We start from the raw sequence: 144,179 nt of genomic DNA, 5'->3' as shown, positions 1-144,179 counted from the left end.
CTAAAGACGTTTTCAAAGATTAACCTTTGGAAAATGTCTTTTTAGACAGGAATAAACAAAAGGAAATGAAAACTATGTGAAATTTGCCAGAGAAACTTCTTCTAATGTACACTAATGAGTATGCAGGTCATATGGAAAATTAAACACCAAAATATAAGTTTTCAGGGCAAGAGAATTTATGCATACAAATCCTATTACCAGTTAATGGGATTTGTGTGGATCCCCAGTGACCTATTTAGAAAATTTACCCCCTGCTGTTCAAGATGAATATATCATGTGAACTAAACCTGAAAACAGAGTCCTACTGTTGGCTTCATCCCCAATCTGTCAAGCAAGCCCTCTATGATTTCCACAGGATTCTGGCAACAATTTCAGTATTTATATCTGACTGACAGCGCAAAATGACATCTGTATTTTCTCATTGAAGTTATCTGAAATTTGTTTCAAATATATTTTTTCAGTCTTCTTCCTTCCCTCCTCCTCTTCCTCCTTTTTTTCTTTTTCCTCTCCCTCTCCTTCTCTTTCTCCTCCTTCTCTTTTTCCTCCCGTTTGCCTTCCTCCTTTTCTTGTTTTTGAATATTGAAAGGAAACAAAGTAAGCATTAATATTCTGTTTCCCTGGATTTTGTTAAAGAGATGGAGGTTTGTGTTACAACTGAAGAAGATATAGTGGATGTGGGTTCAGAATCCTCTCTGTGATATATATACACAAAATTCAGAGAATTCTTTGTAAGTCAGGCGTATCAGACATTGAGAAACCAAATCTCTGAGGCAACCAAAAAATGTAATGTTTGCTGTGAGTGACTCTGCCTTCCTTCTTGAGCAACACTCATTTTCCCAACACCTATTCTCTCTGGTATCAAGTACTCTCATCTGTCCTCTCTCTGGACACAGAATCACACTCCAGATGGCATTGCTCCATCCTTCAAAATGGCATGTTTCTGCTTGCCAGCCAACGAAAACATCCATTTACTTAAAGTATAAATTTCAGCTTCTTTTTTGGAACATACAATCTGAACCAAACAAAACAAAATCGAACTAATACATGATTGAATTATCTCTCTTTAAATATCTGAATTCTAGATATTTTTATAACTGAAGAATTAAACTGCTTGATAATGGTGAAATACCAGATAATATCACAATAAATGTGGGGTAAGGAAAGACTTTGGGCAAGGAATTTTTGATATCACTCAGATCACTCAGATTGTTAAATTGAGATCTTTCTAACTTTTTGAAGTGGGCATTTCATGCCTTAAATTTCACTCTTAGCATTGCCTTAGCTGTGTCCCAGAGATTCTAGCATGTTGTATCTCTGTCCTCATTAGTTGCAAAGAACTTCTTTATTTCAACTTCAATTTTATTATTTACCCAAAAGTCATGCAGGAGGTGGGGAGAGGTGGCCCACTCCTGTAATCCCAGCACTTTGGGAGGCTGAGGCAGGTGGATCACTTGAGTCCAGTAGTTCGAGACCAGCCTGGACAACATAGTGAAACCCTGTCTCTACTAAAACTATAAAAATTAGCTGGGCACAGTGGTACATACCTGTCATCACAGCTACTTGGGAGGCTGAGGCAGGAGAATTGCTTGAATCTGGAGGTGGAGGTTGCAGTGAGCCGAGATCGTGCCACTGCATTCCAACCTGGGTGACAGAGGCAGATTCTGTCTCAGAGGGGGGAAAAAGTCATTCATGAGCAGGTTAATTTAATTTTCATGAAATCTTATGGTTTTGATCAATTTTCTTAGGCTTTGTTTCTAATTTTATTGTGTGATGTTCCAGAAGAGTGGTTCTTATAACATCGGTTCTTTTACATTTGCTGACGATTGTTTTATGTCCAATTATTTGGTCAATTTTAGCATATGTGCCATGCAGTAATGAGAAGAATGTATATTCTGTCGTTTTGGGGTGAAAAGTTCTGTAGAGACCTATCAGGTCCATTTGATCCAGTTCTGAGTTCAGGTCCTTAATATCTTTGTTAATTTTCTGCCTCAATGATCTAGTACTTTCAGTGGGGTGTTAAATGAAGTCTCCCACTATTATTGTGTGGTTATGTAAGTCTCTTCCTATGTTTCTAAGACCTTGCTTTATGAATCTGGGTGCTCTTGTGTTGGAGATATATATATATATATATATATATATATAGTTAGTTAGTTAGTTAGTTAGTTCTTGTTAAATCGAGTCCTTTACCATTATGTAATATCCTTCTTTGTCTTTTTTATATTTGTTGGTTTAATGTCTGTTTTGTCTGAAATTAGAATAGCAGTGTATTAGTCAGGGTTCTCCAGAGTGACATAACTAGTAGGATATATGTATGTGTGAAAGGCAGTTTATTAAGGAGAATGGACTCACACAATCACAAGGTGAAGTCCCACAATAGGCTGTCTGCAAGCTGAGGAGCAAGGAAGCCAGTAGTGGCTCAGTCTGAGTCCCAAAGCTTCAAAAGTAGGGAAGGTGTCAGTGCAGCCTTCAGTCTGTGGCTGAAGGCACGAGAGCCCCTGGCAAACCACTGCTGTAAGTCCAAGAGTCCAAAGGCTGAAGAACCTGGAGCCTGATGTTCAAGGGCAGGAAGTATCCAGCATGGGAGAAAGATGAAAACTGGAAGACCCAGCAAACTAGCTTATCCCCACCTTCTTCCACCTGCTTTTTCTAGTTGTGCTGGCAACTGATTAGATGGTGCCCACCCACACTGAGGATGGGTCTTCCTCTCCCAGTCCACTGACTTAGATGTTAATCTCTTCTGGCAACATCCTCACAGACACACCCAGAAACAATACTTTGCATCCTTCAATACAATCAAGTTGACACTTAATATTAACCATCACAGCAGCCTCTGCTTTTTTCTGTTTTCCATTTGCTTGGTACATTATTCTTCATCCCTTTACTTATGGGTGTCATTGCATGTAAGATGGGTCTTTTGAAGAAAGTATGCTGTTGGGTGTTGCTTCTTTATCCAATTTGCCACTCTGTGCCTTTTAATTAAGGCATTTTGCCTGTTTAGTCTCAAGTTAGTATTGATATATGTGGATTTGTTCCTGTCATCATGTCGTTAGCTGGTTATATGCAGACTTGTTTGTGTGATTGCTTTATAATGTCACTGTGCTGTGTGCTTAAGTGTGTTTTTCTAGTGGCCAGTAATGGCCTTTCTTTTCCATGTTTAGCACTCCCTTCAGGATCTCTTGTAAGGCAGGCCGGGTGTTAACAATATCCATTAGAATTTGCTTGTCTGAGAAGAATCTTATTTTTCCTTCACTTAGTTGGGCTGGATATGAAACTATTGGTTGAAAATTCTTTTCTTTCTTTTATTTTCTTTGATGTCCTTGGAGGTTTGATTATGATGTAGCATGGGTTCAGTCAACTGGCTTCACTTCTAGTAGATTTTTGGAGGGCCAAGGCTCAGCATAGCCTCCCTGGGCTGTGTGTTTTAACTCTGGGGGGCTGGTATGGGGCCCCTGGCTTTATTCTCTGGCCCCTCAAGTTTGGAAACCTACTGGACTGGAGGGGCCAAGGTGTTCCTGGACCTCTGGCCACAGCATTTCAAAGGGTGGTGCCAGTCAAACTGCTTCATTGGGCAGTGGCAGCAGGATCTATGCTCATTGGCTTATGCCAGCAGCAGCAGCAGCATGGGGGTGCATGCTCCCCAGCTGGGGCAGGACACTAGCAGGCCTGAGCTACTGGCTTTCAAGCAGACACTTGCAGTGGTGGCAGTGATGGCATGATTGGGGGGCAGGGAGGGCCACTGATGTCCATGTATACATTCACCCCCACAGCAGTGTTGGTGCAGGAATGGTCACTGGTGGGCACAGTGCTGGCAATTTGTTCATGCTTGTGCCAGTGGTGGTGGTGGTGCAGGACAGGTAGTATGGCTACTTGTACCCCTGTGGATGTTCATGGCAGTGGCAGTGGCAGCACAGAGCAGGGGGGCAATGCTGCTGTTGTTCATGCATGTGTTTGTGTCAGCAATGACTGTGTATCAGTGGCACCCATGCACTGGCAGGGGAGGAGACAAGTTCTGCCTATGTATATGCAAGCCAGCAAAGCGATGGGTGGGAGTGGTCATGGGCAAGTATATGCCAACAAAGTGACATGGAGGAGGAAGTGGTGGGTGGAGGGAAGATCTAGGTGGGCTGGTGCCTGTCAATGGGGTCCACTGTGCTGGAGCTCTCTGATAGTAAGACACTGTCTGCCAATGTAGCAGCTATGATGCAGGCTCACCAGAGGCACCCTGACTGGGCATCTGAGGCTGCACTACAAGCAGTCATGGCCAGGTTGGGGCCCCAGGAGAGGCTAGCAGACAAAAAGGCACTCAGGTTGGACTGGCCCAATCTCACTAGCAAGATCCAAGATTGCCCTTCTCTGTTCAGGTCTGACACTTCCGGCCAGCCTTGGAGGATGGGCATCCTTGGCCATGCTCTCCTGCAGACATTTCCACACCAAACCCTCTGGGCTTCACACAGGCTGGAGTCCTACTGCTACCACCTCTCAAAGCAGCTATCCCTGCCAGCTCTTGAGCATCTGTGGGGGCCGTGGGGTTTAATGATGCTAGGATTTCAGAAGCCTGTGGTGAGAGCAGGTTGCTCCTTGCCTCCTCAACTCATCCCTTCCCCAGGAGTCACTGGGGGCCAGGAACAAGTCCCCATGTGTAGTAACCCTATGCAGGGTTCCCAGCTTTCTCACCCTTCAGCCCAGCATTTGTGACCTTCCTCTGTTCACTCTCAATGCCTTCCTTCTTAAGGTCTGTGTAGAGTGCACCAGTCTTCTTGGTGTCCTGCTGCCTTAGTGGTCCCATGACCCTCTGAACCATTAGATGTTCCTCCTAGCTGCATCTAGTTGGCTATCTTGCCTCCAGCTCCTGAAACATGTGTCTCTGTGACCTCTTAGTTTCATTCCTTTAACACTGAATGTACATAAGGAATCACTGGACTCAATTTCCATTTTTAAAGTTTATTTTTTGAGCATTTTATAAAGATTGATATTTTATGACTGTTATTTATGCTTAAAGATTTCCTAAGTTCAAAGGGAAAAAAGTTAACAGACTAAAGCTTATTATATTTTTAATTACTATATGGATTTGTCAATGCTTTTATTTTTAAAAAAGATATATTTTAACATATTAATAACCTATGTTTTTATATTCCTTTAAACATTTTGTTATTTCATAAACCTAAGAATTATTTTATCTGTACTCTTCATTACTCATCAATTATTTCAGCAATTATTTTCAGCTGTGCTGAAAAACCTAAGATGATAAGAATTTTAAAAAATGACGAAATCAACTCAAGGATGATTAAAAAGGTGAAATAAATTGTTATCTTTTGGCTTATTAATATGTTGCCCAAAGTATTGTGTTATCTTTTAAAAAGGTATAAAATAAATTTGTCAATATTGTGTAGTCTGCTTTAGCCTTCACTAAACACAATAAAAATTCTGAAGTGTTGTTTTCTGCCTATTTTAGCCAAGTGCAAAGGAAGACAATTCAGAATAATCAGATAAATCGGAAGATGAACACAAAGAAACACAGAATAGCACTGTGGATTACATGGTAATAAAATTGATCACAGAAGCAAAAGTCTTAGGCTGGGTTTTCAGATTGATGGTACTTTACAAGAATTTTCTTAAACTCAAAATTGATGACTAAGCAATATATTTCTGAGGCAAAAGATAATATGGTTTGCTCATCCAGTTAGTCAATCAACAGGAAAAAGGAGTTCATAATATACAAATTTTGAGAGGAATCTAGACCACCCCATTTTACCAAAATGTATGACTATAGTATTTTATATTTTACGATGTTTTGTGCCGAAATTTACTTGACACACACAATTTTGCTATGATTAAATTCTGATGAATATTGTAATAAAAATTAAATTAAATTTTTTATTTAAAAGTTTTGCAGATTACTTGTAAAAAGACTTAAAGTATTTTAAAAATTAAAGCATTCCTTAGGCCCAGATGGTGAATGGTTATGACTGTTTTCCTAGAAAATTGAGGGTTAAGGTGCATAGATTCTAAATGAGGGAGTTTATGTATTCTAAATGAAAACTTTCTGGCAAATCTAATAAAAGTGCACTATGTCATCTTGACTTCTAATGTTGGCTAAGGGTAGAAAGGACTCACAGGCTGATTGCAGCTATCCTTGGACCTGTGGGATATGAGAAAAGACATGGCAAGGAGCCAAAAGGAGAGGGTGAAGATCCTGGAGTGACCCAAATTATCTCTAAATGTATTTGTGTTTTCACATATAACTCTCCATATTTATTTCATGTGGAATATATTACTGTCGAGTTTGGCATTTGAAAGACAAATACTACTGATCACATTATCAACTAGTTTGGTTTAAGAAATTTTCAATAACATATTTAAACCCGGGCATCCCAGGGCAGCAACATCAGCACTTACCACAGAAAAAGAATAATATAAAAGGATTCTTTGTTGTTTTATGAGCATGTGCCAAGCCAAAATTCCCATTGTGCACCTACACATCCAATTATCAAAATCAACATGTCAGTTCAAACACAGTGCACGTATATTTTTCCTTATTTGTTGACTTGTAATTACTTAAATTTAGTTCATGCTTCTATCTAAGAAAACAGCCATAAGAATGATTATGGGTTGTATACATATGAGTAGGCCACAATTAAGCTGTTGAATACAATTTATCAATTTAATTAAATTAACCCGAAAGCCCTACTGAGTGGCAGAGGTCTAGATAAACTAATCCTTTTGATTACATGGTAGCAAAACACATCCATCAGATTCCTTGTCCCACTCACATGTGTCAAGGACATTCAGTCATACAGATAGCTCGGTTACATTGCATCTACTTGGTCTCTGTTCATTAAGTTCTCTCAACTCTGAACCATTAGTAGTAGGAATCAATTTTAAGTTTTTGAGCTACACTGCCTCCACTCTGGCCCAATCTCTTAGTTCCTTTATAAATTTCTAACCTTATCCTTCATGGGTTCCCAACAATAAGTTCAATATTCAAAGCTAAAAGTACCTTATTGCTCCTTCTTAGGGAGGCAAACTGAAACCCCAAGATCATGTCCTTTGCTTCTCCCCAGTTCTCTAGGTTACTTATGCAAATTGTAACTGGATTATTTTGTATTTTCCAATGAACTTCTGTAAGAGAAAAGATATAGAAATAAAACTCATATATAGGAATGTGTACTATAGCAAACAATACAGATGAACCCGATTTTTCTAATTTAAGAAAAAATTTTGAGAAGCTATTATGTATTGTGTTCTGTGCTAGTCTCCTGAGAAAGATGAAAAATAATACCAATAGGCAAAACAATACAGTAACACGTAATAACAGATGTTTTTATGAGACTTCTTTAGCGTTCTATGGGATCATGCGGTTCCGAGGAAGCATCAAGCTTTCATGACAGTTCAGGTAAGGATTCACAGGGAGGATGACTATTATTGTCACTACTGTTCTAATCACATATCTATCAAGTTGTTCAATTTTCTTTTTCACCTGGTAATAGTGCATCATCCTCTCTTACTGGGATTATGATGTTTCCTTTTGTTTTTAGACCAGAGCCATCTTCTGTAAAAATTACTCTAATAATTCTCTTGTCCTTTGGAACAAAACCATCATTTCTTTGCAAGTTTTCACTGCCTAGCCTCACACTTACTTCTTAGGGAAAAAAAATGTCTATAATTTTGGACCTTTTCCTGACTAAATTGCTCTTACTCATTCCATCTAAATGTAATTGCTATTGACTATAACTTTTCTGCTCCTTAAGGAAATCCACATGCCCTGTCATTCCCATTTCCTTTCAATAACCTCTTTTCATCTGAGCCTCCATTCCTTGCAGCAGTTTGTGGCTTGCCAGTTTATCATTAAGTAAACCTTCTAAACCCATTTTTGTATTTGATAACTTTTACAACACAAAAGCATAATCCCCAATAAACCTAGGTAAAAGATGATTACTATTTATAAACGCTTCAGGGTTTATCCAAATAGCTCTATTTTTTTTAAACTTCCATGCTCTTGATAGGCAAGTTGAATGAATGTTGATTCACAACCATTTGTATGAGTATGCGTTTCACTCTTCAAAGAAATGTAGTGCCATATGTAGAAAAAAAAAAGTTGCACAAAAGCAGCTAATTAGTAAGAAATAACCCAGAGGAAATAAGCCTGGAATTAGTGATGGTTGCCAACCCAAAGAAGCAAATGTCATTCTACCATAAAATCCCAGAACATTCCTTTATTTTTCTGAAGATCTCAGGATCAAACATTCCTTTCTTTTTCTGGAGATCTCAGGATCAAAAGAAACAAATGCTGCAAAGGTAAATAGAAATCCATGTAGCCATAGCATATGTTGTTTGCAGAGAACAGACCTAAACAACTACATTGGCATCAGACTTGAGCTTTTTAATTGGAGACCGATTGTGTCCAACTAAAGATGCCTTAATGAGACAGAGGCACAAAAGGGAAGGTACATTAACACAAAGCTTGTTTATGAGTCAGCTGAGGATCGTTATTTTCATAGGAAGGTTCCATGTTTTGTCATTTTCTGCTAAAACTACATGACAACTGAGTAATTTGCAAATAGAAAAATAAGAATAAGTTACAGAACTGTCAACAGTGCAGAACTGCTTTTTGAAAACTTTATTTAAAAATTCAAGCAAAACCACTCACATATGTGAATATGCAAAAATTCGTCTTCTTTGTCATTTGTGTCTTCTTGTTATTAGGTTATAAAATAGAAGATGAGTGGCTTCCTTCAACTAATGAAAGTCTACAGTCCATCTTGTCAAGGCTGTATTAGCATTTAATTCACTAAAAGCATTTAGATAGATTTTGATTTTTTCTCTTCAATACAGACAAAGATTCAAAACCACTTTCATTCAGTCAAAGACAAACATAGTTTAAGAGACAAATTAAACACAGCACCTTTATCCCAGTTATTACTCAAGAATGCTTGCTCTAGTGTGGCCTCATTTGAACAAATAGCCTATTCAAAGGATTTGACCTTATTTACTACGTCTCAGAAATACAGAGAAAATAAGACTCTGAGAGGTAATGGGAATCACTATAAATATTTTTGTCATTTCCTTTATCTTTGCCTTTCTCAACTTCAAGTACATTTCACCAAGGTTTTAGACAGCACTGTTTCTGCTCTACTTTTCTATTCTGGGAAAATCACTGTTCTAAAGGGAAAGGAATACTATATATTTTTTTAACCTCAAAGTCCAGCTGAAACAAGTTTGGAACTCAGATGTCTTTAGGAAAGGAAGGTTTAGCAAATCCCTAAATTTTTCATTGAATTAACCCCAGGGTATATAATAGGAAAGAGTTTTCTTATTTTGGAGAATGTAATTCCTAGTAAGTTTGGTTGGGAAGTGGAAAGGGGGAGTGTGGGGTGCTCACTTTAACTTTACAACAGGGTCAATTTATTTAATTCAAGACAAAAAGACATTCGCCTGGTAGTTTCTGAGCCAACATACACACACACACACACACACACACACACACACACTCTCGCATGCACACATGCGTGCATGATGATAACAAAAAAGCAATACGTCACATTACTCTTGGAAAGATCTACTTTAGAGTAGGACCATAGCAACTCTTCTGATCTGCTTTTAAAATATAATTTAACCATTTGAAGCTATGTAGTGAGACAACATAGTTAATAATTTCCTCTTGTATTTTGTATGTACTTCTATTACATAGCACTAAATATTCTATTGTAAAAATTATTATTGTATATAATAGTGTATAACCTTCATGCCAAACAGATCATTGTAGAAAAATATGATGCCATATACTTATTTGTATATTCAATATAGCATAATGCCTTGTGATATATAGGTGTTTAATAAATGAGATGAGATGGCTCTGAATTTAAGAGATCATGTCAAGGTTGGGTATAGACTTTTAAATGAAAATAAAACCTCCCAACCACCATTTCCCTTAACAAATTGTGAAGTTCTACCTTAATTAGTAGTTTGGTTTTATAATAGAACAAACACTGACTTGAACTCTATGATGCCACAACTTCTTGACTATATCAGCAATAAAATGCATCAAAGCAGATGTCTAATTTTTTAACACATACTATTTGAGATGTATATCACACAATATAGTTTTAAAATGCTTTATTTTTCCCTACTTAGAACTTTTTAATTTCAAAGTACACTATAATTTACTATGGAAAAATGTAAATACCAAAAAATAAGATGAAATCAAAATCAGCTGAACTAACTCTGGTTTAATTAGTTATTAAACCTACTCCCTTAAATGAAGATGCCTACAGAAATAGTAACATTTTCATAAGAAATGAGAGTCCTCAAAATGAAACTGTATGTCCTACTGAAGCTAGTCCTTAAGCTCAGGAAATACCAATTATTTTTGTTGTTGTTTTATCTTTCAACTTCTAAAAATTTAGAGATGGTTTTGAATTCCAGTTTGGCAACTAATGCAATTCCCCATCAAAGTCACTTATTCCTATGCCTTTAACTTTTTTAAAGTTATATTTGATGTTTCCTCAAATAATTTTTTTCTGAATGGAAAACAATGTGATTTTTAGTTGATAGTTTAGTTTCGTATCTTTTTTTCACATACACAAGCTATGAGCAGAATTAAAAATATCTTTTGTTTGCCGTATAAGCTGTTTTTTGGCTGCTGAAGATTTGTCTTCTATTTTCAACTTTACAAGATTTTATAGACTAGAATGTGCTATTTTGAATACTAATTTATTGCTAGTTATTTATATGTCAGTTCTAATAAATAATTTAAAACATTGGAAATAAAGAAATATATCACATTGCTGTTTCTCATTGAAAGATGCCTTAAAATGGGCCAGGTGCGGTGGCTCATGCCTGTAATCCCAGCACTTTGGGAGGCCGAAGTGGGCAGATCACGAGGTCAGGAGATCGAGACCATCCTGGCTAATACTGTGAAACCCCGTCTCTACGAAAAACAACAACAAAAAATTAGCTGGGCGTGATGGCGGGCGCCTGTAGTTCCAGTTACTCGGGAGGCTGAGGCAGGAGAATGGCGTGAACCCAGGAGGCAGAGCTTGCAGTGAGCCGAGATCGCGCCACTGCGCTCCAGCCTGGGCGACAGAGTGAGACTCCGTCTCAAAAAAAAAAGATGCCTTAAAATCTTCTTGCCAAAATACCATGTCTAATATTTCTAAAATTACCCAGTTCTGGCCGCTCTATGCCTTTTTAAAAAAATTATGAGCCAATATTCTTTCATTTAGAAAAGATTTATTTACCAAAATATGGGATGAGGAAGATGGTAGTCGAGCATCTATATACAGACTCTAGCTTGTGCACTACTATTATTGAATAGTGAAGGACTTTTTTTTTTTTTCTCATTCACCCTTTCACTTTCACATAAACCAACAGGTGGCATATTTTAGAATTTCTTCTGCAATCTACTCTTGTTATTATTACTGATTTTATTATTTAGTTTTCAAGTATTTCAGTTTCATTTGTACATTTGAAATTAATTGTTTAATAATATAGAAAGAACAAAAGCTAATGGCAGTCACTAATATTAGGTGGTTTTGTACAGTTTACCATTTGCTCTTCACAGATACTAGTTGATTTAATTCTTACTAAAATTGTGTGGCATTGGATTGTTATTATTTCTTCTTGTCAAAGTTGAGTTAACACATCCAGACAATGTTATCCAGTTAGATATGATTCTACTGACCCAGTAGAATCAGCATTGAATCCAATACTTGTGATTTCTAACTATATTATTAAAATGTCTTCTCATGATCTCTTCTGTCTCTGAGTTACTACATCAAGGCAATCCAGTATATCTTAGAAAAGTAGGGAAAAATACATTTGATGTCTAACCTTTATTATCTTACTTATAAAGTATGATAATACTTATATTTATAATACTCTATAAGTATTCTTATACTTATAAGTACCAAAGATGTAAATTTTTTAGACTTAAATTTTTAAACATATGAGCATAATTATTTTGAACTTTTTTCTTTTATACCTCATTCATCATGTATCTGATCATGAATTATAGAACTTTAAAAATGCAAGGAGGATTAGAAATGATCATGCTCATAACTAATTCTTAGAATAAAATTGAGAATAAAGCATTATCATATGTATACAACACATAGAGGGCAATATGGTTTTTGTGTCATAAAACCACACACTCATCGTGGTGTAGAGGGAATCCCATGCTATTAAAGGAAAGCTTTAGTTTTCCTTTTGTAAAATTAGGAATAAAGTCATCTGCTCTACCTTTTTTCGTTTTTTTTTTTTCATTTTGAGGATCTGATGACCTAAATTGTGTAAAATAACTTTGTAAAATATAAAGTGTCATAGAAATATAATCTTTTATGGAGAATATTTACAGTGATATTTCTGAAATATTTTACTTCTAGATAGCACATGCATTTCTCTCACAGAGTAGAAATTTCACTCGCAGAGTAGATATTTCACTCGCAGAGTAGATTAAAAAACATAATTTTTTTGTCAAAAGAGGGCAAACTGACATTTAGTAATGAGCAGAACTGGGAAAATAGTACCATCTACTACCCTCCTGAAGAAACTTATTATGTCTGTTAAATTTATTTTAAAAATTAATGAGAATGTTGGAGTTTATATCCCTCATTAGAACTCCAACTGGATAGACTAGAAAAGGGACCAACTGCTATCTGTAAGCCTGTTTTTCAAATTTCTGTTTTACAAAACAGATTTGAATCCCTAGCTCTTAAGGAAAAAAAAAAAAAGAAAGAAAAGTCTTCCAAGCTGCCAGCCGCTCAGAGCTGTGTAAAATAAAATGGAGGTAGGAGGACAAAACCTTTCAGGATTGAGCAGAGGCCATGTAAACAGATGTGGGTGCAGTGAATAGAAAAGGTTGAATAGTTGCTTTGTTTCCTGCTTTCTGTTTGTACCACAGAGGGTTCTCTCTACACAAGTCTTTCTGACAGATGATGTACCACATAACTCTTACTGCTGTAGAAACGTGCAGAGTCCTGATATTTGCTAAACACAGGCACTCTTAGCTCTTGGTTTTGTTTATTTAATGAATGTTTATTTTAATGAATGTTTCATGTAAAACCAAACATGTATAGTAATTATGAAAGAGAATTTATGAAGAATATAACTGAAAAGCCAATGATATTTTGCTTTTTCATCAACTGACAAATAACCATCAGTCTCAGACTGCATTGTACAAAGAAAAGTATTGTATATGAATTTTTAAAAGTTGCATTTATTATTGAAAAGCGTTAAATAAGTGTTAAATAACATCATAGATAAAAGAGAGGGAGGGTATCTTCATAGTAAAAATGTTCCTGAAGAGAAGCCCTGTTATAAATGTAGACAATGTATGAAACTGAGTTACATAACCTTCACTTTCTTCTTAAAGATTGAAGTAAAAAATAGTACATGGCATTGTAGAAGTACTCTACGTATGTCCATTGATTTATTTCATGAGGAACTATTATTGTTGCCTCCGTGTAATAGGTCACAGACACCAGAACTTGGAAACCTGCCCAGGTTTCTTTAAATAACCACAGGGGACTGGCATTTTGTGATCCAAGATACCTTGTTGGGTGGGTGGGTGGGTGGGCGACTGAGTGGTGGGGGATGTCTGCTTTATTTTTTATTGTACTTTTATTTTGAATCAAATAAAATGAACATCAGCCCCTAAGGCCAGTAGTAGCCTACAGCAGTAAAGTGTAAAATGTTCCTTCATAAATGTATATGGTCATATTCAACTCTTCCCCTGTAGTAGATTTTTATTTCATATGGAACAGAATAAATGAGTCTCCTGAAAGCTGGTGGATTTATAGCTTGAATTTACTATTCTTCTAGCATAGTGTTAACTTCACTAATAAAAATGTTGTGTCTGCTTTGCAGAAATTCTCCACTGAAAAAATCATGCATATCCAGGCATAGAAGAGGGGTAACAACTACAAGAAAAACAAGAAATAGGGAAGAAGGTAAACAGTGAGGAGGTGCTCCTTTTCTTGAAATAGCATAATAATGGATAATAAATGTTAAAAGACATAGTCTTAGAAACTGCAGTTAACTTGTTATTATCACAGAGAATCCTCACAGTCCTGCCTGTATCCTCTCGTATTATCCAGATATTTTTCTTTCATGAGTTAATTTGTGTAAGTATGTACAATTTTTCTTTAGAAGAAAGGTAAAAAAGAATATGGTCTTTGGACACAAAAATATAGTCAGGTAGAAGGAACAAGTTCTACTGTTTGATAGTACAGTAGGAAAATTATAGGTAACAATAATTTACTATGTATTTCAAAGTAGCTAGAAGAGAAAAAATGTAGTGTTCCCAGCACAAAGAAAAGATCAATGTTTAAGGTGATGAATAGTTCAATTACTCTGATTTAATCATTACACATTGTATACATGTATCAAAATATGACAGGTACCCCAAAATATGAACAGCTATGAAATATCAATAAAAATAAATAAATAAATATTTTAAAAGGATACCATCTCCTTGAAATTTATCGGTTTTCCCCTTATATGTTGAAATACTTGTGCAATTATTGACATGTTGTTTGGAGCTATTTAGAAGTGTATGAATAAGGTAGCTTGCTTTAATTTTTTGTTCTACCACACATTCTGACTTTGTCATTAATAAACTAATCTGATTTGGACACAGAAACAAGCAAATGAAAAACACTGAAAACAGAGGGAAGGAGAGGAGGGAAAGGGACACTGAGGAAGGGTTTACTGGTTTGTCTGCCTATCTGGAGGCAGCTCCATCACCCTTCCCTTTAGTCTCGCTGACAGGGCTGGAGGCCCTTCTATACATGACCGTGTCTCATGCATTCATGGGCCGCTGTGACACCACAGCGCCTTTTGTTCAGAGCCAGATAATTGCTCTCCCCTTCTCTCAGCTGCCATATGGTGCAATGGAGACCAACTTACAAAGACAGACAGGGAGAGAAAGAGAGTGAAAGAGGAAGGGAAGAAAGAAACGCAAGAGACAGCAGATGAAACTGATTTATGCTCAGTGTTAATGGGGCAAGTGAGCAAGGTGGGGCTAAGAAGTGAGAAGGTTAAGGGGGCAAAGGGAGGGCGTGTGAAACTTTTCACAGGCAGGCAACCAGGCTGCTTCCTGTGAGGCAGGCTCTGGTTCTCCAAATATAGGGCTTAAAATGGAACACTTGTAGTTCAGTTCCTTAAATTTTGTTAATAATATTAAAATTACTTCCATGATTCCTAATGGTCAAGGCTTACATTCTTTTATCATCATAATAATAGTTTAAAAATCAGACATACTTCTCTTTCTATGCATATTTAGTATGTATTATAGTCAGTACTTTGTGGAGTCACTTTCAGTAAGAAAATTAAAATACACGTGTGTTTTTCTCTTCTTAATCATCACATGAACTACCAAGTTGTTCTATTAACACCACATTATGTTTTGAGGATTTGGGAGCCTACCTTTTCAGGAGTCTGCCATATCCTATCAGGGCATAGTCTGTGCTTTCTTGATAAAGCTCATGAACACTCCTAATTTACAGGTTTGTATGTGAGGGTTTTTAGATTTTATTTTATTTTATTTATTTATTTTGAGACAGTCTCGCTGCGTCTCCCAGGCTGGAGTGCAATGGCGTGACCTCAGCTCACTGCAAACTCGGCCCCCAAGGCTCAAGCGATTCTCCTGCCTCAGCCTCCTGAGTAGCTGGGATTACAAGCATAAGCCACCATCCCTGGCAAATTTTTGTATTTTTAGTAGAGACGGGTTTTTGCAATGTTGTCCAGGCTGGCCTCAAACTCCTGACCTCAAGTGACTCGCCAGCCTCAGCCTACCAAAGTGCTGGGATTACAATTATGAGCCACCATGCCCAGATTTTTAGATTTTAAAGATACAGTGGCCTGAGTCCATAATGCAAATGCATTTGGGCACTTTCAAAAACGTTTATATTAATTATGGCAAAATAACTGACTTTTTCCTCCATTTATTTTCCATATATTAATAATACAATATACTGCCATATTGATCATGTTTTATAAGTCAAAAGCGGCAGAAGTAGAGCACTTTTTAACATAAGAATAGGTTGATCATTTTGTTGATTTCTTCAATGAAACAGAAAGTAGTAGTACAGCTGCCCAATATTTCATATTTAATCCTAATGTGTAATGATAAGATAATGTTATGTGAAAATATTAATTATTATTACACAAGCATAGTTAAATGTCCTTAAATAATAGGGTGAGATAAGTTATGATGTATTTATTTTAGATATAATTATCCAACTTATTATAAAGTCTATAGCCTTGCCTGCTTTAATTCTGTTTTTCTCTTGGCATCTATTATATGACACTCTACTAATTTTATACTTGTTCAATGGCAATTACTGTTAAGTTTATATTGCTGATTTTTCCTAAACTACCTTAAAATTGGAGGGCACCAGTGCTTGAACTTTGGATTTTTTTTTTTTTTGAGGTGGAGTTTCGCTCTTGTTGCCCAGGCTGGAGGGCAATGGCACGATCTCGGCTCACCGCAACCTTCGCCTCCCAGGTTCAAGCGATTCTCCTGCCTCAGCCACCCTAGTAGCTGGGATTACACGCATGTGCCACCAAGCCCGGCTAATTTTGTATTTTTAGTAGAGACGGGGTTGCTCCATGTTGGTCAGGCTGTTCTCGGACTCCCGACCTCAGGTGATCCAACCACCTCAGCCTCCCAAAGTGCTGGGATTACAGGCACGAGCCACTGCGCCCGGCCTGGATTTCTTTTTATCTCTAGCTACACTTACTCCTTTGAGGATCTTGCCTAATCTTATGACTTTACATACCATCTATATGATGACAACACCCACATCCACATTGCCTGAACTATATCCGTATATTTCTAGCTGCCGCCCCAACATATTCTTGTATTTGTCTAATGGACCTCTTAAATTAACATGTCCAGAACTAAATTCTTGATTTGTACCAAATAAATCTGCTTTTCCCATAGGCTTCTCCACCTCAATTAATAACAATTCTATCATGTTTGTCTCTTAGGCTAGAATTCTTTTTTTTTTTTTCTTTTTTTTGAGACGGAGTCTCACTCTGTCACCCAGGCTGGAGTGCAGTGGCACAGTCTCGGCTCACTGCAACCTCTGCTTTCCAGGTAAAAGCAGTTCTCCTGCCTTAGCCTCCCCAGTAGCTGGGATTATAAGTGCCTGCCACCATGCCCAGCTAATTTTTGTATTTTTAGTAGAGATGGGGTTTCACCATGTTGGCCAGGCTGGTCTTGAACTCCTGAACTCAAGTGATCTGCCCACTTTGGTCCCCCAAAGTGCTGAGATTACAGGCATAAGCCATTGCACCCAGTCAAAAATTCTTGAAATCATTAATTTTTTTCTTTCTTTCATAACATATGTCCAAAATATCAACAATCTCTGTTGATTTTAATGCATTCAGAATCCAATGCTTCAACCACTTTCATTGCTATTATTTTGGGCCAAGTCACCACTGTTTCTTTGTTGAATTATTTTAATATTTGCTTATTGGTCTTCCTGATTCTATTATTGCTCTTATACTATACTCTCAGTAAAGCAGCCAGGGTAACCCTTGTCATACTTTTTATGTAATTTCATGTCCTTATGTGTATAAAAACCTGTGAGCAATCTGGCCACCCAGCCATACGGGCTTCCTTCCTACTCTGCAAATGCACTAATAACACTCCTGCCTCAATACTTTTATACCAGATTTTCTGTCTGTCTAGAATGCTCTTTCCCAAGATTTACTCACTTCCTGCAAGGTTTTTCTTACATGCCGTCTTCTTGCTGAGACCTTCCCTGACTCTCCATTTAAAATGTTTACCCTTCCCCAAACATACATTTTTCCCCTTCCTTGTTATATTATTTCCATAACACCTTTTACTTTCTAACTTCCAAGTTAGAAAAGAGAAAAGGAGAAAAGAGAAAAGAAGAAAAGAAAAATATTTCTTCCTGTAGAGTGGCAGCATGAGGCAATTGGAGTTATTGAAAATGCACGATATGTCTTTTTGTGAAGTCTAAATTATAGTTACCAAGTCAAGTTACTGTCAGAAATAGATCACCTGGAGAGAAATAAGTGGTTTTGTTTTCTTTCTGCCTAAATATGTGTGATTTATCAAAATATATTGTACATTTACTACACTTTTCTCAACCATTTCCAAATATTGAAGAATTGATATATGTTGGATGCCAGGATCTACTAGACAGTGCTTCCCAAACTGAACTGATGCGAAGATAAAAGGAAAACTACTAATAAAGGAGAAAAAACATAAAAAAAATTAATATCCTGTAAAGAAAAAAGTAACTGATAATAGATAAATAAAAGTAGCAACCCAAATTTGGCTATTACCACTTTAAAAAGGCAAGTTAGCCGGGCGCAGTGGCTCATGCCTGTAATCCCAGCACTTTGGGAGGCCGAGGTGGGCAGACCACCTGAGGTCGGGAGTTCGAGACCAGCCTGACCAACATGGAGAAACCCCGTCTCTACTAAAAATACAAAATTAGCCAAGCATGGTGGCACATGCCTGTAATCCCAGCTACTTGGGAGGCTGAAACAGGAGAATCGCTTGACCCGGAAGGCAGAGGTTGCGGTGAGCCGAGATCATGCCATTGCCCTCCAGCCTGGACAATGAGAGTGAAACTCCGTCTCAAAAAAAAAAAAAAAGGCAAGTTAAATGAAAAACCTAGAAATAAAACGCATCTGTTACTCTTATAACCAAAAACATTTAGTATATTATGTTCATTTAATAAATGGTGAGAAGATAATATTCCTCTGTTTAGAAGTAGACAAAGTTCTAACTACCTATTTTTTATCCTTAATTCTTTTCTTTTATGATCAACATGTATCACAAGAGCTTGCTGTGAAAGTTCTCCGGTGAGAAATTACCCAAAATATGGAAAGAAGCTTATTTGAAATCAACATAATAAAGTACAATCATCAGAAGTTTTTTTTTTTTAATTTGGAAAGCATGGGGCCTGGAGTCAGTAGTGTCCCAGCTCAAACGTTTAGCTACCACAATTGCTTAGTAAACATACTTAGTTACTCTGAGCTTCTGTTTCTTCATCTGTTATATGAGAATTTTAACATCTATCTCAATTCATTGTGGTGATGGTGATATAAATGCCTCTGAGATATGTTCTGGCATATATAAAATGCTCACAATAGTGTACTTATTATCAGTATTAATCTAATAAAATATTGAATGATTCCTAAAAGTTAGAGATGTAGAAATCACTTTTAGCCATGTTTCTCCCTTTAAAATGCAAAAGTTCATAATATTTCAATTCAAATTTACATAACTTGCTTTTTATAGCTTTAAGCACAGCAATAAAAAAAGAGAACTAGTAACAGTGACATCTGGCACCTTGATTACTATGTTTCTTCCCAAATGAGTCTCAAAATACACAGTCTCTACCTGATAACATATAAGGACAGGTTTTCCTGATCCAAACCTAAGGTTTGTCTAATATCTACAAGTTCGTGTCTTTATTTTTAAAAAGTGATTGCAATCTATTTCACAGAAATGAGCACTAACTTGTTGAACTCAGACACTTTGGCCAGCTTCAGTTGATGAGATGTTGAGGTAAGGCAAGGTTTTAAATGAACTCTACCATGGTGCCTCAGGCTGCTATAACAAAATACCATAGACTGGATAGCTTAAATAAGAGCCAATTATTTCTTGTAGTTCTGGAGCCTAGGAAGTCCATGATAAAAGTGCTGGCAGATTTGCCTCTTGGTGAGGGTCCTCTTCTTGGCTTGCAGATGGCAGTCTTTTTATTTTATAATCACGTGGTAGAAAGAGAGAGAGAGAGCTTTAGTCTCTTCCTCTTCTTATAAGAATACTAATATCGTCATGGGGACCCCACCCTCCTAACCTCATCTAAACCTAATTACTTCCCAAAGGCTCCATCTCCAAATATTATCACGTTGTGGGTAGGGCTTCAAGATATGAATGGTGGGAAGCACAAACTTTCCGTCCCTAGCATGTTGTTAAGCAGAAGACCTGAAATAAATGTATGAACTGGTGGCAATTATTGCTAATAACAATGTGGATGCTGACTTCAGATTGCAGATCCCATTCTTAGATGGATCCTTTCTTTATAGGTTTGCTCTTTATGCTTGTAGTTATCGTCTCAATTTTGCTTAATATAGCCACTGTTTTTATCTGCCCATCAAATTATTCTTTTTTTTGAGACAGAGTTTTGCTCTTGTGGCCCAGGCTGGAGTGCCTTGGAGTGATCTCTGCTCACCACAACCTCCACCTTCTGGGTTCAAGTGATTCTCTTGCCTCAGCCTCCCCAGTAGCTGGGATTACAGGTATGCACCACCACACCTGGCTAATTTTGTATTTTTAGTAGAGATGGGGTTTCTCCATGTTGGTCAGGCTGGTCTTGAACTCCTGACCTCAGGTGATCCACCCGCCTCAGCCTCCCAAAGTGCTGGGATTACAGGTGTGAGCCACCGCACCTGGCCTTGTCGAATTATTCTAAGTGCTACTGTTATTTTTTTAGCACCCTAAAGCTTCACGGTGTTTTTTTTAAAGCAGATGTCAACAGTCTATGTGTGGTTCTTCTTTTCGTGATAGTTTTTGTTTCGCTTACTAAACTAAGTAGCCACAATCTAACCTGGGCAAATGATCAGTAATATATTTCAAAGATGGCAGAAAGACTAAGCTCCAAGGTCTTGTTATTGGAGCAACTCACCCTAGTGTCATGTGATGTATACTAAGCTCTATGTACAAGGCATTAAGCTGGGTATTTTTATTGACCTTTTGTCATTTAATACTTGTATTAATTTGTTTTTGTTTTTGTTTTGTTCTTGACAGCGTCTCACTCCATCACCCAGGCTGAAGTGTAGTGGCGTGGCGTGATGTCAACTCATTGCCACCTCTGCCTCCAGGTTCAAGAGATTCTTGTGCCTCAGCCACCCAAGGAGCTGGGATTACAGGGGTGTGCCATCACACTGGTCTAATTTTTGCATTTTTAGTAGAGACAGGGTTTTGCCATGTTGGCCAGGCTGGTCTTGATCTTCTGGCCTCAAGTGATCGGCCTGCCTCAGTCTCCCAAAGTGATAGGGTTACAGGCGTGAGCCACCTTGCCTGGCCTAATACTTGTGTTAACTTTTAAGACATGTATTTCAGCCACAGAACCTGAGATCAGCTGGGATTAAAGTATCTTGTCCTAAATCACATACACGACATAAAAAGAAAGCCACACATATCTTGTGACTTCGAGTCCAAGCAATTTCACTAAAACGAGTTTAATATCAAATAGGACTGATAGACAACACAAATGATATTTTATCTTGATAAAATCAGATCCTTTAGTCATCTGGAAGGTTGGATGATACCACTGCATCATAGTATTTACATTTGGAGCTCTTATTACCTCTCTGCATAGTATTTACATTTGGAGCTCTTGTTTCCTCATCATAGTATTTACATTTGGAGCTCTTGTTTCCCCACAGAACATTCTAACCTTCTTGTCTTACTGAATATTCATTTCAGCCATGCATTATTACATAATATACTATCTAAGTAATAATGCAACAATAAATTGATAATAATAAGACTTTGAATCCTTGGTTATCTTGAATTTCACCTATCCTTAATTATAACTCGAAGAAAGGCCACTTGAGCTAAGTCTTAAAATATAAGAAAGGTTGGTCTTCTAGTGCAGATTAAAGTTATATACAATTTATTTGAAGGCCATGTCCTTTCAACTTCATTTTCACCCACAGGGACTCTATCTCTGTTTGTTTTGTGCTATGTGAAAATCAGCCCCTTTTATTCCCCAGATGTTAGTGGGGACACTACAACCAGTTCTTGTGCAGTCTATTTCCTCATTAAGGAATGAATAGGTAGAATATGAAAAATGTAGCCAAGGAATTAAGTGGGGAAAAGAGCAGCGAGGAGAGAGCTTTGGTATAGAACAAAGAACTATGTTAAAAGATCAAATACCCTGGTTCAAAACCTAGGTCCAGCATTTATTAGTAGTATGATCTTGGGCCTCTTCAAACTTTATTGTCCTTTTGTTCAAAATAGATACCTTAATAGCACTTAGAGCCCCAAACAATTTTACAATGCTCAAGTTCATGTAGTTTATGTGAAAATGTGTGTAAAATATAATAGGTGCTCAAAAATTATTAGTTTCTTTTTTCATGCATGTGTACTTATTTTCCTATTTAGAGTGTAAATTCCTTCAGACCAAGGTCTCTATTTTAACATTCTTTATTAAACAAGGTTTAACCTGGCATTTCTCACATAATAGTGACACAATAAGTAAAATGACATAAAATTTAAAAAGAGAAGAACAGATGGGTAGAGAGGCAAGAAGGGCTGATATAGTAGGATATCTTTTGTAGATGGCTCTGAAATTTGCTTAGTTGAAATATAGAATAGTTGCAATTGCAAAGTTTTCAATCAGTAAGATTTTTTTCCCCAACTGTTACCAGGGGTCCTTGCTCCCAGAGCTCCCAAGATGGTGGTGGGCCACTTCCAAAATGGTGGCAAGCCTCATGTTCTCTGACCTGGGGTTCTTGGCCTCACGGATTCCAAGGAATGGAATTTTGGGCCATGTGGTGAGTGTTATAGTCTATTAGAAGCTGTGGGTCATGGAAGAGAACCGTGGAACCCAGTGACTAGTGTTCAGCTGGATTAGGACAAACCCAGGCACTTAGCCATGCAGGAACAATGGCAAGCCTTTAGCCCGACTGGGAGTGGCAATGGGTGCCTCGCTGGATGAGGAGCACAGTGGACACCCTGCAGGATCCGCAGGGATGGAAGTCAGCGGCGGGTCTGCAATGGCGTCAAGCAGCAGTGGTGGATGGCGAGCAAAAGCTCACCTCGAGCGGTAACAAGCATGGACCAGAAGAGTGCAGTTGCAAGATTTAACAGAGTGAAGTAGAGTGAAAACAGAGCTCCCATACAAAGGGAGGGGACCCACAGAGGGTAGCTGTTGCCTGCTCGAATGCCTGTGTTTATATCCCAATCATTGTCCCTCCCGCTGTGCTCTCAGGCAATAAATGATTGGCCATTTCTTTACCTCCTGTTTTTGCCTAATTAGCATTTTAGTGCTATTCGGTTGGTCGGGTGTGAGCTAAGTTGCAAGCCCCGTGTTTAAAGGTGGAAGCGGTCACCTTCCCAGCTAGGCTTAGGGATTCTCAGTTGGCCTAGGAAATCCAGCTAGTCCTTTCTCTCACAACCTGCTCAATAATGGGTCCAGTTCCAAAGACCAGACATAAAAAACAAAACAAAACAAAACAAAACACATTTTCATTTTTAATTTATTTAAAATAGGAAAATGAGAATCTGTGCTATTTATTGAAAGATGGGGATTCCCGTGCTACATCATAAGTCACACATACACACACATACACCATGCACTTCAAACTGTGTTGGTAAATTCATTCCTCACAAAAATATTTGAAACACAAGATGTATAGAGAAACTCACAAATTAGCTAAGGTGAAATAATCGCTTTCATTTTCTTCTGTTTTTCTAAAAGGGCTGACACAAGCTGAGATGAGGAAATATGACCTCCTACACGTGTTTTCCATGAGGAATATGTTTGCTGTGCAGTCACTGAGTTAAAAGCAAGCTTCATTCCCTTGTGCACCAAGGTAATTTGGAAAACAAGCCAGAGAAGTCAGGACTGCTATTTCTCAGTCTGATTTAACCATTGACAGACTATTTTTACATATACACTATGGAGATGTTCAGGTGAGGTAAACACCCCAGAGAATACTGAGGAAACACTTACTTTCACATGAGTAATACATTATGATAACTCACATCTTCTAATAATATAATCTTGTTTTGAATTCAAACAACTTTCATACTATTTGGTGTAGTGCCTGAATCTAATCCTGTTTCTACCATCTAGCTTTCTCATACAGAATACCTAATGAAATTTGCCCTTCACTGTTACTTGAATTCAATTAAGGTGATGCTATCTCTGTTCTGTGTTCTGATAAACTCATTGAGATATCACTTTCTCTGATAAATACCCAGGTATCTTAATGAGGTCAATGTCACTACTTGTTTAATTAACTTTTATTTTCTGTAATTCACATACTGGTGGTTTCCACTGGGATGTCTTATTAAAAGAAAGTGCTGTTATTAAATATAGAGTAAAAATCATTCCTGTATAACTCCATAGTTGAGAGTATTGAAGCTCTTATACAATTCTTTCAATGAAATGTTTTGTGAAATTATAAACTAATGCTTACTATTTCATAGACACTAAGTAAAGTTGTGTCTATGTTTTGAAAAAGAAATTATTAACAATGTTTTACCTTAACTCTTTGCTAGAAGCTATCTGGATATTCTGATCAAAAGCCTAGGTGGGATGTAATTTATTAACCATAACAGCTTGTTAAGCCTTGGATTACTCAAAATTGTTCCTAAAATTGTTGAGCAATTTAATGTATTGGATAGAGACCTTTAGCTTTAAAAATGATACTACTGAATATGAAAGTATAGAATCTATTGCTAATCCATGAAGAGAGGCAAATGTCCTCTGGGTGTGTATGGCAGGTGCTCCTGACAGCAATAACTTAACCATACCCCGAGAATGACCCTACCTTCTAAGAAGAATGTGTGTTTGGAGTTCCAAGCAAGAAACCTGGAGGTAGCCAACTGGAGATTCATTCCTTATCTATGAAGGACATCTGATCCATTGGCCTATCCCTTGGAATGCAGACCATACAGGGGATTGAAGCCCTTTGTTTGGGGTTAAATGGGGGTTGCTACGTGGAGTGTGCAAAGTGAAAATTGCTATATAGACCACATGCTTTTACAAGTGGTAGCATCTGTCCTGTCCAGCCCACTACCACTGGACCATCCCATACGTAAGTCTTCAATAAACTTGATGTCTCTTTTGCAGGCTCTGGGTCTCTTTCTTGGCCTCTCAGACACAGTGCCATTCCTAGTGGAGCCAGTAGGGGTCCAACATGACAGGGTCTTTAAATACTTTTTTAAAATCTAGCATTTATCCCTTTGATTATGTATTTCTACATAAAACCTTTAAAATCATTTTAAATCCAAAAGAAGAAACAAATATTTTCTTTTAAAATGATGTTAATAATTCCTTGAGCAGATACTTTTCCTTATGAACACACAGATAGATGTTTACATGGCTATTTGTCAGTGCCTGAAATTTAAACATCTTTTATCTAATGGGGAAAATCAGTCACACTAAGGAAATTTAAAAGTGAAGGTAAGGTTTTATGGTAAGAGTCACATCAAGATTTCGTGCAACTTTTGCAGGCACATATTTTCACTGAACTAAAGTTCATGCAGTGAGATACATCTGAGGATAATTTTTTTTAAAAAAGATATTTCTTCTCTCCACTTTTTTTCCCAAAGTGTTTACTACTTTAAATATTTTTAATATCATTCTACTCAAGCCACTTGGTTAATGGCGGTAACTATCTGGAATTGTATGCTAATGATTTACTGGTTTATGGCGATGGCAAAAAACAAACAAACAAAAACTGCTGTATCATTAATTGCTTCTTAATACCAAAGCCTGTTGGAGCAATATTCCTTAAGCATGATTTTTATTGCTGAAAAAGAATATCAATATTCTATGTATGAATGTATGTGCTACAGTATAACCTGTACTTTTAAATCTCATCTTTAATGTGTTGAAGCTAAGCTTTAACTCTGGATTAGCAGACATTTGATGCCTCAATAATTGAAAAATTTTTATGCCTACTAGCCAAAAATTATTTTTCCCTTAGACATTGAGATAAGAAACAGACCAACTCCAGAGAATTGAAATTATTAAGTCATTTAAATTCATCCAACTTCCACCCAAGCAGCAGCCATTCTAGACTAACAACTTCCTCCCTCCTCCACAGCCCGCTCCTACCTCCTCCCAGTAACTCCAAACTAAAAACAGATTTTAAAAATATAAACCAATACTTTAGGATGAGAGTCTTTTCTCATATAATATAAATCTTCTAGAAATGTTGGAAAGGGTAGTTCATGAGAAGGAGAATTGTTTTTCCTGGGCTTATAGATTTTAACGTCAAAACGAAAGCAGAGCAATTACATTCTTCATAAAATTACAATTTAGTGACTTCTGACCTTTTCCTCATCCGGTCCCCAAGTATTCCTCATTCCAATAGTAATAGCATTAGGGGGAAAAAAAGGCCCACATTTACAAGAATTTAGCTTCTGGCAAGCATCACTTTAAAGAATTTACTTCCTGGCTCATGGTTTACATGACCTGTCTTTGGTTGCTTATTTCTTTCCCTCCACCCATCCCCCCTCCTCTTCAAAGCAAGCTGCATTTTAACTATTGCATTCACTGCTGCTTCCTGCCTTTTTTGCTTTCTATTTTCATATCCGTGGGAATGGAATCTGCTCTGAATTATCTGGTCAATATCTCCTCATTCCCCATCTCCACCCACCACCGCTGTTACTGCTACACCAGCCACTTTTGACTTAGAGAAAAGCTAGCATAACTAATTCAGAAATAAAAATGCATTATAAAATATTAGCTGATGCTATAAAGACACATGCCAACGTATGTTTATTGCGGCACTATTCACAATAGCAAAGACTTGGAACCAACCCAAATGTCCAACAACGACAGACTGGATTAAGAAAATGTGGCACATATACACCATGGAATACTATGCAGCCATAAAAAATGATGAGTTCATGTCCTTTGTAGGGACATGGATGAAACTGGAAATCATCATTCTCAGTAAACTATCGCAAGAACAAAAAACCAAACACCGCATATTCTCACTCATAGGTGGGAATTGAACAATGAGAACACATGGACACAGGAAGGGGAACATCACACTCTGGGGACTGTTGTTGTGGGGAGAGGGGGGAGGGATAGCATTAGGAGATATACCTAATGCTAAATGACGAGTTAATGGGTGCAGCACACCAGCATGGCACATGTATACATATGTAACTAACCTGCACATTGTGCACATGTACCCTAAAACTTAAAGTATAATAAAAAAAAATGACAGGCTTCAAATATTCTCTGGAATATGTCATCTGTAAATTAAATATTGGACTTGATAAAAAAATAAAAAAATAAAATATTAGCTGATTAAATCCCTTCAGTATTCCTTGTTTTTAGAAGCTGTTAGTGCCAAAGAAAAACTTTTTAATTATGTTAATATCTAATTTTGGGGGGGATGGGGGGGCAAGTACATAAAATATATGGTCCTACTCTTAAAAAATTATTTTATCTTATTTCTATTGCTAATTCATACTTCTTGTACTCCATTATTCTAATAACAACAACAAAAAAACTCACTCAAAAGTTACATGTATAAGGAATCAAATTTCCATTATTTGTTTTACCAGGAAATGAAAGAATGAACTTTTTGGCAAAAACTGAGGAAAGAAATTTGTTAGCAGAGGTAAATCTCAGTTTATACTATGCATGTTTGAAACTTGAAGAACAACACACAAGAGAATTACACTGGAGAATGTGGAGAAACTTTTTAGTTGTTTTACTTTTAGGTAAATTGGATTCCTAATTTCTCTAGTTTAAGAAAATTTTCAATTAAATGTAAAATTACTACCTTTAAAAACATTCATTCAAAAGAAAAAGAGTAACAAAAATTAGCCTGGAAATCATGTTTTATGTTATCTATATCAATTTTTTTTCAAATTAGAGTTTTAAAAAACACCTGTTTTCAATATGGTAAGTCAAATCATGCTCCCAGTTATTAGACAATTATGCTCCCAGACTCTGTGGCTCAAAAGTAAAAGCAGACACCAGAGCCCATGGCAGGGTGAGGGAGCAGTCACTCTGTGTCCTTAGAAAGTGTTGCAAAACCTGTTTTTCTACAGCTAACTAAAATAACAGTTCCTGGAAACAACTGCAGCTGAGAATTCCCTAACTGACTATGAAAGAACCACATGGCACAAGCCAACCTACCACCAGCCACCTGGAACCAGCCAATTAAGAGATAGTGGTGATTTGGGGCTTAAATGCCATCCAATTAAGACTCTGTTTGTTCTACACTCCCCTGACTCCCCCTGCAGCTTTCGCCTTTATAATCTCTAACTTTCCAACCCCCAACCCCAGAGTGCATTATTGGTTTGCACCAAAGTCTGTGTCTCCCCAGTCTGCAGATTGTTTTAAAAAAGTAAAGTTCTCCTTTTTCCTCCAAAGATCTCATGGTCTTTTTTGTTAACAGGTATAATAGAGTACAATTGTTTTCACTTATTTAATGTATAAAAAGAAAGTAATGCTTTCCTTATTTTAGTTTTGTTAATATGATCATCCTCCACTCTTGGTCTCTGCCCTTTATGGTCTATTTTCTTGTTTCTATTTCTGCTATCCGTGGTTGATTATCTTCACAATTTTCCATTCAAATTCCAAAGAAATAATTCCAAACTTATATGTGAATAACCCAACATATTACCATTTTTCCTCTTACTCATGATTTTCTGTGCAAGATGCTACCAGATTTGCTGACTTAGATACCACTGTCTGGTAAAATTGGTTGTCATTTTTCCAAGGGATATCCTAGGTTCTCCTTCTTCAGTAGGTTTTTCAGCAGTGTAGTTTCCCTTAAAAGACTTGGTTGGACATAGCAATTTCTGAAGAGGACAGATTTTGAACAGTGGAGAATCCGTGGTGGGGGCTGCAAATAGTTTTTTGAGCTGAAGCAGAGGTGTCCTGAGAAGAAAAATGTGGGAGATGAGGCTAGAGAAGCCTCATGAAAGGCCTCACATGTGATGATGTGCAATTGGAAATTCAACCTAAACTCTAAGGGAAAGCTGCTCTCATTACCGCACATTTGCATTTAAAAACAGATATTCATATAAGTTAAATGTATTCCTTCAATTTCATGCATGGAATAAATAAGTTTCAGAGCCAGGAAAAAGGGCTCAATTGTCTTTCTACTACATCAAAATTTTGTCATCTCAGCCTAAATTCTGCAGAATCTACCAAGGTAAGGTGCTCAATATCAATAGTTATTTTCTACGCTTAACTTAAATGGAAGTGTCTTACGTCATTGTTTCTTTTTAGTGAATAATTTAAGATCTTAAAAATTGTCTCATATACTGTGTTCTTAATCTTGCATTTTATTCATTCATTCATTATTTGCTTATTTTTTTCGTTTTTTTCTTGACATTTTCTGACTTGATTTAGATGAATGTCTTTTGTTCCTTGATGAATTTAAAGTTCTACATCTATTTCTATTCTGAGTGTTTACTCAAATAATTAATAATTTTATTTTCCTATTGATGTCTAAAATTAATAATACTCCATAACCCAAAAATTAAGCAAGGTTTATAATGAATCCTCTCTAACTGTGTTATACTAAAACCATCTGAAAATTTACCTACAGGAAATTTTTTTAAATGCTTTTAAAAATTTTAATATTTTCTTTCCAGACAACTTTATAGCCTCATTATTGCTAAAGTTTCATACAGTGTAGATTTTTAACACTATATACTAATCCATTTGTAATAATAATACATCACTTATCTATCCTACATGTAACTATTGCAAACAATATAGCAACTGAAATATAATTCCTACATCATAAGGTATATGTTTTAGTTTCAATTGATATGACATATTTATTTATGCAATTAGTTATAGAAATGCAATATATGAGATTTTTCAAATGCTTGCCATCTTTTAAAAATTTATTTTTATTTTTCTGATTGGTAGGAAATCGTTTCATAAGATGATAACCATTCAAATTTTTGTCTTCTGTGAATTGCCTAATCATATCCTTTTAATATTTTCTGTTAGATTGTTGCCTTTTTCATGTTGACCTAGAAAATTTCTTTATATATTTGTGCTCTAATACATTCTGTCTATGGTCTAATCCTGTTTATAGTGTCATTTGTCAAAGTGAAGTTTTAATATTAACATGGTCATACTAGAGTACATTAATAGTAATAGAATTCTAATAATGTTAGCCTATTTGCTTTATTTTTGTTTCTTTTCATGTGCTAAAACCATAGATGTCTAGAAGATGATGACACGCCCATATACACACACACATATATACCCACATACATATTCTTTTACAAATTCTTATTTTTAAATTCATCTTGGATTTACATTTTTTAAATTTACATTTTATTACTTTTCTGTTAATATATTGTAATTTTAGAAATTAAGAACTTGTTTTTAACTATTCCTGGAAATTTTTCAACTATTACTTTTCCAAATATTGCTTTGTCTTTATTTTCCCTATTCTCCATTCTCAAATTCCTATTAAAAATATGTTGACCAGGCTGGGCGCTGTGGCTCATGCCTATAATCCCAGCACTTTGGGAGGCCGAGGTGGGCGGATCACGAGGTCAGGAGATGGAGACCATCCTGGCTAACACAGTGAAACCCCGTCTCTAGTAAAAATACAAAAAATTAGCCAGGCGTGATGGCGGGCACCTGTAGTCCCAGCTACTTGGGAGGCTGAGGCAGGAGAATGGCATGAACCTGGGAGGCAGAGGTTGCAGTGAGCCGAGATCATGCCACTGCACTCCAGCCTGGGCAACAGAGCGAGACTCCGTCTCAAAAAACAAACAAACAATAAAAATATGTTGACCAGGTGTGGTGGCTCACACCTATAATCCCAGCACTTTGGAAGGCCAAGTTGAGTAGATTGCTTGAGTCCAGGAGCTCAAGATCCACCTGGGCAATATAGGGAGACTGCCATCTCTACAAAAACTTAAAAAAAAAAAAAATTAGCCAGGCATAGTGGCCTGAGCCTGCAGTCCCAGTTGCTTGGAGGCTAAGTTGGGAGGATCATTTGCACATGGGCCCTGGATGTCGAGGCTCCAATAAGCTGATTGCACCACTGCACTCCAGCCTGGGCAACAAAGCGAGACTCTGTCTCAGAAAAAAGAAAAAAAAAATAGTTGACCTTCCACTTTACCCTTTATATCTCTTAACCTCTGTTTCATGTTTCTCGTCTCTTTATGTCATTTTGCAGCTTCTAGAGAGTTTCTTCAGCTCTATATTCTAGTTCATCAGTATTCTTTTCTCATATTCAGTTATTTGGCCTGTCTACAGAGTATATGTTTTTCATTTCTATATATTCAATTCTAAAAAATTGTTTGTTTTCCTTTTCATATCTGCTTATTTTTATTCAGTGTTTTTCAGTGTTGTTTAACTTCATTTTTGCAACACTTAACAATTATATTCAGAAATTGCAAAAGTATATTTTATATTGTTCTACTATCTCAGACTCTTGGAGAGCTAATCTTACTCTCCTTTGTTGACTTGACTTCACGGTACATTGCTTCTCCTGTGGTTCAAAAGTATTTACAGAGATACCATTTCAAAGAATTTCCCTTTCCTCCTGACAATCCTCACTGCTCTGGATTGTGGAAGTGTTCCTATATAGACATTTTGCTTTGCTTTTCCTACTAAGTAGTTCTCAGGATGACTTTCCCTAGATAAATTTATTTAATGTAATTCCCACATTTATTCCTTTCTCCAGCCTTTACCTTCTCCAATCCATGACAGAAACTAATTGAAGTTTTCTCTTCCTAAAGAAGGCCTATTAGCATGACAAACATCCTAAATCTACCTGTATTATTTTTTTTCTAATCCAATTTGGGACACCAAGCTTGCTAGGAGGATGGATATATAGTTCAATACACCTACAAAAAAAGGTTTTTAAATAGAGAGAATATTGCATTTCTTCTTAATTATGAAAACAATCATTAAGAAAGCAATACACTAAATAATCATAATGGGATGGAGTATTATTTATAGCTGTGACAGTTGAGATTCTATATTAAAATAATGATTCTCAATTACTGCCTCTTTAAAGAGAACATTTAGATTTTATGGACTCTCTGGCAGACTATTTGGAAGTAACTCATTGATGGTGCTACCATCAGACCCTGTTTCTAAATCTTTAGGCAGAGATATAATCTTAACTCTTTCTTTTCTATTCTAAAAGAAATAAACAATGAAGTACCTAATCTGAAACATTTTGGTTTGTATGTAAGAAAGTGGTTGATCTATTTTAGCCGTACCACTACTGTGTTTTTTGACATGGTTTTTCTCCACCCAATTTTAAATTAGATTGCATTTCTTGAGAGTAAACACATCCCTGTTTGGAGAAGGAATGAAATCTGATTGTAGTGTCAGCTGAGAAAATCAGCCATGTATGAAAAATGTTCACCAGTAATGTAGTTAATGAGAATCCATTAAGATGAAGATAGGTTTGATTTTCCTTTCTGACATAAGTTCTTTATTTTAGGTAGTGCCTCTCCAGAGCTGTAGATGTCTTCCCAGGATATTCCATCATTCTACACAGCATTTAATTCTTGGAGCTCACAGTCCAAGACTGTTATCAGTCCATTTTCACTCTATTGATCAAGACATACTCAAGACTGGGTAATTTATAAAGAAAATGAATGGACTCACAGTTTCACGTTGCTGGGGAGGCCTCACAGTCCAGGCAATCACAGTCTTACATGGCAGCAAGCAAGAGCGAATGAGAACCAAGCAAAAGGGAAACTCATTATAAAACCATCAGCTATTGTGAGACTTCTTCACTACCACAAGAATAGTAGGGGGTAAACCTCCCCCATGATTCAATTATCTCCCACCAGGTTCCTCCCAGAGCACGTGGGAATTATGGGAGCTACAATTCAAGATGAGATTTGCGTAGGTACACAGCCAAACTATATCAGTGACTCATCTAGAATTTTATTCATATAGGTTTAAACAATGGTTAACATGTACAGTTATAAGATCATTCTCATTTACAAATTTAATGTTTACAACAATCCTAAAAGTCAGGTATAGCTTTTAAGCATCATTTTACAGATGAAGAATCTTTCCCAAGATTACACAGCTGGAAAGTGGTACAGTGAGGCTTTGACCCTCATGTTTTGCCTCCAGAACCCCTGCACTTAGGGGTTGTGCTGTACTGTTTACTAGGTGCAACTGGTCATTTTAATATATGAGAAAAGTGCAACTGCTCTATTGAATTGAATGATTTTGCCTCCAATTTAGATTCAGGTCTAGTCTTTGTGGAATATTTCTGATGAACAACTTACTGATATGAATAATTGTATCTCTGTTAGAGTTATTTTATTAGACTCAATATTTCCAAAAGCACTGGAAAAAATCTGTTATCCAAGTAATCTCTTTATGCAGGAAAATAAGTTTGGTATTGATTCTCCCTTAACTTATGACACCAGAGCAAAACTGATTAGAAAACTTAGGAATGAATCCATGAATTCAATTAAAAAAAAGAAATGGTTAATTGTGTTAATGCACATTCCTCTTTGTAACATGCAGATGTTCTAAAGTAATTGAAGAAATAAATTTTCTCTCTCCAACCGATGAAATGTACTCCCTACTAGTTGGTCCCCCTGCTGCAACTTTTTATTTATCTGACTGTAGGTGCTGGGAACCAATCCACCAGTATAAGAAACTCCTCCAGCTAAATAGAAGGAAACATCTTTTTATAAACTGCAGACTCCAGTACTCAGTTTTATCATAAACTCTTATGATGAAAAACAACAGGCACTATGCCACATCCATGGGTTTAATTCTAATGTTTGAAGACATGCTTGTCATTATCATATAACTCAAGCTACATAAAATATTATTCAGATTCCCTAAGGAAACATTTCAAAATGTTATATGGTTAGGTTCTCTCATTTCCCAAAAGGTAATTAGAAGAATGAGTAGTAGAAAAACGGTATGCTTGGCAAATCTTTGACTTTCACACCCCCATCACCCATTTTTTGCCTTTAAACTGATCATTTGCTGGCAGCAGATGGGTAACAGGATGAAAGTTTTCAATGTGGTGTGGTGGGGATGTATGTTTCCAGACACAACATCAAAGAGTACCAAGCAGAGTTCTTAATGTGATTAACAAAGAGGCATGGAATCTGCTATCAATCTTCCTTGTTACTGTCATAGTACTTCCAGGACTCTTAAAGAAACTTTACAATAGCTGAATACATGTTACACATACAGACAAAGAAGTGCCCTGGGCAGTGTAGCAAAATTTACAGCAAGTGCATTTTTTGAATTTCTGCTTCTGAGTCACTACTGTCAGTCTGACATTTTTATCTCAGAAGTCTTCCTACCTTAATGTTGACAAGGCAAATAAAGGCTATGCCATCAATCAGTAACGATATTTGCTCCATTTGAAAATGTTATCCTGAAAAGTATATTTCACTGTGATTAACACTAAGTTACAAGATAAAAGTGTATTGTTATCTTTTAAATTCCTCATTCAACTTCCGTTTTTGTAATTGTAGAGAGAGACTAAAGCCTATTTCTATCACAGTAATTTTATTTCATTTATGTTCACACAATGTAACCTATGAAGCTTTCAGTTTTGGTTATACATTAATCTCTGGTTTTAATAAGAACCATAGTATTAAAGGGCTGACTTTAAATGCCTGGGATTTCCTGAAGAAAGTCTTAGAATAATGTTGATGCATTTTCTACACAGTGGAAGAATTTTCTTTGTTGTTGTTGTTGTTGTTGTTTTGAGATGGAGTTTTGCTCTGTCTCCCAGGCTGGTGTGCAATGGCGCGATCTCTGCTCACTGCAATCTCCGCCTCCCGGGTTCAAGCGATTCTCCCACCTCAGCCCCCCGAGTGGCTGGGATTACAGGCACCTGCCATCATGCCTGGCTAATTTTTGTATTTTCAGTAGAGACGGGGTTCCACCACATTGGCCAAGCTGGTCTCGAACTCCTGACCTCAGTTGATCCACCCGCCTTGGCCTCCCAAAGTGCTGGGATTATAGGCGTGAGCCACCGTGCCCAGCCTAACAGTGGAAGAATTTTCTTCAGCTTGCATTACTGCTTAACTAGGGTACTATTTAACTCATCAGGATTTTTAGTTTCAATCTGGAAGAGAAAGAAGATAAAATTAAGAGCCTTGGTGGAAGGCCTGGCATGCATTCAGAGAGATGGAAAATGAAAAGAAATGAGTGACAAACAAGGTACATTTTGGAGTGAAACAGAGAAGCTAATGTACACCATTTCATTTAACATTAATAGTCCATATAGAGTAGGGAGATAGAATAATTTCACAATATGTATGGAAGCTCAGGCTAGAGTTAAAGAAATGTGGAAGAAATCTGAAAGAGAAAATACTGAAATTTGGAGATCCCAAATAGAATTTTGGCTCAATAAGGGAAAAATAGAAAGTTTATTTAGCAGTGAGGCAGGTCAAAATGAAATTTGATAGATTGTGTTTGTAATGTAACCAATCAATTTTTTTTTTTGTATAGCTTTCTCCTGCAATAGTCAGAAGATGAGGGAAAAAATTGAGAGATTAAGTGGGAAGTTAGGACAGACAATCAAGACTATGGAAATTCTGATCAATCAGAAGAGTGGAAGATCAAATCTCTGGCTTGAAGGCTGAGGACAAAATCCAGCTTATGAGAGAATAAGATAACTCAGATTAGTAAGTTAAGATCAGAGAAGAAATTTCAGAAATGATGATCTTGGAAGAGAGATATTGGAATAATGATGGCAATGAATGTGTGGCCTGTTTGTATTACACCATAAACATTGTATCATTGTCAAAATTCATCGACATTTAGAAATTACAGAGTTGGGGGTCTAGTTATGAAGCCACCATATTTAAATAAGGTTTGATGTTTATTTTTAAAGGTTATACTTATTTACAAAGTTCTAGCCCTAGTTATCAAGTATATCCTTGAATATTAATTTTACTCAAAGGTTATTTGAAGGGCACAAAATTATTTTTTATGCATCTTTATTTCATTCAAGGTGTAAAACCAGCTCAAACTATTCCCTAGCAGAGGACAGTGTTTTCCCAAATTGGAGATATTATATGTATGGGGATAACATTTTTTCTTACCTGAGAAAAAAGAGAATCAGGCATTTTTTATATTTTCAGAAATAATAAAGTTACCCTTCCCTTTAATTACATCTTTTTTCAATCTCATCCTTCTCCAAAAGTGCTGGCTGGTGTATTTGCTTTTTATATTCATTAGTGACCATTTGGTAAGTAGTTCACCTTCTCTTAGCTTTTTTTTTTGCTTTTTGCTTTTATACTTTAATCCTGCTGACACCTTTCAATGCATAATGAAAAACAGCTCTGCCTTTTCCTGGCTTCCTTATTTCTGAGTACTATGGCAACGGATGCTAGTTGACTTAGTAAAACTTGAAAATGTCACATTGCTCTTCATTCTTTGATGAATGCACATTCATGAATATAGCTGCATGCAAAAGCAATTAAAGGCAGCCTTAAAAAGCACCATAACCAAAGTCACCCTCAGATGATATTCCCCAGGTGGTGTATTCAGAGCAACCCTTTCCTAGTATTAAAAATACACATATTCTTTGTCTCTGAGAATGATTAGCAATCACTTTTAGTAACACTTATTATGAAACAAAATGATTTCTGTAAATAAATCTTAATTCCAAATCACTGAATTCACTCAGAATATATTTTTCCTCCAAAACTAGGGAAACATATCAAAAACATAAAATAAGAAGAAACAAATGGACAAATTATTTAACACAGATATAAATTACAACTTAAACCTTTGTTGACTCACATAAAACAAACATGAATATATGCACACATGGATACACACATGCACGCAACTTTAACTTACCAGCTTTTAACAAGAAATTTCAATGCGAAAACATATTTAAGAATGTTTGTGGTATAATGGAAAACATTTACTCATAAAATGACATTGATTCTATGTTTAATAATCTACAACCCAAAAAATGGCTATATAGAATTATAACCACAACAATATTGGATTCTTATTTTTTATTAAAATAAAAATAATTCATTATACTTATAGCGGCTAAGTGTTTTGTCATTGTCAATATACATTTTCTGGTATTGCTATAATTTTTATTGATGATTTTATATTGAATAACATATAGAATCTCATATTTATATAGGGTGCTTTATAACAAAATGCATTCACCCACCGTTACTTGATGTCTATTCTAATTATTTCAATATTTGTGCCATGTATAAATGGTATATTCTATTATTTACATTTTAAAGTTGAGGAAACCAAGATTTGAAAGCCTAATATTTGAAATCACAACATTATGAAGTAAAAAAATAAAATGTTACCTAAGCCTTCTGACTTTATATTCAGAGCTCTTTTATCATATTATCTCATCCATGTATATAGTTTAATTAAATAAATTTTCTAAATAATGTTCTTTAGAAAAATTGAGCTGTTGAATAAGAATATTCTAAAGTCACCAGTGATGAAGACGATGAATCAATGAATATCAGCCATAACACTGTGAAGATCAATGAATATCAGCCATAACACTGTGTGACGTGATCTCTAGCTATGCAATACAAAGAAGACTTTGAAGTCTGTAAAAATGCCATATTTGAAAGAAGTAAAGTACTGCTAAGTATACCCAGGACTTGTTCATAATTATTAATTAATCAATCATATTTCATGGAATGGCATAATAAAATGTATAATAAACTTAAAGCTTTAGAGAGAAAGCTACATTTCTATATACATAATTCACTTGTATCAAATAATGTCATTCTATTTAAAGTCAGCATTTAAGAGTACCCAGACAAAGGAGTTAAAAGAAAATGTCCTTCTGATAATTTCTAGTAGTCCAAAGAAAGACAAAAAGCCTAAAGTGAGCCTGTAACAGAAGCTAGACATGGAAATTAGCGCAGCTTTAAAATGCGATCATTCTCTTCAGGAAAAGGTCATAAATGAGGTTCATGTAAGTGAAGCTTAAAATAAACAGTTCGAGCTTCCAAAAGAAATGCATCTTGGCCACACAATCACTCAAGGGACCTACCGGGAAGCTCATTAAAAAGAGTGCCAAAACTTGCTGTAGAGGCAGTAACAGTGAAGGGTTAAGTGTGTGAACTCTGAAATAAGACAGATTGGGTTTAAAGCTCAGCTCTCCCAATTTCTACCTAAGTTTGCATAAACTTATTTCTAAGTTGGCATAAACTTAGAACAACATCTTAACCTCTTGTGCTCTAGATTCCTCATATGTAAGACAGGAATTATAATAGTAACCTATATCATGGAATTATTGTAGAAAATAAATGTGTTAATAGAGTGAAAACAAATGGATTGAGTACTTGGCTCCATCAATAGAAATAACTTCAGGCTATGGAGCACTCTGGGGATAGTCAAATTAATAGAGCAGCTGTCAACAGCTGATATTCCTGATGCTTCCGCAGTATTCCCCACTAGCCTGCAAAATAATATGAAAACCAACAATTAGATTGCACTGAATGCATTTCCAAAAGTATTTCAATCTTAAAAATTGAAATTAGAAAAATGATTTTGAGCATACAGAAATAAATATGAATGGCTAAAAAATACTATAATCAAGATTGAAAAACAAGTGAAACATTGGAAACGTGATTTGTAGCAAATAAGAAAAAGAAATTTGAACACTTTCAATATATAAAACACTTGATAAGTCAGTTAAAATGAAAATAATTTCAAGAAATGGACAGATGCTTCATAAAATTTGACATATAAATGGGCAAAGAGATATGAATACATTTCCCACTGTATGGTCTAAAGTTAAACATTAAAACACTGTACGAAAGCGTTATTGATCACTACAAATGACAAAAATTTAAGAGACTAAGAACGAATAGCGAAGATACAAGGCACTCTCATTTTTTTTGGTAGAAATATACAATTAAAATAAACTTTCCAAGGGGCAATTTTGCTAAATTGTTTAATAATCCAAACATGTCCATACTAATTTACCTATGCATTCTATTGTTAAAATTTGCTGTTAAAAATGACCAGCTTTACAATATTATTTACAATGTTTATAGTTTTAAAAACATGGAAAGAAAACAAGAATACTTCAATAGAGGAAATAGATATATTAATGTAATAAAATAGTTACTGTGTAAAATAATATAAATTGAGATTTATTATGGCTTAGAAAAAAAATTAATGAGTGGGTGATCTTCTTTAAAAAATTTATAATTTTAGACACATTGATAATAAAAATGAGAGTAATCGTTAATGTCTACTTGTCCACGTACATACAGGTTTGCTTAAGTGACTATATATTGCTCAGCCAACTTTTCAAATTGATTTGAAAAATCAATTTTTTCCAGACAGAGACAACTAGAACCAATGCCACAAAAACATTTTTAAAAACTGACTTATTTCATTGAGCAGTGGTTTGCAGTTCTCCTTGAAGAGGTCCTTCACATCCCTTGTAAGTTGGATTCCTAGGTATTTTATTCTCTTTGAAGCAATTGTGAATGGGAGTTCACTCATGATTTGGCTCTCCGTTTGTCTGTTATTGGTGTATAAGAATGCTTGTGATTTTTGTACATTGATTTTGTATCCTGAGACTTCGCTGAAGTTGCTTATCAGCTTGAGGAGATTTTGGGCTGAGATAATGGGGTTTTCTAGATATACAATCATGTCATCTGCAAACAGGGACAATTTGACTTCCTCTTTTCCTAATTGAATACCCTTTATTTCCTTCTCCTGCCTGATTGCCCTGGCCAGAACTTCCAACACTATGTTGAATAGGAGTGGTGAGAGAGGGCATCCCCGTCTTGTGCCCATTTTCAAAGGGAATGCTTCCAGTTTTTGCCCATTCAGTATGATATTGGCTGTGGGTTTGTCATAGATAGCTCTTATTATTTTGAGATACGTCCCATCAATACCTAATTTATTGAGAGTTTTTAGCATGAAGGGTTGTTGAATTTTGTCGAAGGTCTTTTCTGCATCTATTGAGATAATCATGTGGTTTTTGTCTTTGGTTCTGTTTATATGCTGGATTACATTTATTGATTTGCGTATGTTGAACCAGCCTTGCATCCCAGGGTTGAAGCCCACTGGATCATGGTGGATAAGCTTTTTGATGTGCTGCTGGATTCGGTTTGCCAGTATTTTATAGAGGATTTTTGCATCAATGTTCATCAAGGATATTGGTCTAAAATTCTCTTTTTTGGTTGTGTCTCTGCCAGGCTTTGGTATCAGGATGATGCTGGCCTCATAAAATGAGTTAGGGAGGATTCCCTCTTTTTCTACTGATTGGAATAGTTTCAGAAGGAATGGTACCAGCTCCTCTTTGTACCTCTGGTAGAATTCAGCTGTGAATCCATCTGGTCCTGGACTTTTTTTGGTTGGTAAGCTATTGATTATTGCCTCAATTTCAGAGCCTGTTATTGATCTATTCAGACAAATGGAAGAACATTCCATGCTCATGGGTAGGAAGAATCAGTATCGTGAAAATGGCCATACTGCCCAAGGTAATTTATAGATTCAATGCCATCCCCATCAAGCTACCAATGACTTTCTTCACAGAATTGGAAAAAACTGCTTTAAAGTTCATATGGAACCAAAAAAGAGCCCACATCACCAAGTCAATCCTGAGCCAAAAGAACAAAGCTGGAGGCATCACACTACCTGACTTCAAACTATACTACAAGGATACAGTAACCAAAACAGCATGGTACTGGTACCAAAACAGAGATATAGACCAATGGAACGGAATAGAGCCCTCAGAATGAATGCCACATATAAACAACTATCTGATCTTTGACAAACCTGACAAAAACAAGCAACAGGGAAAGGATTCCCTGTTTAATAAATGGTGCTGGGAAAACTGGCTAGCCATATGTAGAAAGCTGAAACTGGATCCCTTCCTTATACCTTATACAAAAATTAATTCAAGATGGATTAAAGACTTAAATGTTAGACCTAAAACCATAAAAACCGTAGAAGAAAATCTAGGCAATACCATTCAAGACATAGGCATGGGCAAGGACTTCATGTCTAAAACACCAAAAGCAGTGGTAACAAAAGCCAAAATTGACAAATGGGATCTAACTAAACTGAAGAGCTTCTGCACAGCAAAAGAAACTACCATCAGAGTGAACAGGCAACCTACAGAATGGGAGAAAATTTTTGCAACCTACTCATCTGACAAAGGGCTAATATCCAGAATCTACAATGAACTCAAACAAATTTACAAGAAAAAAACAAACAACCCATCAACAAGTGGGGGAAGGATATGAACAGACACTTCTCGAAAGAAGACATTTATGCCGCCAAAAGACACATGAAAAAATGCTCATCATCACTGGCCATCAGAGAAATGCAAATCAAAACCACAATGAGATACCATCTCACACCAGTTAGAATGGCGATCATTCAAAAGTCAGGAAACAACAGGTGCTGGAGAGGATGTGGAGAAATAGGAACACTTTTACACTGTTGGTGGGACTGTAAACTAGTTCAACCATTGTAGAAGTCAGTGTGGCGATTCCTCAGGGATCTAGAACTAGAAATACCATTTGACCCAGCCATCCCATTACTGGTTATATACCCAAAGGATTATAAATCATGCTGCTATAAAGACACATGCACACATATGTTTATAGCAGCACTATTCACAATAGCAAAGACTTGGAACCAACATAAATGTCCAACAACGATAGTCTGGATTAAGAAAATGTGGCACATATACACCATGGAATACTATGCAGCCATAAAAAATTATGAGTTCATGTCCTTTGTAGGTACATGGATGAAACTGGAAACCATAATTCTCAGCAAACTATCGCAAGGACAAAAAACCAAACACCGCATGTTCTCCCTCATAGGTGGGAATTGAACAATGAGAACACACGGACACAGGAAGGGGAACATCACACACCGGGGACTGTTGTGGGGTGGGGGAAGCAGGGAGGGATAGCATTAGGAGATATACCTAATGCTAAATGACGAGTTAATGGGTGCAGCACACCAACATGGCACATGTATACATATGTAACAAACCTGCATGTTGTGCACATGTACCCTAAAACTTAAAGTATAATAATAATAAAATTTAAAAAAAAAACAAAAAGAAATTGCCAGCAGCTATCAACATCCAGGCAAAACCCTCCACCAGCTAAAAGATTGCAACTCACTGAAGTTTCATTATCATTAGCATCTTTTAGCAATAAAGTATTTTTAAACTAAAAAAAACTGACTTAATTTAAATAAAATTATTTTAATGTAAAACAGATACTCAAAAGATATTATATTTAGTGAATTTTATTTTCAAAGTAAAAGTTGCAAGTAGCAACTAATTACAGAAAATTAAGTTTAAGAGATGAATACAGAAAATCAATAGTGAAGCATACACATTTTTTGAGATGTTTAGTTCATTTATATATTTAGAATATATACAACTGTAGTCATCATTATCATCAGAGAAAGCGTTTTGACAGGTATTTTCCAGAAATAAGAAAATACATGGGATAATTAGCAGATTAGAGAACATTTCTGTGTGCTAATATAACCAAACAATTTTACAGTGCACTAGTTCACAACTCTTTTACTTTAAACTGAATTCTATTAATTTCTAGCCTCTTTGAAAGCCACTATGAATATAGTGTAAAAATTATACACATCAATGTTAATGTTGAGATCTAATATTTTAAGATCCTGCCAGAAACAAATCTTTGTCATTAAAGTAGACTCTATATATTCTCTGAGACTTTCCCTTTCTCTCACCAAGGTGACATGCGTAAGGCATTTGTTGCATGATTTAATTAGTTTGGATCCAATAAGTAAATTCCTCTTACCTATCCCCTTTCTTTTCCAAATCATCTAATGCAAACTTGGTCTACCTGACCTGCAGTTTTCAGTGGAAGTTAGAAGATCCAACTGGTCTGGGCTTTCTTACTGGCTCAACATGAAATATGGGTAAATTGGTCCCTTTTCCTTTGCAGAATGTTGTATAGTTCAGAATAATATCAAACTGTTTGTTCAGAACTGAGGAATAATTTGAGGCTGTTTCAATAGAGTCATTCTTTTCTGTTCCCTGACATCTTGGTTCTTTCTATCTCATAGTAAATACAGCAAGTAAAGTCATTTAATAAGTGTAAGACCTGAGGTATTCTTGAAAATAGCAGATGCCATTCTCTCCCATATCTTTTTTCACCTTTTCCTAGACTTACAACTTCTCTACCGCTTTGACTTAAAAATCAAAGGATTTACCTATGAGACTTTAAGCAAGTCATTTAATGTTATTCGGCGTCTGTGTAAGAAAAATAGTATTAAATGGCTAGATTACAGAGTTCTTAGGAAAACTTAATTGAATTATGTACCTGAAAACACTTTATAAATTGCAAAGAATTCAATAAGTTGGTAATACCATAAATGGTTCTTTTCTTTGTGATTTCTTTATTGTTCCATGATAAAAGCATTATTTTTATAGACTGTTTCACATTTCTGTTGCATAACACCTATATATTACAAAGCCATTCAACATTTCACTCATGTATGAGACTGTACGCAGGATATGACATTTCATTCAGAAGTGCTGAATGAAACAATGCAACCATTGTCTAATCCTGTTTTTTCACTTTAGCAAGTTGCTTATTGAGAAAAATGACTTCACATGAAAAATGACTAGACTTTTATCAGTTATGCTTCCACAAAGAATATTTAAAAAGCAGTCTTTTAAAAAATGGTGTGGGTTATTTATAACTTCCTGTATTCCTTTCATCGTAATGGCAACACAATATATGATATTTTATAACCCCTGTAATTTCCATTATCAGTCTGCAACTCTGCATTTCTTTCTTTGTCGACTCATATATTTTCAAATTATTTATTCCTCCCAAGGTATAGTCATGCAGTTGAAAGAAAAGAATAATGTTGAGGCTGAGCATGAGTAAAAGTGGTTCAGTAAAAGGCACATAAATCTCCCCTTTTCCTACCCATGTCTCGAATTAGAGTATCACCAAAGTTTCAGAACAACTTTTGAAAATACTAAAGGATAATTTCTGTGAATTAAGGGTCCATCATGCAGACTAAAATGTCAGTTTCTTTTCTACCTTGCTAATGTTAGTTCTTCTTCATTCTCTATTCCAGGGAGTGTTTAACTGTGTTTTAAATAATCCTGTTTTGTCATTTGTTTGAAGTTTTCCATGAAAGCTTGACTTCCTCTTTTTTGGATTTTTATTTGTTTTCAGAAATTAAGCATTTCACATGGATTTCTTTTGATAATAACATTTCGGATATCTTTATTTTTAAGATTATTGTTTCTATAAACTTCCCTAGCCTTTATTTTGTTTCTTTCTACAACAACTGGTTTTATTTGATTATTTTAATTTATGATCCATGCTCTTAAAGATCACCATCTTCAAACTTACTTCCTTGAGAACTTTCCAGTTTCACAGATTGTATTTATAAGACTATAATTGGCACTCTAAAATTATCTAATAATACTATTATAATGCTCAACTACAGGGTGTTCAAAAAGTATTGGATCCTAGAATTGTTTCTGTGTGTAGCTATTCTTTGAAAGTAAAGCTCTGTCTGTACACCGACAATGAACTGAGTCTAGAACATAAATAAATTAGTTTAATTCACAATTTATTATCTTCATAAAAGAGAGCTATATATTTCTATCAATAGTACTAACTCACATTTGACTATTCTTAGCATTGTCATGCCCTCCCTCATTGCATGAAGCTAACATAATTTTCCAGTTACATATGCCGTCTAAGTGTTTATGTACATGCCTAAATCCAGTTTATATTTTCAAATTTATAACAAACTACCAATGTATAGGAGAACAGAATACAATAAAAACACATAAGGAAACTAGCTAATTTCATACATATTAAGGTATCCAATGTAAATCATAAACTTTCAAGTGGAGGAAATAACTCTTACTGGAAGTGGATTGCACAAAGAATATGAAGGTAGTTAAGCATTGTAGAACAGCATGAAGAAGAGGAAGATCATTGGATTTCATTGGACTAACATCTATCATGAGCAAGATGTTCAACTAGAAAATAAAGTGGATGCAAAGATGAGGAAGATACTGCCTTTGTTCCTAAGAAACTCACAAGAACATACAGAGGTGCCTCAATACATTGCATTGCATGTTGTACTGTGACGAAATCTAATGTAGAGGAATAAGACAAGTGCTTTATAAATAGGGAGAAGGAAAAAACTAATTATGACCTGGGACATCAGAAAAGGCTGGAGTTGTGTGAATGGATAAGACTCTCACTAGCAGGATGGAAGAGATATTCCATTCAAAGACAATGGTGTGAACATGGAGACGAAACTTATGATACGACATACAGTGCATATTTAAGAATGATGAGAAATCATGTGTGCCTAGAAAATAGTATGTGATTAACACAAATTTAGATCAGATTATGAGGAAAAGCTTAAATAACATTCAATCATAATATGAGTTTCTATATGTAATGTGGATTGAAAGACTTTAAAGCAAGAATGTTAGTGGTCAGATTATGATTTAAAAATACAAATCTGGGGTCACATAGGTGGACTGAATGAGACACCATGAAAAGAGAATGTACTAAAGAGACAATTATATTGATCTAAATAAGAGATAATGACAGCTTCAATAAGAAAAGGAGCAAGAAATATAGCAATAGAGTAATTGATTTATCAGTTGATTTTAAATTAAGAAAGAACAAAAGAACAGGTTTAAAAGTGACTCTAAAATTTCATAGCTTAAGGACCCCGATGGGCAACTGAGGATGCATGGGACATAAGAAAAAACAATTTTGGATGCTGTTGTTAGTTATCGTGTTCTTTTCTTCCACCAAATGCTGAAACTATGAATGTCTTTGAGTTCCCAATAGGATTGTACTAAGGTATTCCTGGCTCAATCTTTACCGGGATGTGTTTGCAAGTAGCTCCAGTGTCCCATTTCCACTAATTTCTTAAATAAAAGCATGAACTCCCCCTCACAGACTCAGGAACTATAGTCTTTTGCATAAATGGCACACTCCCATTTTACTCCTTGAACTTAATTTGATGCCAGTTACTCCAAGCATATGAAACATCACTCTCAAATGTTTATTTTAAAAATTACTAGAGTCATTACTATATCTGCTAGGTCTTCTATCTTTTTCCCTTAACTTACTCTATCTAGAATCTTGACATTATCAAAATTTTAATATAATAGTACAGTCCTGAATTCAACCTCAGGACCTTAATGCCATTATATATTTTTTATTCTTACTTTTTTTCTCAGAATTAATTTTTTTCCTATTTTGAATATGATTAACTTTTTCTAATCCCAGTCTCTGAGATTTGCCTACCATTTTAGTAAGTGTCCAGTCTGATGAGTGATATATAGGTGTTTTAGGACTTGTTAAAAGAGAGATGAATTATAAGTGTCAAACATGCTTAGCTATTATTTTTAGTGGCATTACTTTTAATGGCAACAATGATTTCTTTTCATGGCAAAAACTGCAATTACTTTTGCACCAAACTAACAGTTTACTTCTCTGGAGTTAGTCTAAGTGTCTGTCAGTATCTGTCCCATCTTTGTGGTTGTCATTCCAGGTGCTACAAAAAATATTTTTCTTCCCTAGTATCAGAATACGCCTTGAGATTTTATAGATTTTATAGGAAAAATGGTAAATTAATTTGGGGGTCTATTGATTACAAGCAGAAATAGAAGATTAACATAGCATTGCCCAACTGGAAGTTGGATTTATGGTGAGAGAGCAATAATGTGATTATTATAAACTAGATATTAATGGGCTTATTTTTCAAGATGCTAAACTTGCCACATTCATTTAACTACTTTTCTAGACACCACTAAAATGATCATAAAGGAATTTTTGAAAAATATAAATCTATCAGGTCAAATACTGGGAAAAAGGACAACAAAAGATAACATTTTGAAAGACTGTTTTATACCCAAAAATGTGAATGAAGGAATAATGGCACAATACAGTCATGCATCACTTACCAGTGAGAATACTCTCTAAGAAATGTATCGTTAGGCCATTTCATCATTGTGCAAGCATCAAAGCATATACTTAGAAAAACATAGATGATAGCCTGCTACACACTTAGGCTATATGGTATAACTTATTCTTCCTAGGCTACAAACCTGTACAACATGTTATTGTACTGAATACTGTAGGCAATTGTAACATAGTGATAAGCATTTGTGTATCTAAACATATTGAAAGATAGAAAAGGTACAGTAACAATATGGTATTATAATCTTATAGTACCACTGACTTATATGTGGTATGTCATTGACCACCATCATTCTGCAGCACATGCCTCTATTTAGAAGTTGACATAAAAAAGAGAAAATTTCTTTCATAAATCATGCACATAATATATGCCCCCAAATCTCTAGTGTAAAGCAAGAATATTGGAATTTAATTCCTGAAAACACTAAAATAGGAAGACTTAGAATTTAGAAACATTTGGGTGTGCAAGAAAGTAATGTTGAGAAGCAGGCCTGATTGAAAAAAGATGCCTTGGAAGTCCAGAGATGTACAAATTCATAGGAATTGACAGACAGATTACAGATGTCCAAAATAAAATAACAGACTTCAGTGATTAATTCAGAAGGTCTAAATTTAAGTACTTCAGACTTCCAGGAAGGGACACAGGAGTAAATAGAAGGAGAAAATTTATCAGACACAACATGGGAAAATTTTCCAGAATTGAAGAATATGAGTTTCCATAATAAAATAATCCATGGGGTATCAGACAAGTATGAAATTATTAACATGAGGGCACAGCATTACACATTTTCTAAGATAAAGGGAAAAAGAGAAAAGACTGATAAGTACATAACTGATAAACGAATACTCTAAAATCTGAAGAGATTAAAACAGGGCACAAATACGAGCATTAGGAAAAAAATGGCATTGGGCTTCTCAATAACAATACTGGGCCCTAAAGGACAATGAAAGAGTAACTTTACACTATCCTGACTAAATATTATACAACTTCCAATCTAGGAACCTGAATTCCAACATAGTCAGCACAACTTTCAAACTATGTGAGAGTGGAATAGATTTTCATATACGCAGTAACTCAGAAAATTAAATCTCTGATTAGGAATCTAATTGAGAAAATGTGTTTCATATTCTAATACTGGAAGCCAGCTTGATTTCATTTGTGGGCCAAATCAATGCTTTCCCTGTATCCATACCCTTCGGTGCTATGCTCCCAAACCTAGTTTGCACTTGGCTATGTGACTTTCTTTGAACAATGGGATAACAGTAACTGCGATGCAAGCAGGGCTTTGAAAGACTGCTTGCACATTTTCCCATCCTCTTGCTTCTGTAAAATGCCATTAGAGTATGTCGTGAGAATAGGAGTTGGCTGCTATGAGAGATTTCAGTATGTAAGAGATATGGAAAGGGTAGCTGAGTCACCTAGCAGAGGCCACACCAGACCACCATGCCCCAAGCTGACCTACCAGCTCAACATAAATATATGAGTGAGTCCAGCCAAGATCAGTCAAGTCCATCCCAACCAGAGGTCAGCTCAGCCAACCCACAGCCTGGAGAAGAATTGTTAACAACTTATTAAAAAGATTTTACACAACTAAATCACTAAATTTTGGAATAGTTTTATATTTATTTGATGCAATGTCAAAACAAGAGGGAGTAAGTAGTATGTATATACTGCAAAAGGGTGGTTAATTAAGAGAAATTAAAACTAAAATATGTTAGGCTATGGGGAATGAACTGATGGGTGGGATTGGTATATTTTCTTTCATTATAGGCTTTTAGTAGCAAGTGAGTTTTTAAACCCATGAACACGTTTGACATTTTTAAAGTGATGACAGATTAGGTTCTACACAGAATTTTAGGTCAAAGGAGTTTCGTTGTTTATATTTCTGTTTTGTTAGTTTTGAATAAGAGAGGAAAATAAGAAGTCAAGGAAAATACTTAGATTAAGGGAGGTGACTATAAATGCTGTCTTGTAGCCTGGAAATATGAGGGTACAGAATAATAACTAGCTGACAGGAACCCACTATCCATGAGGAATATGGACAGGTTTCTACTGGGGCAAAGACTGAAATTGATTTAGTTTGTACTCTAGGAAACCGAGCTTCCTGGGGTTTGTGATCTGTGGATCATGGTGGGTAAGGGAGTTTTGGAGACAAAATTTGACAGTAAGGGACTGTATTTTTGCCTTTGACTGAGGAACTAGGCATGAAAGATATGATCAACTTAACTGGATTGCCAATCCTCAACACATCTCTCTTTAAAGTATTTTTGTGGGTATGTGAGAATTACTTGAAAATCCCAGGTTCTTCTGCGCCTGGATTTCTGCAAAAATTTTTATGAAGAAAGAGTTAACCATGACAAAGTTAATTTTAGCTCAGACTCTAATTTCAGTATTACATATAATACTGATTCTGAATTAATTAGCTGGTGTTTAGACATGAATGCATGAATTACAGCTGTTATCCAAGAAAAAATGTTTCTTTTAAGATAGTGAAAATGGAAGTTTTTCCTTTATCTGAAGAGTATATGGGAAGAAAATACATGATTGGAAATTCAAACATATCATTTCAAAAAGCAAATTTAGGCTTCAAAGTCTCATTTAACTAAAGGATAAAGCTTTTAAGTATAGTGTGACGTAAATGTGCCGAAGTAAATCATTGTGCTTTGATGGAGCAAAGATTATCATTTAAAGTAAACTTGTTTCTCCTTCTGTATGAAACAGACATTACAACAAGAGATAAATAAGCTAACAACATGGTCATTATATGAGAACAAAAATGTTCAGTGATACTGTATTTTATGAGAATATATTAATAATAACTTCAAGTATGTCAGCCCCCTATAACTTCCTTTAGTTTCCCTCAAATACACAAAGAAGCCTTCAATTTGAGTAAGAATAGGAAAACACAAGTTTACAAGAAACCAACTATTCTCTATTGTCCACATTCCTATCCTCAGCCACCTCACACAGATGCTGAATAAGATATTTTTCTGCCTCTCAGCTCATTTCCAATCACATCGTGAGCCCCCAATCTCCTATATTTATGTATGTATGTATTCAAATCACCACTAATCTCTTATCTACATTTGATAGCCTATATAATTCAAGTTGATCTCATATAAATTTTTTAAATAGCCGATGCTCTTCAATAAATAACACTTTGGCAATATGGTATCAAGTAGTTACACAGAGAAAGTAAGGCAGTGTGAGTGACTGCACCACTTTGTAACAAATATCTGCTTACATGTGATTTCCCATGAGAACAATGTAAAGAACTGTGATGAATATTTGTTTTCTCAGTAAGATGCTTAATGAGATTCCCTACTCCTGCAAGTTACAGTGGATGCTACAGACAGAATTCAACTAAAACGTGTATTATTTACTACTGAGAGAGAGTAAAAGACCTGAGCAAAGTTAAGAGGTAACAGATGACTCAGAACACATCTCAAACCATCAAAACTCATCTAAGAAATGTATAAACTTCAATATAAAATAAGACATAGTAAAAAAATTAAGATTAGAATAATACACTAATCTCAAATTTGCTTAAACTCACTTGAATTTAACATAAATGAGATGCTTCAATCGTTAGTATGTTGAGAATTTTTTATTTTGATTATACCTTAATTATGTGTATGCTCATGAGGCAAAAGTGAACCATTATTATATTATCATGTGAAGGACCTTCTCAAGATCCTTGTTTTCTTGTGTAGTTACCATCTTGGATATAATCAAAGTTATTGGATATTTCAAACTGAATTTTCACATTTTCAATGTTCATGAGCTGTTGATAAACTGTTATTTGATCACACCTACTTCTAAATAAGCTCATAAAAGAGTTGTTTAATAAGAACTATAATGAGACAGAGATTAATCGTTTTAGGTGAATCGTGGGCTTGGTTGACCTTCTTAATAAAAAAAGTGTTAAATTACTTTAATGTTTGGCAAGACCGGCTAGTGAGCCATCATTGTGCTGTGTTGCTTGGTTATGTGAGTGTGTGCATATATGCTTGTGGGAGGATGGGGGTTGTCAAAAGAGCAAGACTCAGCTGTAATCTTAGCATACTCTCAATCTATAAGAGGGGACATTTTGAATCAAAAGTAAGAATTTATATATATTGAAATTTTAAAAGTGAACACATTTAACTTAATTGAAAATTCTCCATACTGTCCTTAGTTTTCCAGTTTTACCACCGACCAGTGAATACTTGGTCTACACAGTGGTGCAGAAGCAAGCGCAGATCAATGCCCATGTTTGCACTGGTCTCTTCACCAATGGCAGAGAAATAAGCTCTGATGACAAATGACTATAAACTGAGTAGACACTCTAATTCTATCACAAAGTGCCACTGTCACTCTGCACAGGTAGAATTGGTGATCAATTAGTCTGATAAGCAGCTTTATTACATACATGACCCCATTTTGGAAAAAAAAAAGAAAAAGAAAAACCTTGTAAGATTTAACATGATAATGGGAGTGAAGTAATGAAAGTCATTATTAACGGGGGAAGTGGCAGAAATATCACACAAGGAATCCTCTAAACCACTGTTTTATAAGCTAAAGCACTTTTTAAAAAAATCACACCATTTAAAAGTATTCCCAAATGAGCTCTTATTTCTGAGAATGTTACCTTACATTTCTATTAGAAATTCCTGACTTTCTCTCCCCTGTTTTTATATATTTAGATCAAAAGTCTATGATCTGTGTGAACTACAAAACATCTATGTTCACATAGAGTTCAATGACAAAGAGGAATTTTGTGAATTCCTTTAGGCTTGAACAGCTTCAGGTCAAAGGAAAAGGCTAAAGGAACTAATTTATATGGGATTATTTTATGTAAAAGAAAACAAACTAATACAAACTCTTATTGTTTGTTCATTCAGATTTAATAATTCCCACCCACCATTTCCTTACAATAATAATTTATGTTTTTTTCTTTAGTTTTTATCTGTTCTATCTTTTCCAAAGTTGAGTACTGACAATTTTTAAAATGATTAAATCATTGTTAAAACATGGGGCTTTAAATATTTATATTGAGATATCCCTCTTCTTCTTGACCTAGATTTATTTGATATTTTCAAGCATGTCTTATGTGTAGATGGAATATTAAAAGATTATATCATCTGTTTCTCTCATATCAAAGTGTATGTATTAACTTACAAATTTCTAGAAGGGGAGAAAATAAGCAAGCTCACAAAGATGGGGAAGAGTCTACTAACACATGCCATAAAAGAGCATTTTAGTGATTTATTAGAAATTGAAAGCTGTTCTTTCTCTCGTAGTCTTAGAATTTATCTTTCTCTAGAATTAATTAAGTTTTCTGTACAGAAAAGATAAAGTTGAGAACCCAAGAATCTGTTGAAAATGGGAAAAAAATTAAAACTGCTTTTTTCTTGCTTGCTCTCAAAATACATTTCTTCTGCCTGAGTTGACTCAAGTTTAGCAAATGAAAACTTAATAGAGATCACAGAGCACAATATGTCTTCACAAGTGTTTACAGAACAAATTGCTCCATTTCCACAGCTGGAAATAAGAGTTCAGAGGGACTCCAAATGTCAGAAAACTTACAAAATGGAGGCACTTTTACAAATTCAGGATTTTTTGTATATTGAGTAATCTCAAGATTTTTCTCATTTCCCCTACTGATTTCATTGTATTCTACATATTACTAAATACTCCAATAGAAAAATTAAGCATATATTGAGATATGTCAACTTAAAAAAAAACTGACAGGATATGGAATATTTAAACTATTAGGTATCTTTTTGTATCCTTTAAATTGCCTTTATAATTAGGATAATGTTCAAATAGCCTTAAAATAATTTTAGTAGTAAGAGTTTTATATTAATAATCCTGTTTAGAAAATAAGCTAATGCAGTCAAAATGATCAACACTATTATTATAAAACTGTCAATGTAATGTAAGCTATTTACGATATATCAGGTGTGGTAAATACATTTAAGGTAATGTAACAAATAATATGCTTGAGAATTAAGTTAAAAAGGAATGTGAGTTTGTCTCTTTTTTTTTTAAAGGAATGAGCTCAAAGACTGATAACCAATACCTGATATGGGAGAGAAGTAACAGCACTTCTGCTTCTTATTTGTCATTCCTGATATAAAGTTAAGTTTAGAATGATTTATTACATTGAAAGTAAACTATATATGATCAGTTTCTATTCAAAAGTTTTGTGTATTTGACACTATATTTTCAATGTCTTCCTTTAACTGGTGCTTTTCTCTGTGTCTTCAAATATTTATTGATTCAGCATTCAAGGGAAAATTTTATTCACCTACACCCATAACCCATCCTGGAATTTTTCATTAGCTGTAACTCCTCTGCCTTCAGAAAATGTAGTGTAATCCATCCTAACCATTCTCTAGCTCAGTTACATCTAAGGTTATTCTTTGTCTTCATGAATGCTACATATCTTGATTGTCATGTTTCATACCATTCTATCAGCCCTCTATGATAGCCATACTTCTTCCCATATAGCTTAGATGCTCTCATTTTACATCTCTCATTTTAGCCATGAGATTGCCACAGAGAATAAAGGCTATCAGAATGGCTGTTTCCTTTTCCATGATTCTGTCACTTCCTTCGACTTCAACATTTTGCTTATTTACACCAATCCTTTTGCCTTGCTCTTCTGACTCACAAGAGGATGCATCCATCTTTACAGCCTGTTTCTCTAACTGTGCTTTAGATTCCATTTCTTCCAGCTTCTTCATCATCATATTCTGTGAATTTTCCTACTCTTCCTTGTCTTCAGCTCCACCAACATATTGCCCTCAGGAAACAAGCAGTCTCAAATCTACTCCCTCTTAAAACTTAAACTATAGAAATTTACCTCCCTAAATTTTAATCTTGTAATAGGCCTGTCTCTTTCCCTACTTTCTCAGGCAAAATTTTCTAAAGTGGGGTTTATATTATCTGTTTCACAAAAGAGACAGTCTACCATGATATTGAAAAAAACGGGCTTTGAAATCAGTGTAGGCTGGAATCCTGTTCAACCAATTCCTTGTCATATAACACTGGGCAAGTTATTTAAATTATCTTCGAAACTTTCCATATCTGTAAAAGGAGATAACACATGTTCATCATAGATATGTGAGGATGAAATAATTTAAATTTAGTAAGGGTTTTAGTATATATGAGTGGTGGTTTGGTATTGATCAGGCGATTCTTCCTTATTAACAATTTCCATATATTTTGTCTACTTCCAGCAGTGCCATAGGTGAGACTTTTATCATTTGTCACCTAGATTATTTAACAACTTCCTAATTTATATTATTTCCTATTACCAACTTGTTCCAATTCATTTCTTCACCCAAATGTCAGAGAATTTATTATTTTCAAAAGAAATCTTTCCTTGTTATTGCCTGGTGAACACTTTCAAGACTCTCATTACGAAGCAACGTTTCAAAAGTTTTATCTAATAAATAATATCTAATAAATTTGAGGCAAATAGCTTCAAAAATCACCTGAGTTGTTTGCTAAAAGTGAATATGCCAAAGCCTTACCTGCTGAATCAATTAGGCAATTGTTATGTAATATTGCATTAAAGATTTGATTCTCATTTGCTTTGCATTAAATATAAGACTCATTATTATCTGGCCACTACTCCTCTTGAATATGATATTGCACCATACCAAAATGTTCTTGAAGTTCCCCAAACATAGAACATTCTGACATATTGTACTGCCTTTGTATGGCACTCCAGCAACCTGGAATATTCCCACCTTTATTTACTTAATTTTGCAAGATTCCCCAGCTTCAGGAAATTTCTATTGACAATCAACTTCCATCTCTCTTTTTCCACCTTTATGTGGGTTCAAGGGCCTGTATACATCTTATGCTTATATTTATCATTATACTTATCACTTTAGAGTCTTTCTTTCCTATTAAATGTGATTTGATGGGAAAGACAAAATCGTATCATATTGTATTGTTTACAATAAAAACTGCATATTTGTCTCTTTATCAATCAAAGTTATTTATATATACATCTACTTATGTAGTTGTCTATGTGTCTATTTATTTATATAATTATTTGTCTGTTCATAGTTATGTTACAGTAAGATCAATTAGTTCATATGACTGTATCAAATACATAATAAATTTATCATCTATGTAAAGTGGAATGAACAAAGAAAGTGAGACAACTTTACAGAAGATAATGTATATCCAATTCTAAATCTAATGGTACCTTCCATAATGACTTACATACCAACATTATGACAAAGGAAATTTGTCCTTTCCGAAATAGCCTGTTCATGAGAAACAATGTTTGAAAGAAAATTAATATAATCAGATTTCTCAGTGAGAACTCTCCTAGAGCTCAGAAATGATGAAATAATAAAGAACATCATTTGCAATAAGATTGTTACTAAACTGTGCCATGTTTTTACAGACGTCAGCTATTCTGGGCCGGGCACAGTGGCTCATGCCTGTAATCCTAGCACTTTAAGAGGTCAACATTGGTGCATCACTTGAGGTCAGGAATTTGAGACCAGCCTGGCCAACTTGGTGAAACCCCGTCTCTACTAAAAATACAAAAATTAGCTGACTGTGGTGGCAGGGGCCTGTAATCCCGGTTACTCAAGAGGCTGAGGCAGGAAAAATCACTTGAACCTAGGAGGTGGAGGTTGCAGTGAGCCAAGATTGTGCCACTACACTCCAGCCTGGGCGACAGAGCCAGACTGTCTTAAAAACAAAAAACAAACGAACAAACAAAAAAAATCACAGAATTGGAAAAAAACTACTTTAAAGTTCATATGGAACCAAAAAAGAGCCTGCATTGCCAAGTCACTCCTAAGCCAAAAGAACAAAGCTGGAGGCATCATGCTACCTGACTTCAAACTATACTACAAGGATACAGTAACCAAAACAGCATGGTACTGGTACCAAAACAGAGATATAGACCAATGGAACCGAATAGAGCCCTCAGAAATAATGCCGCATATAAACAACTATCTGATCTTTGACAAACCTGACAAAAACAAGCAATGGGGAAAGGATTCCCTATTTAATAAATGGTGCTGGGAAAACTGGCTAGCCATATGTAGAAAGCTGAAACTGGATCCCTTCCTTACAACTTATACAAAAATTAATTCAAGATGGATTAAAGACTTAAATGTTATACCTAAAACCATAAAAACCCTAGAAGAAAACCTAGGCAATACCATTCAGGACACAGGCATGGGCAAGGACTTCATGTCTAAAACACCAAAAGCAATGGCAACAAAAACCAAAATTGACAAATGGGATCTAATTAAACTGAAGAGCTTCTGCACAGCAAAAGAAACTACCATCAGAGTGAACAGGCAACCTACAGAATGGGAGAAAATTTTTGCAATCTACTCATCTGACAAAGGGCTAATATCCAGAATCTACAATGAACTCCAACATATTTACAAGAAAAAAACAAACAACCCCATCAACAAGTGGGCAAAGGATATGAACAGACACTTCTCAAAAGAAGATATTTATGCAGCCAAAAGACACATGAAAAAATGCTCATCATCACTTGCCATCAGAGAAATGCAAATCAAAACCACAATGAGATACCATCTCACACCAGTTAGAATGGCGATCATTAAAAAGTCAGGAAACAACAGGTGCTGGAGAGGATGTGGAGAAATAGGAACACTTTTACACTGTTGGTGGGACGGTAAACTAGTCCAACCATTGTAGAAGTCAGTGTGGCAATTCCCCAAGGATCTAGAACTAGAAATACCATTTGAGCTAGCCATCCCATTACTGGGTATATACCCAAAGGATTATAAATCATGCTGCTATAAAGACACATGCACACATATGTTTATAGCAGCACTATTCACAATAGCAAAGACTTGGAACCAACATAAATGTCCAACAACGACAGACTGGATTAAGAAAATGTGGCACATATACACCATGGAATACTATGCAGCCATAAAAAATTATGAGTTCATGTCCTTTGTAGGTACATGGATGAAACTGGGAACCATCATCCTCAGCAAACTATTACAAGGACAAAAAACCAAACACCGCGTGTTCTCACTCATAGGTGGGAATTGAATAATGAGAACACATGGCCACAGGAAGGGGAACATCACACACCGGGGCCTGTTGTGGGGTGGGGGGAGGGGGGAGGGATAGCATTAGGAGATATTCCTAATGTTAAATGACGAGTTAATGGGTGCAGCACACCAACATGGCACATGTATACATATGTAACAAACCTGCATGTTGTGCACATGTACCCTAAAACTTAAAGTATAATAATAATAAAAAAAATTCTACATTACACACTAGTTTGATGGAGCCAATTGATTGAGGCTTGTTTAAATAATATGGAAAGAAGTAATTTCATCCAGTTTAGGCCCAGCCTCTAAAATGCCTTCCACGAGACCTCCCATGCTTGCTCTCCTTTCTCTCTAGTCCTGATGCACAGGGTCTGGTGGAGAACTCTGAGGCCCTTATAGTGGGAGGGCCACTAGATAGAATGACCTTGAGTCTCTCAATCACCACACAGAAGACTGTGCAAGTAGACTGAGATGGAAGACATAAAGTTCCACCGTATTAAACAACTAAAAAAGTATTTGGTTTTGTTTTTAATTTTATAGCAATTAGCCTATAATAGCTAACCACAGTAGATCCTTCAGTGAGTTTCTTAAGATTTTTGTTTTTACAATAACTCTTGCCTTTTGATAAATATTGTTTGACTGTGAATCAGTGGTTGCCCCTGAGTTTAAATCAAATAGTGAATTAATTTAATACCTCTACCTTTAAGGTGTGTGTGTGTGTGTGTGTGTGTGTGTGTGTGTGTGTGGCTATTGGTATAAGAGTAAAGAAAAAAAAGATGGAGGATAAAATAGAGGTCAAAAATCTTTCACATATGAAGATGAAACACCTGCTTTACACTGATTTAATAACAGAATTTTAGGCTGGGTGCGGTGGCTCACGCCTGTAATCCCAGCATTTTGGGAGGCCAAGGTGGGTGGATCAGGAGGTCAGGAGATCGAGACCATCCTGGCTAACACAGTGAAACCCCATCTCTACTAAAAATACAAAAAATTAGCCAGGCGAGGTGGTGGACGCCTGTAGTCCCAGCTACTTGGGAGGCTGAGGCAGGAGAATGACATGAACCAGAGAGGTGGAGCTTGCAGTGAACCGAGATCGCGCCACCGCACTCCAGCCTGGGCGACAGAGTGAGACTCTGTCTCAAACAAACAAACAAACAAACAAAACCCAGAATTTTAGGAATGGTTTTCTCTACTTTAAAACTGTAGCATTAATCTTTCTGTTAATTCTGATTTCAGCCGTATTACTTTTTTTTTAGACAAGAGTCTCACTCTGTTGCCCAGGTTAGAGTGCAGTGGGTGCTCCCAGGTTCAAGCAATCCTCGTGCCGCAGCCACCTGAGTATCTGGGATTACAAGCGTGTGCTACCACTTCCAGCCTCAACTGTGTTCTTGGTGTAAGCTCTAAAATGCTCTGAAGATATAGAGCGACATTAGATATAAATCTAGCTAGTGATTGGAGAAAATCAGGTTTCTCTTCTATTGTAATCCTAATGGTATTATAGACATTTATATAATGGGGGAAAATCTTAGAAACAGCAATATCTTTATGTCACTTTTGTCTGAAATAGCTTTACAAGGTGACTTGTGTGTTTTGGAGGACACTGGCAACTTGAAGCACATACAGAAACGCAGTTCTCACATATTCAGTGTAAATGCATTCGAATCAGGAATGAAATCATTGACAAGTAATCCTTTTAAGGATTAGTGATTGGGTGAAATGTCAGTGAAGACTACATTTTATATTCTTTTTCAAAACATTTTCACCTTTAACCAAACGAAGATTGAGAAGAAAAAGAAAAAAAAAACCACTTGCATTATAATCATCACCTCTTTCACCAAACTTAATGCTGTAATTCTCTTACCATTCAGATTTTCTCATGAGATTTTGAGTACTTTGTGTTTACTGTTAATAATCTGGAGTGTGTGACAGGAAGTTCTTTCCAGTTCTTCCCGCTATTCTTTTTCTCCTACAGATGCTAAGGAAAGGTGTAGGCGTGTGAAAGTAAAAACTAATGGGGAAACAAAGGGTAATAAATATTTGCTATGTTTCAAGTAAAGGATTGGGTCCATTTTTCAGTTCATTCTATAAAAATCCCACTGGTCCTTAGAGATTTTAAAATAACCCAGCTGCAAGGTTCAAAGCAACGACAGGAAATCACAATGCATAATACAAGTTTACATAATGAGATCCGGTATCTTATCATCTTCTTCATTTATCAAAATAGAAAAATAATACTATAGCTTTTTTTTAATCCTTTAAATAAGTGCTATGGCTTCAACTGTTTCATTAGGCCAAAGAAAAGTTGTATCTATAAAGCTGTGAAAGCAGTGTCCATAGACTATCCACAGAAAGCAGTCTTAGTCTCACTGCCCTAGCCTAAGGGAAAAAAAAACATAGGTACAAGTTACCCTACTTGCCTATTTTAAATACCAAGTATGGTCACTACCTTACCAGTCTTTCTCTTATTTGCATGCATGCATCTTGGCTTTCATTTCATTAAGCTGTCAGTGTCAGGCTAAAAGAAACTTTTCCTTTATCTGAGCTGATAGATAGCAGTGCAGCTTGTTCCCTTGTGTCTGCATCTTTCAGTGAGGAAGCATGATTGGGAAACAGATTTATAACAATACATGGATGCACTGAATTAGAAAAGACAGTTTCAGAGCAATGACATGCTTTTTTTCCCCTCTGATGCACATTCCACTGAGATATGTCAAGTACAGTGTATAAAAAGTTTACAAGTTTTGAAAGCCTTACCAACCCCTTTCTATTGTTGTTTTTGTTGCTGTTGTTCTTTTGACTTTCCCTTGTTTTGTTTGTGTTTCCTCGAATTAGAAACACCCTTTCTAGATTGCTGTGTTAGGGAGAAGGTTATAAATTATAGTTTATCCTCTTACATTCTAAGCTTAATTGCTATATTTCTTGAGGAAAACCTTACAAAAAAGCATATCTGTCATGTCAGCAGAGAAGCCCACATCCATCAGTGAAGGATGAAGTTATCCCAGTTTATCATAAAGAGCCACTGCTGGAATAAAATTGCTTTGAGGACAATCCAAAAAAAAAAAAAAAAAAGGAACTTACTCACTTGGAGGAAGTGAAAAGTTCAGTACAGCCCAGCTTTATTTAAAATATTCAATCTTCATAGCCACCATAATGAAAGACTGAGGATTTGACTGATGACATTTTGTAACTAATATTACCTGCATTCACAAGTTCTGTTTAAATATCAAGGTCATTCAATTCTTATATATAATGAGACAATAAATGCTCTATTTTCAGATTTTATTTACCCAGATATTACATTTTTCTGAGCAAAATCAAACTAAGTAATAAATTTCTATTTGGTGCCTGGGAATGTTCTTGAGTCCAATATTTCTTCTAATATATGAAACTTTTCAACAATATTCCAGACAGACAGTGCATGCAGTCTGTTTTGCCTTTCCTACTGAGGAGCACTATTAAACTGAAAGGCAGTAGAGAGTTAAAACACTCACATGGCTGTTGGGTTGATAATGGCCTTCCATCCATTGTATATCCAATTTGGGTTGCAATACAGAAACAACTGCCAGGAAATTTATCACCCCTACCTCCCCATTATTTCTTTGTACTCCAAGCACATTCATTCAGAACCACTTATTAGAAATCCATTGTGGTCTAGAAATGTGGCACCTGCTGTGAACTCACGGGTGAGCAGCACAAATCTCACCTTACCCTTAAGAATCTTATAGTTGGCATGGGGTGGTGGCTCATGCCTGTAACCCCAGCAGTTTGGGAGGCCGAGGCAGGCTGATCACCTGAGATCAGGAGTTTGAGACCAGCCTGGTCAATATGGTGAAACCTTGTCTCTACTAAAAATACAAAAATTAGCCCAGTGTGGTGGCGGGCACCTGTAATCCCAGCTACTTGGGAGACTGAGGCAGGAGAACTGCTTGAACCCCGGAGGTGGAAGTTGCAGTGAGCCAAGATAGTGCCATTGCACTCCAGCATGGGTGAAAAGAGCGAGACTCCATCTCCAAAAAATAAATAAATAAAAAATAAAAACCTTATAGTCTGATTTGGGATGTAAAATACATGTAATTACAAAAAAAAATGTGATTTGTAATATGGTGATATATACAGATAGTTATATGAGTATATGTATGGAAATGATGCTTCTTTTTGTACTGATGTTGCAGGGAAGGTTTCTTGGGAAGAAGGATGTATAATCGGATTGCTAAATTATAAGGAAGAATTTAAAAAGTGAAGCAAAACACCAAAAATAACCAAAATTGTGGCTGAAAGTCAAATCCAAAATGACTGCTAGTAAGTGTGTTAAACAAATCACAATATTTCTACATTTATTTTTTACAAGAGTCTAATATATTAAGAAATTTAAAATCCTATTTACATATAAAATTTAAAGCTCAGGGAAATAGCAGATTATCCAGTGTTACACAGCTAATAAGTAGAATATCCAACTGATGAATATATTTATCCAGGAACAATTGTAAACTCCAGGAATCATGGTCACTGTACAGAGTATGCACTCAATTTTTGATTGTTAAATTAAAGAATGTATGAATTATTTTACTGTCATTCACTTATTGTTATATTGTTTTTATTTTACTAGGCAGAGAAAGCAGTTTATATAAATGCTTGGAGGCTAGATAATATATGATTGATGCTTTTAGAGATTTGAAAGTGTTTTAGCTTAACATAAACTTTTGCTTCTTATTTAAAAATTCCCAAATGTAGTATAATACATTTTTTTCTTTTTAAATTTTATCTGCATTGCACAGTAAGACAGAAGCCTGGTACATATTATTAGGTGTCTCCCACAAATGTGATTTAAAAAGTGAAAAGTTAGATTTTAGTTTCAGGGGAGCCATTTACTAGAATCGTGATCATGGAGAAATAAAAATATGAAAGTTTTTCCCATATGTAAAATGCCATAAAATGATATCTCTCCACAAGCTTATTGTAAGGTTTTAGCTGAACTGCCTATGTACGTTCTCTATCATAGTACCTGCCAATATCGAGCACTCAATGTTAGTATCCTTTCCCTTGCTTAATTTTCAAACTGAATTTATTGCTTTTCATGAATTGTTAGTATTTTGTTATTTTACAGATTAGAAAAGCTGCAAATTGGATATTTCCAACCTATGCAATTACTAATATGAATTCTAAACTTTTGGTGGTAGAAAACATATCATGTAGAGTTGGGTTTTATAGTACCTAAAATATGACTTTAATATTGATTTCACTTCTAGTGTCATGTAATTTTTGTGGAAGGGAAGCTCTAAACTATAGCTTACGTTTCTTTGAAAAATAAGGACCGTAATTATAAATGTTGGCACCTGTGTATACAACTTACTTCAACAAACTATATGTGTTATGCCTAATTGATATAAGGCATTATACAAAGTGCTGCAAGGCACTATGAGATGTACCTATAATCTGATAAAGAATTTGTATAAATAGGGCAATATTAAAAATAAATAATACAGAGACGATAAAAAAGATATTTTGGAATTTAGAATCACATGATTTAAATATTAAATTATTGTGGTTAGCTCAAGAGAGCAAGGACTTAAATATGACTAGGGTTTTACACCTCTCAATAGGAAGGCTGGCATCATTAATCGAAAGAAGGAACTAAGAAGATGAAAGGTTTTGGGAGGATATTGAGTTTAGTTCATTACAAAATGGACTATCAATGGGACAAGTGATGTAAGTTGTACAAAAAGTTCATCTGAAGTTTGATCTAGAAATGAGAATTTTAATGCCACATGAAAAATGGTTAGAGGGTGGAGCCAACGAGAAGCAGTGGCAATCAGAGGCTGCCATTGAAAATAACCACAGTAGCGTGTGAATCATGCACTAGCAACCAAGGTAAACATATTCTCTCATCAGAACCAACTAGACGGATGGCGTGATCCACGGAGAGGAAAGAAGAGCAGTGTGGTGTGGTGGTCCCCTGGAAAGCCACATGGGACAGGGGAGCCCCCACCCCACAACGAAGGAAGGCAATGGGTGAGCGTGTTACCCAGCCAGGGAAACAGTGCTTTTTCTACAGAACTGAGCAACCCACGGATTGGAAGTTCTCACTGGTGAACCCATGCCACCGAGGCCTAGGGTCCCAATCCCAGAGCCATGCAGATTCTCAACAGCCTCTCAGCTAGAATCTGCTTAAGCCTGTCAAGGTCTCAGGGGGAAGTGGCGATGAGCTCCACAGCTGCGGCTGCCTCCTAGCTAAGCATTTTGAGCTCCTTGAGGGAGGGGCAGCAGTCAGCACTGGGACTCATAACTGCCTCACACACCAAGCTCCCTGGGTTGGGGAAAGGCAGCATCCATCTCTATAGCTCCAGGCCATGCTTTTCCCCTGCTGGAACCAGGAAGCCTGGATGGCTTGGTCCCAAGAGGTGTCCCCCCACAGCCCAACACACCAGCTATGGCAGACTGCAGCAAGAGTGCCTCTTCAGGCCTGACCCTGACTCATACTTTCTCAGTGGGTGGGGCCTCCCTGCAGGAACTCCAGCAACTCCAGCCAGAGGGTCAGGGACAGAACCCTGATCTCCCTGGGCCTGAGCCCCTAGCAGGAAGGGTGGCCACAGTCTGCCGACCAGCAGACTTAGCCTTTCCTCCTGGTAGTTCTGAGGAATCCAGGCAGCCCAGACAATTGGGTTTCCCCCTAGCAAAGCCTACCCCCTCTACCAAGGGACAGTCAAAGTGCTTTGTTAATGGGTCCCATTCCCTGTGCCACCCAACTGGGTGAGACCCTCCAATAGGGGTTGTCAGACACCCTATACAGGAGCTATCCTACTGATACCAGGTTAGTGCCTGTCAAGGTCAGAGATCCCAGAAGAAGGAGCAGGCACCCAACTTTGCTGTTCTCCAGCCTCCTTGAGTGACATCTCCAGGTGCAGGAGTAAAGCAGATAAATAAGGCCTGAAGTGAACCCCCAGCAAACCACAGCAGCCCTACAGAAGGAGGGCCTGACCACTGAAAGAAAAACAATCAAACAGAAAGCAATAACAACAGCATCAACGACAACAACAGAAAGTCCCCACAAAAACCCCAACCAAGGGTCAGCAACCTCAAAGATCGAAATAAGAAAAAGTCATGAAGATGAGAAAGAATCAATGAAAAAAAGCTGAAAACCCTGAAGGCCAGAGTGCCTCTTCTACTCCAAATGACTGCAATTTCTCTTCAGCAAGGATGAGGATGAGATGGACAAATTGACAGAAGTAGGCTTCAGAAGATAGGTAATAAAAAACACTGCTTAGCCAAAGGAGCATATTGTAACCCAACGCAAAGAAGCTAAGAACCTTGATAAAAGGTTAGAGGAGCTGCTAACTAGAATAACCAGTTCAGAGAGGACCACAAATGACCTGATGGAGCTGAAAAACACAGCACAAGAACTTTGTGAAGCATACACAAATGTCAGTAGCCAAATCAACCAAGTGGAAGAATGGATATCAGGGTTGGAGGACCACCTTGTTGAAATAAGACATGCAGACAAGATTAGAGAAAAAAAGAACAAAAAGGAATGAGCAAAGCCTCCAAGAAATAACAGGACTAGATAAAAAGACCTAACCTATGATTGATTGGAGTACCTGAAGAACACACGCAGAATGGGAACAAGCTGGAAAACACACTTCAGGATACTACCAAGGAGAACTTCCCCAACCTAGCAAGATAGGCCAACATGAAAATTCAGGAAATACAGAGAACACCACTAAGATACTCCATGAGAAGATCCACCCCAAGACACATAGTCATCAGCTTCTCCAAGGTTGAAATGAAGGAAAAAATGTTAAGGGCAGCCAGAAAGAAAGGCCAGGTCACCTACAAAGGGAAGCCCATCAGACTAACAGCAGACCTTTCAGCAGAAACCCTAAAAGGCAGAAGAGATTGAGGGCCAATATTCAACATTCTTCAAGAAAAGAATTTTCAACCCAGAATTTCATATCCAGCCAAACTAAGCTTCATAAGCAAAGGAGAAATAAAATCCTTTCCAGACAAGCAAATGCTGAGGGAAATTTCATCACCACCAGGCCTGCCTTGCAATAACTCCTGAAGGAAGCACTAAATATGGAAAGGAAAAACTGGTATCAGTCACTGCAGAAAACACCTCAAAATATAAAGACCAATGACACTATGAAGAAACTGCATAAACTAGTGGGCAAAATAGCCAGAAAGCATCATGATGATGGATCAAATTCAACATAACAATACTAATCTTAAATGTAAATGGGCTAACTGCCCCAGTTAAAAGACACAGACTGGCAAATTGGAAAGAGGCACCCTTAGGGGTGCTGACAAATTGGAAAGAGCACCCTTAGGGGTGCTGTATTCAGGACACCCATCTCACATGCAAAGACACACAGAGGCTCAAAATAAGGTGATGGAGGAAAATTTACCAAGCAAATGGAAAACAAAAAAAAGCAGGAGTTGCAATCCTATCTCTGACAAAACTTCAAACCAACAAAGATCAAAAAAGACAAAGAAGGGCTTTACATAATGGTGAAGGGATCACTTCAGCAAGAAGAGCTAACTATCTTAAATATATGTGCACTCAATACAGGAGCACCCAGATTCATAAAACAAATTCTTAGAGACCTACAAAGAGACTTAGACTCCCACACTATAATAGTGGGAGATTTTAACACCCCACTGTCAATATTAGACAGATCAAGGCATAAAATTAACAAGGTTAGTCAGGGCTTGAATTCAGCTCTGGATCAAGTGGGCCCAATAGACATCTACAGAACTCTCCACCCCAAATCAACGTAATATGCATTCTTCTCAGTGCCACATGGCACTTATTCTAAAATCAACCACATAATTGGAAGGAAAACACTCCTCAGCAAATGCAAAAGAAGTGAAGTCATAACAGTCTCTCAGACCACAGTGCAATCAAATTAGAAGTCAGGATTAAGAAACTCACTCAAAATCACACAATTACACTGAAATTGAACAACCTGCTTCTGAATGACTCTAGGGTAAATAATGAAATTTAAGGCAGAAATCAAGAGTTTCTTTGAAACCAATGAGAACAAAGAGACAACGTACCAGAATTTCTGGGACACAGCTAAAGCAGTGTTAAGAGGAAAATTTATGGCACTAAATGCCCACATCAGAATGCTAGAAAGATCTGAAATCAACACCCTAACATCACAATTAAAAGAGCTAGAGAAACAAGAGTAGACTAATCCAAAAGCCAGCAGAAGACAAGAAATAACTAAGATCAGAGCAGGATTGAAGGAGATAGAGACACGAAAAAGCTACCAAAAATCAATTAATCCGGGAGCTGGATTTTAGAAAAAATTAACAAAATAGGTAAAGCACTAGCTAGACTAATAAAGAAGAAAAGAGAGAAGAATCAAATAGACACAAAACAAGATAAAGGGGATATCACCACTGACCCCAAAGAAATACAAACTAGCATTAGAGAATACTATGAACACCTCTACCAAATAAACTAAAAAATTGAAAAGAAATGGATAAATTCCTGGACACATACACCCTCCCAAGACTAAACCTAAGAGAAGTTGAATCCCTTAATAGATCAATAACAAGTTCTGAAATTGAGGCAGTAATTAATAGCCTATTCACCAAAAAAAGCCCAGGACCAGGTGGATTCACAGCCAAATTCTACAAGAGGTGCAAAGAGGAGCTGGTACCATTCCTTCTGAAACTATTCCAAACAATTGAAAAGGAGGGATAACTCATTTTATGAAGTAAGTATCATCCTGATACCAAAATCTGGCAGAGACACAACAAAAAAAGAAAACTTCAGGCCAATATCCCTGATGAACATGAACGTGAAAATATTCAATAAAATACTGGCAAACCAAATTCAGCAACACATTAAAAAACTTATTGACCATGATCAAGTCAGCTTCAACCCTGGGATGCAAGGTTAGTTCAACACATGCAAATCAATAAATGTAATCCATCACCTAAACAGAACCAAAGACAAAAACCAAATGATTATCTCAATAAATGCAGAAAGGGCCTTTGATAAAATTCAACATCCCTTCATGTTAACAAGTCTCAATAAACTAGGAATTAATGGAACATATCTCAAAATAATAAGAGATATTTATGAAAAACCCACAGCCAATATCATATTAAATGAGCAAAAGTAGGAAGTATCCCCTTTGAAAACCGGTACACGACAAGGATGCCCTCTCTCAGCACTCCTATTCAACATAGTATTGGAAGTTCTGGCCAGAACAATCAGGCAAGAGAAAGAAATAAATGATATTAAAATAGGAAGAGAGAAAGTCAAATAGTCTCTGCTTGCAGATGACATGATTCTATATTTAGAAAACCCCATCATCTCAGCCTCAAATCTCCTAAAGCTGGTAAGCAATTTCACCAGTCTCAGGATACAAAATCAATATGCAGAAATCACAAGCATTCCTATACACCAACAGTAGGCAAGCAGAGAGCCAAATCATAAATGAACTCCCATTCACAATTGCTACAAAGAGAATAAAATACCTAGGAATACAGCTAACAAGGGATGTGAAGAACCTCTTCAAGGGGAGCTACAAACTGCTGCTCAGCAAATAAGAGAGGACACAAACAAATAGAAAAATATTCCATCCTCGTGGACAGGAAGAATCAATATTGTGAAAATGGCCATACTGCCCAAAGTAATTTATAGAGTCAGTGCTAGTCTCATCAAACTACCATTGATATTTTTCACAGAATTCGAAAAAACTACTTTAAATTTCATATAGAATCAAAGAAGACCCCGTATAGCCAAGACAATCCTAAGCAATAAGAACAAAGCTGGAGGCATCACGCTACCTGACTTCAAACTATACAACAACGCTACAGTAATCAAACGAGCTTGCTACTGGTACCAAAACAGACATATAGACCATTGGAACAGAACAGAGACCACAGAAATAACACCACACATCTAAACCATCTGATCTTCAACAAACCTGACAAAAAACAGCAATGGAGAAAGGATCTCCTATTCAATAAATGGTGCTGGTATAACTGGCTAGCCATATGCAGAAAACTGAAACTGGACTCCTTCCTTACACCTTATACAAAAATTAACCCAAGATGGCTGCAAGAAAACCTAGCCAACACCATTCAGGATATAGGCATGGGCAAAGACTTCATAATGAAAATGCAAAAAGCAATTGCAACAGAAACTGAAATTGACATATGGGATCTAATTAAACTAAAGAGCTTCTGCATAGCAAAAGAAACGACCATCAGAGTGAACAGGCAATCTACAGAATGGGAGAAAAATTTTGCAATCTACCCATCGGACAAAGGTCTAATATCCAGAATTTACAAACAACTGAAACAAATTTACAAAAACAAACAACCCTTTCAAAAAGTGGGCAAAGGGTATGAATAGACACGTCTCAAAAGAAGACATTTACATGGCCAACAAACATGAAAATAAGCACAACATCAAAAAGTGGGCAAAGGATATGAATAGACACTTCTCAGAAGAAAACATTTACATGGCCAACAAACATATGAAAATAACCACAACGTCACTGATCATTAGAGCAATGCAAATCAAAATCACAATGAGATACCATCTCATGCCATTATTAAAAATTCAAGATGGCAATTATTAAAAATTCAAGAAAATAGATGCTGGTGAGGCTGTGGAGAAACAGGAATGCTTTTACAGTGTTGATGGAAACGTAAATTAGTTCAACCATTGTGGAAGACAGTGTGGTGATTCCTCAAGGATCTAGAAACAGAAATACCATTAGACCCAGCAATCCTGTTACTGGGTATATACCCAAAGAAATATGAATCATTCTACTATAAAGACACATACACATATATGTTTATTGCAGCACTATTTACAATAGCAAAGCAATGAAACCAACAAAAATGCCCATCAATGATACACTGGATAAAGAAAATGTGGTACATATACACCATGGAATACTATGCAGCCATTAAAAGGAATGAGATCATGTGCTTTGCAGGGACATGGATGAAGCTGGAAGCCATCATTCTCAGCAAACTAACACAGGAACAGAAAACCAAACACCGCATGTTCTCACTCGTAAGTGGGAGTTGAACAATGAGAACACTTGGACACAGGGAGGGAAACAACACACCTGTTGAGGGGTGGAGGGTGAGGGGAGGAAACTTAGAGGATAGGTCAATAGGTGCAGCAAACCACCAAGGCACACATATACCTGTATAACAAACCTGCACGTTCTGCACATGTATCCCAGAACTTGAAGTGAAAAAAAAATAAGAAAAAATAAAGTTCTGAAAGAAGAAAAAAAATGTGGTTAAGTGGCAAAATAGGATTTCAATGGCAAAAGATAGATAGATTTTTTTTTTTTTAAGACAGAGTCTCACTCTGCCACCCAGGCTGAAGTGCAGTGGCGCGATCTCTGCACACTGCCACCTCCACCTCCCAGGTTCAAACGACTGTCGTGTCTCAGTCTCCCAAGTAGCTAGGATTTCAGGCCTGCGTCACCACATCTGGCTAATTTTGTTGTTGTTGTTGTTTGTTTTGTTTTTTTGTAGAGATGGGGTTTCACCATGTTGACCAGGTTGGTCTTCAACTCCTGACCTCAAGTGATCTGCCCGCCTCAGCCTACCAAAGTGCTGGGATTACAGCAGTGAGCTGCTGTGCCTTGCCTAGATAGATGAATTTTAAAAGCCAAAGATGGAACCTAAACTGGTGGAGTATTTGTACTTGAAGGAAATAAGCTTCAAGAGAAGCAGGCAAGGAAATAAGAGAAGGAGTAACAAGGAAGAGAAGAAGAAAAAGAATGGCAGAAAAGAAAAGATTGTTATCAGAGTTAATTAACGACTAAAATTTTTAAGATTAAAACTAAAAAGGGACTACTGGATTTGACAAATATACTTTTGTTCACTACACAGTAATCAGTTTTTACTGCTTATTTCATAGCATTTATTATTAAATTATTACTCCCATCAATATGAAGGAGATTTAATGATGTTTGAAAATAACAAAGAGTAAATAATCCTCTTATGGTTTTTTTCCCCATATTTCCTAAGTAGAGTGGGATCATTAGAGCAGATTCTACTTACCTTCATTAATCTAATTTTAGGAAGCTCTAAGGAAAGGGTAATCCATGTATGTAGAATAAGTAAGTTTTTGGCAGTGTGAATTCACTGAGATTTTTATATTGATTTGTTATATATTAAATCTATATAAGCCTATTATTCCATTGCTAGAAATACCCACACTGGGTAATTTATAAAGAAAAGAGGTTTTTAATTGGCTTAAGGTTCTGCAGGCTGTACAGGAAGCATTGTGGCATCTGCTGCTGAGGAGGTCTCAGAAAACTATAATCAGGCAGGAAGGCAAAGGGAGAGCAGGTACGTTACATGGTGAAAGCAGGGACAAGAGCGAGACAGAGGGTTCCACATGCTTTTAAATAACCAGATCTTGAGAGAATTCTCTCACTATCGCAAGGACAGCACCAAGGGGATGGTGCTAAGCCATTCATGAGAAATTTGCCCCCGTGATCCAACCAACTCCCACCAGGACCTACCTCCAACATTGGTGATTATATTTCAACATGAGATTTGGGCCATGACACGCAAATAAATTACATCAAATCCTATTTTATTATAATTTTTTTCCCAATGTAATAGCTTAAGACACACTAGAATAAAGAGTAGTAAGAAAGCTCTAAGTCAAGAGAAACTCTCTTCATTAAAATTACAATGTTAGTCATCATTAAACAATCTCTACTTGAATCTTTTCTATATTTCATAATTAAACATACTGTCCAATGTAAGTTTTTCTTTCTATGGTGGTGGTGGTTGTAAAGAATCAAATTTTATGTAAACTTGGTCAATAATATAATTGTCTCATTCTACTGTATTGTTTTGGCTGTTTGGCAAGATTTTTCTTCCCAAAACATGTATTTTTTTTATTTTCCAAGGGTCCTCAAAACATACTTTCTTTCAGAAAGTTACTATCTCCAATTTGGTGCCCCTGTGTTACTAATGCAGATAAGCAGCTTAGAGGAATAGATCTTTTAGTTAAGTATTTTTTTTAAAATATGGCTTATTTTCCCTAGACTCCTTTGGTTCATGTGAGAATTTGTATTGTTAAGATAAGATTGTATTCTATTATCTTCAGCAGATACCTTCCAAGACCACGTCCTGCAGTGATACCAAAAATGCTGGATAGTACCAAACCCTATATATACTAATGTTTGTTCCTATACATACATACCTATAGTAAAGCTTAATTCATAATTAGGCATAGTGAGAGAATAACAACAACAATAGTAAAACAATATTCCAGCATCACGACTCTTGCACTTTCAAGTTATTACAAGTAAAATAAGGGTTACTTGAACACAAGCACTGCGATACCACTAAGTCAATCTGATAACAGGAACAACTACTAAGCGGCTAATGGACAGGTTACTGCCTACAGGGTGGATATTCTGAGGCAAAGAAATAATTCATGTCTCAGGCAGGATGGAGCAGGACAGCATGAGATTTCATCGTGCTGCTCAGAATGCTACTCAATTTAAAGAATATGAATTGTTTACTTCTGGAATTTTTTATTTAATATTTTCAGACCTCAGTTGACTGTGGGTAACTGAAACCACAGAAAGCAAAACCGTAAATAAGGGGGGAATACTGTCTACATCCCCCTAAACTGGTAGGCTTCTTTAGAAAATGTTCTAGCCAATGTTGGCAAACTAGGGATTAATGTTTTATACCATCCAGAATCTACATATTGATAATTGATATCTTTAGAATGAAGAAATGTATCTTTACCATCACGGGTATTTGTTTATTCTCCACATATGTCAGAGGAAATGTGCAAGTATTCACATGCACATCTACAAATAGATATAAGCCTGTAAAAGTTTAAAATAGAAATGGCTATAACAGTTTAATGAAGAACCAACTGCATTGTTCATCTCTCATGTCTCATTTAATATCACTGAGTGTGAAATGGAGCATAAACTAGTTAGAACATTTAAAATTTCCATACTTTCTTGCCTCATGGCTAAGTTCAACCCAAGTTGAACAGTTATCCTAAAGGCTGAACCAGTTATGTCACCATCCAGAATCAGAAGGAAGGTGAAATACACCTGGATCTGTCTTTCCAACGTTAGTTTAACCTCAGATTCGCTTATTGTAGGTGGCTTTGAACGGCTGGCGTGTTTCCTACAATAAGCCACTGAAAAGGGCACATTATGGCTTGGTGGCCTTTAAGTGCACTTTCTTCTTTCCTGAGCTTTAATTTTTGAGCCAGTCCTCCTCTTCCTCTCTATGTGGTACTGCTGGGATTGTCATACAAGGATATGCCTACTTCCTCCATTATTGAAATGGGCTCATATTTTGGGGTGGAGCAAAACAATAATTTGGGAGCACCTCTATGTACACTGTGTGAGAGGGGACTGCTTTCTTTACCCTGAGATCACTAACTGTAAGCCTGGGGTAGCTTGCGGTCATATTAATACTAATTATAGAGATACGATCTAAAAATAAAGTTAACAGAGAATTAAAAGGAGAGGGAGAAAGAGGAAAGAGGCAGGGGAAGAGAGAGTGAGAGAGAGAGAGAAAGAGGAGCAGCCAACAGTGTTTTAACTTCAAGTCCGTGTTGAATGTCACGTCACTTTTTGGGTATTTCAGACACTAGAGCTGACAAATTACATTTTAGTCTAAGGTAGTTTGAGTTGAGTTTGTGTCATTTGCAGTGGAAAGGCTCCTGCCTATTTCCAGCATATTAGATTTGAGTTTTTCTTAGAAACATTTTTAGATAAGAATAAAAGGTAATGATACTGAGCCATTATTCTAAAAGTTCTGTGAAAGTCCAGAATAAATATCTTTATTCATTTACTCATTTTTTTTTAAATTTAGGGAGTCTACTTCACACCGGGTATTGTTCCAGGAACTGCAAATACAGTTATGATCTAGGAAAAATTCTAAAACCTCTGATGTGGAGTGGTACACATGAAACATATAAATAATTTCAGTAGCAAATAAATGCCACAAAGAAAAAAAAAGGACTATTTGCTCTTAGGGACAGTAGTTGGGGAAAGCAGAACTTTCCTTGAATGATGAGGCAGCCTAACACACAATGATCAGGATTCCAAAGAAAGGATTGAACTTGTCTTGCTCAAGAAACTTAAAAAAGGGGCCAGGCGCCATGGTTATTCCTGTAATCCCAGCCCTTCAGGAGGCCGAGGCGGACAGATCACTTAAGGTCAGGATTTCGAGACCAGCTAGCAAAGCGAAAACCCGTTTCTACTAAAAATACAAAAAATTCGCCGGGCGTGGTGGCGCATGTCTGTAGTCCCAGCTACTGGCACAAGAATCACTTGAATCCGGGGGACAGAGTTTGCTGTGAGCCGAGATCGCGCCACCGCACTCCAGCCTGAGCGACAGCGTGAGACTCCATCTCGGAAAACAAACAAACAAACAAAACTTAAAAAAGGCTGGAACACTGAGAAGAGGTAAATGAGGGGGAGTGCAGAAAGCAATATCAGAGAATACGATTTTGTTGGTTATTCTAAAGATTTTTATATTTATTCTAATTGCAAAGGAAAATGATTGAGAATTTTTCCTTAAGGCAATGTTATGATTTTTTTCTTTTTAATTTCTACCAGCTGTTCTGTGGAGAATATATCGAGAGAAAGAGTGAAACAAAAAAAAATCAATAAGAAGACTGTGTTATAGCATAAAAAATAAAGACATTATCTTGGGCTAAGTTAGCAATGAATATGAAAGTAAGTCATTGGACTAGTTATGTAATTTGGAAACGGTACAATAAAATTGACCAATAGTTGAGGGTGCTGGAAGAGAGGATGGTCAACAGTGAGAGAAAAATCAACTGTGAAAGTGATGTGGGAAGACTGGTGGAGAAGTTTGTATTCCTTGCCTGCCCTTATATTCTTAGGATTAGAGATTCCTTCAGATTATAAAAGGAAATAGCTACAGTGATTTCAAGTTTTGCTTTTCATTCATTAAGATCTGAGTTCAGTTCCTGACTACCATTACTTAGATGTATGACTCTTCATTAAATAATCACATATTGCTCTCTGTTGTCATGCTAGGCACAGAGGAGACAAACGTGAACTAGACAACTGTATTCTCTGTCTCCTCCGCTGGAGAGTAGAATGGCAAGTAGAAAAACCTGGGTAGATAAAATAATTCGAGATTATAGATAAGTGCTATACAGGTAATAAATAAGGAATAAGGGAAACTGACTCTAGATGACATGATAACCACAAAAGTGCTCTTTGTTGAAGTGACAGCTAGAATTAAAGCCCAATGTTCGGAGGAAACAAATCAAGCAGAGGCTGAAGGGAATGTTCATGGGATAGGAGAGCATACAAAAAAGGCTTGTGGCTTGAGTTTCTTCATCTGTTAAAGGAGAATGATAATAATCTTTACACAAATATTTGAGAGTTAATAGAAAGTATATGCAGGAGTAAGTACAGTTATAGAAGTATCTTCAAAATGAAATAAAGGGTATTAAAACTTTCCTAATTAGTAGAATTATTAAAACAGGAAGTTAGTCATTGGTGTTGTGAGCACTTGTTTAATTTTAGACAGTGCTCCTAGCTATGAAGCCCAAGTCTCCCATATACAAGTTTTGTAATTTCAGAAAAACTCCTTATTAAGGTCATAGAATCTCAGGTTTCTTTTCTGAAAAATAAGATTAGTCCTGTGGGTCAGCCTCCCAGTCAGGGAAGACAAGGGTGGAGATAATCTGGAGGAGCAAAAGAAAATAATCAGTACAAGGTCATTATTTCAGCTTTACAGATGAGGAAACTGTGGTGAACTTTCATGTAATTACTAGGTGCTAGAATTGGAGTTCAGGCCCAGGCAGGCAGTCTGAATCCCAAATCTATGGTCAGTTTTCAGGTATATAACTGCCTCTTAATTGCCCACGTACTTTAACACTATCTTTTATTAAGTTCTCCTTGAAGGGAAATTTAAAGCTGAAAGCTATGTAAGTGATCTTATATATCTTCTTAGGAAACAACTTTCTCCATGCTTTATGTCAGTAGTTTTCAAACAGAGGGTAATTTTTGCCACCCTCCTCACCAACAGACATTTGGCAATGAGTGGGGGCATTTTTACTTGTCATAACTTGGGGATGGGGAGAGAATAGCGTTGCTAGCACCTTATGTAGAGGCCAGGGATGCTGCTAAAAATCTTGCAATACTCAAGACAGTCCCCTCACAACAAATAATTATCCAGCTCAATATGTCACTAGTGCTGAGATTGGGAAACTGTGGGTTAAGACAATAAGGTAAATATTCTACTAATGGTGGAGAAGGTGGTGTACAAAACAAAAACAAAAAGAACCTACAAGCAGGCTGAAGGGGACAAGATAAAATGACTGAGGAACATACAGAAAGAAATTTCCTAAACCACAATGGATAAGAGTTTTTACTTTCTCTAGAGGTGTAATCTATAAGAATGGCATGAGGGATGGCCTCTGTGAATAATCGCCTTTTGATATAACTCATTCTTGAAGATATGATATTGCTTTTCAGAAGTTGTAATATGGAAGGAGGAAATACCTTTTACAACCTAGATATTTTGCAAACTCACAGTTCTTATGAATAATTTTTCAAGCATTTGATGACAAGTACATGGAAGATCAATGAGCCCTCTCTTCCAGGGATGAGGTCTAGAAAGTCAGAAGGTCTATATTAAATCTTGCTGATATACATGCATCAGAATAAGAGGTTGACATTTTAATACTTCAAAATCTTGTTTCCACCCTGCAGTGGCTGTTTGTCAAATTTTAGCCCTTGAGTATTTCAAATTTCTTCTATGTCCTTACATTCTGGCAGAACATCTTTTGGTGGGATCTATCTATTTCAGACGCTGTGGGCTAGTGAAATTGGTAGTGAAAGTTGACTGACTCCATTAAAACTGAGTCATACAATCTCGTCAAGTTCTGACAAAAAATAGGAAGAGTCTCAGTTAAAATGGACAGGAGATCTGCTAAAGTTAATTTGAGTCACGGTTAAAATCATGGGCTCTGGATCCAAACTTTCTTGATTCAAATACAAACATAACCTTTTATTAGCTGCATGTCTTGGAGAAATTTACTCAGTAGAGCTCCATCTCAGTTTCTTGAACACTAAAATGGGCATTAGTAATAGTACCTGCCTCATAAAGTTTTTGTAAGAAGCAGATTATATAATATACAACGGTTACTAAAAGAGGTTTTAATACATTTTCATAAGTAATATCTTTATATACAAGTAGGCAGTCAGTTAGTGGAACAACTAATGTATTCCAGATGTATCTCAATAAAAGACCACATACTCAAAGTAGATGTCCATATATGGATGAATCCAAATTAATGCTATTGAGTATGTTATTTCAAGAATGGCTAACCAGGATCTTCTGGAATTCAACAACATATTTAGTAGCAATCAGAATAAAGAACTGTTACCAACACATTGAACCAAACAGAATATCATTAAGTCATATTTATTTTGAGTTTGATATAAAGGATCAAAAGTGATGTGGTTTTAACTAGCTTAAAATCTAGAGTCCTTGAAAGGAATGATACTATGGGTAAAGGTGAACAATGGCAAACTCTAAAACAGGCTCTTCCTTCGTAAACTATTCTATGTATGATAGGAAGGGGTCTCCTTCTTCCTTTGAGTGGAGGACATGGATTTGCCTAAGTAATAATGTCCCAGTGGGATGCTTTGAGGAAAAGACTGGGATTTCCTTACTATTATCCCACTATTCCTAATAGGTGAGATAGGTTATGCTTTGATTGGGAAGAAGAAAGCTGTGAGAGAGCTGTCTTCTGGGAGTGAAGCCAAAAAATACATGGGTATGGGAGGGTTGTGAGCTCATTTGTTCTTGAACTGGGGATCTATCTCATACTGGATGAGATTCCTAATAGTTGGATTGGGAGAATTGGACATGAAGTGATTCAAATGCCAGTGGTCAGCACTTTCTTACTCTTTCCATGTTTAAAGAAGGGCATGGAAAGCTTGTGAACATCTCACACCAGATTTAGGTGCCTAGGATCCTAACACACCTTAGACCCTTTATAGGGCATTGGCTTTTTGGTCTTAGTTTTGCCACTTACGATAGAAGAATAAGGTCTTATCTGAAACTCAAAGACAGGCAATGTGTCTCACCACAGAATCAATAAGAGGTCAGCTGAAAAGGCAGGCAATTGAATTCTGACAGGGAAGAGTGAGTCAGACAATGCAGGAAGAGTTGTGTGCAGCTGGTTAGCAGAAGAAGGGCTTAGAATCAAAACTAGGCTACTGGAGACAGTACAAGAAAGCTATTTTATTTTACTGGATATTCAGTGCCTTGACTCATATCTAGGATTAGTGTAAAGGGTTCTTCTGACAATAACACTGTAATGAAAGTAGCACAACTATAATGAAAATTATTTTTCGTTTGTTTTTCTCTGAAATAGAGGGAAAATAGGAATGATCAGTCATTCTGTGATGAATACAGAACATGAGAAAATCACTTCCCATCTGCTAGCTGAATAGACAAATAACCATAAATCTTTTAAATGATGAAAACAAGAAAATACAGTAAATATAGCAAGAAAACTCTTTCAACATCTCCTACCAAAAACCAAAGAGGAAATTTTTGTTTAATTTTTAATGGACTGATTTTTGGTAGTGAAATTAATGCTTATAACATTTTTTTAAGAAAGAAAAAATATTAATAAACACAGAATTTTAAATTTGTTCTAATTGTACTACTCTTTAGAAAATGGGCTTTAGAGTGGGCAAAAAAATTCCTTAGCTCATGGTTGTGCAGATTGACTATCACTTATCCAAAAAGCTTGAGACCAGAAGTGTTTCAGATTTGGGATTTCGGGGAAATTTTGCAATATTTGCATTATACCTGTTGAGCATTCTGAAAATCTGAAATCTGAAATGCTGCAATGAGGATTTCCTTTGAGCATCACGTCAGCTCTCAGAAAGTTTCAAATTTGGGAGCATTTTGGATTTGGGTTTCAGATTTTCAGATTTGAGATGCTCAAACTGTACTGATATTTGCAAACAATATTTTTATCTATTTTAAAGTACATTAAAAGTTTTACATGATTCATTTTTTCATGCTTTTTTAAGAGTCAGCTTTATTGATGTTTGGTTTACATTTTTTTTACCATTTTAAGTGCAAGGTTTTATTAGTTTTAACAAATATATATTGTTGTGTTTAGTTAACATTTTAACACTGGTTTGTAGAGTCTTTGAGGAAAAAATTGCTAATAAAAGATAAGATCCTCAATTCCCAACTTTTAAAAGTTGACACTGAAGATTGCTTGAAAATACTGAAGAGAATTTCCAAGTTGAACCTTTTAGAGATTAAATATGCATATTTAGTTCTCTCATTAACCTAGCATAAAAAAATACACACTATATATACATACTAATATTAAAAATATATTAGCACCCAAGCATAACACTTAGAAAATGATCACTATTTATTATACATTTTGACTTTAAAATTAAACCTTTGATAATTCCTGTGTAAATTATTACTTATTTTTATGTCAATAATTTGATGTATTAATTGTGTACATGTTCCTTGCTCTTAAAAAAATGTATCTTATATTAACTAAATGTTGGTTAACTATTTCTCTAATATACTTCAAGTTGCCATACTAAATATTCAGTGCATGCATGTATAACTTAAAATATAAATGACTGTCATAGCTTAACAGTTTTAAGAAAAAGACACATTCTTTATTAAGATTCATAAATGATAAAATTGATAAATTTTTCAAATGTTTTATGTTGGTTGCAGAAAAAAATAATAATGATAATGATATGATGTCAGAATAATGCTATATATTATGGCAAACTAATAACCTCCAGGGTGTTCAACTTCCATGAAATTCATTTCATATCTCATCTATTATTGAGGATCTGTGAAAAATAGTTTACTATTTCCCTCCTGAGATATTTGGCAATGCAGGCTAGGCTCATGAAAGCAAAGAGATTAGATATTGTCATTTTCAAAGGGTAAAATCTGTGAAAGCTCTTTTCTAATTCTAGAAATGTCTGCATGATAAAAATCCCTTTATGCAAATAACGTGAGAGGAACAAAACTCTGTCATTTTTTTCAGCTTTCAAAATACATGTATTATGTTCCTTTAAACTAGCACAGTTATCAGAGGGGCTCTTTCTACAAACGCAGAATGGGAGATATATGCTCACATAGATGATATTTACTTCTTAAAAGTATTTACCCTTGGCGTTGTGTAAACCTCTCCAGAGAAATGTTTTAATATTTTCACACCTGGGAAGACCATTGCAATTTTAAATCCATGTTGTATCCAGAGTTGTAGATGGTGATGATGAGTTTCACATGAAACAAATAAATTGCTTGCAGTTTTTCAGAAAATGTGTGCTCTTAGAAACTTACTTTCATATTTTCATTGATTTCCCATTGCCTATGAGTAAGACTTATTGATAGCTCAAGGCCTTCTGTGAAATGATGAAACAGTGTGCAAAACATTACTGAATGTGCATATTTGCATGAGAAGCAACAGCTTTAATCAGATCTCTGCAAGAGTTTGTAACCAATATAATATAATATCTTTCAACAAGGCCTTCCAAAGACCTTCAGAATGTCCATATTTCCTTTTGATCTGAATTACCAGTTTTATTGCTCACAAAAAGCACCTGCCCTAAGACCTGCCCTCCATTTTAATATTTCCGGGATTCTCTTGATTCCCTTCTGCTCCAGTTCCACCTATACAAATTCTACACAATCATCAGAGTCCTAATTACATATGATCCCATTTTAAAAGTCTGTGATACTCCTAAAAAGAATTAAACCTTTTTGCTCCCATAGGCTCTTTTTCCAACCATGGCACTAATCGACATGGGTGTTGTGTGTTACTCTTTTGTGCACAGCTCATTATCTTGGATATAGTGAATGTTCTATGAAGGCTTGTTTATTTTTTATCTTCAAAAATACCTAATTCAGAGCAATGCACAGGATGTCACAGGTATTGATTCAAATCAAATTAGGCTCTCAATTTATTCCAAACTATCTACTCTCCATGAATTCCATGATGATATAAGGTGAGGAGAAAAGAAGCAAAATAATGACCATCTAATCGTAGCAACTTTTGTTTTTCAAGCTTTCTCAATTTTTTCTGTCTTCATCTAGCAATTTTTTTTCTTTCCTCTGCTCCTCTTTTCCTTGGGCAATGGTACTGGGGTATAGGCTTTGCTGAATTTCATTACTTTTTCCTATCCTTTGCTATCCTGTATGGAACAACACAATAACTTATTTCATGGAACTTAATGGCCACTTTTTTTTCATTGCTTGAATTCAAAACGTAACTATAAGATTGAACATGTTGTAATTTGGTTTCATACATTTTCTTTCAGAATTTTGCCAGATGTAAAAATGCCTAAATGTATATATGTATATATGTATTTATATACATATATGTGTATTTATACATGAGTATATATTTATTTATATACATATGTGTATTTATACATGAGTATATATGCATATAGGTATTTATATACATATGTGTGTATTTACACGTATGAGTATATATATGTATATATGTATTTATATACATATATGTATTTATGCATATGAGTATATATATATATAATGTGTGTGTATACACACACACACAAAGAAAGAGAGAGAGGTTCTGACCCATTTGTGGCTTTCCTTGTCACTTTCATGGCCACAAAGGAACAAAAAAACTCTTCCTTTCAACTATGTATTTTAAATGTATTATCTCTATATTATTAGGGTTTCCTTTCTCTCCAGATTTCAAGGCTATTCTGCAAAAGGTACAGACTCCTAAGTCGACAATTGTTCACCTATCCCCACCAACGCAAGTATCTCAGAACCAGCTCCTTCTCAAGACCTCAGGGAGGACTTCCTCCTTCTCCACACCTTCTTCCACACCCCTCATCTCGTTTCCGACAGCTCAAAGTTATTTTCTCTACCATCCTCTTCATTGTAGCCTGCTCCCTCTCTCTCATAGGAAAGTAGCCTCAGACATTTCATAGAATGATAAACTTCCTTGGCATAACTAATACTTGCCTCTCCCTTAAAATTGATGATTTTTTTATAGCTCACTTGAGTCTAGTACCCTAATTCTCTGTGTCTCAGGAATATTTTCATTAAAAGGTAGTGTTGGTATTCTCCTACATTGCACTGACACTTTTACATCATTAGTCTTCCACTTGAGACAGATCATTTCTTCTTTGATATTTACTTTATTTGATTATATTATAAATTATTATGTTTTCTCTTTTCATTGTTTCTCTCTACAAGTATTCCAATACTCCCTATGATTCATGAAATCTTATGTACACCGTACCTTTGATTCTTTTTCTAACCAAACTTCTTCCATCACCGTACTTGATTTTGTCTACATGGAGGTCCTCAAGACAATAACTGGAAACTTCCTTGACTTTCATTAATTTCTAGCCCACTTTAATAACCCAGTCCTTTCCAACACTAAGCTTCTATAGTCAGAACACCTACCATAAACTATTATTAAGATCGTGACCATTTTACTAAGACATCGCATTTGTTAACTGGGAATATGAATACTTGCTCTGCTCAAATTTTAGTATTTGTGGAAGGGTCAAAACACATAATATATGTAAAAATGCCTTAGGCATCATCAAATCTTCATGAATCTAAAGTAATGTGATTTTGAAAACTTCAAAATCCGTTAGTCCAGTGTTCATCATTATGGAAGTATAAGATTTTAGGTATTCCACGGAGGGACTTTGATTTTTATTTCAATGGTTGTGAAATTTACTTTTTGAATTTACAAACTATACATTTCTTTAATGTAAAAATTAAAGATCTAATATGAAAATAATGGTGTTCCAGTATTGAAATGACACTGTCTGAGAAAATTTGGCAAACTCAGAGAATTCTGAAGCTCAAAATTCCAAACCACAAAATCACTTTGACAGTCTTTCTTTTACCTGAGAAAGGAGACACAACCTTTCACAGGAAAAATGGTCAATATCACAAAAGTCATACCTAATTTTCCCTTGGCTGGTTATAAAATCCAAATCTAACGTGGTTAGAAGTGGGAAAAATGCAATTAGAGGAATAAAGGATGTGGTTGTTTTCTTCAACTATAGAAATATTCTTCCTCATGTTTTCAAAAATATGGTACAAATACATTTATTATTTTATTCATTTATTTAACAAAATATATCCACCATTCCTTTTGGGATTGGCATGTACTAGTTGCTAGAGATAAAATTATATGAATAACCATTAATTATTACAGCCTTTTTGAAACTTCGAATCTAATGAGAAAGAAAAAATCAATCACAAAACATATGAAAACCCACAATTTTGACAAAAGCTAAATAGGAGAACCTATGATAGGATAATTTGACTTGCTTAGGGAGATCCGAGAAGATTTCTTTGAGAAAGCATTCTCCAACTAAGGTGTAAAAGGATAATCATTGACTAGATATAGAGAGGAGAAAAATGTACCAAGCAGAGCTAGTAAGTACAAAGACCCTGTGGCAAGAGATCTTAGATAATACACAGGATTGAATGACATTTAGTGTTCTTACAAAAGAGAGATGGAAGGGAAGCAAAATAAGAGAAGACCTAGGAGTTAACCAAGGTATGGATCATGAAAGGTCTTATAAAATTCCACACAGAGGGAAATTGATATAATCATTATCTTATTTTTTATTTTAAAATTATGTATTATTTTTGAGTATGTATGTATATATTTATTAATACGGCAACTGATTTGGTTTTCCACTTATTTTCCTCTACTACAATTTATATTAGTGATGTAACTTTTCTTTTTTTTTTTTTTTTTGAGACAGGGTCTCACTTTGTTGCACAGACTGGAGTGTAGTGGCATGAAAACGGCTCGCTGCAGCCTCAACCTCTCAGGCTCAAGTGATCTTCCCACCTAAAGTAGCTGGTATTTCAGGCATATGTCACCAAGCCTGGCTAATTATTTTTATTATTTTTTGCAGAGCTGGATGTCTCACCATATTGGCCAAGCTGGTCTCAAACTCCCAAGCTCAAGAGATCTGCCTGCCTCCTCCTTCCAAGGTGTTGGGATTGTAGGTGTTAGCTACCACGCTTGGCCAAATCTTCTCCTTTTAAAACTTTTAAGTGAAAATACTAAGTCAGTTTGAAGAAAAAATAATTTAGTAAATAATGATATAGGTGATGCTCAGATATACAAAAACCCATATAGGTGTTACAAGAATGACTAAAGTGTGTGAAGCACTGCTTTAGTCTAATACATGAATTTTTTGAATGAAAGAATTGAGACTTTTCAGAGATTGCTTATTATTGTTTGGTATTATAATACATCAAATTTGTTGAAGGAAAATGAAATGATAACAGTAAAGCTGACATCACTTTAAAATATTTTGTGATTATTTGTAAATAGAAATTCTGTATTTTCAGGAACCAGTTTTGTGTTATATGAGGTATCGGACCAAATACTGGTCCATTTATGTTGTTACAGACACTCTGTGACATAACACGTATATTCCTATGGAAAGTTTTGAATGGGTTCTAGACTGAGAGTCCTGGCTATGGCAAAACTAAAGCATAAATTTGACCATTAAGTATGCTACTTCTAGGAGCTGAAAGTGCTCAGAGAATCTAGACTTTTTACAGCAATACTGGTTTGGCATAAAATTTTTCAGGCTCATTAAAGATAATCCAGGTAAAGGAAATTAAAATATTGAGAAAATTCTTCTTAAAATTTAACCCTCCATATTGTATTCTCTTAAAGTGTATTTTTAAAAACTAGAATTTAGATTATTCATGCTTTTGGTGTCACTTGCTGAGCGGCTGACTAGGTGCCAGGAAATGTACTAAATTCTACAAACTTATTATCTCACCTAATGCAACAAACTGTAGTGTTAAGATCTTATTAGCCCTATGTAAAAAATAAAATCATTGAGAATTAGTAAATATCAGTCATTTGGCCAATGGTGCAAGATCAGTATGTGCCAATTGTAGAAATGGGAACTAAACCCAAGAAAATCTAATCCCAAAATGTCTGCTGTTAATCACCATAAGATTCCTCTCCTCTCTTTGTCTCTCTCTGTAGCGCACACACTCACATTTCCATACACTCATATGCACACACACACATATATAAACATGTATAAATATATTCACCTAGGCATTTATAAAATACAAATATCTGGAAATGACATAAACTAATTTCTTGTAAATTCATGACCTTGGATGATTAAATGGAAACCTTAAAGATGGAGCTTGATTGATCATGAATGTGCTTCAGCTATCCTTTGCCATTCACTCCCTTGTATTCCATTTACTCTGGGATCTACTTCCCACCTATTAATTACACAGTATCAAATGTTGTATTTCTACCTGAACAAAACATGAACATGGGCACCAGCAGCCTGCACATTACTTGTTAGTATATAAATCAATAAGAGTTTTTAAATTCCTAGTACCTTCAGGTTGTATGTCAGATTCAGGAAGGACAGTTGCCAGAAAGCCACATTGCTTGGAACAATTTCTGAATTACTGGCACTAGATATTGCCATATTGATTTATTGATTAAAGCAACAATAATCTACAGGCTTAAGTGGCAAATGAAGCAAGTGAGTGATTATTTGTGGTATTCATTGTGTCTGTATATTTTTGAAATGTAAAATTATTACCATTCACTTAACTTATTTTTATAAAAATCATCTTTTAGGGTACTTCTCTGAAAAATCCTAAGGTTTAAAGTGATGCTTGTTCACTGAATCGATTTTTTTGAGGATTCTTTAATCAAATTAGCTACAATATCATTATCACATCTTTAAAATTCCTTAAAATAAATATTTCCTAATTGTTTATCTTTTATTAAGAATTTCTTTGCTTAAAATGTCAATGAAAAGAAAAGCCATATTTTAAGATTAACTGAAATGTCTTTTAATGTAGAGTTTACCATGTACTCTCTGGAACCTTTCTGGAATTTTTTGTTGAAGATCTGTTTTGATTTTTTTTAACAGAATTTTCTTTCCCACATTTTGGGTTTTGCTGATTGCATCCCAGCAGTGTCTTTAGCATGATTTTCTTCCCCGTATTCCCTGTAATTTGGTAATTAGATCCAGAAGGTTGATTAGATTTGTTCTAGGTGTTTTGGGCAAGTGTACTTTTTAAGTGTGTATTTTCATCAAGAGGCAAATAACGTCTCTGGTTGTCTTTTTGTGATATTATCAGTACTGATGATTATAGTCGATATCTTTTATTTCATTACAGACTGAAAAATGATGACATTCAATTTTTAACATTCCTTTTCTTTTGTTGAGCAGAATAATTCTAAAAGGAGGAATGTTCCCACATCAACTCTTTGGTTAACTAGAAGTACAAGTTATTTAGACAAGGCAGGGTAATTCTTAATTCCTTTCTTTTATTTACCAGATATTTGGTTTCTTAGCATCTTTAAAAGTTGGCTAGTAAAATTTTTGTTTTTATTATCATTATGAATTCATGCAAACACGTTTCATGTATTTTAATACACTGTAGTTATTATTCTTCATAATGCTCAAATGATTTCATCTTTGGCCAGTGTGAGTTTATTCAAGGTTGATCCTGGGTCCTTAAAACATTTTTCTTATAGGTTTTGCTGACATTTTTGCTTTTTGTTATGACAAAATGATACAGATTCATCTTACACATTTCCTGTCTCAGACTTTGAAGCAACTATTTCCCCAAGGAACCCTAGATCCTTTCAATGGAAAATGATATTGAGAGACAACAATTAGGGCACTAAAAGAACTCATTTCTCTTGAGTTGGTCTTTGATTCTAGATCTTTTCAGTGGCAAGAAATAGGAAATATAAGTATACATCAGTATGTCTATTTTCTTTTTTATTTTATTTACTTTTTTTGGCAGTGGGGAGGGACAGAGTCTCCCTCTGTCTCCTAGGCTGGTGTGCAGTGGTGCAATCTCACCTCACTGCAACCTTTGCCTCCCTGGTTCAAGTGAATCTCCTGCCTCGACCTCTCAAGTAGCTGGGATTACAGGCGTGTGCCACTGCACCCGGCTAATTTTTTGTCATTCGCTTTTTTTAATAGAGATGAGATTTCACCATGCTGGCCAGGCTGGCCTCAAACTCCTTACCTCAAGTGATCCACTTGCCTGGGCTTCCCAAAGTGCTGGGATTACAGGCATAAACCACTGTGCCCAGCCCAGGGGATCTATTTTCCAAAAATATTGTTCCATGTTATTTTTGTTTCATGTTATTTTATATATATATATGTTTTAACATTTATTTTTGTTTTGTAATTAAATAGCATATTTACATTATTCCAAAGTTCAACCTGTAAGTAGCATGTATGCAGAGAAATTCAGTTTATATCCTTCTCACCTCTACCCCATTTTCTTCCATCTCCTTTTTATTCATTTTTGTTTTTTCAAAGACAGGGTCACTCCATCACGGAGGCTGGAGGCTCACTGCAGCTTCAACCTCCCAGGGTCAAGTGATTCTCCTTCCTCAGTCTCCTGAGTAGCTAGGATGCCTGGCTAATTAATTTAATTTGTACAGAAATGGAGTCCCCCTAGGTTGCCGCGGCTGATCTTGAACTCCTAGGCTCAAGTGATCCTTCCACCTGGGCCTTTCAAAGTGCTGGGATTACAGACATGCATCACCATGCCCTTTTGTCTCCCTTCTCTATTGATAAACTTAAAAATTTTGTGAATATACTTCTGATATTTCTTAATATAAACAACTACACTCACATACATTCTGAAATTTAACACTTCTTAGATAATTTGCAATTTATTCCATATAATTTTCTCCATCTTGACAGGCACTAGATGAATGGCTACTCATTCTAGGGGCATAATCTTATACAGGAGAGATTTTTAAGCATAGTTTATACAAAGCTTACTATTGATGAGTATGTCCATTGTTTCATTTGAAATTTTTATAACTATAAATAGCATAATCCATATAATTTATTCTGTATTATTACTATTCAATGACTTGATTTTTATCATAACTAGTTTAAGGTAGGTAGTCATTTCATTACACAAAGAAAGACTATTTGTCAGAAAATAAAGTGCTATGAAGATTTTAATTGATTGGACAACTGATTGATTAATCTAGCGAAATAACCACAATGCATTCCGGTGAAAAAACTTGGAACAGGAGGAAAGCAACACCTTTTCACATTTAATTTTGCGTGGAAGTCAAATCTCAAATCAGCAGCAGAGCCTGTAATAGATGAGAGCAACCTCTCAGCATGGCATCCAGCAGAATTCTCCCCTAACTAGACTCTTCTCTCTAATTCTCTGATACCATGCCTCTGCTTTCATTGTGCTCATCTATTTTTTCTGTGTTTACCACTTGCCCCTTGCCTTTTTATGTCAATTGTCATCTATAATATACCATTTAAGAGAAAAATTAAAGTTTAATAATTTCAGTACTTGAGCTATAGAGTGAGGTATCAATTTCACATTACTCAAGTAACTTGGCACACACTTAAAATACTAAAGAGTCTTCCAGGCACTCCCCCATAGTGATGGGAAAAGAGAAATCTTAACTCTTTAAAACTCTACTTTCTGCCATCCCTGTTCACCTGGCCTCGCCTAGATATCTCGTCTCCCTTAGAAGATAGCCAAATCCATTTCCTTCAGAGAACCTCAGCTTCAATGCATGTTTGATAGGGCCATATAACTTCCCAATTTGCCTCAGAGAATCCTCTTTTATTTAAAGTGTAACATTGGTATTGTGGCTCATTTATCACCATTTTTCTTCACAATTGTTTCTGAATTGATAGTTCATTTTTCAGTTTGAGTGAAGTTGACCTTTAAATAGAAATCAAAGATGTAATTTTTATACTGTTAAAATAGTTGAATGGAAACACAAATGATCATATTAATATAGGCATCTGTGAGTCCAGACTTCTCCTTGGTCAAGAAGCAACTCATTATTTCTAGAGAATCACTAAAGGCAGGATTTGTTTACAATTAGTCTTTTTTTTTTAATGCAGTAGTAGTTAATTGCTATAATATAATGTTGATATTTTGTTGTATTTCTCCTCCCAATATGCTATTATTTATGTATGATCTTTACATTTATGTGAATAACACAATGATAAAGGAAGGTAAGGCAGAAAGGGATTGACAGGGATGCTTTTTGCACCCTGTCCCTAACTCTCTCTGACACACAATGTCCACTCTCCTTTAGTGCCCTCCAGAAGGTGCTCATGTTTCTTCTCCTTTCATTTTTCTCACCACCACCCCTTTCCTTTATGTGCTTCTTCTACTGCTATACTCCCATCTAGAAAGAGATGTAAATACAACTTTTCTACCAACCCAGAAACTAGTTTACTTGTTTTAATATTTTATGCATAAGACAGACATCATTTTCATAGCCAAATTTCTTGTTTTTGGAAAGATTCTAGTGAAGGCCTGGCATGGTGACTTACACCCGTAACCCTAGCACTTTGGGAGGCTGAGGTGGGCGGATCACCCGAGGTCAGGAGTCTGAGACCAGCCTGGCCAACATGGTGAAACTCCATCTCTACTAACAATACAAAAAAATTAGCCAAGCGTGGTAGCTTGAACCTGTAATCCCGGCTACTCGGGAGGCTGAGGCAGGAGAATCACTTGAACCCGGGAGATAGAGGTTGCAGTGAGCGGAGATTGCGCCACTGCACTCCAGCCTGGGTGACAGAGCAAGACTCTGTCAAAAAAAAAAAAAAAGAAAAAGAAAAAGAAAAAGATTCTAGTGAAATTAGTCTCAGCTTTGACTGTAGATTATAATCACCTGGGGAACTTTTCAAGCTCCTCAGGAAGCAAAACAGACCAATGAAGTCAGACTCTCTGGGGGTGAGACCCAGGCATCAGCGTTTTCTAAAGCTCCTCAGGTGATTCCAATATGAAACCAAAGGGAAGATCATGAAAAAAAAAATGCAGCATTTCTCTAAGGATCATACATCTGCTGTTCAGTATCACTACTGATTAAGGGAGAGCCACTGTTCATTTGAGAGGCAATCATGACCCTGAGTACAAAAAGTTTTGTGAATCAATGCCATCAGTTCAATAAAACAAACATTCATCACAAACCTCATTAACCAAACTAGCATTTATAATTACAAATAGTGAAGGTAAAATAATACTTTGAAGAATAAAATAGAACTCTGTATTGACTCTATATTGTGATTAACAAAAAAAACCGTTAAGTGCTAATATTTAAACTACTGATTCAAATTGCAGAATGAAAATCACTAGGAATGATATTCACCCTACCCAAGGAATTTGACTAGTGTGGCATTCATAACAGTTATCTTCCAGATCCATTTAGACTCTGATATTTCATTTTATAGAATTTTTATTTTTATTCACATACAAACTTCTTTAATGGAAATTGCCCATATGTCATACAATACATGGTTGACTTATTTTACATTTGCTTAACAGCCTTATTCCTTATTCCATGATTTACAGAGACTTTGTAAGGGCAAAACAGTCAAACAATATCTTAATAACATGATGGTTTTAAAAGGGGACTCAAGGCAAAATGTGAATATGACATTTTAACATTGATTAGCAGATAGTCCGTCTAAAGACTGAATTCAGCACATCAATTTTGTTAGCAGTATACACAGATTTTTTTTCCTTACTAGGTAATGGTAAAATTTTACTTTTTATCAGAAAAGTAATTTTTCTAACACATGAAGAATAAGTTAATATGTGTTTACATTTGTATGTGTGATAGAGTTTGAAAATTCAGGTTACTTCTAACTCTTATCATGAAAATATTAAAATTTGTATATTCTTTAATTTGTAAGAGGTGATACCAGCTGTTTCATTATGCATTGTATTTGCTCAGGGATTTAATTCATGTGCCTGGGAGCATATGCTTTTTAGAAAACATTTTAATAAACATTTGGATGTTGTCATACTTATAACTCTGGAGAGAAAGTACACTTTATTATTTTAATTATATTAGCATGTGGCTGTATGGCATTACATTTCCTGAAAAGTTAAATTGACATATTAAATAAATAATGAAAGTATATATGAATTCACACATATCTATATATATTAAAACTGATGCATATTAGAATCCTTAGAGAAAATACAGCAAATATCTTTGCCATAATGTTATGCCCGATTCTATTTGTTATAGCATAATAGTAGGCGAAGTACTGAGCTTGACTTGGTCCAAATATCTTGGTTCATTAATGCAGATTTGCTTTGTTTTAGGTACAATTTTAAAAATAATATCTGAGACAACATTGCTAACATGATACACAAAGATAAAACACAATCTGTTGCTGCTGGAGATCTATTTGTGTTAATAATATATATGCTTGCATTCTATTATTTTCAACAACATGCCATGCTATAGACTTCTGCAATAACTGAGATGGAATTTAAGCAGTTGGCATGTGTTTCAGTTTCTATGAAGTTCACATTTTTCATAATGCATTAAGAAGAAGAACTATTACTAAACGCTCATTTATGTTATGGACATAGGCAAGTATGACAAGCAAGGCCTAGTTAACAACATGATTGTGCAAAGGCATGAGGAGAGAGAGCCTATAAACAAAACCTGTTGCAGGAGCACAGTAAATTCTAGGGGACTTACCCAAAAGCATTAAAAGAAAATCCAATGTGGTGAGTAGAACACTGGAGGATCTGACAGCACACTACAAACCATCACTCATTGAGCACTTGGCAGCGTAAGATGAGATTGCTGGTACTCTCACGGTAGGTGGTGCAAACAATGAGGATTCCAGAGGAGATTCCAAAAATAGAGGCAGCATCATGGAATTTCACCAGCTGATATAAAGACAGCAGTCATAAAAGTTTGGAGGAGGAATGAGTAACTTGGAGTTGGAATGGTGAGAGAATAAAACTAGCAAAACCAAACAGTGTCTAAACGTCAATTATTGAAGTGGGACAGTAGGCAAGGATGACGCATCAGGTATAAAGAAGTCTAATTAGAGCCACACAACAGGCCTAGTGTCAGTGTCAACATAAGCATCAATAATTGCTGAGCACCAACATTCATACCTCCTTTCTGACTCAGGCAAGATTGGTTTTGGATATACTGGGGCAGAGCTCAGAACTCTGTGGATGGAAAGGGAAGGGTTCAAATGGTCTGAGACAGGAAAAAAGAGAAATACAAAGGCTGTGAACCAGACAGCATTTCATGTGAGTAGCAGAATTCAAGAAAAAAATAACAACATAAATTGTATTTGTGTGGATGCAACTTTTAGAAAAATCTGCAGTCACACTTCTGCATGGTACAGAGAAGTCAGAATTGGGGTTTTACAATCTTACCGTGCAAGTCTTTGTGAATATTGTAAATAACCAGAGATGTTCATACTAGACTTCTAGCATAATAGAAAAATGACTGAGTGTTCTATTCTGTTAAGAAATCTAGGTGTGCACAATTTCTTCAATGGCATGTTATCACTTACATCAAGACAAATACATAAGGAACTCAGATACCCACTTTTATTTTGTCTAAGAAGCCAGGGGGCAATGCATTTTCTATAGATTCAAATATACATTACCTGTCCTTCACACAAGAATTATAACTATAACCATTAAAATATTTAAAAATGAAGATATTTTTTCTCCATCTACATGTTGGTGAGTTTGAATTATATCACATCCCAAACATTAATTTTATTTTCTCCTGGGTTTTATTTGAGAAAATTTGCATTTTGGGAAGAAGCAAAGAATGGTTTATAAAATTAGGTAATTTAAAACAAACCATATAATCTTAACCAAAATTTCTTTTTTCCTAATGCTATATTAGAAATGTATATATAGTAATGAAATTTTAGGTTTTGATGTATGGCATTCAAAGGAAAAGCAAGATAATCAGTATCAATAAGATTGTTTCCTGTTTCTATGAAATATAAAGCTAAATATATACAAAATTTTCAATAGTGCTACCATAAATATATATATTTTTAACTGTAGTCATTGAAGTAAAAGTTTACCTATTTTTCACTATCTAATTTTTTTGTAAAAGTACAAATCAATCTTCATAGCTTTCACTATATAGCACTGCTTTCACAGCTTTTAGCAGCCTAATCATTCTTCTGTTGTTCCAAAGAGGCTTTATTTCATTTGAGCAGACTGTTTTAAATGCTTCTTTTTAAAAATTAAGTTACATCTTTAAGAGAAGGTGCAGTTTTTGTATCACTTATTTAACATCAAGGAAGGAGGTTTTCTTTTAACCTCCTTGTAGCCTGCATGTCAATAAATAATAGGCTTCTGCTATTTAACCTATAAAAAAATCATGTATTATCACCTCATTCTTGTCCAACATAAACTTGTTAAAAACTGCCGTTTGTAAATATTTATCATGAGACAAAATGGTGAAAGGGACAGTACACTTTTAATTTTCAGGTAGCAGGCTGATATTTATGCAATTTAACATAATCGGACTGCTGAGGCTTTAAAAATATAGGCTTTCTTGAATTTGTCATGTTTTGTGAATCTTTCTCTCCTTGCATAGCAAAACACTCTGTTTACTCTCTATGGAAAATTACTCAAAACTCTTTTTTTCAGGCAGCTGTAGTTTTGGCCAAAGCTTCCACGAGATGCAAAATTGGACCTAGTATCAATGAGGACAGTAGAAAGAACTATTGTTGTTAACTGATCATAGCTCCTTAAGTGAAAATGTTAGGAGACCAAACACAGGCCTTTGAAATATGAGGCAGTCTTTAAAGATGTGGCATGTTACTTATAAAATGAAATAAAATTCCACATTTTAGAAATTCAGTTACTTCAAGGTGTTGATTTTAGGTCCTTAATCTTTTTTTTTTTGCTCCTTCTCTCTTCATTCCAAAGGCTTTCCTCTGTGTGATCTCTTTCCCCCAAGAAAACTTTCCACTGAGTTGAAAGCTTGGGAACTCTTAAGTTTAGATGAATGATAATGAGCATTGTCAAAGAGGCAGTAAAATTGAGTCCTTGGTTCTGGCTGTTGAGCTGAGAGCTGCAGGAGTTAATTGTGTGAATGGTAATGAGACCAGGGAGGCAGCAGATGCTCGCGTGCCTTTACAATCCAAATCCCACCAACAAATTCCTCCCACAGAAACTTTGAGGGACATCTTGGCACCCTGGAGATGGAGATAGACCCAGCCATAGCCACATGCCACCTGCTAGACCTATTGTTAAAAGAAAAAAAAGCACATTACAATAACAAAGTTGTTTGCTGTCTTTTGCAATGACTTTATGGCACCGGTTTTACCATACTAGAGGAATGGTACATCTGATTCTTTATGAAGAACTATCTGCACCCTAAACGGTTAATGATTTAACATGTAAAGACTGATGTTCACTATATGATACATACTCTTCTGATAAGCCATGCCTGCCATTTTCTCTTATAACTCCCCGCGAGGCTGTCTATTCTACAGCAGATTTGCAAAACTATATAGTTTTTGATGACCTTCAGAAAAGGGGCCATTTTTGCTCCTACAGAAAAATAAAAAAAAAATAGGGCTTAGAGTTGTTATAAATACATATTTTTAAATAAAAACAACTTTGGAAAAATGCTCCGAATGACCCATTTTTATTGAGTTTGAGTTGTTACCCACTATCCTTTAGTAGTAATAATTTGCTACGTATCTAAGACGAGGAAGGCCAGAATGCCCTGTTTAACAAAATGAATAATCACAATGAAGGCAAGAAAAATTAAAAGTGGTTCTCACACACTGGCCATGGAGGTGTGGGTGGCAGTGTTTTCCATATGGCAATTTAGGACTCTCCATGAGGATAGTTAAATGGTGTAAAATTGTAAGAAAGTCTACTATTGATTAGTTACTTTCACTTTTGAGGGTGTATATACCTGATTTTTAGAAATCTTGGTATATATTCCTTGTATGAAATAATAGGCCTATTTCCAGTATTAGAAAACAGGGTTCATTTAAATGGCAACTGCAGATAGGGCAGATTTGTGCTGTTTACGCCACCCCAGGAAAGAGGCTCCCTGTCTCTGTCTAGGTTAAGCAAAAGCTGCTTACGTCCCGTCCTCACTTTTTGTTCAGCTAGTTGACCCTCATTATTATAAAAGCAATTAGTTAGGCTGGAATTTCTGAATTCATTATAGAAAACCTTTGATGACCTTGTGTTAATAGTACAGATTTTAGATTGAAATATTTATATGCTTTGCAAGTTTATATCATTATCAATTCAGGTTTTGGCTGCATAAGTGCTGTGATGCTGGATTATTCTGTTTGTAAAGACCCAAGATTCTATAGTAAATAGAAAACTGTGTTCTTTTCATAACAATAAAATATGTGCTTCTGACTTACTGAGAAGTCAGAAATGGAAGCATGTGGGAGCAATATGTAAATGCCAAGAAAGCTGTTTATACTGGGATATGTTCCTGCATAATAATCATAATCCAATCCTAGCAGAAACCTTTTGAATTTAAAACATTGTCGAGTTACAGCAAAACAGAAAGAACCACAGCAAGTGTTGCAGTTGCTGATTATTTGTGAGAAAGCTAAAATATGTTTACTTTTGATTTTCGTTTTTTAAATCGGGAATTTCTGTATAAGTTTATCATTCTCCAGTAAGACCATTTTAAATATTTTATTGTGATTTAGTGAACTGCTCTAGAAAAAAGGGGGGACATTTTGAGATTCGTTTTTATTTGGAAAGTTAAATCCAATACTTTTGGCTGAGCAAGGTAAAGCACATTTGCTTGCCTTTAATTATATTGCCTTCTTTACCAAACATGTTAGAGTCTTTCATTTAGCCTCACAGCCAGAAGCGGAGTTTCCAGAAAAGTGTGTCAAAATAAATAATATATTGAATACTCAAAGTAAAACTGGGTATTCAGGTATACTTTTTATGTCTTCCTCCCAAATTTAGGATCCAATCCATTATTCAAGAAAATATACGTGGAGAGTGACTTATCACTGCAAAGACATGATGGTACAATGATAAAACATCAAAGAGCTGTTGAGTGGGAAGTAGGTTTCTTTGATCTCAGGTCAGTATCTCCTGCACTGCATTATGCTCCTCCCTTGTGTCAGTCTCCTGATTGGCTTTTACTCAATGTTTGGAGTGTTTCTGATTGCAACATAAGTAAGAATCTGAATGTCTACTCTCGTTTTTCCAACTTCTCACTTTTTGTTCATACCTTTTAATCTAAAGATGATTCAATTGTATTTCCTTTAGTATGAGCCTAGTCACAGGGAAGCAGTACATGGTATGTGAAGATATCATACCTAAGGTATGTGGGGTGTATTTAAAGCCAGTAAAAAGACCCAGTCTTACCTCCTCAGTTTTCTCCCACCTCTGCCTAAAAATCACTTCAATTAAGCCTGTAGCAGTGATTATTTTGAAGGGTATCATCCAAAGAAAAAGGCAGATTTTTTTCTTGCATAGGTTGAAATATTTTTTCACAAGACAAATCACCTTAATGTATATTGATTGTCTTTCCCCCATAGCTTAACAATTTTGGAAAATAAAAGAATTAAAAAATATGACAGCGTTTTCCATTCAATATTTAAGAAACAAGTCGTTATTACTGTATAGAAGTAGATTTTGGAGACAAACATAAGTATAAAAATTCAATATCTACTATATATTAGCCATGTTTTAGGCAAAACTTTGTGAGTCTTAAATTCCTTAAACATAAAATGATTCTAGGATTAATGTGGCTGACACAACTTGTTCTCCATTTAATATCCACTCTCTAATCCACTTTGTTAAATGAACACTATATTTTAGGACTTTGCCCTTCAGGAAGGAAAGGAGCTATTCCTCTCCTCCAGGACTGAAACTTTCTAGTCTAGGTAGGCCGATTATAACAGCTTTATTCTCCTTGTTAGAGATTGGTTAATAAAGGTCATGTGACACAATTTTGACCAATGAGCTTTAAGAGCATATCAGTAGGCAACTACTAGAAAACATTTTATTTCTTGATGAAAGAAGATTAGGTGATGCTGTCTTTTTTGTAACTCTATATTCAGCTAAGTGGAGACATATTTTCTAGAACTGTAGCAGCTGTCTTGGAATCATGAATGAACCCAAGAAAACAGAACAAGCCAGCACATTGAATATCAAATAGCAGAAAGATGGGAGACACCTGGTTTGTGATGGTATTATTGAGCTGCTCAATATTCAGTGTTGAAAATGTCCTATCTCTGTGTATCTCCTGTTTTGAAATAATAAACTTCCTTTTTTTGACAATCTTAGCCGAGTTCTATTATTATATCCCACATGTTTCTAACAATCATAAATATTTCATTATTAAAATTATAGTAAGAATTAAAGGAAATATATGTGTAGCTCACTTGGCACTCAATATGGTTCAATAACTATTATCTTTATTTTTATTATGGTCCAAGACCCTTACATTCAAATGCTAGGTGAGATGTAACTATTATAGATGGTATTTTTTATATCGGTAACACAGTCCACATGTAAACTGTGAATTTGCCCTCTTAACTAAATGGGAGTCTACTTTGAAGCTTAAATTCTTTTGGATAGAGAATATGAGCTATAATTGATTAGTTTATTACAATTAAAATAACTTACCCAAATTAAAAATAAATACTAGACGATAATAAAAGAGGCACTATATTGTTACAAATGGTGGGCTGCTATGAGTCTCGTAGGAAATAGGCATTATTTTCAGTGAAGGTCTAACAACTCTCCTCAGTCTCATTCCCTTTGAAATATTTTCTATTTAATTCACATACATTCAGATATTTATTATGTAAAACCTATATGTGAACTGTTTATTCTCTTTGTAAGTGTGAGTAAAGAAATGGTAAGCACATACATTTTCAGAGATGAACTTTATAGCTAAGTATCTACTAGATGTTCTTAATCTCTATCATTTATTTCCTTTATTTTATGAAATTTTAGTTATTTTTTGATGAAAGTTGCTTTTGGGGAGAATACTTTGAACTTTTTTCTTTTTCTTGTAAAATTAAGCATCCCTCAATTTTATAACACTGCTGTTAACTACACTACAAATATCCTTGATTGCTCCTTGTTAAAAGTGTTTCAATTGATGGATGATAAACCTAAAGTGAATAACTTCTTACAAATTCTAAGTAAATAAGAAATTGGACCATGAAGTTGCATGGTATTTACTAATAATTTTTATACATATTTGATGCCGATATTTATCACTTATCTAAGCTTAACATACTATATTAAAACCTTTCAAAAAGTTTCAAAAAAGTTTCAAAAACTTTCAAAAAGTTTTAGTCTAACCTAATATATCCTAAAATATCATTGACTTGGTTTTTGTTATTTAAGTGGATGCTCATATTTCTAAAGATAACAGTTCTCCTTTACATTATAAAAACTTTTTTCTTGAGAGTAGATGCCAGTCTATGAACAGTGTGATATTCCTAGTTGGAACAACAAAAAATGGTTGGATAAATTAGATATTTATTAAGAGCATCCAGAAGTATCATACATGAAGTATATTTTAACATGAACACAAAGAGTCAGACATTGGCAATAAACTTTCTGTCACACTTTGATTTGTATTCTTAATTCTGAGCTGGAAGTATTTAAGGATAAAATAAACTGTATTCTCAAGATTTGCTTTGCCGCATGATAAAAGAATGACAAATGAAGGAATGTTGCCATGAAGAAAACATAAAGCAAACTTGTGATTTATATGTACTTCACAAATATGAAACACTCAACCAGAAATTCCTAAACATACACATATGTACAAGTATACAAATAAATATTATGACATTGGAGATATTTTCACCTTTGGAAATAGCTCTTCCAAAAGTATTATTAGATCTCTTTTTCTAAAAAGCGTTTTCCTTGCTGCTGGAAACTGTACTGCCTAATGGATAAACTGGGTGATAGCTGCTATAAAACCTTAGATCCAGAGGGAAGCTTAATTTCCCTTCTCTTTCTGTGAATTTAACTAAACAGAGAAGTTTTCTTATATCACTTCTACTTATATTCTTGAATTAAGGAGGTCTTAGCTCTGGCCCTTTTTCTGGTAATCTTCTCCATGTGCCAATTATCTCTAAACTCCCTGGAGGAGAAAAATCTCACAGCACATAAGATTTAAGTACCATCATGTCAGAAGTTTCACCACTTCACTCAGTAGATTACTCTTCTTAGCGATGTCTCAAAATTTAATGTGCATAGGAATCACCAGAGGACCTTATTAAAATGCAGAATTCGTTGATGGACATTTGGGTTGGTTAAGAAATTCTGCATTTTAATAAGGTCCTCTGGTGATTCCTATGCACATTAAATTTTGAGACATTGCTAAGAAGAGTAATATGAATGAAGCGGTGAAACTTCTGACATGATGGTACTTAAATCTTATGGATTAAGAAAATGTGGCACATATACACCATGGAATACTATGCAGCCATAAAAAAGGATGAGTTCATGTCCTTTGTAGGGACATGGATGAAGCTGGAAACCATCATTCTGAGCAAACTATCGCAAGGACAGAAAACCAAACACCGCATGTTCTCACTTATAGGTGGGAATTGAACAATGAGAGCACTTGGACACAGGGTGGGGAACATAACACACCGGGGCCTGTCATGGGGTGGGAAGAGCAGGGTGGTGTAGCATTAGGAGATATACCTAATGTAAATGACGAGTTAATGGGTACAGCATACCAACATGGCACATGGATACATATGTAACAAACCTGCACGTTGTACACATGTACCCTAGAATTTAAAGTATAATTAAAAAATAAATAAATAAATGCAGAATTTGTTTAAGTAGGTCTGGGGTACCGTCTGAGATTCTACATTTCTAACAAGCTTCCAGCTAATGCCCATGCTGCTGCTTTAAAGCCCGTACATTGAATGGCAACGCTTAAACTAAAAATTGAGACTCAAGTCACTTAAGGGTTTAGTCTCCCCACCACCCATTTCCACAAATCTTCTCAGCTGCAACTATAGGAAGACGCTTTGTAGGCTTAGTTTTTTGCCTCAAGGTACTGTACTGAAAAGAAAGAATTTAAGGAATTCAGATGAATAATCCTAAAAGTCAATTTTGCTGCCATCTAGTTTAACTTTGCAATCTGGTCTCCAATTTTGAGGAGGCTTTTCGTATGTGCCCATTTACAAAACACTGAACTTCTAGGTGCCTGTTTTGTTCTTCCTGTTTTAATCCTGAATTTCATAACCTGCCTTGTTTGGAAGTCCTGAAGGAAGTCCTATTGTTTGGAATAGCAGCTCACCTACATGCCTTTCATCTGGACTCAATAGATTGCCTTTTGCCAGACCCTAAGTCACCTGCTGGAACTTGGCATATGACCTTTGGCAGAACATCCTAAATACTGATTGCCCTCTCAGACAAAATTGACCTAGCACCTGTCACTGTATTTCACGGACTCCAATTCTTCTTGGCCCCTGGTTTGTGCTGCCTCCCGGCCCTAGCACAGCTATGCTTCCAGGTGGGTGGGCCTCCTGTGGGTGCTTAGCGCATTCAGTTTTGATCAGAATTCAACTAAAGTCTATTTCTGTTACACACATCTAAAGATAGTTTGAGATCTATTTTCATTTCCCAACCTTTGATCTTATGTTGATAAATTTTGTCTCATAAAGAGTTCATATTGTTTGGTGACTTTTCATTATTATATTCGTAAATCTATTAGTAAATGGAATAAAGGAAGAACAACATAGAGAGATGTAATGTGATTGACAAAAGGCCTAAGGTTGGTTTTTAAATAAAAATCTTATTTGACAAATTTTATATTTCCTTGTCACTGCCACGATACATCAAATCATATCCTTTTGTCTTCCTGCTATAGTTTCACATGAAATTTAAAGAAATAACTGTTTAGTGCAAAAGCCTTGAGAACAGGCGAATAGTAGATGTGTATACTATCAAATATAAAAGAAAAATAAGCACCTGGTAGACTTCTAATTGTATTTGTAGATATGTTTCTATGGTTTAGGGCCTGGAGGTGTAGTTGAGTATAGTTGGTAGGTATTGGAATTTTCTTCAGGAAAGCAGCAAGTTTTCAAGACCATCACAGTTCAATACTATTAGTTTTGTCAATTATGTTTCACAGGTGACCTTTATAAGTCAAGATGAAGAGAGCTTTATCTTTTCAACATAAAATGATGTATGCATCTAAACCAAAAGTCTGAGAAGTACCAAGTTCTGTGGCTATAATCCACATTTTGTTCTTCTTCAATGAATGTTAGGAGGAAAACAGACACACACAGGTTAAGAAAAGGAAACTAACCTTTGTTGTATGCTTACTGGGCCAGCCTTTGTGGAAAGCCCCAGTCATCGAAATTCTTAAAAGAATTTTTTAGAGTAAATTATTACTCCCACCTCACAGAGGATTATACATTTGCAGAGAAGTTAAATAATTTGTCCAGGATTACACAGCTGCCAACTGGTGGTACCCACAGTTGTTGGGCTCATACAAAAAGCCAAGCAAGCTCTTTATCTTAAGCAGGTCTAAAGTCTTGGAATTCCTTAACTTTACTAACCTTTGTCTGGAAAAGCCTTTGTCCCTAATTTCCCAGGATGCAGAGTAATTATTTAGGCTTGTTACAGCCATATGGTGCCAAGCAGGACCATGATTTTCTTCTGTTTCACAACAAATGCTATGAGGAAAGATTGTGAACTATACCAATCAACCAGAAGATTGTAAGTCTCATGTCATTATTTTGATGGTAGGAAAGACATATAGTGAGATAAAAGTGAATATTTATTAACCTACTTTTTAATCTCATATGCTCTAATAAAATATAAATTAATAGCAAAAAATCAAAAAACAAAATACATATCTGCATGTAAGAAATTTTAGTGACTTTCATCTTGTATTCCAGTACCAGAAGAGACACTTTGCTTCATGTAATGCAGATAAATTTGAGCCTTACAACTGAGTTCTATGTTTTCCTTCCTCTTGAACAGGAACAAAATCATTCAAAATTTAGAATTATAAAGCTTAATTTTCCTTAGAACAAAAGTAATAGAAGTAAATGTCATGGTGAAAGTGTTATTAGAGGTGAAAGGATGTATTGTAAATGCCGGTTGATATCTTTTATCTAGGTTTAGCAGTTTTCAGCCCAATTAAACTGAAGTGGTAAAAGGAGCTTCATAGATAAAATATGCACAACAGGATGGATGTATCTGCGATTTGCCTCTAGAAGCTTAGAAGCACTTTGCTGCTGTGCTTAACATCACTCAAGAGGGCACAGTCTTCAAGAGGACCCACTTCCTTTCTTTGTCAACAAAGACTGCCATATCAAAAGAGGGTGGTGGACTTTAAGAAACATTCAATCAACTCTCCCTTACTGGTTATCTGAGAAGTTGTTTTAGAGGGTCTACCCCTTTTTCATGACTTCATCAAATTCCAGAAGGATGAACTTCAACCAGGTCATCATTAGATAACAGCTAATAGAAGTTTATCAGTTTTTCTCCCCTGATATAAACCCTTTCATGGATAGTAAATAGTTTGGGAGATAGTTTTATGTTATCTTTTCAGGGATACCAAATGAGGAAAATTTAAATTGTTAGAACTAGTGATACAATATTACAAAGAAAAGATTTATTTTTAATTCTGTACTTTTGGGGAAATAGTGTAAAGAACAGATCAGTGCATACCAAGGATAAATCAAAAGCACATCACTTTTGAGTAGATACATGTGACTTCTCAGGAAGAGATTGGGAAGCTGAAAAGGAAATAATATGTGGTAAGGATGATATTGCAAGTGAAAAAAGCCACTGTTGGTGAAAGAATGCCAAGTTCTTTAAATACTTATTCATAGAAACATATCATTTTGGAGGATATATTATTTTACAAGTTATTTAATGTTTCAGTAAGTTACACTGAAGCTCTTTTTCACAATGATTATTTCTGTTCAAGCTCACTGTCAGAAATAAAAGAGCTTTTTATTATTTTTACTTTTTAAGCATAAAAAAATCCGTATCAAGGTAATCAAATCGATTGCTCTTGGAGTTTTTTGGGGGGTAGACTTATCAAATTCTGAAAGAAAATTTTCCTAGAACTAATGGAATTAGGTTACCTTTGAATTCTCACCCCAACTTTGAATAGTCACTAATTCCTTTCTTTGCTCTTTTGGTGTTTGCAAAGGGGTTCGCTAAAGCCTGAATTGATATAATTATTGGCTCAGATTGTTAGAGATCTAGGCCAGATGGCTATGGGTTTCTAAAGTCCCCCTTGCTTGTGGTAGTTTTCCTAGTTTGCCTATAGGGTTTGGGGATCAGCAATTTGAAAGGGCTACAAACTTGTAAAACAGTATTATTCATGGGGGCAGAATGTTCATCAGCGTGACCCAGTACTAAATACATTCATTATAGGCATTTCTATTCTGCACAATTTGCCACACAGCACTGATTTTAGGAGGGGGAAAAAAAGACAATGGCTTATAAAATGCTTTTGAATGCCTAAAAAGAAGGAGAATTCACGCTGAGACTCCTCTGCTTTCTTTTTTGGAAAGAGCCTTCTTAGTGACTTTAGCTGAGCTCTGCTGAGAGTAAGCAAAGTGGAAAAATCAGAAAATTACTTTTTTTATATGTTTCTGGGGGGCAAAATAGAGAGTGAGAAAAAATAAATGGAAAAAAGTGACAATGACATTATGTGAAACAGCAAATATGCAAGCGGATGAAGACAGCTGAGGAATAATGCAAAAGGTATGAAAAAAAGCAGCAAAAATGGAGCCACGATGATAAACTTGAAAGGAATTGCAGAGCAGAAAGAACATCATAAATAATCATATTTTCAAATAAGAATACCGTATCAGTTTCTGTGACCTGGATAGAGCACAAGCCTCCCATGATATTTCCTAGCATTTTGATGCACACAAAATGCAATTTTCAGCTCAGGCATTTGATTTGTCAGTGTAAACAACCTTTGGGGTTTTTAAAATACATATCTGAAGTGTTTTCATAAATAATGCATATATTATAAAAATTTGACTTGTAAACTATTGAGTCCATGTCCCCCCAGTATTCACTGCGAAGACTAGCCATGTGTAGATAGTGCCTTTTGGTAGAAATTGGCATGCTAAAGCTTGCAGTGTCTTTTACCCAAGATAAATAGGATTTTTTTGAAGTACAGGACAAAGAAATATTACAAACAATTTTGCCCAAACTCAAGGAAAGAAATCATACAAGGTAGAACTATATTGTTAATTAGTTCCAAATTCTGAGGTGTTCCCTTAAGTCTTGCTAATTAAGAGAAATCAAGAGTGCAAGATAGCCCTTTTTTTATCTTCAAAGAATAAAGATGAAAGAAAACAGAAAATGAAACCTCTTTACTTGTTCCGTTCTTTAAAAACAGAGCCCCAAGAAAATCTGCTTGTGCTCCTGGAAGGAGAAAGGCCCAAGTATTTACAGAGGGAGTGGGGAAGGAGGTGGTCTGAGAAGCATAATTAGAAGCAAGTTTTCAAATTGTATTAAATTCCTCCACCAACAAAACGCACTTAGAGGTATTTTAAGTTAAACTAGCACTTAAGGACTATGAAAAGCAAGATGATTACATGTCTGTGGCAGAAGAAAGGGCAATTAAGAAAACAAGAAGAATTTAACGTGCCATATAAATAAAGGCGACCAGAAGTTGATTTAAAGTTTTTCTTCTGTAATTTGTCTCCCCTTTGTCATGGCACGCTCAGAGAAAGTGAATGCAGTAGATTGAAAGGCGGAGGGGGAGTGGGGAGGAAGAAGGAAGGAACAGGGAAGGACTGGCTCCCATCTCTTCCCCCAGCCCCCACCAGCCCGTCTCCCCTTCTCTCCCTCGCGCACCCACCCCCTCCTTCCTCCTTCTCCGTCTCTTTCTCTCTCCCACCCTCCACTCTCGCCCTCCCTCCTTGGGTGACTCCATCAGCTTTTGATTTGGAAGCACGCTGATTGGCTGGAAGCGATTCAACACACGCTGGGCAAGAGCTTTGTCTGAGTTGAAGTGAAGTTGTACAGATTTTAGACTGGAGTCAGCAATCACGGGTGTTTAGTCTGCAGCCGAGCAGCTAAAGGGAGAAAGAATCGCTCAGGAAAGACACACTGCAGACTCCACCGGCACCCTGCAATAGATGGATTCCGACTACACAAGGGAGAAAACGCGGAGGTGACACTCTCCTGCCTGGAAAGAGGACGAACGACCAAACAAACGCAAGGACTGGACTCCATGCCGAAGGTATCTGGAAGTCGTGACACGGTGTGTATAAAACAAAAGTTTGCGAGCTGTTAATTGCTGTGCTGTGTTATTAAGAGACGCTTTCAAGTTTCAAGTACCAAATGTAGCTTTACGTTGCCAAAGGAAGTTGAGGCAATTGCTTTGCTGTTTTAACTTGCTCTGTGAGGGAAATCTCATAAACTGACCAATGCACCAAATGAATGCTAAAATGCACTTTAGGTTTGTTTTTGCACTTCTGATAGTATCTTTCAACCACGATGTGCTGGGCAAGAATTTGAAATACAGGATTTATGAGGAACAGAGGGTTGGATCAGTAATTGCAAGACTATCAGAGGATGTGGCTGATGTTTTATTGAAGCTACCTAATCCTTCTACTGTTCGATTTCGAGCCATGCAGAGGGGAAATTCTCCTCTACTTGTAGTAAACGAGGATAATGGGGAAATCAGCATAGGGGCTACAATTGACCGTGAACAATTATGCCAGAAAAACTTGAACTGTTCCATAGAGTTTGATGTGATCACTTTACCCACAGAGCATCTGCAGCTTTTCCATATTGAAGTTGAAGTGCTGGATATTAATGACAATTCTCCCCAGTTTTCAAGATCTCTCATACCTATTGAGATATCTGAGAGTGCAGCAGTTGGGACTCGCATTCCCCTGGACAGTGCATTTGATCCAGATGTTGGGGAAAATTCCCTCCACACATACTCGCTCTCTGCCAATGATTTTTTTAATATCGAGGTTCGGACCAGGACTGATGGAGCCAAGTATGCAGAACTCATAGTGGTCAGAGAGTTAGATCGGGAGCTGAAGTCAAGCTACGAGCTTCAGCTCACTGCCTCAGACATGGGAGTACCTCAGAGGTCTGGCTCATCCATACTAAAAATAAGCATTTCAGACTCCAATGACAACAGCCCTGCTTTTGAGCAGCAATCTTATATAATACAACTCTTAGAAAACTCCCCGGTTGGCACTTTGCTCTTAGATCTGAATGCCACGGATCCAGATGAGGGCGCTAATGGGAAAATTGTATATTCCTTCAGCAGTCATGTGTCTCCCAAAATTATGGAGACTTTTAAAATTGATTCCGAAAGAGGACATTTGACTCTTTTCAAGCAAGTGGATTATGAAATCACCAAATCCTATGAGATTGATGTTCAGGCTCAAGATTTGGGTCCAAATTCAATCCCAGCCCATTGCAAAATTATAATTAAGGTTGTGGATGTTAATGACAATAAACCTGAAATTAACATCAACCTCATGTCCCCTGGAAAAGAAGAAATATCTTATATTTTTGAAGGGGATCCTATTGATACATTTGTTGCTTTGGTCAGAGTTCAGGACAAGGATTCTGGGCTGAATGGAGAAATAGTTTGTAAGCTTCATGGACATGGTCACTTTAAACTTCAGAAGACATATGAAAACAATTATTTAATCTTAACTAATGCCACACTGGATAGAGAAAAGAGATCTGAGTATAGTTTGACTGTAATCGCTGAGGACAGGGGGACACCCAGTCTCTCTACAGTGAAACATTTTACAGTTCAAATCAATGATATCAATGACAATCCACCCCACTTCCAGAGAAGCCGATATGAATTTGTAATTTCAGAAAATAACTCACCAGGGGCATATATCACCACTGTTACAGCCACAGATCCTGATCTTGGAGAAAATGGGCAAGTGACATACACCATCTTGGAGAGTTTTATTCTAGGAAGTTCCATAACTACATATGTAACCATTGACCCATCTAATGGAGCCATCTATGCCCTCAGAATCTTTGATCATGAAGAAGTGAGTCAGATCACTTTTGTGGTAGAAGCAAGAGATGGAGGAAGCCCGAAGCAACTGGTAAGCAATACCACAGTTGTGCTCACCATCATTGACGAAAATGACAACGTTCCTGTGGTTGTAGGGCCTGCATTGCGTAATAATACGGCAGAAATCACCATTCCCAAAGGGGCTGAAAGTGGCTTTCATGTCACAAGAATAAGGGCAATTGACAGAGACTCTGGTGTGAATGCTGAACTCAGCTGCGCCATAGTAGCAGGTAATGAGGAGAATATCTTCATAATTGATCCACGATCATGTGACATCCATACCAACGTTAGCATGGATTCTGTTCCCCACACAGAATGGGAGCTGTCAGTTATCATTCAGGACAAAGGCAATCCTCAGCTACATACCAAAGTCCTTCTGAAGTGCATGATCTTTGAATATGCAGAGTCGGTGACAAGTACAGCAATGACTTCAGTAAGCCAGGCATCCTTGGATGTCTCCATGATAATAATTATTTCCTTAGGAGCAATTTGTGCAGTGTTGCTGGTTATTATGGTGCTATTTGCAACTAGGTGTAACCGCGAGAAGAAAGACACTAGATCCTATAACTGCAGGGTGGCCGAATCAACTTACCAGCACCACCCAAAAAGGCCATCCCGGCAGATTCACAAAGGGGACATCACATTGGTGCCTACCATAAATGGCACTTTGCCCATCAGGTCTCATCACAGATCGTCTCCATCTTCATCTCCTACCTTAGAAAGAGGGCAGATGGGCAGCCGGCAGAGTCACAACAGTCACCAGTCACTCAACAGTTTGGTGACAATCTCATCAAACCACGTGCCAGAGAATTTCTCATTAGAACTCACCCACGCCACTCCTGCTGTTGAGGTAAGATCATAAACCGCATCAATTCATTGCAATGTTAGGTGTTAGTGTTCAGGAATTGTGTTTACTAGTTCTTAAATGTTTTCATTAATAAGTAACAATACTAATACTGTGCAAATTAAGTAGGATACAAGTTACATTGTGAATATGTAGCAAAGATGCACACTTTAGCATACTGTTTTTAGTTTTCCTTAAGTAAATAACTTCATATAATATGTGTAATATTGAAAAATAAATGTGAAGGTCACAAAGGACTATGTAATTAGAGTCCCCTTGCTTCCAAGATTAAAATAATGGGAAACCAAAAAAGTAGAGACTTGCTTTATTTTCAAGGTTATAGTCTTTACTGAACAAATAAAAAAACTGAGGCCTTCAGACTTCTATTTCAATGCATGCTATGTTTGTCCAAGTTTGGAAGATTTCCTGACGTCTTTTAAACTACATGCGTTACAGTGTTGTATTTTACAGTATTTTCCACGTATTTTTACAGGTGGTCACTTTATCTGAATTATAAAGAAAATAAATCAGTTATTTGAAAGGGAGTCTTCTTTCACAAAGTAAAAGTCAGTTGTATTAGGTCATCCAAATCTCTCTGAGATATATTTTAGTTATAGTTGGTAGCTGGCTGCGTGGTCCACCACAGTCCAGCATTTGCAAATCTTTTAAATAGAGATAATATGTTCAATTATTTAGTTGAAATAGCAAGTAACTGTTTTTCTTGCTTAAAGATTGTGAGTGTTTGGAGGCTTGTTTCCGGGAATCAGTTCTGTCTATTTGGTTTCCAGCAGGTCTCTCAGCTTCTTTCAATGCTTCACCAGGGGCAATATCAGCCAAGACCAAGTTTTCGAGGAAACAAATATTCCAGGAGCTATAGGTATGAATTATTCTTGTGTTACCTACTAAGTTTCAACATAAATGCTGAAGAGGAAAAACTGTAATTTTTTTTTCTGATTTATCTTTCCAGATATGCCCTTCAAGACATGGACAAATTTAGCTTGAAAGACAGTGGCCGTGGTGACAGTGAGGCAGGAGACAGTGATTATGATTTGGGGCGAGATTCTCCAATAGATAGGCTGCTGGGTGAAGGATTCAGCGACCTGTTTCTCACAGATGGAAGAATTCCAGCAGGTAAGAGGGTAGTGATAGAAAATCTTTGTTTTCAGGTCTACCGTGACACCAGTAAAATGAAAAATTTCTCTCATGCTTATATTTCTTCTTTATTTGTCCCTTGCACTAAAGTATTTATAATATGTTTTATAGTATGTTCATCACTGTTTAGTAATGAACAGAAACTGAAACATTTTAACACTGTTTTCTTAAATTTCATTAAGCGGTTGGAAGAGAACGAGTAAGCATGACAGCTTCATAGGACAAGAAGAAAGGGGTGGGGAAAAATCAAAAAAACAAACCACTTTCCCCCTATTTCCACCTCATCCGATACAGCCATAGAACACGGTTGTGTAACTCTTTGCAAAATTATTGGGTGGTGGTTTTTATTCAGTTAAACTGTTTTGGCGCAGAGTGGTGAACTGGACTGTAATTTGGAGGATGCGTTTCCTGTGATGGGCACCAACTCACAAAATCAGAGACTAAAATACACTGGAAATTGTACACTTCAAGCATTAAAAATAGGAGAAGGAATGCATCTTTGTAGGTGGTAAGCACAGAATATTTTTGCCAACATTTCATTTTGCTGTAGTAGAAGAGGCACAGGGACCCAAGAGTGGAATTTTTAAGTACACAGCTAGACAGAAGAGATGCTATTAAGTTTCGAACCACATTTTCGTTGGAGTTTCTTCCCTCTAATTCTGCAATAGAAACTCTCTGAACTGAGTAAATACTGATTATATTATCCTAGCAGCCCCACTACTAAAGACTGCAATATTAAATCAGCCTTAGGAATACGTGTGTTCTTTTGGCTACCTATATTTCCAAGTTTCACTGAATGTGGATCATTGACTGCCATTTGATATATGAAAGATAGAACAACACAATATCACCCATCTTAGTTTCATCGCACCTCTAGTTTTGAATACAGATAAGTAAGAGAGTTTAGGAAATAAACATGAGGGAGCCTCAGACAGCTACAGGAATTCAAGAAAATCAATATAGCTGACATTCTGTATCAGCAGGTTCCACATCCATAGATTCAACCAACTGTTAATTGAAAGTATTTGGATTAAACAATAAAAAATAGCAATACAACAATAAAAAACAATACAAATAAAAAACAATACAGTATAACAACTATTTACATAGCATTTACATTTATTAGCTATTTTTAGTAACCTAGAGAAGATTTAAAGTATTTGGGAGGATGTGCGTAGGCTCTATATAACTGCCATACCACTTTATGTAAGCAACCCAATTTTGATATCCACAGGGGGCCTGGACCAATCCCCTTTGGATACCGAAGGACCACTGTGAATAGAAACTCGAGCACTCATAAGTGAAGTAGTGATGGCAGTAGCCAGAGCGGTATTAATATTAGGAATAGTAGTAGCAACAGTAGTTACCAATTATGCCCCCAGGTTTACTCCAGGCTCATGCAGAGTTTGCTACCTGCACTGCCTTTCCTAAGGCTTTGGCAGGAATTAGTAGTAGTGACAGTAGTAACAGGCTTCTTTTTTTTTTTTTTTTTTTAAGATTTGGAAACTGGGCCGGGCGCGGTGGCTCACGCCTGTAATCCCAGCACTTTGGGAGGCCGAGGCGGGCGGATCACGAGGTCAGGAGATCGAGACCATCCTGGCTAACATGGTGAAACCCCGTCTCTACTAAAAATACAAAAAATTAGCCGGGCGTGGTGGCGGGCGCCTGTAGTCCCAGCTACTCGGGAGGCTGAGGCAGGAGAATGGCGTGAACCTGGGAGGCGGAGCTTGCAGTGAGCTGAGATTGCGCCACTGCACTCCAGCCTGGGCGACAGAGCCAGACTCCGTCTCAAAAAAAAAAAAAAAAAAAAAAGATTTGGAAACTGAAACTTATAAAGGTTAGAAAATGCATCTCAAATCAGGCAGTTTGTACATGGGAGAGTGAGATTTGGACCAATCCCTGCACTCTTAAACACTAAATCTATCAAGTATGTGAAGTAACAGGTTTTTGTTGTTGTAGTAATTGTTTTTAAATAGAGTGTCCTCATTGTTCTTATGTTCTAAAGACTTATGACATACCCCATAACTATTAAATGTTGATTATTTAATTCTGTTATCACAGTAATAGATACTATAATATATCTCACAGGATGAATGTATGGGGAGACTTCTAGAGACAATAAGGCATGCAGTGTACCTGAGAGCCTGTTTGCACAGTCATGGTGTCCGTTTTTTGTTTTTGTTTTTAATGCATAGACTTTCTTGACCAATTTGAAGAGAAATCTCTGAAAATTTAGTGGAATATATTTAGAATCAGACACTTTGCTCAAAGATCAGTTTTATTATTCGTACTTGTGTAATAAAGGAGTTGGCTAAACTACAATTCTGTGATCCTGACAGAACCCTAATTTTGAGTATTAATCCTTGATTTTAAATAATGTGATTTCATTTCATTAAACAGAAAAGTAACATAGTGGGCATGACATCAATATTGTATTATATATTTTTAGATTTGTATAATGTTTATTCATTGAAATTTAAGTTTATCAGCATACTTAACTGAATAGCTGCTCTAATTACATAACCTTGGTATTTTGGGGATTAAATGATCCTAAAGTCCCTTTTAATTCTGAAATTGTAGAAATCTGATAGCTAATTATAAAGTTTTTTTTTAGGTCAAAGTTCTTTTACTTTTTCTTATATTTTCTAAGTTGCCACCTCCACGTAAGTTTGTGGCAAGAAAGTTTTCTAGCACTTGGAGTAAACAATAATAATAATAATTACAATAATAATAATAGATGTTAAGGAATAAAGACACTGGGGAAACAATAGGTAGACATAGATAAACTGTAGAAAACTGAATTGTGTTTAGTGAGTGACGTTAAGCTTCGTCAGTATCACATTTCTTTTCAAAATTAGGAGTTCACCTTTATATCATCATTAATAATTCCACTTAACATGAGACAATTTTTTAAAAAAAATCTCATATTTGCACAATCACACTTAACCATGGGTGTGGCTGGAGAGTTATTTCGCTTGTGCATAACATTGTGTTACAACAAAATACATTACAGTAGATACAATTCTGCCTTACTAGGTACCTGCCTCCATCTGAGGTGTGGTCAAAGCTATCCTGGAGGTATAGAGCACCAGGAAGTCACCAATGGTCCATGGTCCGCAAAGTATATTCATGTTTGGCTACGGTAGACTGCAATATGCATACTGTGTATTTATACAAAGATAACTATCCCTTATTTATGAGTATAATTTTGATGACACATATTCCAATTTATTATTTACCCCGGCAACTTCTGGAGGCATAATAGGGTGTAAAACTTGTGTTTTGTAAATTTATATTCCCAGGAAATATCCCAAGTAGAGAAAAATGTAAGTCCACATCTGAATGCCATTAAAAGAGATCAGCACAGTTTCCAAAGCATTTATATTTCTAGAACTAAACTGTCTTGTTCCAACCATTTTTCTGCCTTAGACTTTGAACAAATATAGATTATGTTATGTTGCACTGCCTGCCAACAGGGTCATTTCTGGTCATTCATGCTATTAATTCCCACACAAATATCCTGCATTTTGAGCAGTCAAATTGGTATGCATTTTTTTGTCTGTTGGCTCATGTTTGCCAACATACTTTCTTACTCATTCAACTTTGAACTATAACACTAAGCATATGCCTGCAAAAATCCCCATTTTCCATTGCATTCACTTCACCAGGATGATTTATACAGCCGTTTGATTTTGTTTCTTGTGATACTCATTTTTCTTGATTGAGTCCAATCCACTTTTCATCAGTCTGTCATCTCTGATTACTTACTTTAAATATTCTTTTTAAATTCTATGTTCTCTCCTTTCTCATGGCAGGTATCCACGAAAGCCCATCTGTTCTGGCCTTTCTTCCAGGACAGGTTTAGTGTGTCAGTGTACAAACTGATATTCACTGTCTAGTAGCTCCTCCCTTTGTCAAATCCTTCTTTCATACAGCTCGAACAACATTTTGAGAACATTTTAATCCACATTTTTTGGCTCAAAATCAATACTTAACTCTTGTTGCCCAGCAACACTGAACTAAACTATTTATCTTGGCATTCAAAGGGCAATGGAATCCCCTCTTAGCTTATTAACTCTCATATGTTGCCATCTTTGTATCTTTTGTTATAGCTAGAAGCATCTCCTCACTTAATACACTGATGCTTTGCTCATGGTGTCCTTCCTACCTGAAAAACTGGCTTCTCGTCACTTTTTGTAACTGAATCCTATTCATCTTTCAAAGTTTGTTTTAGGTGGCTCTTTCTTTAACTATTTCAGCTTCCACCTCCCCTCTTTTTTCCTTTCTTGACATGCCCTTAGCATCATCTAGTTTGACACTTTACCTGTGTTTATGATGTCACTTGCTACACTTTACTTACAGCTATATCTTTTTACAACTTTTGAGGGCAGGGTGCTATTGTTGCACTTCACATGTAGCAGACTCATAACGGATAACTGATTGATCACCTGATGGCTAGTGACTTGACAGAAGCAAGGCATACGTATTTCTTCTTATATATCTGCTTCCTGTCCCACCAATAAGGTGCAGTGCAGTGACAAAATTCATAGTCTTATAGTGGTGAAGAAGATACTCTCCTTTCACCATGGTCCCCCTCCCCAGAGGACACTTAACTACCTAGCAGAGCTTTCAAGGAGCAACAGAAAGATTAGCCACTTGCACCACTTGTCAACAAGCCCTGATAACTGGGATATAGTATGGAACATTTGTGGCACTGAATTACTTACAGATTGAGAATGTTTTCAGTCAAGTCCCTGGGGACAAGGTTGACAATATCAATGAAGTTGCAAGAAATGCCCTCTTCTGCACCGTTACTCTTCCATTTCTCTTATTTTTGCCATCCTTCCCTCCATTAGTCTTTTCTCATCAATTTTTCTTATTATTTTTCATTTTTAAGTTAATTTATTATTTTATAATTAAAGCTTCACTTATTTATTGGGATGAAGTTGCAAATAATATTCACTGTTTAAAAAATTTCTATGACCAAACTTATTTTTGAGCATGAACTTTCAGATTGCGTTAGTTACCTAGATTGTATTTTTGCATTGTATTGTTGGTTATATGTTTATTATATTTAGGTCTTTAGAAAACTAGGTCATTTTCAGTATTCTTACAAGCCTTTCCTTTCCCTCCAATCATTAAGCATTAAACTAAAGTGAATCAAACAACTGGGTCCTTCCCAAGCCTAAAACTACAGAGTTAAATAAAATAAATGAAGAGGTGTCAGCAGGTCTGTTCTTCTTCCTTCTGACAGGATATGAGTAAGACAATAGAGACAGGTCTAAGTTCCATTTTCAGAGACCTGCGGAATTAAGAAGGAAAAAAAATCATTACCACTATGATTGTTATTTTGCTGCTGAGAAAACCTCATTGCTATTAAGTTATTCCAATTACTTTCAACCCCTTTTGTTTCATCCACATCAAATTAAAAAAAAAAAAAGTTGGTAAACATTTCCAAGTAGTAATACTGCATGAAGTCAGGAAATCTAAAAAAGCTTTTATTCTTAAATCATTCTTGCTTATTTAAATGTAACCTTTCATAACAAATTGCACAATTTTTCTTCATGCTTACCCTCTTTCTCTTTCCCCACCTTGATTCACATGGAATTGGTGTTCACACTTTCTCCACTTTTTTTTTGGCTTCATTGTATTTCTAGTTTTCTAGTGATTCAGCTTTCTTCTCACTCATAATACTTGATCTCATTTTATTCCTCAAATTATCCCCCTTTTCATTAAAACTTGAGGTCCATATTTGGGACTCTTGCAGTTTAAGAACAGAATTATCTCAAAGATTCAAGCAGAGAAAAGCAGCAATTTCTACGCCTTCAATCAAAGACCATTACTTCTTTTTTTTCAGAAAGTCAACATTATTTTCTCCATGTTTTATTTAGAAAACATGTAGTGAATACCCACTGTATGCAGGCACCTTACCAGTTGCTAGTGATACCACAGTAACTGCAATAGACAACTTGTTTCCTCTAATAAGGGAATGGGCATCCTTCAAGTGTCACCTTTTTAGCAATAATTTGGGAGGAAGAGGAATCTTCCTAAAGTAGATGGATCTACAAAATTAGCTCTTAATATATAAGTATAGCTAGTAACAACCTAATGTTCTTTTAAATCTAAGAGAATTATTTTGCATTTTCTGCATTCTGCTCTTTGCTCTAAAATGAAATCATAATACTGAACAGACTTATTTCTCACTGAAATAAGTCAATGGTTTGTAGAGTGTATTTTACATCTTTTCATTTCCTTGTCATGTAGCTTAGTTATTGTATTTGCCAAATGTAGAGGGGTTTTTTCCTCTTTATTTTCCTGCTTTTCTCATATCATCTATTTTTTTTCCTATGACTGTGGCCACTCATATTCCCATAAGAGCATTAGAACATCTGTAAGACCTAAGGAATGGATTTTTCATATTCTTCATCTTTTGATGACATTTTCATATATTTGAATATAAATATATTTTGAATCTTTGAAAGAAAACTTCTTAACAGGGTAATTGCAGATGGCCACCCAGTAGCTGAGGATACTTTTCACTGCTGTGTTAAGTAACAAGTCAAAAAATAATTTGTAGTATCTTTAAGAGAGATTAATAAGTATAATTACCTTATAGCTTATTATATTCTCATTGCTTCCATTAAAACTAAAGTAATATTGAGAAAGTTACACAAAGGTATGTATTACACAAGAATTAATGGGTGGCATTCTAAAGTTATAGGTTTCACCTTACAAGTCTGTTCTTTAGAATTTATGTTCAGCACTTATTTCATCACTCACACCTAGTTCTTCCCAGGTATACTTTATCAACCCGTCTTATCATTATTCAAGTAGCAGAATATTCTTAAGTGATCAATAAGGAAAAAAAAGCACACCAGAAGATAACACTTATGGAGGTCTATAAAACCAGTGTTCAAATTAAAGCCATAATTGTAGTCCAGCTTTTGTGTATAATAATAGGTTGGCATCATGCAAATAGTTTAAAATTGTCTCATTCTATTTTTTGTTATAAAATTGCATTTTTGCATCATTTTGAATCGTGCTAAGTATAATAATGAATCCCCACTGTTTTTCTTGAGTGCAGCTATGAGACTCTGCACAGAGGAGTGCAGGGTCCTGGGACACTCTGACCAGTGCTGGATGCCACCACTGCCCTCACCGTCTTCTGATTATAGGAGTAACATGTTCATTCCAGGGGAAGAATTCCCGACTCAACCCCAGCAGCAGCATCCACATCAGAGTCTTGAGGATGACGCTCAGCCTGCAGATTCCGGTGAAAAGAAGAAGAGTTTTTCCACCTTTGGAAAGGACTCCCCAAACGATGAGGACACTGGGGATACCAGCACATCATCTCTGCTCTCGGAAATGAGCAGTGTGTTCCAGCGTCTCTTACCGCCTTCCCTGGACACCTATTCTGAATGCAGTGAGGTGGATCGGTCCAACTCCCTGGAGCGCAGGAAGGGACCCTTGCCAGCCAAAACTGTGGGTTACCCACAGGGGGTAGCGGCATGGGCAGCCAGTACGCATTTTCAAAATCCCACCACCAACTGTGGGCCGCCACTTGGAACTCACTCCAGTGTGCAGCCTTCTTCAAAATGGCTGCCAGCCATGGAGGAGATCCCCGAAAATTATGAAGAAGATGATTTTGACAATGTGCTCAACCACCTCAATGATGGGAAACACGAACTCATGGATGCCAGTGAACTGGTGGCAGAGATTAACAAACTGCTTCAAGATGTCCGCCAGAGCTAGGAGATTTTAGTGAAGCATTTTTGTTTCCATGTATATGGAAATAGGGAACAACAACAACAACAAAAAACCCTGAAAGAACTGGCATTGCCAAATAGTTGCATTTATCATAAATGTGTCTGTGTATATTGAATATTAAATACTGTATTTTCGTATGTACACAATGCAAGTGTGATTATTTTAATCTGTATTTTAAAAATACATTTGTACCTTATATTTATGTGTAATTTAACAAACAAATTTTATTTTTTTACTCCCATGACAGACATGTTTTTCCTAGTCGTGTAGAAACTAGCCACTGTTCAAATCTGATACACTATTCAACCACAAAGTGTAAAGGCACTGCTTAGATTAGTTTTGTTGGGGAAGAATTATTATGTTGTATGAACAACCCCACTGAAGCATTATACAATTCTTAATTCCATTAAGTGATCCCACTTTTTTCAATAACTTTTTAGAAATTAAGAATCATTAAAGTTGTTAAGCTATTTTATTGTTATTTTCTCTACTTTCTACTAGCCCCAATAGTTGAACTCTTATAGGAAAATCGAAAGATAAAGTGAAAGTTTATTTCAGGACTGAGAAAAATCTTGAAGGTTATTTATTAGATGACTATCTCAAATGAACTTTCTATAGACAATGATGAAAACAGAACTAAAGTCAATGTTTCCTGACTCCCAGGCCCCTACTATTCCAGGCCATCACACTGGCCTGTTCTGGAGAATATTTCTCTCACAATATTATTATCTACTTATAATTACGGTAAACAATAAATTTTATTCCATCCTTGTGGTATGAAACATGCTCCAAGGAAATGGAATCTGTCCTTTAAATGGATAACAGTATGTGTTCTAACGGCATAAAATATTACTGGATAAAAACAGTTATGTCAGTGTCTCTCCTAAGGTAGTAAATATAATTGACTTATTCTGAACCCATTCTATTTTGAATCTTCCCCTTTCCTCTCACAATACTTGAACATTTTAATCTTTTGGAATATTGTCTTTTTTTGTTATAACTATTCATTTTTAGCTTTTGTGTCCAGTGCATGATCTCATATTTTTGCTTTTATTTTTAGTATAAGAACATTTATAAAATCATATTTTTGTTACTGCAATTGTTTTATTTGTTGTGTGGCAAATGAGAAATCCTTTATTTATTGTGCTGTGATCTCTCTGTGTGGAATGCCTTGGTGAGAGAGATGCTTATTATGACTATTATCATTTCTGACCAAGCTTCTATTAATGTTATTTCTAATAATACGCTATCTTGATTGTACTCTCCAGAAAATTTTTCTGTCAGTGAAAATAAAAGAAAAATTAAAGTAAAGCTAAGGAACTGTCTATAAGTCAGAGTCCTGTTCCTACATATTTGTTCAAAAGCTTGGCATGCAGCATGCCCTTCCTGAGAGGGTGATTCAGTGTTGAGTTTCAAATAATAAACAGGCAGCATTCAGTTGGCTGGGCGAACAAGAAAAACACAATGGAAAAGGAATGAGTTTGAGACTTGTAACGGGAATGAAAGTAGTAAGCCATATTCCAGCTAAATAAGTTAAATGCATTTGGGGAATAAAGAAAAAAGAGTAAGCAAGCAATAATTGCTTGAATATTTTTCAAATTACAAAAAAAAAAAAATACTTTCTCAGGACATTTTGTATTAAATTGCGCAGGGTAAAAAGGTATCCTTACAATGTTTCCAGGAGGCAAGAATATTATCGTCCCTGGCTTGCTAGTCGGGAATTGAAATACTGGGAAAGTTAAGTAACTGAAAAGTGACTAAAATTCAGATATTTGAATTCTCAAATGAGTACCACATTAAATAGAATATATTACCTCTTTCAACAGGCACATTTTCCTTTATAGGAGAGATTGCAATTACAAGTGAAATTTCAGTATATTTTTCAGTAGATTACACACACAACCGCTAACCATATTTAAATACATTCTGCCTTTCAACTTCACTTCCTTTCAGTATATATTACCATTAAGAAAAAGACTTTTATATCCTCACTGTTCTTAATTTAAAGCACCAGCAGTAATATGGGAAGCTATGCTGAAAACCACTATTTTGAATAGTGTGAAATAAATAAAATGCAATATTTCAATCAACACAAAACTTTTGTATATTGTCCATATTCCGAGAATTTCATGTCTCAAATTTCCTTGTTTCTCCAGGCTTCTCCATTTATTATTGCTTCCCATGTCCACAGATTAAGAGAATATAAGTGCAAGATTTCAGCTTTTTGCTTCTGTTCGTTTCACCAAGTAACATCCTTTTAGTGAAAGCTGGGATGTCTGATGCTATCATAGCAACCTAATCTCTCATCAAGTTTGTATCACCTCTTTTTTGATACCCTACCCTTCCTCAGAATGAAACAACAAAAAAGCACTTAAACATTCTTTCCTCCACTTATTATTTCTAATCCCTTTAGTTCTACTGGGTTATTTGAAATGTTCTTCAATGATAATCATATATTAAGGAAATTATCTTCAAAAAATGTAACTCAAAACTGAACCTATTGCTTAACAAATCCTCCTTAAATGCTTGTTTATAGAATGATGAGAATTAGCTTCCTTCAAATTCTTGTAAGTTATTAACATTGTTATTAATTGCTCATTGATTTACTTATTGATCTTAGCAGATGGGGCTTATAACATTGTTAATCATTTAAATTATTGTTCTTTCTGTCACAAATATTTAAATTTGCCACTTACCAATAGATAACTATTAAGGTAAAGATGAGTGAGTTATTAAGTTATTGTCTTATTGAAGTCACTGAAGAAGTCACATTTATGAAACTCAGCTTAGTTTTCTTGTTTCATTCTTTTGATACTGGTGATCAGAAAATATTCAAAGATGAATTTGAAACATTGACACTTTAAAATTTAAAGATTGTAGATCTATTTTAAAAATAAGCAATATTATACTGGATTACTTGTATGGGTGAAAAATGCATTGTCTGACATGATAGCTTTCAACATGGCAGAAACTAATAGAACTGTCCCAAGACTGTCTTACATGTTTTGACATTTCTGTTCCATTTCAGTATATCTGGATAATGTATCATCACAAGAACGAAAAAAAAAAAAATTAAGCTGATTTTCATAAATGTGACTTCTTCAGTGACTTCAAAAATTAAGGATATACTGAACTCTAAATAAGCAATACATGTTCGCTGTTTAAAAATTAAAATCTGGGCTGGGTGTGTTGGCTCACACCTGTAATCCCAGCACTTTGGGAGGCCGAGGCAGGTAGTCAGGAGTTTGAGACCAGCCTGACAAATACGGTGAAACCCCATCTCTACTAAAAGTACAAAAATTAGCCATGCATGGTGGTGCACGCCTGTAGTCCCAGCTACTCGGGAGGCTGAGGCAGAAGAATCACTTGAACCCAGGAGGCAGAGGTTGCAGGGAGCCGAGATTGCACCACTACACTTCAGCCTGGGTGACAGAGCAAGACTCTGTCTCAAAATAAAATATAAAATAAAATAAAATAAAATAAAATAAAATAAAATAAAATAAAATAAAATAAAATAAATAAAATAAAATAAAATAAAATAAAATAAAATAAAATAAAATAAAATAAATCTGCTGACTGTGGCGGCTCAGGCCTGTAATTCCAGCACTTTGGGAGGCCTAGGTGGGTGGATCACTTGAGGCCAGGAGTTAGAGACCAGCATGGCCAATATGGCAATACCCCATCTCTATGAAAAAAAAATACAATAAATTAGCTGGGTGAGGTGGTGCACACCTGTAGTCCCAGCTACTTGGGAGGCTGAGGCAGGAGAATCACTTGAATCCAGGAGGCGGAGGTTGCAGTGAGCCAAGATCGAGCCACTGCACTCCAGCCTGTGCGACAGAGCAAGACTCTTTCTCAAAAAAAAAAAAAAAACAAAAAAACAAAAAACAAAAAAAAACACAGGCAGATCACCTGAGGTCTGAGGTCAGGAGTTCGAGACCAGCCTGGCCAACGTGGTGAAACCCCATCTCCACTAAAAATACAAAAATTAGCCAGGCGTGGTGGCACCCACCTGTAATCTCAGCTTCTTGGGAGGCTGAGGTAGGAGAGTCACTTGAACCTGGGGGGTGGAGGTTACAGTGAGCTGAGATTGCACCACTTCACTCCAACCTGGGCTACAGAGTAAGACTCCATCTCAAAAAAAAATTAAAATCCAACCAAATGATGCTGGGCACGGTGGCTCACGCCTGTAATCCTAGCACTTTGGGAGGCCAAGCCAGGCGGATCATTTGAGGTCAGGAGTTCAAGACCAGCCTGGCCAACATGGCAAAATCAAGTCTCTACTAAAAATACAAAAATTAGCCAGGCATGGTGGTGCACGCCTGTAATTCCAGCTACCCGGTAGGCTGAGGCAGACAGAATTGCTTGAACCCGAGAGGCAGAGGTTGCAGTGAGCTGAGATCGAGCCACTGCATGCCAGCCTGAGCAACACAGTGAGACTCCATCTCAGAAAAAAAAAAAAAAGAAAAAAAATCCAACCATATGAAAGTCTTAAAGATTTATGTCAGTTTAAAGAAGAATAAAAATAGTGCAGGCATTTCAAAAGAACAGCACATTTAAATTCCTTAATTGCAGGTTGAATGCCCAAAGTAAAGCCACCTTTACATTTATAAGCTGTTTTAGGTTGTGAAAGTGTAAGATGCCATACTGATTGTAATCATTTATAATATTAGGATTTCTCTGTGAATGATAGTAATAATACTGTATGCTACATAAAATGAAGTTTTAATTTGATAAATTAGGCTATTTGGGCCACTGAAGTATCATCTGGTTCAGTTAAGTTCCTAGAATAAACCTAGTCCCTGTTTCTGAGACACTTAAATGATATTTACACGGAAATTGAAAATATTGTATTGCCTAAATTGTGGTTTCATTCTTTATCTGTGTAACTGAGGTCATAGTCAAGTATATAGACTCTTACTACCAGAAAAAATGAGGACCCTTAATATAATCTAACTCCAAAAAATAATTAAATAGGTAGACACTATATAATAGATGTAGAAGTGGTAGTGTATATTTCTTATTAATTTATTATATTTTTATTATATGCTAGCATATACAACTTGTAGCACTGTTAAACACATTTTATGAGGAGCTAGCATCACAAAAATTGCTACCAAAATTTACACACTTTCTGACTTTTAAAATTGCAATAACACATCCTACTCTGGCACTTTAAAATAGTAGTTTTCTATTTCCTCTTACGACTTCTGCAAGATGCTCCTAATTCTTGTTTGCTTTCTTTGATTTTATCTCTTCAATTTATTTATTTACTGGTATTCTTCCTTGATAATTCATGCTACTGTCCACATTTCATAGCACTCCTCTCCAAATTTTCACATGTATAGAGTTTGTCATATAACCACCTAGATTTTATATTTTTTTCTTATGTCTTTTCTTTGTTATTGATATAATACGGATCATAATTTTGATATATAAAGCTAATACATTTTGTTCTCAATAAACCTTGCTCCTATGATTCATTGGTTTAATGAGAAGGTAAATTCATGCAATCAAGAACAAAGGGTCATTTCTTTTTTTTTCTAAGTTTTAAATTAAATGTTTTCAAGTGCCTAGAAAGAAACTAGTGTAGAAAACGTGGCTTATTGAGGGAGGAAATCTTTTTTTTAATGTAAAACACTTATCTTTATGCATTAAGGGTCGGAATGGTGAGGTTGGAATTTTACTGTAAATCAAAGTGAAATGCAGGAAGAAAACAGCATAGTGAATAAGAAAGGCCCCTTGCCACAGAATAGAATGATAACTTAGCTAATTGCTGGGAGTATAAAGCCCTAGGGGTGAGTAAATTGAGAAGGGTAAAATCAGATGTTAGTATATTTTTTATTCCCACTGCCAATGATCTCTAGAAGAAATTACAGAACAAGACTTTGAAAATGATAATTTCTGTTTCCCTGGCCCTCATGGCACAGGAGAGCAAACATGGAAGGAAGTGGTACCAAGGTGTTTGCCTCTGGGAAACATCTTCCTCCTCAGTGCCTTTGGATGGATGTGTGGCCTATGAGAAACTCAGACTTTATTCTTTGCTGAAATGGGGGAGGGGTTGATACTATAAGCCCTATTATATTTCAAAGTGCTTTTATCTAAATGAAGTCAGGCTTTCTAAAACCCCATGTACATTCCTGTTTTATTAAAAGGTACATTCTACAGCTTAAAATAGCTAACCACAGAATATTCTAGACATAAGAAGCATAGACCTTTCCTTTGGAAGTAGGCCTTTGTTTTAGACAGTGCTTTAGGTTCGAAATTATCTACAAAACTGCCAGTAAATCTTGTTACATACGATGTAATAAATCCCAAATATGCAACTAATAATGTTTTATGAATTCTAACCAGAAAAATGTTTTGCCAGTCCCTGCTTTGTGATTTGTATTTCTTCTGCAAACTCATGCCCGGAGGCTGTCATTGTGGATTTTGTGAGCTTCCTCTACAAACTTTTGGTATTTGTTGAGAGTTTTGGGTGGCAAATACATGAGATGGTAATGAGCAAAGTGTCTCTATGGGAGACAGCTACTGAGGACCAGCTGCCCCACTGACTCAGTCCACTCACTGCTTTTTCTCCCATGCCTTTGTCCTCGTTTTCTCCTTGGGTGGCATCTTAGTAGAAGGGCAGTATGTAATCATTCCTTTGTTCAGTAAGTAATTATTGTGCACTTACTATGCCTGAGACACTGTTCTAGGAGTGCTGTGATACATTGATGAACAAAACAGACAAAAAAGAGAGGAACAGCAAAGCCTGCAGTACCAGTCCATGACTGTCATGACAGGCCAGATCCACACCATCATACCAGTACAGGTGGACACTTCCCATTAGGTGTAATGAGCAGTAGAAGGACAGAGACATGATCCGAGGCCCTGCTTTGCTTACCAGTGCATCCCTTGACCATTACAGATGCTTAACAACTCTGTTGAATATGTGAATGACTGTGTGCTTCATCTTGAACCCATATGCTACCTAGGGAGAAAGACTAAAAATATGACGGCATTCCTACCATTAAAAACTGAGTTATTACTTAAATGTTCTTAAGTATTAAAGCAGGGAGAACTAGAATAACATTAACTGACAGCATTCGGTGTTCTCTGCGAGCAGGAGGAATTGGAAATCAAGAACAACTAGAACCAGAAAGAAGGATATGTATCTACTTCTTTTTCAGTTTTCTAAGGGCAATTCAGATACTTGGAATATTTGCCCTTTTCTCTGGGCATTTTTTCTAGATTAGATGGTGTAATAGAAATTTCTAAGTTGATGTTTCAGTTCCACCCTTTATGGCAGTGTGACTGATCATGTCACATAACAAGTGTATACTTTGATTTCCACATTTGTACTGCAATTGAAATAATACTAATAGCACTATTCCCCTCAAAGAACTGTTGTGTTGATCAAGCGAAACAAAAAATGAAATCTAAGTAAGGATAAGGACATGGGAGAATTTATAATAGGAACATTTTGTTTTCTTGTGTCATTTTTCGACAAAAGGGCTTATCAGCTCAGGTGTAGTTATTGGAAATTAAACAACAAGCTTCTTCTCCATCTGAGATTTCACCATTTACTTTTTTTTCTATCCATTTGTAAGTGAATGAAAAGAAAAAGTTATATAAAAAGTAGAAGTTATAGTCAATGTTGGTATTAGTTGGGAAAGGCTAACAGTTACAAAAAGTAAACTCAATATGAATAATTTTTCATACATAGCAGAAGTTTCTTTCTGCACACATAACAGCCAGTCTTAAGTGAAAGTACAATTTCTGAGAGAGTGACGTTCCTTCATGAGATCTTTTGGGGACCTATACCTTAGAGATTCTGCCATCAATGACCCATCATTTAGGAGGGATCTCATTTCCAACCAGGCACAAGGGAAATGATCATGGAGAAATACAACTAGGAGGTCATTAGGGACCAGCCTGAAAATGTCACATGTTCCTTCTACTGATAGCTCATTGTCTAGAAACAGTCACATGACCACATAGGGAGGCTTATGCTGGCCACTGTATTTTGGTGAGCCACGCTGTTCCTATAATGCAATCTTTAGGAGTCTTAGCACCTTCAAAATGTCACTACAAGTTATTTATATAATTTCTACAGTAATTTTCAGTTTACTTCTCTAAGTTGCATATTAGAATCTCAATACCTAGAGAGAAGGAAGAGTATATTTTTATTTTCTGTTTTTTTTTTTTTCTACAGAGACTAGTAGAGTTTTGACCTGTCAAAGGTACTCAATCATGAGTGAGTAAACATATAAGGAAAAAAATAATGTCATTTGAATCCTACACAGATCCTTCACAGTAAACTTTATTGGCTGGGAATGGAGGGTGAGGACAGGGAGTGGAATATGATAAGGATGTGTTAGTATATATAGTAATTATCAGAATCAACATCTTTTCAAAATAAATGTGACCCCTTGTTCCCAAATTCTGATAGGTATTGGAAAGGTGACTCCCTGACTGTGGGGGTGGGGGTTGGGGGTATGGAGCCTGCAAAGCAGATTGAGGGAAATGTTTAAGGTAAAAAAGTGCTCTCTATCTTGATTGGGGGCAGTACATCACATTTGTCAAAGCTCATCAAAATGTACATTTAACATCTGTGCATTTTCTATGTAAATTTTATTGTATACAAATCATACCTCTATTGAAAAAATTGAAAAATAATTCACAACTTAAAAAATATAATTAATTAACAAAAATAGAGAAAAAATATGAGGACTTTTCACTGAATTCAAAATCTATTTGAATTTTTAAAAATTTTATGTATTTATGTTTTATTTTTAGAGATGAGGTCTCACTAAGTTGCCTAGGCTGGTATCAAACTCCTGGCCTGAAAGGATCCTCCTGCCATCACCTTCCCCAATAGTTGGGATTACAGGCATGAACCACCATGCCCAGCCAAATCTATTTGTGTCTAATTTAGACAGAAGTCACTTCAGGGAAAGTCTCCAACAGTATATTCTCTATGATGTTGCATTGGCAGCAACTCAGTTCTGCAATCTCGTCTTCTTTCTCTTACAACATTAGGATTCTTAGGAGAGAGGGTGTCTACTTAGAGCTAAATAGTGTGACTTCTGCACCATGAGTTGTGACAAGGGAAACAGTGTTGAAGAAACTATCACGAACATTGAAGACCAAACTTCAATTAAGGAGCCTTCCTATATTTAGGAAAAACCTTACGATTTTTGTTTTATTTTGACAGAGACGCAAATTGTGCTTGTCACAGAAGGGAGAAATCTGCATCCATTGTCAGGATAGCAAATATTATGGGAAAGTAGGTACACAAAACAACCCTATTTTGGGTTCAGATTGAGACAGAGAGGGAGAAATACATGTGAAGTATGCAACAGAGAGAATTATTTATGTTTGTTTGTTTTTGTGGGTTTTTTTTTGAGACAGAGTCTTGCTCTGTCACCCAGGCTGGAGTGCAGCTCAAACTCGGCTCACTGCAACCTCCACCTCCCAGGTTCAAGTGATTCTCCTGCCTCAGCCTCCCAAGTAGCTGGGACTACAGGCATGCACAACCAAGCCCAGCTAATTTATTTTTTTTGTTTTTGTTTTTGTTTTCCATAGAGACAGAGTTTTGCCATGTTGGCCAGGCTGGTCTCGAACTCCTGGCCTCGAGTGATCCACCCACCTCAGCCTACCAAAGTGCTGAGATAACAGGCGTGAGCCACTGCGTCCAGCAACAACAGAGATAATTCTTATAGAGTTTTCCAAAACTATTCCTTGGGTATTTCATTGTCAGTTACAATGGAAGAGAAATCTGAGACTTATCCAGAACTATCATATGAAGTTTTTGAACAGCAACAAGATTGTTGCTCCAAAATTTTAAAAACGAAACAGCTACTAAAGCTATTAGAATGTGCAGCAACCCCCAGCCTGTAAGTGAAGACCTTATGCCATTTGTTAGGCTCCAAGCCTCCCTAGAGACTGTTAGGGAGTGTATCTGGAATGAGGAGAGCTCAGAAATGTTTGCAGAAACCTTGTTCTCCATTTCAATGAGTCATTAATGAAAGCCTATGACTCATAGCTATATAAATGAGAAAGAAGCAAAAGCAAAACAAAACAAAAAGAGCACAATCTTCCCCTCCATATCTCTCAACCTTTATTACAATGCATCCAATCTTACAAAAGCAAAGACATGCTGTATATAAAATTTGTGTCCCAGATTAAGGACCATATAATGTGAATGATTTGGGAATACCTAGCCTTCTACAGTAGGAATCTGTCAACTCCATAATTTCTTTCAAAGAGAAGGCATGCCTTTTGCTCACTTAACATGAAAAGTCTCCATTTGATATGTAACCCGCTGAATTTCAATGAAAATAGCCATACTCAAAACTACTCACTAATTGCTCATAGTTTTGATGGTGGTTTAAACTGTGACTCAGATTAATTCATTTTATTCAACAATATGCAATTTTTCTGAAAGAAATTTTTTATTCTGAGAGTCTTTCAATTTTGTTTTTTCTGCTAACATGCCTTCAAAAGGTAATCACTCTTCAGAATATCATATCCTGAATATTACCCTCTTCTGGGAGAAAGAAAATGATTTAATCACATCTTGACTCTGCGCTTTTCTCATTTATTTGTTTCTCATTTAGCAAAAAGCTACTGTTGATAAATTGTTCTTTCAATTTTTATAATTTTTTTCTATGCATTTCTCAACTATGCTTACTATTTGATTTTTTTTTACTAAAATTTTATTAAAACATGAATTATATCATGTTAAGCAATTGGGTGGTTTTGTCAGAGGTATTTAAACCAGAGCAACTCCTTGAATAGGGGCTTGGCAAAATAAGGTTGAGCTGCATTCCCAGGAGGTTAAGGCATTCTAAGTGTCTAGATACAGGTCATAAAAACCTTGATGAAAAAACAGGCTGCAATAAAGAAGCTGGCCAAAACCCACCAAAACCAAGATAACGGCAAGAGTGACTTCTGGTCTCCCTCACTGCTACATTCTCACCAGTGCCGTGACAGTTTACAAATGCTGGCCCAGCATGGTTGCTCACACCTCTAATCCCAGCACTTTGGGAGGCCAAGGCAGGTGGATCACTTGAGGTCAGGAGTTCAAGAAAAGGCTGACCAACATGGTGAAACCCCGTCTCTACTAAAAATACAAAAATTAGCCCGACATGGTGGTGCACACCTGTAGTCTCAGCTACTTGGGAGGCTGAGGCAGGAGTATGACTTGAACCAGGGAGGTGGAGGTTGCAGTGGCCCGAGATTGCACCACTGCACTCCAGTCTGGGTGACAGAGCAAGACTCTGTGTCAAAAACAAAAAAAACCCAACAACGACGACAAAAAAACAAATGCCATGGCAATGTCAGGAAGTTACCCTATATGTTCTTAAAAGGGAGGCATGATGAATAATCCACCCCTTATTTAGCACATAATCAAGAAATAGCCATAAAAGTGGGTCTATGGAGTAGCCATTCTTTATTCTTTTACTTTCTTAATAAACTTGTTTTCACTTTGTTCTGTGGACTCACCTCGAATTCTTTCCTGCACAATATCCAAGAACCCTCTCTTGAGGATCTGGCTCTGGACCCCTTTCTGGTAACAGTTTCAGATTTTAAAAAATAAAGCAACTAATATTAAAGTAAAAGATAAATGCTGTAGTGCTTAAGGGTAATTAATTTGCCTTTCTATTCAGTATCGTGCTGGTTTAATTATTTGAAGTTTATAAAAATAAAACAATTAGAGAAACATAATTCTCTCCCTTTCTCTTCTATACCTATTTTTAGGACATTTCTGGCTATTTTATTCTTATTATAACTTTTGGAATCAGTTTGTCTACTTTTCCAAAAAATATACTGTTGGTATTTTAAACTGGGATTACATTAAATTTATAGATTAATTTGAGGAAGAACTGAGATTCTTACGGTGTTGCATTTACTATTGCAAGAGTGTATTTTCCTTGTGTTAAATCCTTCTTTTGTGTTCCTCAGTGGCATCTACAGTTTCGTCACAGAAGATTGTAGGTTTCAGGTTAAGTTTTGTATTTTATCTTTCGATGTTTTAGTCTTGTACCTAGTTATTGTTCATATGAGAATCTCCTTTATTGCTATAAATTAATTTAGTACTCTGTCCTGTAACTGATTTTTCTTATTATTTATAATGGTCCTCAAATTGATCCTTCTAGGCCGGGTGCTGGGGCTGATGCATGTAATCCCAGCACTTTGGGAGACTGAGGTGGGTGGATCATTTGAGGTCAGCAGTTTGAGATCAGCCTGACTAACATGGTGGAACCCATCTCTATTAAAAATAATTAGCCAGGTGCGGTGGCACACGCTTGTAATCCCAGCTACTCTGGAGGCTGAGGCAGGAGAATTGCTTGAACCTGGGAGGCAGAGGTTGCAGTGAGCTGAGATTGTGCCACTGCACTCCAGCCTGGGTGACAGAGCAAGGCTCTGTCTCAAAAAAAAAAAAAATAAAAAAAATAAAACTGATCCGTCTAGATTTGCTAAGGAGAAAAATATATTATTTTCAAAAGTTAGTCATTTAAAATTCTCCTTTCTAATTTTTGTTTCTAAATTTATTCCTTAATCTATTCCACAATTTCATTGGTTAATCTATAATAATTTATATTAATAATATTAATAGCAAATTTTGTTGCATTATTATTGATGTTAAAGAGAATGTTCTAATGATTTCTCAATTAGCATATACATGCTATTTTTCATGCATATAAATATAGTCATGTCAAAACTATTTTATTTTATCATGATTTTAAAATCAAGAATAGATGTTGAATATTATTAAATTTTCTTACATCTAGTGAGATTTATATGACAATCTCATTTGACTTGCTAAATATATTGATTTATTTTTATAGCTATCCCAATATTTAACCACACTAACATTTTTCCAGGAATAAACTCCAATTGCTTTGCTATTTATTAAATAAACAGCTAATTTTTACCTAGTTAAGGATGTTTTTATCTTAATGTGCTTGAACAAGGGGTTCCATGCTTGTTTTGTGTGTGCATATGTGCATGTGTGTGCATTTACCTTTAATGGGATTTGGGGATCATATGATATACATATTCTGAAAGAGTTAGGAAAATTTTTCCTTTTTTCTATGCTCTCAACAATTGAAATTTAATTGCAGTTATCTGTTACTTGATGTTTTGGAAGAATTCCCTTGTGAAACCATCTGGGCAATAGCTGTTAGACTTTATCTCCTGAATGGTAAATGATCCGTGTAGTATTCCCCCACTTTCTGGAGTCAGTTTGGTAGTTTATATTTCCCAAAAAAATAAAGAGAGAAATGCAATTTTATACCTATTCTCAGACATGCAAAGATTTGGACACTTTTTTTTTTAAGAATTCTATCAATTTTCCCAATTCTACCAATGTCTATAGTTATTACTTTATTGGCATTGAAAAGGTTATATTATTGTTTGTCCTCTTTATTCATGTTACTCATGAATAAAATAAGCACAGTGAATGATAGGAAAGGCAAATGATATAACATTTTGCAAAATTGGGGTCCCAAAAGAAAATGAAAGAGCAATAGGATTTATTTATTGATTCTAACATTTAACAGTTTATGCTTAATTAATTTTTGTTTTTATGTTTATTTCTACTTCTTTAATTACATTTGTTCTTTTTCAAACATTTAAAATTGGATGCATAGTGTTTTGATATTATATATTATGTTTTGTCTGTGCTTTATTTAAGCTGTTATACTTTCAGAAATGTATGTTTCAATTGGCATAATTTTCTAAATCATTTCTAATTTTGGTTTGATTTCCTCTTTTCTCCAAAAGAGAATGTAAAATTTCTCTCTTAATGTGGAAAGATTATTACTCTTTCTTGTTATTAATTTCTGTTTTATGGTATTGGGATTATATTAACTCTTTGGAATTTATTAAGCTGTTTTTTGAGGCCCAGTATGTGGTCAATTTGTTAATATTATTTAGGAATTTGAAAATAATTTGTTCTCTTAGCTTTTGGAAATGTGCCCCCATATTTGTGTGTGTGTATATAAATATACACACACACATATATACATACACACATACACATGAACATTTAGTAAAAAATATGTAATAATGTTCATATTATATTTAAAATTATATTATTTAGTGTTTTATGCTAATTTTTGGTCTTTCGTTTCTGTTATACATTGAGGAGTGAATAGCTCTTAAAATTGGCTAATACTATTGTGTTTCTATCTATTTCTCTTTGTTTTTTCCTTGTGGATTTTGCTCTGTTAATGTTATGCTATGTTTTTGGTTCATCGATAAGTGTCTGGTATGCCTTTGCCTATTTATTAATTTTAGCCAATATAAATATCTTTGTGGTAATAATGTTCTCATGTTTTGTTCTGTTGTCCAACCTGATAATTTTATTTTTTGAATAAACAAGTATAGTCTATTTACATTTAATGGTATGATATATGTTTTGATGTATACTAGTTGGTCAAACTCTGTGTTTAGGTTACCCTATTTACGATTTCTTTTTATGATTTTTGATATAATTTAGTTTTATTTTTCTTATATTATAAAATGTTTCATTTACACATTTATAATTCTAACTATATAATGAATTCAATTCTCTTTCTTTAGGCAATGTCTATATAAACAATGGCATTAAATATAATTCAATATTTTTACTTTTATTTTCCAATTCTCAGTCTTTTCCTATTTCAGTGTTAAATGATGCTATGACAAACTGTGAGCCTGGAATAACTTTATTTCCTCTACAGATAATTTGATTCTTTTTTGCCTTCATCCCTTAAAGATTATTTCCTTGTAATTTATTCATGGCACAGTAAAGTCTACCAGAATGTATTTCAGTGCAATTGTTAATTTTATGTGTCAACTTGACTCTGTCACGGAGTGCCTAAATAAAACATTATTTCTTGGTGTGCTTGTGTAGGTGTTACTGGATGAAATAAGCATTTGATTCCATGGACTCAGTACAGCAGATTGCCCTCCCCAATGTTATGGGCATCATTCAGTATTTTTAGGATCCGAGTAAAACAAAAAGTAGAGGAAAGACAAATTTACCCTTTTTGTTTCCTGCTTGCTTGCTTGAGTTGGGATACTGGTCTTCTCCTGCCCTGGACTGGGAAATCAACTCCTGTGGTTCTCAGGTGTTTGAGACTTGGACTGAAATTACACCACTGGCTTTCTTGAGTCTTCAGGTTACAGATAGCAGATCATGAGACTTCTTTGTCTCCATAATCGTATAAACCAATTCTTCATTTAAAAAATCTCTGCCTGTATTTGTATATATACATATCTGTCTCCTATTGGTCCTGTGTTTCTTAAGAATCCTAATATAGTTCAGCATTTATATATTGATCGTACTGTTTCAGGGTTTCCTTGATAGGTGTCTTTTCTTAATTGATACATTATATATATTTTTGGAAAGTTTCATTTGTTGGAGAAAGTTTTATATATATAGTATTATTTTATTTTATTTTGGAAAGTTTAACTTTATTATATCCTAAGACAGTTTTATTGTTTTCTTTTCTAGTAATCAATTTACATTCTTTTGGAACCCCAATTTTGTAAAACATATCATTTGCCTTTCCCATCATTCATCGTTCTCTTTTTGACCTCTTTTCATCTATACTTTATCATTTATCACATTTACTTCTAAATCCTATCATCCATGTCAGATTCTGTGTCTTCAGCAGTGTTTAATTCTTTAGTTGCTAAATCCAATGAGACTTCATTTCCCTGATGGTTTTCTGCATGTTTGGATGTATGTTTGTATTTTTATAGGTTTTCTTCCTGTGCTTTGCCTGTTGATATGGTTAGGCTTTGTGTCCCCAGCCAAACCTCATTTTGAATTGTATCCCCATAATCCACGTTTCAAAGGAGAGACCAGGTGGAGGTCATTCCATCATGGGGGCAGTTTCCCCCATGCTGTTCTCATGATAGTGAGTGAGTTCTCATGAGATCTGATGGTTTTATAAGGGACTCTTCCCTGTTTCGCTCAGCACTTCTCCTTCCTGCTGCCTTGTGAAGAAGGTACCTTGCTTCCCCTTTGCCTTACACCATGATTGTAAGTTTCCTGAGGCCTCCCAAGCTATGCAGATCTGTGAGTCAATTAAATCTCTTTTCTTTATAAATTACCCAGTGTTGAGCAGTTCTTTATAGCAGTACGAAAGCAGACTAATACACCTGTCATATTTCACTGTTCTTGAATTCTCCCCATGACTCCCCTGAGATGTTTTAATTATACTTTGCATTTTCTGTTTTTATTAAGGTGCTCACTTCACAAAGTTTGAGAATGTTTCCTGCAAATATGACTTGTGTTTGTGACTCTTTTTTCATTCCTGTATTTTATGAGTCCTGAGGCTTTATTCCAAAGCTGTTCCTCTAAGGTCTTACTGTCCACACTGATTTCTAAATTATTGTCTAATTGTTGAATTGTTCACAGAGCGGGCCTTTGAAGAATGTGATCTGAATAATTTTCTCAAATGTTAAAGCCAAATAGATTTGTATTAGTTTTCTAGAGGATTATCATAACAAATTACTACAAACTAGTAGCTAAAATCAACAGAAATCAGTTTTGCAGGCCAGAAGTTTGACGTCAAGGTATTGTCAGGGTCATCCTTCCTTTGAAAGCTCTTAGGGAGAATTCTTCCTTGGCTCTTCAAGCATCTGGTGGCTCCTGGCCTGTGACATCATAACTCCAATCTCAGCTTTCATCTTTACATGAGTGTCCACATGGCCTTTTCCCCTTTTCTTCTCTTAAAAGGATAACTGTCATTTGAATTAAACACTCAGCCCCAAACCAGGATCTTCAACTTAATTAATACAAAGACCATTTTTTCCAAATAAGATCCTATTTAGAGGTCCTGGACAGACATATTGTTTTGGGGACCACTACTCAATCCACTATAGGAACTTAATGTCTTTCTATTTACCATTTTACTTTGGCTAAAACTATAATTCTTTCTTCTTGTATGGCTTGGGTTTATAAATATCTCCATGATTAGTCAAAAATTGACTTTGACTTTTATTTTTGTTTTTTATAACTTTTTGTTAATTTTTGGTGATATCCAAAAAAGAAGAAAACTTCTATGTCACTATTTTTAAATTTCCAGTTTCAGTTTTCTTTAACATGTAATTCAACTTTATAGAAGTAATATAATCAATCAAAGTGACATTAACTTTTTGCATGCAAATTCATCTGCAACTGCATCTGTAATTTCTGTTCCCTTTTAGCAAGAATGAAGACAGAGCTCACCACCACTTTTCTGTAACCTTTCCTCCTGGGTGTTTTGCCTTATTTTTTTTTTCTATAGTATTTTCAGATTCTCTATATGTCAAATCCATTATTAATACACTATCTTGTCTATTTCCTCTTAAATAACCGTCTCTTTATCTTGCACTACTTCAGTTACGACCTTCTCTTCCTCCTACACTCCATAACCAAATTTTTAAAAGACATTTTTTCATACTTATTAGCCATGTTAACATGCCCACTTATAAAAGATACATTCTACCATTCATTCCCTTTTATTCATTTGTAGTCCAAATAGTTGTTCTAATTAGAAATTTCAAAGAACTTTATAAGAGATGACTAGGTTTTATTATTTTTAATTTTTGCTGTCTGTTTTCCAAAATGAGACATGGACTAGAACAATTTGAAAAGCATTGACTTAACAAATATTGCTTCTCAGGCTTGTATTACTTGTTCTTTTTGAGAACACTACACATTACATAAGCAATAATATTTTGAGAAAAAATGACAAAATATGTATATTCCTATTTTTTGTGTTGAGAAGATGGGTAGAGCCTAATAAATGTAGCTGTTGGAATGGGACAGAAAATGTCTGAAGACGATGAATTGTCTGCAGTAGAGAAAAAGGTAGTTAGCTGTTATTGTTAAAACCTTTGTCTCTTTGCTCCCATATTTTAAAGCTAACATGTCTTAAAAATTTAAACTTTTCCCCAAGGTGAAATTTTGTCTTAGTATTCTGAATCTCTGAAACATTGTGAAAAGATCACTACCCACTCATCTTTTTAAATTGAATTTTCAAAGAACACAAATCTCGAATTCATAGTCTACCCAGCCCTGGGTCACCAGTTCTCTCAGTTTTGCACTTTTGCATTGCTATATTCACCACTCAAATCATAGGCTCCACATTACCTATCCGAGAGTTTCCGTTTTCTGAGTGATCTTATTTTCTTCTGGCATAAATACCAAAGCAAAAATGTTGACTCTGTACATTGACGGTTATTTTTAGCTTTCTGTACTTAAAAAAAAATAGTCAAGTGTATGCCAAAGTAGCAAAACAAAACAAACAAAGAAAAAAGCACCAAACTTTCCTTTAGCTGGTTTGGTAATATATGTTTAATGTATTTTCTTGTCATTTGCAAGACCTACCATGGGAATCTTAGCATTTAAAAAATTTTTTTTTTCTCAGATAATGTATAAAAATGGCAAGAGGTTATTTCAGGGCAGATTTTTGGAAAATATTTTGAAATAGCATAAAGTTAACATTTCCTAAATAGTTATTTCAGAAACTAGACCATTAACCTTTAGAAAAGACAAAAAAAGTATATTGGAAATTTGCCTTAGTATTATTGGCTTCAGGCAGAATTTGGAATAAGAAGCATATTTCTTGGACAAACTTAAACCAGTAACTACTATTTATGAGAAACTAATAAAACTTCATAATAAAACACTCTTACCTGTAAGGTAACTCCATTCAATAGAATACATTAAAGAGTATTATCTAGAGTTATAAAATAAAATAGCATGAAAAATTAGAGATACGTATTTTTGAAGTTAAATCAGAATATTTCTTCTAGAAAAAATTTATGGAATCTAATAAAAGGAATAGATTGTAAAGAGAAAGTATAAATATATAGGTGATGAAGTAACAGTTTCATAGAAAAAACATAAAAATTTCTCAAATTAAAGTATTCTATAAAAATTATACAGAAAAAAATGAGTCATACAAAGCCTTCTAAACTAAATAAATAACCTATTTTTAAATTGAACTCAGACCTACATATATCAGTGTGAGTGCCACAGCATTGCTACAATGATGTTAACAAATGGGTTGAAATGATAAGAGTTGCTGATAAGATAGGAGACATACTGGCTACCATTAGGAATCTGGGGTGTTGACTTAGAGTTAAGGATTGACTGGTCTAAGTGGGAATTGTCCTCCTACAGAAAACATGAAAATTAAGACCTATTCCATGGAAATCAGCTATAGAAGTAAGTGCTAAGAATCCATATTAGCAAAATGCTGAGGTGATGAATCAGGGCTGAAGTCACTGGTACAGCACATCACGTTGCTACAAACTATGTTTGCAGGTGTGCACTCCAGCTCCTGATCAAGGCGGTGAAGATGCTTATGTTCCTTCTAATATGAAGCTGTATAAGCCCACTGCCCAGAGGGACTGGATCCCTCTTCCAGAATCTAAAATCTTGTCCTACTCTTTGATTATGGGAAGCCTTAGAATGTGATGAGCAGAAAGAAAATCATGTAATTGCTGTCCCTGTCCCTTTATTTTCCCCAATAATACTGTTTCAGGTTCAGTGTTCCTATTTGCTGGTCAATCAGCCTTCTTTGCTTACCAGTCACTTTCGGAAAGAAAGGGAATATGCTTTTAAAGCTCAGTTACTCAGAAATTTTACCTATGATGCATATCTCATAAATGAAATGAGAATGTGTCCACACATTAAGATGTTGAAGCAGTTACTGGTTACTGTCATCTTTTCATTACTAGATTTTAAACTCCTAGAACAAAAAAAAATGCCTATTCATTGAACAAAGGTATTTATTTATTTTCACACTATGCCAGCACAAAAATTATTGTGATAGACTCCAAGGCGGCTCCCAATTATCCCTGCTTTCTATTGTTAATGCTTTTATGTAATCATGCTTTTCCTTGAGTGTGGATGAGATCTGGGATTTATTCATGTATTAGTCTCTTCTCACACTGCTAATAAAGACATACCCGAGACTGGGTAATTTATAAAGATAAAGAGATTTAATGGAATCACAGTTTCACATGGCTGAGGAGGCCTCACAGTCATGGTGGAAGGCAAAGGAGGGGCAAAAGCACATCTTACATGGCAGCAGGCAAGAGAGAGTGTGCAGGGGAACTGCCCTTTTATGAAACTGTCAGATTTCATGAGATTTATTCACTATCATGGAAACGGCATGGGAAAAACCCACCCCCATAATTCAATTACCTCCCATCAGGTACCTCCCATGACATGTGAGGAATATAGGAGCTACAATTCAGGATGAGATTTGGGTGGAGACACAGCCAAACCATATCAGTTCCTGACTCATAGAGTATGATAAAGATGATGGGGGTGTTACTTTTGTGATTATATTACCAAAGATTGCAACCTCTGTCTTGCTAGTAGACACTTCATATTGGCTTTTTCTGGCTTTGATGAAGTAAGCCGCCATATAGAGAAACTTCAGTGATGAGGAATTGAAGGAACCTTCAGGTGGCAGCCAGAAAGGAGCTGATAACCTCAGTTGGATAAGACATACTTACTGAATCCCACCAAAGCCATTTAAGCCTGGAAGTGGGCCCTTCCTCACTTGAGCCTCAGCTGAGGCCCCCAGCTTTGTTGGCACTGATTTCAGCTTTGTGAGAGAAGCTGAAGCAGAGGACACAGGCAAGCCAAGCCTGGATTCCAGACCCACAGATAATGCAATACTTTGTTATGCAGCAATAGATAACTAATGCAGCTATACACATTTAGTCATACTTAGCTCCACGGATCGTGTTTTGTTTGATAAATTGGCTGCATTATATTCATACCAACTTTTTAACGTATTGGATGCAAATCAATAGTCAAATGAGAATATTTGTTATTTAACGAGGTCCCGTAAGGAGAGTGTTCCATTCATTTAAACCTAGCAAAGAGCAAAGAACAGCCCTTTGTTAGAACATCAACAATGAATTTTCCAATATTAGTACCGAGCCTAGTTCTTCCTATTTTTCTATAGGAACAATTAGAAATAAATGAAGATAACTATGTCTTCCTTCTTAATATTCTATAATTAATCACTCTCAATTTGAACTTACATTGGCACTTAAAAATATTATCCCCATTAAAATAAGTAAGTGCATAAAGCACGTGTGGGGATGCCCTTCTCCTTTGCCCAAGTGGGCAGACTCAAAAGGTAAAAAGCAAAAGTCATTGGTTCTGCTTGCACATAGATGATGTAGAGACAATTAATTTCTTCTTGGTGGAAAACAGTAGGAAGGTAAAAAGCAAAAGTTGGCGGGGGGCAGTGGCCCACTCCAGTAATCCCAGTATTTTGGGAGGCTGAGGCAGGTGGATCACCTGAGATCAGGAGTTCGAGACCAGCCTGGCCAACAAGGCGAAAAACCATCCCTACTAAAAATACAAAAAAATTAGCTGGGCTTGGTGGTGCATGCCTGTAATCCTAGCTACTCTGGAGACCGAAGTAGGAGAATCGCTTGAACCCAGGAGACGCAGGTTGCAGTGAGCCGAGATCATGCCACTGCACTCCAGCCTGGGCAATACAGCAAGACTCTGTCTCAAAAAAAAAAAAAAAAAAAACAACAACGAAAAAAAGCAAAGGTTGAAGTAATGATAGTCAGTGGAATTATATATACATAGTTCAAATCAGAAAAAGAATAAACAATGTTGGTTGCATCTAGTTTACAGAAACATGAGTTTCTTCTTTTCCTTGCCCATTCATCTATCTGTATTATTCTTTACCACTACTTGAAATTAAAGATACATAACTTAACTAAATAACTTTAGCTTTGTGTAGTGGCAGGATCATAGCCAATAAGGCTTTATCTAAGGCATAGCTATTGCTAATTAAATAATTTTGAATAAAGAATAAAAGAACAGATCTATTTCTCTATGTATCTATATGGTCACAAACTATGTTTCTGTTCTGGTGGTGCAAAATACTTTGCTTTCTGGAAGTCTCATTCAATATTTACACTTTGGTTCTTGATTTTTTTCCTACAAGTCTGATGCTTTGACTATTTTATTTTTTGTCCCAAAAATTATTAAGACTCAACTAAGGGGACCATATTCAGGCTCATACCAGGTCCCTTAAGATTACTTGTGTCATTTCTGCGTCTCTCTTTCCTGGTTTTAGTGTGTCAGTCTCTCTCCAAAACTTTCCTTGCATTGTTGGAATTGTGTTGCTCAAATTTAGAGAGAAGAAGTGCCTGTGAGGTTGCGCTGGTGAAGAGGATTGACTGATACAGTAATGCAAAACCCCAGCTCTGTTGCTTCTCACAAAGATACATTTTAGATGCAATGTATTCATGGAGCAACCCACCACGATCAAGCTGAGGGTGAGACTTTGCCTGAAACTTGTATCACTGCTGGGCTTCTGCTGCTTCCATTTCTGCTTCTTACTCTCCCTTTGTGGTTTTTCCTGGGACTATTTCTTCAATATATTACTTGCATGTAGATATCTCTCTCAGGCTGTGCTTCTGGAAAACTTGACCTAAGACACAAATCATAACTACAATACTCTACTTTGAAAGAGCTTGTCCCATGTCTCTAGATTTATGTTTGTACTGTTGTAAGATTTAAAAAAGAAAGAAAGAAACTGTATTTCTACCAAATTAGAATGTACATTCCCAAAAAGTGGGTCCTTTGTCACTATATTATAGGAGGCTACCACAAGACCTGATTCATAGGAGATGCTAAATGAATATTTTTTGAAAGAAAGCCTATGCCTAATGAAAACTTTACTAGTCAAAAAAGTAAACTGATATGATTAAAAGACAAACTAATATTTAATATGAAAAAGGTCACGCTGAAATATGTCCTTATGTTAATTATCTAATGCATGGTGACATATATGCATATGTTAATTATTTAGTAGAAATTACCCCAAAACTTAAATTAAACAACAATGATTAAAAACAATGATTGTTGTTACTTCTTATGACTCTGTAGCAAAGGAACTTAGACAGGACACAGCAGGGATCACTTGCCTGTCTGGAACTTCAGTGAGAAAACTCAAAGATAGGAGCTGGAATTGTCTAAAGGCCCACTCACATGTTTGAGAGCTGATGTGGCCTGTCAACTGAAACCACCACACGTAGACTGTAGATGTAGCTAGGACTTCATCAAAACGTGGTACCTGCATTTCAAGTACAAATATCTCAAGAAAGAGAGAAACAGAAACACACTCAGAGACTGCAGGTAGAAGCCATATTGGCTTTTGGAATTTATCCTCAAAAATTACACGGTGTCACTTCTGCCACATTGATTAGACAGCTATGAGATCCACCCAGGCTTAGGGGAGGTAACAGAGATGTCATCCCTTGGTGGGACATGTTAATGTCACATTGTACTTTTGAGGGTATGAAATAAGATACATATTGGTACAGCCATTTTGGGAAGAAACATCTGCCACATTGTCTCTAACAATAAAAAGTAAATTATTTATTTATTTATTTAGTAAATGCAAGGAGAAAGATTACTGGCTTGGAAATTAGGCAAGAGATTGGCTTTCTTCTTTAGAATTCCTAATTTACTCTGTAAATTCTATTAATTTAGAGCTTTGTTTTTGTAAAATTTTCTTTCTCTTTGTAAGATGAAATGAACTCTCTGTTTCCTAATATATTTCAGTATTATCTTTAGTTGAAATGTAGCAGCTAATTCTCGATGTAAAATTTAATAAAGATATTATAGTCTCAAACTTTCTACGGATTTTGTAAATGTGAGTGAAACATTTTCTTAAAGAGGAATAACATATTTTTCTTTTATAATCTGGGTTAAATCACAAGAAAGGCTACAAAATATAGATGGTAATTTATCAGTAGGGTTCTGAAGTCACCTTGTCTTCACTGAAACCCCAGCTCCTTCACTTATTATCTGTTTAAATTGGAAATATTGCATTTCTGTGTCTTCGTTTTCTCATCTATAAAATTGGCACAATAATACCAAATTTGTGGAGTTTCTGTGAGGAGTAAATGAGTTAAAAAAGAGTGGCTGGCACATATAATGAAATTTAATATATATTAAGTATCATAATTATTGTTTTTAAATAATTCACTTGAGTGTACACCACTGTATTAGAAAAGACAGGCAGGTAGCCATTAAAAAGGAAAACATACCGTGACCGTTAAATTCATAAATAACATAGTATAAGGGCCTAAGTACTGATAGTAGTTGAATTGGGTTGATTTTCACTGTTTCCCCCAAAATATATGCCCATGTCCTAACCCCTGGAACCTGTGAATGTGACCCCATTTTGCAGATTTAATGAAGTTAAGGATCTTGGCATGCGATCACCCTGGAGTATTTGGGTGGGTTCCAAATCTGATGAGAAGTATCTTTGTAGGAGATGGAAGAGAAGACAAAGAGAAGACGGAGAGAAAAAAAGATGAGAAGGTTATGTGAAGACAAAGGCAGAGACTGGAGTTAGGCAGCTACGAGCTAAAGAATGCCTGGAGCTACCAGAACCCAGAAGAGACAAGGAAAATATTCTCCCCATAGGCTTTAGAGAGAGCACAGCTTTGCTGACACCTTGATTCTGCACTTCTGGTCTTAAAAAGTGTAATAGAATAAATTTCTGTTGTTTTAAGACACCAAGTTTGTAGCAATTGTTACAGCAGCCCTAAGAAACTAATACAGTGGAAGATCTGGTAATTCTACCCTTCAGTATACAGGGGCATATGACACTTTGTCCTCTGTTTTCTTGCCCTCAGTATAACTGATGACAGGCGACAGCTAATATTCAATTTCACAGACTGGTAGCTGAATCTGCTAAGCGTTTTTGATTAAACTGCTATGTGTGGCTATCTTTGGACCCAATTTAAAAACTAGAACTTGGGATATTTGTTTTGCCTACAACAAAGCTTCTAAATTGTTCTTGGTTCAGTAATTCAACAATAATGGGCAGTGAGGCGGCATATGGCAGTGAGGGTGCAGGTTGCTTTGAATGTGATATACCTAAGATGTTTTAATACCCCTAAAAGAAATGCTACTTTTGTTAAAAGGTTTTTATTTGCCCTTAAGAGAGTCAAACATTTGTGAATATGTTTATTCACTGTTCTTGATCATTCTTTCCTTCGTGAAAGCTAATGTGACATTTTAATTTGAAATTAGCTATTAATATTACTAGAAACTGTTCTGCAGAAACTGAGTTGAATGGATGTTATAGATCAGATTTTTTAACTCCTCATCATTTATATTAATATTTTTAATACATGAATATTACTCTCTGAGTATCCAAATATAGAAGAAAAAATCGATGTATGTCTCTTCCATACACACACAACTTGTAGTTGAATTTACCTGGATGCATTATTTACAGAGGTTATTTGTAGAATTAGGAACTTTGTTTCCTACGGTCCTGATCAATTTACCTTTACATAAAAATCCAGTTAGAAAGCCAAACTGACTGCAGAAAGCCTATCTGTAAAAATGAATGCTGAAACATTACAGTAGTTCCCTTATGTTAGCTTCATTAGATCTTAAAAGCAACTCTGGAAGAGGCTCTGGAAGAGCAAATTTTCAAATCTAATGTCTAACCAACCTTAATTATGGAAAGTGTCTATATGTAAACCATTAAAATCATTCTAAATCATATTTAAAAATAAATGTGCTGTCTTAAATTCATTAGAGTTTCTTTCCATTTATTATTATAAATTGTGAACTAATGCTTGACTTCTTTACTGTATATCTATATTTTGTGTGCTAATAAACAAAAGAGAGAGTAGAAATGTTTTCAGTAATAATTACTGCGAAAAACATTTTATGTGTTCAATAAATATTTGTTAAATAAATCAGAAAAAGTAATTCACATAGTTATATCCAAGGGGCACTTCAAACTAATTTAACATAAATATGTGAATAAGAATTTTAATTTTTGGTTTACAATAAGAGGTAACCAGGAATGTTAAGATACAATTTTTTTAATACAGAATGTCATATTTTAAAATTGTAACAATGTCACCTAAAAGTAAGTACTTTTTTAGATGGTATGGATAGGCTTTTGTAGTTTTTTTTCCGTCTTTCCATTTGTATCCATATTTTACATTTTCTATAATTATTTTCATTAATGAATTTTTAATAGGGATTAATTCTGCAATTCAGTTAGATTGGATATTAAAACCATATAAAACTAAAAAATAAAAATTTAGGAGGATAAACCTTTTTTCATAGTATTAACTGAAGATTTTTGTTAATATCTTAGGCTTTTCAAATTAATATACTCTCACTTTGTCTTTAATCAAAGGATTCACTTCCTTTAAAACCATTGTCATAGTTCTGACTTAGGAACATTATTAGAAAAATATCAATTTTTAGGACCTGGGCGTGGTTGCTCACGCCTGTAATCCCAGTACTTTGGGAGGCTGAGGTAGAAGGATTGCTTGCAACCAGAAATTAGGGACTGCAGTGAGCTATGCTCATGCCACTGCACTCCAGCCTGCGTGACAGAGCAAGACCTTGTCTCTTAAAAAGACAAAAAATAAATAAATAAATAAAAGGAAAAAAAGAAAAAGAATATTCATTTTTTAGCATTAGATTTTTTTTAAACAGAGCTCAGGTTAACACTTTTAAAGTGAGGCCAGGCACGGTGGCTTATGCCTGTAATCCCAGCACTTTGAGAGGCCGAGGTGGGTGGATCACCTGAGGTCAGGAGTTCAAGATGAGCCTGGCTAATATGGTGAAATCGCATCTCTACTAAAAGTACAAAAATGTGCTGGGTGTGGTGGCGGGCACCTGTAATCCCAGCTAGTGGGGAGGCTGAGGCAGGAGAATTGCTTGAACCTGGGAGGCGGAGGTTGCAGTGAGCCGAGATTGCACCACTGCACTCAAGCCTGGGCGACAGAACGAGATTCTGTCTCAAAAGACAAAAACAAAACAAAAGCAAAACAAAACAACACAAGAACAAAAACTTAAAATGGTAGAAGTTCATATTGGGTAATTTTGTACTTTGTAACACAATCTCAGAAATAATTCATACATAAGAATAGATGATGCTTGGAGATATAATTATTTGGAGAACATGGACACTAAAATTAGCTAAGAATTCATAGTCTTAACCAAAATAATGTTCATGTGTTAAACTTGCAAATACTATAAAGTGTTTTTTAACAGAGCATAATCTCTTAGGATAATGAAAAAATTTGGAGATGGATGGTGGTGATGGTTGTAGAACAATGTGAATGTACTTAATGCCAACAAATTTTACACTTAAAAATAGTTAAAATAGTAATCATTATGTATATATTATCACAGTCAAAAAAGAAGATTATATCTCTGTCTGCTTTATCACTATTAATAATAGATGTGGTCTCTTCTCACTGTACCACTATTAGACTGCCCTCATGAATGTTACAATGTGTTAACACATAATGAGTGGATTAAGAGCAGAGTTTTATAAAATTACTTCAATTAGCTTTTTTTATTTTTGAGACATATACTCTCTGAAAATCTGATGTAATTTATGGATCACATTCTCAGAAAAATGCACAAGTTCATAAACTCTTAATATTCAAATTCAGCATTCAATTTTGATTAGTATACCATTTCAATAGAGGGCCTTTAATATTTATCCATGAATGTAAGAAGCCTTTCCAAAGTAGACAAAATATGTCTAGGCCAGTAAAGCATGATGGCTGTATGATTGCATAAGCTGTACTTACAACCGTAGACATTATTATGTCAATTAAAGGGGGTTAATCAATGTTAGATTGTAATGAAAGTGGCATCATCTAGAAAAACACCGACACCAAGATAAATTTCTCTAACTCAGGAACTCCACCTCTCTCTTGTGGTGATGGATGTATGGGGTATTCCTAATCTGATGCTACAAAACTGCATTAATGTAAGCAATTAATACATTTACTTTTGCTTGGGGATCTACATTCAACAACAAATTTTTGGCTTAGAGAAAATTCCTCACACAGATTGTCTGTGTGGCACTAATGTACTAGCCAGATGATATGGCCAATTTTACTCCCTTGGAAGTTTATAGTTCTAAACGTCCACATATAAGTCTTATCCTGACAATTCTTGCCAGTTCCTTTGTAGCAGGACAAGCTGCAGACAAAACCCCTCAGACACCAAGTTAAAGAAGGAAGGGCTTTATTCAGCCGGGAGCTTCAGCATAACTCATGTCTCCAACAACCAAGCTCCCCGAGTGAGCAATTCCTGTCCCTTTTAAGAGCTCACAACTCTAAGGGGGTCAGCATGAGAGGGTCGTGATCGATTGAGCAAGCAGGGGGTATGTGACTGGGGGCTGCACGCACTGGTAATTAGAACGGAACAGAACAGGACAGGAATCGTCACAGTGCTTTTCTATACAATGTCCGTAATCTATAGATAACATAACCAATTAGGTCAGGGGTCGATCTTTAACTACCAGGCCCAGGGTGTGGTGCTGGGCTGTCTGCTTGTGGTTTTCATTTCTGCCTTTTAGTTTTTACTTCTTCTTTCTTTGGAGGCAGAAATTGGGCATAAAACAATATGAGGGGTGGTCTCCTCCCTTATTCCCCACCTTTGAGAATCTCACTCAATAGTGGGATTTCTCACTTTCATTCTCACTACCCATGTCTTCTTGCAAGACAGATGGATAGTGATTCATATAGTACACTTGTGCTGAAGCATTTTGGTGAACTAAGGTAGTGATGAAGCTTTTTATCATTTGAAGTACAGGTAGCAAACAAGGGAGCAGTAAGCAGGTTCCTATTACTATTATAACGCCTATTATAAGAGTTTTAAA

At 35.8% G+C, this 144,179-nt stretch overlaps 1 protein-coding gene and 1 long non-coding RNA gene across 5 annotated transcripts; one reads left to right on the top strand and one right to left on the bottom strand.

The window, feature by feature from the left end:
- Positions 1-32,632: 32,632 nt before the first annotated feature.
- Positions 32,633-90,565, bottom strand: LOC115934352 (uncharacterized). The gene is made up of 2 exons (XR_004070178.3): positions 90,372-90,565; positions 32,633-34,818 (listed from the first exon to the last, which is right to left on the bottom strand). It is a non-coding gene; the product is annotated as an uncharacterized lncRNA (long non-coding RNA).
- A 12,832-nt stretch (positions 90,566-103,397) lies between these two features.
- On the top strand, positions 103,398-116,809 carry PCDH18 (protocadherin 18). Of its 4 annotated transcripts, none has more exons than XM_004040390.5 (4): positions 103,398-106,566; positions 107,349-107,437; positions 107,528-107,691; positions 114,797-116,809. In XM_004040390.5, the coding sequence occupies exons 1-4, from the start codon at positions 104,080-104,082 to the stop codon at positions 115,462-115,464; spliced, it is 3,408 nt and encodes a 1,135-aa protein (XP_004040438.1). In that variant the 5' UTR covers positions 103,398-104,079; the 3' UTR covers positions 115,465-116,809. The 4 variants fall into 4 exon arrangements, with proteins under 4 accessions (XP_004040438.1, XP_018881600.1, XP_063561617.1 ...); XM_019026055.4 differs by having other exon boundaries at positions 103,414-106,566; positions 107,352-107,437; XM_063705547.1 differs by having other exon boundaries at positions 103,558-106,566; positions 107,352-107,437; positions 114,792-116,809.
- The last annotated feature ends 27,370 nt before the right edge of the window (positions 116,810-144,179 follow it).

The sequence above is a fragment of the Gorilla gorilla genome, chromosome 3, assembly GCF_029281585.2.
Source record: "Gorilla gorilla gorilla isolate KB3781 chromosome 3, NHGRI_mGorGor1-v2.1_pri, whole genome shotgun sequence".
In the NCBI taxonomy this organism is placed as follows: domain Eukaryota; kingdom Metazoa; phylum Chordata; class Mammalia; order Primates; family Hominidae; genus Gorilla; species Gorilla gorilla.
This window is presented reverse-complemented; position numbering and strand designations above follow the sequence as displayed.

Excerpts from the sequence above, each read along its gene's own strand:
- PCDH18 (XM_004040390.5), top strand. The coding sequence starts at position 104,080 with ATGCACCAAATGAATGCTAAAATGCACTTTAGGTTTGTTTTTGCACTT. Across the intron at positions 106,567-107,348 it reads ACGCCACTCCTGCTGTTGAG|CAGGTCTCTCAGCTTCTTTC; the intron begins GTAAGATCATAA and ends TTTGGTTTCCAG. Across the intron at positions 107,438-107,527 it reads AAATATTCCAGGAGCTATAG|ATATGCCCTTCAAGACATGG; the intron begins GTATGAATTATT and ends TTATCTTTCCAG.